Genomic DNA, 130,542 nt, shown 5'->3' with positions numbered 1-130,542 from the left:
AACTGTGTTGGAGGAGTTCTTGCAGGAATAAACTCTCAGACAAGATTTACATATTTCAGATGAAGGTACCAGAGACAAAAGGCAGATTAAAGCTAGGTGCTGACACTCTGGAATCAAACCTGCTGCAGGAACTCTTCCAGCAAGATTGCACCTCTTGGACAGACAGCAGATGCATTCATATCAACAAGTTTGTTCTTCCAACTTCTTGGCCATTTGTATGGTCTTGGTATCTATCTCTGTTTTTTTTGAGCCTGTCCTGGAACTAGCTCTTGTATACCAGGCTGGCCTCGAACTCACAGAGATCCACCTGCCTCTGCCTCCTGAGTGCTGGAATTAAAGGCGTGCACTACCATCACCACCCGGCAACAACAACAATCTTTAAAGATGCATTCTTACTAAAGTTTAATTTGCTGTTACTATTCCAGGGTGTCACCTTTTAATGGGTCTATCAGCAGATGAGCTGGTTCTTCCTGAGTGGGGTGTTTCTCAGAGCTATGGGGCCACAGAGCAGATGCTTCTTCATGCCTCAGCTCATCAGATGTAGAGATCCTTCGTACAAGGACGTAGAGTAGTTTTTCACCTGTGAGTTGCAACCCTTTGGGGTTGCATATCAGATAATTACATTACCATTCATAATAGAAGAATAATTACAGTTATGAAGTAGCAACAAAATAATTTTATGGTTGGGGGTCTGTATTAAAGGGCCGCAGCATTAGGAAGGTTGAGAGCCACTGTCCTAGAGAGCTGTGGTGTGGTACTCTTTGGGTCTAACGTCTTCTTTGTTTGGTGGCTGCTGGTGAGAGGCCTGTGAGATCCACCTGTGCATGTGTGCTTGTCCTCCTTTCTTTGTAGATTGGCCGCTCTACCGAAAACATGATTGACTTCGTGGTAACAGACACATCTCCTGGCGGAGGAGCCACAGAGGGCCCTTCCGCCCAAAGTACCATCTCCCGCTATGCCTGCCGCATCCTCTGTGACCGCCGGCCACCCTATACTGCCCGTATCTATGCTGCTGGCTTCGATGCCTCTAGCAACATTTTTCTTGGAGTGAGTGAGCCCCCAGCAGGGCTTACCCTTCCACAGAGTAAGCTGATGGGAGGGAGGCTAGAGGGCCGCTGCAGCCTAGTGTGAGGGGCCGCTGCATAGCCATCCTCTGCGTCACTCTCCTATGGCTTAGCAGCCCACTTCTTGAAGAAGCAAAGTGGGGTACAAAGAGATCAGGTGGTACCCAGGACCTCTCTGGGAAGGTAGGGGGACAACACCTCAGGCATGCAGCTTTTTGGGAGCGCCTGGAGTTGTGAGCTTATCCTTCATGTGGTCCTAGGAGCGGGCAGCCAAATGGAGGACTCCTGATGGTCTGATGGATGGCCTGACAACCAACGGGGTCCTGGTGATGCACCCAGCAGGTGGCTTCTCTGAGGACTCTGCCCCAGGTGTCTGGAGGGAGATTTCTGTCTGCGGGAATGTGTACACATTGCGGGATAGCCGCTCAGCCCAGCAGCGGGGGAAGCTGGTAGGTGGCCTCTTCCATTTCTCCCCACCCTTCCCAGGCCCTCATAATCAGTTCATTGCCTTTCCAGGCTGGGAGATGATTGATGGTACTTCTCTCCAAGACAGTCCGCTAGGCTCTCTTTTGTGAGCCCCAGGCTCAGTGTGTTCTCGACGCTTGTCACCTACCCATAGACAGGGCCAGAGCAAGGCCCCTAGGCATAGTTTCATATTGCTGGGGATCCAGCAGGTGATGTGAACTAGAACTACACAAATGCAGTGTGTAGAGCCAAATGGCTTTGAGGCTGGGAAAATCATATCCTCTTCCAAGGGTGACACTTGGTCTGCGTATGCGCAGTTTATAGCCCAGAGTGTTGGCAGCTTATACTGTGTCTGTCACATTCAGGGAGGTTTAGCGCTATTATTCTTTCTTTCCCAGCAGTAAATGGCCTTTGGAATAGTTCTTATACTGCTGGTCCAGAAGTACCCCTCTAGTGCTATTGAGAGCTGGGAGTAAGGGATAGGAATCACAGGGCCATACAGCTATATTCCTTGACTGGACCACACAGAATTCTCCCCTGGTGTCGGCACATAAGAAGGTTGTGAGTTCTAGGCCAGCCTGGGCACATAGTAAGAGCCTGTCTCAAAATCAAACCAGGGACTAGAGAGATGGCCCAGCGGTAAAAGCACTGGCTGTTCTTTCATAAGACCCAGGTTTGATTCTTGGCATCCACACAGCTGCTCACGGCCATCCGTAACTCCATCACCCTCTTCTGGCCTCCATGAGCACCAAACATACATATGGTGGATAGTATACATGCAGACAAAACACTCATAAAATTAAACAAAACGAAAGGCAAACCACACACGTGAATGTGACGTGGACGTATACTTGTTATGTGCACACTGTATACCAGACATCGTTCCATGATTTTTGTCTAGGTGGCTTATTTAGTCTTCACAAGGCCCACTTGAGAAACGGAATCCACTTTGAGGCCCAGGAGACCAAAACACAGAAATTAAGTTATTCTCTTAGCTGAGTAAGTGAATGGCAAGACCAGGATTTGAACCCGGGCTCCTTCTAGAGTTCTTGCTGTGATCCATGACCCTTAGGACAGCTGCTTTGGGCTGGTAGCCAGTATTCACCATGGGATATATTTGCTCTCTCTGCTACATTCTACTTCTGCCATTATGGGAGAGCTTTGGAAAACCTTGCTTTGGGTCAGACTTTTGGATTTGACCTGCAAAGATACCAGAGCCCAGGTCCTACTGAGAACAGGGGCTGTATGTACTTAGTGGCATCTGTCTTCCCTGTGTCCAGCTGGCCTGCTGACCTAGGGTGTTCTCTCCAGGGAATGCCACTGGCCAGATAGGTGGCTTCTCTGGGGTGAGGCTGCCTGATGGCAGGGCCCGAGAGCTCTTGGGCTAAGGCCTTCTGCTGCCTCCGGCAGGTGGAAAACGAATCCAACGTCCTGCAAGATGGCTCGCTCATCGACCTATGTGGGGCCACACTGCTGTGGCGCACTCCAGCAGGGTTGCTGAGAGCACCCACACTGAAACAACTGGAGGCCCAGCGACAGGAGGCCAACGCAGCACGGCCCCAGTGTCCTGTGGGCCTCAGCACCTTGGCCTTCCCCAGTCCAGCCCGTGGCCGCACAGCACCTGACAAGCAACAGCCCTGGGTCTACGTCCGCTGTGGTCATGTCCATGGTTACCATGGTTGGGGCTGCCGGAGGGAGCGAGGCCCTCAAGAGCGCGAGTGTCCTCTTTGCCGCCTTGTGGGACCCTATGTGCCCCTGTGGCTCGGCCAGGAGGCTGGTCTCTGCCTGGACCCTGGGCCACCCAGCCACGCTTTTGCACCCTGTGGCCATGTCTGTTCTGAGAAGACTGCCCGTTACTGGGCCCAGACGCCACTGCCTCATGGCACCCATGCTTTTCATGCGGCCTGCCCCTTTTGTGGGGCTTGGCTCACTGGTGAGCATGGTTGTGTCCGCCTAATTTTCCAGGGGCCACTGGACTAGGCTCTCCAGGGTCCTTGCTGCCATGCCTGCCTACCCACCCAGGTCCCCCCTCTCCTGCCGTTCAGAGGGAGCTCTGCATGTGGGACTGTGCCTGCTGGCAATGGCCACACCAGATGGGCTGTGACCCTCCCCTCAGCTCTAGCCTCTAAGAGGATCCCTGAGATCTCTATCCCAGTCGTACTGATGGGGACTTTAGCACCAGCTCTGCCTCAGGCTGATGGAGGGCGCCTCATGCCCCTGCCCTTCCTGGGGTATCCTACATCATGCTGCGTACACTGTGTCCCTGGGGGAGTGAAGGGGCCACGGCCCCTGACTTCCAGCTTAGTCCGGTTGTGCCCTGAACCTGCCAATCCAGTACCAGCCACTCCTTCCTCCTGCTGCTGCCCTGGGTTGCTCTATAAATCTGCTCAGCTGCCCTCACAGATCCACGTGTCCCACATGCATGCAGTATCTCCAGCCCTCTGAGTACTGAATGGGCCGGCAGTCTGAGGTCAGCATTTGCAGGCAGGATAGCACCAAGTGGAGGTCACACGGGCAGTCAGTTCTCCACTGGGTGGAGTTCACAGCCTAGTGACGGGTAGACTGCCTCGCAGGTGTTAGGACCAGCGAGTTCCAGGTTCTAGGGCTAGAGAACAGCACTTGATGGATTTGGGAAAGTAAAAGGCTTCATCGAGGTGGCGGCACAGGAGCTTGGCCTCCATGCTGGCTTGGACTTTTCCAAGCCCACAAGGTAAGGGCTCTGTACCCTCTCCACACAGGCTCAGTGTAAGGAAGCAGGGATGGGGAAACAGATTAAGGGATGCTGGAGCATAGGGTGTAGTCATGCTTGGTGGAGATTCAGATCCTCATTTGTGAACAATCAGGAGTCAGCTCCACGGCACTGGCTCTGACCCAAGGGCTACCAACACTGAATAGTCACTGTGTGCCCCATCCCATCCTAACAGTCACTTCAGCAGTGTTCACAGAACCTTCGCTAGGTACCAGGACTCTGCCTCTCGAAGATTTGGTCATTTAATCCCCACAGTGATCCAGGAAGGGAGATGTCCCACTCATACCTTAATAATCACACAGAAACAATATTAATTACAAAACTGTTTGGCTAATAGCCTAGTAATATTCCTAGCTAGCTCTTCTAACTTAAATTAATCCATTTCTATTAATCTGTGTTTCACCATGAGGCACTTAGGTTGGTAGAAAAATAAAGTTACAATCTAGTTGCAAGGGGCTATGGGAAACCACACCTACCCATCAGACCATACTAAGGCTGGGCAGGACGGAGGCAAGGCAGTTTAGAGTCTGTTTCATGGAAAAGCTGAATAGGTAGATGGATATATATCCACCTGCTCAGTTTCCAGCCCCATGTGGGCCCAAGCAATGAGCAAGGGCTCCCACATAGAGGAGACCCTGTGGGACTGACGCCAGAAGCTGATTATTACCACATCCTGCTGGCCACCTGTACAAGAAGGTGTTGCCCCGAGAACTCTAGAGGGCCTGAAACCAGAGCCACATCTTGACTGGCAGACACTGCAGAGGCAGGATGGAGTTTGGAGGGCAGCCTGGGTGAGGACAGCAGCATAGAAAAGCAGGGAAAGTGTCTAACAACCAGCATTCTTAGAGAAAGAGTGATGGGACCAGGGCTGTAGGCTGGGACCTGGTGGGCCCTGGTGACTGTGGAAGTCACGTCAGCGCCAGCCCCTCCCTACTCCTCCTGTTGGTGAGTCAGTCTTCCTGTGAACCAGGGGCCTAGCTGGGGTTTCCCCCTGATCATTTAAAGGAAAGTGAACCAGGAAAATAGGTAGGTAGACTATAGAGAAATAAAAGGGGGTGGCTCTGAGTGTAGGTGTGACCTTGTCCTCAGTGCAAGATAGGTGCCACAGCTTCAGGGAGGTGCAGATTCCACAAGAACCTGCACAGCTGGTTGAGGCCAGAAAGACCAGGCTTGGGCTATTGAGAGGACAGAAGGCAGCCTTCCCGCAGACGAGTGTCACAGCTACCTGGGGTGCATGGCAGAAGGGGATGCCACAGTGTATGAGGAACATTTCCGCCCTACCCCCAAACACTAGAAATGAAACTCTATCCAGTTCTTGCTAATGCTCCTGTTGGGGACCGGGCAGGGGAGCATATTCTGATCTCGTTTCTGGTTTTGAATCTCAGACTCTGGGAGGAAGGACGAATGAAAGGTACTTGCCTGGGCTTGGGGAAGAACTCAGGCTGGCGGTGGGAGCCAGCCCTTGAGCTTCAGATTCCACAACTGTCAAATGGAACGACAGTCTCTAAGGCCAGGCATGGTGGCCTCTGCTTGCAATCCCAGCATTTGGTAGGGTAAGGAAGGAGGGACATTGTGTGTTTATTGCTAGCCTGAGCTACATGGCAAGATCCTGCCTCAAACAAACAAAAACAAAGAGTACTTTGTTCACCAGGGGGATGTAAACATACAGAAAAGCCATGACCCATTAATAGAATGTGCTACGATGAGAGAGAGAGAGAGAGAGAGAGAGAGAGAGAGAGAGAGAGAGAGAGAGAGAGAGAGAGGATGTTGGGTGGGAGGAGGGAACAGTGTAGTGGGAGGTCTTAGGAAATCTAAGTTTTCCCACCTGTGCAACATTGATATGCTATCTCAGGGGTTTTGCAAGAATTAAATGCGATTCTATATGGCAAGCTGCTGGTAAAGGACTTCATTCAATAAGTACTCCTATCAGTTGAGATTATAAAATGGCACCATGCAGCTTGGTGGGGGTCTTGGGTACTGGGATCCTTCACTTGCCTGAGCTACCCCTTGGTTGCTATGGACAGCTCTATCTCTCCTACCTGGTTATAGTTACACCAACTTCATCTGAGTCAGTCCACTTTATCCCTATTCTAAAACCTAAAACAATACCTAACAACAATGAAAAAAGGTAAAAGGGGAGTTTCCTCAGGACGTAAACATAATGTGCACCAATCAGAGGCCACAGCTCCTAGTGTTGTGGTGACAAGCCCCTCTTGGGCACCTTTGTGAAGGAGAAGTCTGTGCCTGTACTGAACGTCAGTTACATTGGGCTCTATACATGGGCGTGGCAAGAAGAGTGGCTTGGATTTCACTCCCAAGACACTACCTTCTACACAACCCTAGGGGGCAGCACTATTCCTTGACGGTCTCCCCTCCCTCGGAGTAGGTTCACTTATTAGTCCTGAAGTAAAGCTGACAGAGCTCAAACGACCCACCTAAAGTCACTTTCTGAAAGGTGACAGAAGTCTGATTTGACTTCAGGCAATGTGTGTCAGCTCCCAGTCTAACCCAAGCTTTTAACAACATTTTCCTCGTCAGTCAGCAGGAACTTGCACACACTACTAGAAGTCACTCAGACATCACCCTGACTAGTAAAAGCGGACAGCATGCTTGCCTGCACCCTGGGCTGCCCCCGAGTGGCCGGAGGCTGCTTTCCTATTCTGTCCGGTGAACAGCTGCACCAAGAAAATGCCAGCTCCTTGCTGGCCTTGTTTTCGCGCTAGTGAAGTTCCTGTACCATTTTCTGCACTCCTGGGTGGGTGGAACTACTTCTGCTCTGCCGGAGCTTCCTCGCGTGTAGCCACCACTCTTTGCAACAGTTTTGCAGTCTTCAAATATCATCCCCAAACCCAAAATCCGGAGAGGAGGGGGGGGATCCACATTGCTACGCTCTTCTCTAAATTCCTGTTGCTAACCGCCAAACCCAGGTCGGAGGGACACTGGAGGTGAAACCCCAAAGAGAGCACGGTTCCAGCTACGTGTGGGTGGAGGCTACCGATGTATAGGAGCCCTGTGTTTGGGGACCTTGTCAGTTCCCTCGGTCTGCACCAGGCAGCAGCCACGTGGGTTACTGAGACACCAAACCACTTCCCCCCCCCCCCCATTCGCCACTCCTCTGTGCGAGCGTGGCCAGGGGACAAAAGGCCAAGGCCTCAGGGCCCTTCTAAGCAAGCACCACCCTTAGCGGCCGGGGGCGGGTAGTAGATGAGGGGGGGTGCTGTCCTCGGCTCGTGTACTGGCTGGAGTCGCCGCCCATCTGATCCCAGGGGCCAGACAATTGGTCGGTGAGGGCGGGGCTTGTAAAAATCCCATGAATGGGGGGGGAGCCGGAAGCAGGAAGTGAGTTTGCGAACGGAGCTGCTGCAGCAGGTGAGGTGCGGCGCCCTGGTTTTGGGGTCACGGTGTATCATCTTCAGGGGATCAGAGCGTGGCCGGGCTGTGCGTGCAAGATCATCCTCGTTCTGTTCATCCTCCAGTGCCTCTTCCAAATCTACCCCTGGTATCGGGCCAAGAAGGGGTTCTGGGCAGTAAAGAGTTAACACCCCTTTCCGAGCCCCGTCGACTGGGTAGTTGGGGCGAGGCTGCGCGAATGGGGAATGGGGAGGGTAGAAACGCGTGCGTAGTCGGGGGCGGGGCATGGAGAATGTGGTGTGTTGGGAATTCCCTGGGTCCCATCTGGGCTGCAAAGCTTTGGATAAGTTGCTTGTTTTCCAAGTGTCAGTGTCTATCTGGAAAATGGGTTGTGACGTTGTACAGCTTCCCAGGCGTAGCAACAGAAGAAAGCAGGATAGTGAAGGGCTGAAGAAAAGCCAGGAGCTTTGGGGCAGATTCTGGGAAGGAAAAGCATGCAAGAAACATTACTACTCTTTGATTTACTTGTTTTTGACAGGGTTTCATGTACCCCAGCCTGGCCTTGGACTCCAACCCAGGGCCTGATTAGTGCTAGGCAAACGCTACCAGCTGAGTTACATTCCTGTCCTGGAGGTGGCCTCTTCTAATTTGCATACCCAGCTGTTGAGCTTGGTTACATCTTCGTAATCAATTTTACAAAGGAGGAAAGAGAGGTGCAGGAAAGTGAAGTGGCTGGCTTGGATTTTAGATCTCTTTGCTGGAGCAGATTGAAACAGGGGTGGATAGGAAGCCAGACACCTGGCCTTGGTCAGCGGTGATGGGCTGGAGATGTTGAGGAGTTCTGGACCAAGAGGCTCTGATGCCTGAGAGGGTGGAGGTTTCACTGGGAGTGTCCAGGCTGGGAGTCTAGCAATGAGGGTTTTTCTGCCGATTCCTCCTCTGTATCATTAGGAAAAAGTCTTGTTATCTTTGAGCCTCAGTTTCCCCATCTGTAATATGAAGTAGTTGGATTCAGACTTTAAGTCTGAGAGGCCACAGGCCCAAATGAGCTCACTAAGTATTTGAGTCTTTGAATTTCAGTTTATCAGGTGAAAAGCCTCCTGGGCTTTGGGGTGGAAGAAGTTAGTTCATGAGAGTTCAGATGTGAAGATGGTGTGTTCTCTGAGATGGTTGTGATGTGTCCTTGCAGGGCCCATGGCAGATACCCAGTACATCCTGCCCAATGACATCGGCGTGTCTAGCCTGGACTGCCGTGAGGCCTTCCGCCTGCTGTCACCCACAGAGCGCCTCTATGCCCATCACCTGTCCAGGGCTGCTTGGTACGGAGGCCTGGCTGTGCTGCTCCAAACCTCCCCTGAAGCCCCCTACATCTATGCCCTGCTTAGCCGCCTCTTCCGTGCTCAGGACCCTGACCAACTGCGCCAACATGCCCTGGCTGAGGGCCTTACTGAAGAAGAGTACCAGGTCAGTTCTCACAGGCAAGCCTGGTTTTCTGAGGGGCTTCTAGAAGGGTGTGAAGGACTGGAACCAAGGGGCACAGATCTCTCTCCAGCTAGACAGAGGATTAGACTATTGGTTGCAGGCTGAGATGCACGCACTCATGCACGCTCACATGCACACCTGCCTGGAGCCTCAGACTTGCCATCTGTAGAATATGCACATGGTCTGTACATGGTATGCACATGCTATGCACATGTATTGTGATGACCTACTTAGAACAGTGCCTGGTTCAAGAGGAAGCCAAGCCAGGCGTAGTAGCACACGCCATTAATTCGAGCACTCTAGAAGCTGAGGTGGGAAGACTGTTGTGAGTTTGAGACCAGCCTAGGTACCATAGTTCTCAGTAGTCTGCAGTGATTGTACAAAGGAATTCATAGCTTATATTGAGAGGACAGAAAGGCAGCCTGGGTAGAAATCAGGAAGTTTGAGTTACTCTTCTGCATAGTGAGGAACCTGGGAAGGATGTTCTATTTGTCCCCTACTTGTCTGTAGATGTATTAGCCAAATAACACACTAATTCTTAGTGCATTACAGTGGTTCAGAAACATCCAAAACGGGTAGAGAGATGGCTTAGCGGTTAAGAGCATTGCCTGCTCTTCCAAAGGTCCTGAGTTCAATTCCCGGCAACCACATGGTGGCTCACAACCATCTGTAATGAGGTCTGGTGCCCTCTTCGGGCCTGCAGACATACACACAGACAGAATATTGTATACATAAGAAATAAATATTTAAAAAAAAGAAAAAAAGAAAAGAAACATCCAAAACATAAAATCACATATGCTCATTATCTCTCCAGAAGTAGCTACTGTGGCTAGTCCTTTTCCATTCCATGTCNTTGCACCCTGTGGCCATGTCTGTTCTGAGAAGACTGCCCGTTACTGGGCCCAGACGCCACTGCCTCATGGCACCCATGCTTTTCATGCGGCCTGCCCCTTTTGTGGGGCTTGGCTCACTGGTGAGCATGGTTGTGTCCGCCTAATTTTCCAGGGGCCACTGGACTAGGCTCTCCAGGGTCCTTGCTGCCATGCCTGCCTACCCACCCAGGTCCCCCCTCTCCTGCCGTTCAGAGGGAGCTCTGCATGTGGGACTGTGCCTGCTGGCAATGGCCACACCAGATGGGCTGTGACCCTCCCCTCAGCTCTAGCCTCTAAGAGGATCCCTGAGATCTCTATCCCAGTCGTACTGATGGGGACTTTAGCACCAGCTCTGCCTCAGGCTGATGGAGGGCGCCTCATGCCCCTGCCCTTCCTGGGGTATCCTACATCATGCTGCGTACACTGTGTCCCTGGGGGAGTGAAGGGGCCACGGCCCCTGACTTCCAGCTTAGTCCGGTTGTGCCCTGAACCTGCCAATCCAGTACCAGCCACTCCTTCCTCCTGCTGCTGCCCTGGGTTGCTCTATAAATCTGCTCAGCTGCCCTCACAGATCCACGTGTCCCACATGCATGCAGTATCTCCAGCCCTCTGAGTACTGAATGGGCCGGCAGTCTGAGGTCAGCATTTGCAGGCAGGATAGCACCAAGTGGAGGTCACACGGGCAGTCAGTTCTCCACTGGGTGGAGTTCACAGCCTAGTGACGGGTAGACTGCCTCGCAGGTGTTAGGACCAGCGAGTTCCAGGTTCTAGGGCTAGAGAACAGCACTTGATGGATTTGGGAAAGTAAAAGGCTTCATCGAGGTGGCGGCACAGGAGCTTGGCCTCCATGCTGGCTTGGACTTTTCCAAGCCCACAAGGTAAGGGCTCTGTACCCTCTCCACACAGGCTCAGTGTAAGGAAGCAGGGATGGGGAAACAGATTAAGGGATGCTGGAGCATAGGGTGTAGTCATGCTTGGTGGAGATTCAGATCCTCATTTGTGAACAATCAGGAGTCAGCTCCACGGCACTGGCTCTGACCCAAGGGCTACCAACACTGAATAGTCACTGTGTGCCCCATCCCATCCTAACAGTCACTTCAGCAGTGTTCACAGAACCTTCGCTAGGTACCAGGACTCTGCCTCTCGAAGATTTGGTCATTTAATCCCCACAGTGATCCAGGAAGGGAGATGTCCCACTCATACCTTAATAATCACACAGAAACAATATTAATTACAAAACTGTTTGGCTAATAGCCTAGTAATATTCCTAGCTAGCTCTTCTAACTTAAATTAATCCATTTCTATTAATCTGTGTTTCACCATGAGGCACTTAGGTTGGTAGAAAAATAAAGTTACAATCTAGTTGCAAGGGGCTATGGGAAACCACACCTACCCATCAGACCATACTAAGGCTGGGCAGGACGGAGGCAAGGCAGTTTAGAGTCTGTTTCATGGAAAAGCTGAATAGGTAGATGGATATATATCCACCTGCTCAGTTTCCAGCCCCATGTGGGCCCAAGCAATGAGCAAGGGCTCCCACATAGAGGAGACCCTGTGGGACTGACGCCAGAAGCTGATTATTACCACATCCTGCTGGCCACCTGTACAAGAAGGTGTTGCCCCGAGAACTCTAGAGGGCCTGAAACCAGAGCCACATCTTGACTGGCAGACACTGCAGAGGCAGGATGGAGTTTGGAGGGCAGCCTGGGTGAGGACAGCAGCATAGAAAAGCAGGGAAAGTGTCTAACAACCAGCATTCTTAGAGAAAGAGTGATGGGACCAGGGCTGTAGGCTGGGACCTGGTGGGCCCTGGTGACTGTGGAAGTCACGTCAGCGCCAGCCCCTCCCTACTCCTCCTGTTGGTGAGTCAGTCTTCCTGTGAACCAGGGGCCTAGCTGGGGTTTCCCCCTGATCATTTAAAGGAAAGTGAACCAGGAAAATAGGTAGGTAGACTATAGAGAAATAAAAGGGGGTGGCTCTGAGTGTAGGTGTGACCTTGTCCTCAGTGCAAGATAGGTGCCACAGCTTCAGGGAGGTGCAGATTCCACAAGAACCTGCACAGCTGGTTGAGGCCAGAAAGACCAGGCTTGGGCTATTGAGAGGACAGAAGGCAGCCTTCCCGCAGACGAGTGTCACAGCTACCTGGGGTGCATGGCAGAAGGGGATGCCACAGTGTATGAGGAACATTTCCGCCCTACCCCCAAACACTAGAAATGAAACTCTATCCAGTTCTTGCTAATGCTCCTGTTGGGGACCGGGCAGGGGAGCATATTCTGATCTCGTTTCTGGTTTTGAATCTCAGACTCTGGGAGGAAGGACGAATGAAAGGTACTTGCCTGGGCTTGGGGAAGAACTCAGGCTGGCGGTGGGAGCCAGCCCTTGAGCTTCAGATTCCACAACTGTCAAATGGAACGACAGTCTCTAAGGCCAGGCATGGTGGCCTCTGCTTGCAATCCCAGCATTTGGTAGGGTAAGGAAGGAGGGACATTGTGTGTTTATTGCTAGCCTGAGCTACATGGCAAGATCCTGCCTCAAACAAACAAAAACAAAGAGTACTTTGTTCACCAGGGGGATGTAAACATACAGAAAAGCCATGACCCATTAATAGAATGTGAGACGATGAGAGAGAGAGAGAGAGAGAGAGAGAGAGAGAGAGAGAGAGAGAGAGAGAGAGAGAGAATATGTTGGGTGGGAGGAGGGAACAGTGTAGTGGGAGGTCTTAGGAAATCTAAGTTTTCCCACCTGTGCAACATTGATATGCTATCTCAGGGGTTTTGCAAGAATTAAATGCGATTCTATATGGCAAGCTGCTGGTAAAGGACTTCATTCAATAAGTACTCCTATCAGTTGAGATTATAAAATGGCACCATGCAGCTTGGTGGGGGTCTTGGGTACTGGGATCCTTCACTTGCCTGAGCTACCCCTTGGTTGCTATGGACAGCTCTATCTCTCCTACCTGGTTATAGTTACACCAACTTCATCTGAGTCAGTCCACTTTATCCCTATTCTAAAACCTAAAACAATACCTAACAACAATGAAAAAAGGTAAAAGGGGAGTTTCCTCAGGACGTAAACATAATGTGCACCAATCAGAGGCCACAGCTCCTAGTGTTGTGGTGACAAGCCCCTCTTGGGCACCTTTGTGAAGGAGAAGTCTGTGCCTGTACTGAACGTCAGTTACATTGGGCTCTATACATGGGCGTGGCAAGAAGAGTGGCTTGGATTTCACTCCCAAGACACTACCTTCTACACAACCCTAGGGGGCAGCACTATTCCTTGACGGTCTCCCCTCCCTCGGAGTAGGTTCACTTATTAGTCCTGAAGTAAAGCTGACAGAGCTCAAACGACCCACCTAAAGTCACTTTCTGAAAGGTGACAGAAGTCTGATTTGACTTCAGGCAATGTGTGTCAGCTCCCAGTCTAACCCAAGCTTTTAACAACATTTTCCTCGTCAGTCAGCAGGAACTTGCACACACTACTAGAAGTCACTCAGACATCACCCTGACTAGTAAAAGCGGACAGCATGCTTGCCTGCACCCTGGGCTGCCCCCGAGTGGCCGGAGGCTGCTTTCCTATTCTGTCCGGTGAACAGCTGCACCAAGAAAATGCCAGCTCCTTGCTGGCCTTGTTTTCGCGCTAGTGAAGTTCCTGTACCATTTTCTGCACTCCTGGGTGGGTGGAACTACTTCTGCTCTGCCGGAGCTTCCTCGCGTGTAGCCACCACTCTTTGCAACAGTTTTGCAGTCTTCAAATATCATCCCCAAACCCAAAATCCGGAGAGGAGGGGGGGGATCCACATTGCTACGCTCTTCTCTAAATTCCTGTTGCTAACCGCCAAACCCAGGTCGGAGGGACACTGGAGGTGAAACCCCAAAGAGAGCACGGTTCCAGCTACGTGTGGGTGGAGGCTACCGATGTATAGGAGCCCTGTGTTTGGGGACCTTGTCAGTTCCCTCGGTCTGCACCAGGCAGCAGCCACGTGGGTTACTGAGACACCAAACCACTTCCCCCCCCCCCCCATTCGCCACTCCTCTGTGCGAGCGTGGCCAGGGGACAAAAGGCCAAGGCCTCAGGGCCCTTCTAAGCAAGCACCACCCTTAGCGGCCGGGGGCGGGTAGTAGATGAGGGGGGGTGCTGTCCTCGGCTCGTGTACTGGCTGGAGTCGCCGCCCATCTGATCCCAGGGGCCAGACAATTGGTCGGTGAGGGCGGGGCTTGTAAAAATCCCATGAATGGGGGGGGAGCCGGAAGCAGGAAGTGAGTTTGCGAACGGAGCTGCTGCAGCAGGTGAGGTGCGGCGCCCTGGTTTTGGGGTCACGGTGTATCATCTTCAGGGGATCAGAGCGTGGCCGGGCTGTGCGTGCAAGATCATCCTCGTTCTGTTCATCCTCCAGTGCCTCTTCCAAATCTACCCCTGGTATCGGGCCAAGAAGGGGTTCTGGGCAGTAAAGAGTTAACACCCCTTTCCGAGCCCCGTCGACTGGGTAGTTGGGGCGAGGCTGCGCGAATGGGGAATGGGGAGGGTAGAAACGCGTGCGTAGTCGGGGGCGGGGCATGGAGAATGTGGTGTGTTGGGAATTCCCTGGGTCCCATCTGGGCTGCAAAGCTTTGGATAAGTTGCTTGTTTTCCAAGTGTCAGTGTCTATCTGGAAAATGGGTTGTGACGTTGTACAGCTTCCCAGGCGTAGCAACAGAAGAAAGCAGGATAGTGAAGGGCTGAAGAAAAGCCAGGAGCTTTGGGGCAGATTCTGGGAAGGAAAAGCATGCAAGAAACATTACTACTCTTTGATTTACTTGTTTTTGACAGGGTTTCATGTACCCCAGCCTGGCCTTGGACTCCAACCCAGGGCCTGATTAGTGCTAGGCAAACGCTACCAGCTGAGTTACATTCCTGTCCTGGAGGTGGCCTCTTCTAATTTGCATACCCAGCTGTTGAGCTTGGTTACATCTTCGTAATCAATTTTACAAAGGAGGAAAGAGAGGTGCAGGAAAGTGAAGTGGCTGGCTTGGATTTTAGATCTCTTTGCTGGAGCAGATTGAAACAGGGGTGGATAGGAAGCCAGACACCTGGCCTTGGTCAGCGGTGATGGGCTGGAGATGTTGAGGAGTTCTGGACCAAGAGGCTCTGATGCCTGAGAGGGTGGAGGTTTCACTGGGAGTGTCCAGGCTGGGAGTCTAGCAATGAGGGTTTTTCTGCCGATTCCTCCTCTGTATCATTAGGAAAAAGTCTTGTTATCTTTGAGCCTCAGTTTCCCCATCTGTAATATGAAGTAGTTGGATTCAGACTTTAAGTCTGAGAGGCCACAGGCCCAAATGAGCTCACTAAGTATTTGAGTCTTTGAATTTCAGTTTATCAGGTGAAAAGCCTCCTGGGCTTTGGGGTGGAAGAAGTTAGTTCATGAGAGTTCAGATGTGAAGATGGTGTGTTCTCTGAGATGGTTGTGATGTGTCCTTGCAGGGCCCATGGCAGATACCCAGTACATCCTGCCCAATGACATCGGCGTGTCTAGCCTGGACTGCCGTGAGGCCTTCCGCCTGCTGTCACCCACAGAGCGCCTCTATGCCCATCACCTGTCCAGGGCTGCTTGGTACGGAGGCCTGGCTGTGCTGCTCCAAACCTCCCCTGAAGCCCCCTACATCTATGCCCTGCTTAGCCGCCTCTTCCGTGCTCAGGACCCTGACCAACTGCGCCAACATGCCCTGGCTGAGGGCCTTACTGAAGAAGAGTACCAGGTCAGTTCTCACAGGCAAGCCTGGTTTTCTGAGGGGCTTCTAGAAGGGTGTGAAGGACTGGAACCAAGGGGCACAGATCTCTCTCCAGCTAGACAGAGGATTAGACTATTGGTTGCAGGCTGAGATGCACGCACTCATGCACGCTCACATGCACACCTGCCTGGAGCCTCAGACTTGCCATCTGTAGAATATGCACATGGTCTGTACATGGTATGCACATGCTATGCACATGTATTGTGATGACCTACTTAGAACAGTGCCTGGTTCAAGAGGAAGCCAAGCCAGGCGTAGTAGCACACGCCATTAATTCGAGCACTCTAGAAGCTGAGGTGGGAAGACTGTTGTGAGTTTGAGACCAGCCTAGGTACCATAGTTCTCAGTAGTCTGCAGTGATTGTACAAAGGAATTCATAGCTTATATTGAGAGGACAGAAAGGCAGCCTGGGTAGAAATCAGGAAGTTTGAGTTACTCTTCTGCATAGTGAGGAACCTGGGAAGGATGTTCTATTTGTCCCCTACTTGTCTGTAGATGTATTAGCCAAATAACACACTAATTCTTAGTGCATTACAGTGGTTCAGAAACATCCAAAACGGGTAGAGAGATGGCTTAGCGGTTAAGAGCATTGCCTGCTCTTCCAAAGGTCCTGAGTTCAATTCCCGGCAACCACATGGTGGCTCACAACCATCTGTAATGAGGTCTGGTGCCCTCTTCGGGCCTGCAGACATACACACAGACAGAATATTGTATACATAAGAAATAAATATTTAAAAAAAAGAAAAAAAGAAAAGAAACATCCAAAACATAAAATCACATATGCTCATTATCTCTCCAGAAGTAGCTACTGTGGCTAGTCCTTTTCCATTCCATGTCGGTGCATTGGATACTGATACTTGTATGTGCACGGTATATTTATTTAAGTTACTTTTTTAAAATGTAAAATGACAGTCCTGTGTACATATGTGCAGGTGTGGAACATATGGAAAGTTACTCCCATGAAACAGGATCTCTCTCTTTTACAAAGATTTATTTAAGTGTGCGTGTGTTGAGTTATAAGTACCCACAGAAGCAAGAGGCATTGGGTCCACCTGATACAGGTGCTGGGAACTGAACTTGGTCCGCTTTTAATTACTGAGTCATCTCTCCAGCCCCCAAACAGGGTCCATACTGAACCCGATGCTTGTTGTTATGTTTGGGCTGATGACTATAAAGCTCCCAGGTTAGCCTGCAGACACACCCACCTTTTGAGTGCTGAGGTCACATGGGTGCATGGTCATGCCTCTTTTATGTGAGTGCTGGGTGTTCAAACTCAGGTCCTCATATTTGTACAGCAAATGCTTTTACTCATTGAACCATCCCCAGGCCTGTGTAACCTTTTACATTGTGTTCTCAGTGTTCTGTATACTTCCCTTTTTGTAGATCTCTGTGTCCTGGAGAACTTCCATGGATTATATATTAATCCATTTCCTTCTATTGGCTGTGAAGCATTCTACAGCAGTGTATACTGAAATCAGATTAGGTTTTTATTTTATTTTGCTTTTATGATTTTTTGTTTTGTTTTTCAAGACAGGGTTTCTCTATGTAGCCCTGGCTGTGCTGGAACTTACTCTGTAGACCAGGTTGGCCTCGAACTCACGGAAATCTACCTGTCTCCTCCTCTCAAGTGCTGGGATTAAAGACATATACTACTACTGCCTGACTAGTTTTGTTTTGTTTTGTTTTTTATGCTGGACATTTCAGATGATTTTTTCTTTTTTCTTGCAAGCAGTGCCTCAGCGCTCTTCCTGTCCAGGTGTGTGAGTGGGAACTGTTTGTAGACATAGAAATGCTGGGTTGAGGGCTCAGTACTTTTATAATGATCTGATTCTGTTAAATTATCTTCTGTGTGTGGTGGTGCACACCTTTAATCTTAACACTCAGGTGGATCTCTTAGTTCAAGGCCAGCCTGAACTACATATTGAATTCTAGACCAGTCAGGGGTATATAGTGAGACAGACCTCAAATAAAACATCTTTTATTTTTTTTTTAAAGTTTTTTTTTTAATATTTATTTATTATGTATACAATAGTCTGTCTGTATGTCTGCTGGCCAGAAGAGGGCACCAGACCCTCAACAGATGGTTGTGAGCCACCATGTGGTTGCTGGGAATTGAACTCAGGACCTTTGGAAGAGCAGGCAATGCTCTTAACCTCTGAGCCATCTCTCCAGCCCCATAAAACATTTTTTAAACATGTTATGAGCATATGAGACAAGACCTGGTTTTCTGTAAGGAGAAGAAAAGGATCAGATGGTTTACCTCTGAGCCAAGGTTCTTTACCTCTTTTGAACTTTGGCTAATTCCTGTCTTTGGGCCCTGATCTGCTGCATAAACGAGCTAATCTCTGTGGGAATGCCTGTAAGTGGGAAGTACCATCCAGTGTCAGCTATTTTCAGTGGGTTCTTTTGTCTGGAAGTAGCAGAGACTCAACAGAAAGTAGCTTAAAGAAAGCACAGCGGGGCAGTGGTGATACACACCTTCATTCCAGCACTCGGGAGGCAGAGGCAGGCGGATCTCTGAATTCTAGGCCAGCCTGGTTTACAGAGTGAGTTCCAGAACAGCCAGAACTACACAGAGAAACCCTGCCTCAAAACAAACAAACAAACAAACAAACAAATAAATAAATAAATACTAAAAAGTAAGAGAATCGTTAGTTCACAAGGGCCAGGGCAGGAAGAGGCTTCAGGTTCGGTGGGATTCAGTTGTTTGGTACCATCTTGAGATGGGATCTTCATGTCTCAGTGTTCTCTCACCATTCCGGTACTAGAACATCTAGGCCTGGTGATGTTGGCCGGTTTGGTTGTTTTAGTTCAGCCTATAGCAAGAGACGGTGATTCTCTGACCGGCCTAGCCAGCTTGCATGCCTACCCTTGGAACTGTGGGAGGCAGGTTTCTGCTCTCACCAGGTGTTTGAGGTAGCTGGTCACTGCTGAAACCAGTTTGGTGACACAGTGGGGTGGGTGTGAAAATTGATCTGCAGCAACAGCCTGGGCCAGACTGGGGCCTCCTAGGATCAGGGTCCTGCCCTGAGATTTCCCAGCCTCCTCCACACTGGTGTGCCCTGGTGTTCTGGTCTTAGGCTGAAAGCACCTGAGAAGCGGTGCTTCTCAGGTGTTTGACACTATACCATGACTCCTCTCCCCAGGCATTCCTGGTCTATGCTGCAGGGGTCTACTCCAACATGGGCAACTATAAGTCCTTTGGTGACACCAAGTTTGTTCCTAACCTGCCTAAGGTGAGTTGGGGAGGGTGACAGGGTGGCAGTGGTGGGCTGTGGTTGGAGAACGAAAAAGGGGCCCTGGTTGGAGTCAAAGGTAACTCAAGCCATAACACTGCCAATGGGATACTGTGACATGGGTGTCACTCAGCACCCCCAAGTGCTGCAGACACACACACGAAGGAAAAGTACAACCCATTCAGACTGCTGATCCGAGAGTCAGCCAAGGGCAGGTGTGTAAATGGGAACTGTTAGGTGCCCGCTGGTCATCACTGGGAGTAGGCGGAGCCCATGCACTGGGGTTCCTCAGATGTGAATGCCTGTATCAGTGGTCTGCTGATATTCAATGCAGTGTCTGACTGAGCTGGTCTGTGATACCTGAGGCTCAGCTCTTCTCAGGGTTTGTTGCTGCTGCTGCTCCCTGGGCTATACTCTGGGGTCTTAGGTTCAAGTAGAAGGAGGTCCTGGAGGTTTGCAGGGCATGTGACCAGGCCAATGACTTCCTATTTCCTTGCAGGAAAAGTTGGAACGTGTGATCCTGGGCAGTAAGGCTGCTCAGCAGCAGCCAGAAGTTAGGGAACTCTGGCAGATCTGTGGGGAGCTTATGTTCTCCCTGGAGCCAAGACTTCGACATCTAGGGCTAGGGAATGAGGTGAGTCCCGCCATCCAAGAGCCTGGTAGACTAGAGGGCATCCTTGAGGCTGCTTGGTATGTGTGGAAGGGCAGCTGACGGGAGGCAGGGTGCTCCTCCTCTGCTCTCTAGCTGAAGCCACTTGGCACTACAGGCTTGCTTATCATCTATAATGGGAAGAGAACTGTATGGAATGTTTCCAGAATGTTCTTCCAGGTCTGTCCTGCCAGGATGTGGGTGCACGAAGGGGGAAGGAGAAAAGAACTGGGAGAAAGGAGTCTAGGAGGGAGTGATGTGGGGACTCCAGGGTCCCTGCCTCTAGGGATTGCTTGGGCTGCTTGGGAAGAGGGTATGACAAGCCTTAGCGAGGATGGGTGGGGGTGGAGCTAGAGGAAAGACTGAGTTAGGTATGGTGGCACAAACCTGTAATCCCAGCACTCAGGAGGCTGAGGCAGGATGTGAGTGGTGAGGCCAATGTGGGCTGCATAGTGAGACCCTGTGTCTCACAGGGGAAAAAAAGACAAAAAATGTTCCAAGCTGATAATCTATTTTACAACTCTTTCCCTGGACTTAGATGGACAGGGTGGAGGTGCTGGGAGGGGATGCAGAGAGCCTAGCAAAGAAGCCATCAGCTGCCGTATAGGGTCCCGCCTGCACCCTCAGTAACTCCGCCCATGTGTCTGCCCACTCACCCTTTTTTCCCACCATCTCTTCCCCACAGGGAGTCACCACCTATTTCTCTGGGAATTGTACCATGGAAGATGCCAAGCTGGCCCAGGACTTTCTGGACTCTCAGGTTTGGGAATTGGCAATTTGGGACACTAGTTTGATGGGGCCCCTTGTCCCTGCCCCTTCACCAGGGGCACCTGTTCTGGGGTCCTTGAGGTGTAAAAGACTGAAGGAACCTTTGTGTGTGAGGTAAGCCTACGCCAGTCAGGAAGACAAAGATGTTTCACGCACACCAGGATGCATCCACCCCCGGCCATTCTCACACTTCCAAGATGGGGCTCCTGGGGCCTGTGTCCCTCAGCCCCTTGCCAGCTGTGTTGATGTTTCCCAATTCCATTTCACACAGCTAAGTGGCTGAGATGGCACTGTGCCTCACAGAGTGGAGTTGGTGCTTAGTGAAAGTTATCGCTCCCGGGACTGGTGAATGGCTCAGTGGGTGAAGGTGCTTGCCAGTGAGCCCAGTGACATGAGTTTGCTCCTCTGCTCTCTAGATGGTGGAAAGAGAGCACTAATTCCTGAAATTATTCTGAGACCTCCACATAAGCACTGTGTGGAACCGTGTGTGTATGTGTATTTGTGTTTAATGAGAAAAAAAAAACTTGTTTTATTTTTGTGTGTGTGCACATGCGTGCACACCTGAATGTATGTAATGTGTGCCATCTTTATTCGGGAGCCCTTGGCTATCCTGGGCCTGGAGTTAGAGACGGTTATGAGCCACCATGTGGGTGCTGGGAACCAAACCTGGATCCTCTGCAATGCAGTGCAGTAAGCACTTGTGACTGCTGAGCCGTCTCGCAGTCCCAGTATCTTATTTTATTTAGTTTTTTGAGGCAAGCAAGGTCTCACTCTGCAGACCAGACTAACCTTGAACACGGCCATCTGCCTGCCTCTGCCTCCTGAATGCTGGGATTAAAGGCGTGCTCTGCTCAGTATTCTTTTTAAGTTAGCATTTACTGTGTGAAGCACAGCATGACCGTCTTCCCTGGCCGGCCTGCCTTCTATTGTAGGCTTGGGAAGATCCCTCAGAGAAGCCCCTACTTTGCCTCACTGTTGTCCATGGAATGGCCGCTCCTCTGTTCCCTCCAGTCTCACTGATCTCACTATTCCTCAAACCCTCCTCTGGTTTTTTCCAGAACCTTAGTGCATACAACACACGGCTCTTCAAGGTGGTCGACCAGGAAGGGAAGTCCCACTATGAGGTGCGACTGGCTTCAGTACTGAACACAGGTGCGCTCGGGCTCTAATGTCTGCTGTCAGCCATCTGGGGCAGCAGCCCAGCTCCTCCAGCACAGAGTCCTTTGGTCCCAGTTGTTTCTTCATACAGAGAAAAGTGGCTCTCGATCTTTCTGAAGTCCTATATTAATGTGAACCAGCCCTTGCAAGTGGACAAGGGACTGGGCTCTGATTGGCTCTACCTGGTCTCAAGCCCACCCCAGAGCAAGATCAGCATCTCCTCGGTCATTCAGACAGGGAGTGGCAGCAGAGGGGACCTGGTACAAAGCAAAGAGAGCGAGTATATTTAGGCCTCTGTGCGGCCCTTCGTAGCTGTTTTTTACCCATCCACATCCCCAGCCTCCAGCATCTGCTTTAGCCATGTTCTCCAGCTTCTGATTCCTGTATCCCGTCACTACGTCTTCATACAGTGTGTTGCCTACTTCCTGCTCAGAACAGCTTTAGCCCAGCCCATCTTTACCCAGCCGGCTCCTCCTCATCCTGGGGCTGGAGGTGGATGGCACAGGTTGTAGGGCAGGACAGTGACCAAGGGTGGCTTTGAAGCTAGGAATGTGGATTGTGGTTAGAGCCCTGGCCTAGCATGCTCCAGGCCCTGGATTCTATTCCAAGTACTGAAAAACTGACCTTTTATTTTTTTCAAAGATTTCTTTCTTTTTTTCTTTTTGAATATTTCTTTTTTTATGTTTATAATGTGTGTGCCTGTGTGAGTTTCTGTGCTTGAGGAGGCCAGGAGAGGGTGGTGTCAGATCCCGTGGAACTGGAGTTACAGATGATTGTGAGACGCTGATATGGGTGCTGGGACTGAATCTGGGCCTTCTGCAAGAACAATATATATATTCTTGTTTGTTTGGTTTATTTTGTTTTTTAAGACAGGGTTTCTCTGTGTAGCTCTGGCTGTCCTACAACTTGCTCTATAGACCAGGCTGGCCTTGAACTTAGATCTGCCTGCCCCTGCCTCCCCAGTGCTGTGATCAAAGGCGGGCACCATCACTGTCCTGCAAGAGCAACATGGACTCTTAACCCCTGAGCCATCTCTAGTCCTGTTATTATTTTTCTAGGACAGAGTCTAACTTTGTAGTTGAGGCTAGCCTGATGGGATTACAGGTGTGCACTGCTGGGCTCAGCATAACTCTTGGTGTGTGTTTGTAGGGAGTATTGGGGTTTTTGGGGGGTTTTGTTTTATGAGGTAGGGTCTTCTGTAGTCTTTAGGGTACCCTAGACTCACTGTGTACCTGAGATGACCTTGAACTCTACCCGTGTCTACTTCCCAACTGATGGTTGTTGCAGGTATGCAGTACCATACCCGGCTGTTTTACAGCTTTGTTTCTTTTGTCTTTTTCACACTTAACATGTGTACACATGTCCTGGAATAGACGTCAGAGGGGGATCCACAAAGGTTGATTCTGTCTTCTCACCATGTAGAGGACCTAGCGATTAAGCTCAGGTCATCAGGCTTGATGGTTGGAACCATACCTGAGCCAGGTACTCTGGCCCCTGTGCCTTTTGAGACCAAGCCCCACTCTAGCTCAGGCTGGTCTAAACTCAATGCGATGCTCATGTCTCCACCTCCCAAACACCAGGACTACAGATGTGCTTCTTGCCTAGGTTATGCAGTGCCAGGTATCAAACCTGGGGCTTTGTGCGTGCCACGCAAGCACCCTATCAGTTTAGCCGCGTCCCTAGCCCCGAACATACACATGTTTGAAGAAGAGAATTGATCCTTATTTCTGTTGATGGTGGGGAGACTTTGAAGTTCTTAGTGGGCCAGAGTGAAAAGCCTGCTGGGGTGTGCTGTACTGGCTTTTCCCTGAGTGTTTCCTCATTCCATAGACCCTGCTCTTAACTCTGAATTGACTTCCAAGCTGAAGAGCTGTGAGTTCCAGGGGAGCCATTTCCGGGTCACCCGGGGGGACTATGCCCCCATCCTCCAGAAGGTGGTAGAACACTTGGAGAAAGCCAAGGTAGGTCTAGCTGGGGCCTGAGGGGCCTACTTCCAACCCCTCTGGGCAGCAAAGGTAGATGGTCCAAGGCCGACCAGAGCTCTTTTTACCCCTAGACATATGCGGCCAACAGCCATCAGGAGCAGATGCTGGCCCAGTACGTGGAGAGCTTCACCCAGGGCTCTATCGAGGCCCATAAGAGGGGCTCCCGCTTCTGGATCCAGGACAAAGGCCCCATTGTAGAGAGGTAAGGTGCCAGCCTTTACTCCCCCTTCATGGCTTCTGCCAGATCTCCTTCATCTCCCCCTTCTCTCCTGTAGTTACATTGGCTTCATTGAGAGCTACCGTGACCCCTTTGGCTCCCGAGGAGAATTTGAAGGTAACTTCTCATGGAACGAGGGTTCCATGGAACTCCCTCTAGGGTTCTGTCCTTCCCTCCTAGAAGTAAACAGCAGCCCTGGGCCAGTTACTTGCAATGTCCTGGCATTGTGTTTTACAAAGTTAGCCTGTATTGTCTCACTGAGCCATCATGTGAGGCTTTTACTTTTTCTGCCTGACCTGGCAAGGCTCTAGGTAGACAGACAGACATGATTTCTAATGCTGGATTTGCCCATCTGATCTGTGAGTGTCAAGTGATCAGATCTGAGCATCATGAAGTCTTGTGTGTACTGATGTGCCCAACAGTTAAGAGTGGATATGCCTCTTCTGTGAGGCTGATGGCGCCGTCGTCCCCAGCTAATGGCAGGCTGCCTCCGTCCCCGTCCCACAGGCAGGTCATTGCTGGAGGATTCAGACTGGTCTTTGCCTACTCTCTTTCTCCCTGTTCTGTATAGAGAGGCTGAACAATAAATTGCTAAAGCCAGGGATTAGCCTGGCAGGAGAGAGGAAAGTCCCAGCAGTATATAGGAGGCTCAGGCCTGAGGTCATAGGAACATGAAGGAATTCTCACTCATGCCCGCAGCTTTCCTGCCTGGGACCTGGGACCTTGTGGTCGCCAGCAGCCAGCATAGCACTGCTACACACAGCAGTGTGCATTATACACGTGATGGCTGAGAAACTGGGTAGGGTGCAGTGGGATCCCAGGACGCTGCCAAACCGCAGCCCCGCCTCCCGACAGGTTTCGTAGCCATGGTGAACAAAGCCATGAGTGCCAAGTTTGAGCGGCTGGTGGCGAGTGCTGAGCAGCTGCTGAAGGAGCTACCCTGGCCGCCTGCTTTTGAAAAGGACAAGTTCCTCACCCCCGACTTCACCTCCTTGGATGTCCTCACCTTTGCTGGCTCTGGTATCCCTGCTGGCATCAACATCCCCAACTGTGAGCTCCCTTCATGTCCTCCCAATTCAAGGAAGTCCCCATATATTTCTCCCCCTTGCCCCTCCCCCTTCTGTCAGCTCCCCTTGACCTCTGCCCTTCCCTCTCTTCCTCATCTTCTAGATGACGACCTGAGACAGACAGAAGGCTTTAAGAATGTGTCTCTTGGGAATGTGTTGGCTGTGGCCTATGCCACGAAGCGGGAGAAACTCACGTTCTTGGAGGAAGAGGACAAGGTAGGCACTGGCTGCCTGAGGCTTGGGGCCAGACTGTGCCTGGCTGTATTGAGTCTGGGAAGGCATATGGACCAACACTGTGGTAAGGTCAGAGTCCAGCTTTGGTCCTAGCCTAGCCACTTGCCTGCCACGTGACGGTTTGTCACAGAGGAGCTTCCATTCCTTCACACCATGGAGGCAGTCCCTCCTCCTGGGTCCTTGTGAGGTTGCAATGGGCTGCTCCACATGTATGGGATGGATTAAGCGTGGCTTCCAGAAAGCACATTCCCCACATGGGCCTCAACCTTGCTGAGAGGCCTGCTGTGCCATGAGCCCACGGGGAAATGGTGATCCTTGGGGTCCTTGTCTCGACAGGACCTGTATATCCGCTGGAAGGGGCCGTCCTTTGATGTGCAGGTGGGGTTGCATGAGCTGTTGGGCCATGGCAGCGGCAAGCTCTTTGTGCAGGTAAGCAGGGCCAGCAGGGGCCGCGTGACCTGACCCACCATGAGTTCATTTCTGGGGCAACTGGCTCCCTTCAGTATCTGGGAAAGTCCAGGCTCGTGGTGCAGAGCGAGACAACTTCGCACGAGCAGCAGAGCCCTGCCCTTCCTGGTCTCTGTCTAGGGGCCCCTGAGTCACACCTTCAAAGGGAGCTTCCCCAGCCTAGCCCAGTAGGCACTCCTGGTCAGCAGCCACCAGCTGAGCTGTCTTAGAGAGCCCTCTCTACCCATTCAGTCATCTGGGATCCTGGCGCTGTTGGGGGGCAGGGTCAAACCAAGTGTTTCCTACGTAAGGAGCTGTCTCCCCGGAGCGCTTCTCTTTCCCCATTGGCCACAGTGCCTGGAGCCCTTGGCTTGCACTTGAGGAACACAGAAAGGCTGATAGTCTCTCCAGCAGGCTAAGGAAACTCGTGGGTTCCCAGTATGGAGCCACATAGCTAAACAAGCAGAGGAGGATAAGGACCACAGTGAGGTCAGGGTTCTGGGTTGGTCCTGTTCCCATTGGTGGGGCTGTGTCCTTAGATGAGGGAGGGCTGGCGCTGGACCTGGTAAGTCATGAGGATTTAGAAACCCACTGAAGGGGCAGCAGCCAAGCATGGCGTCCCATCCAGTCCTTACTCAGGCCATGTTCTTAAATACTTTTCTTCTGGTTGGGCCTCAGTGGACCCACCTGTACAATGGGGTTTCTGAAACCATCACATGAACTAGTGTGAAGGAAAAGAGAAGGTGAAGCCTGGCCTGGCACAGTCGGGTTTTAGCAAACGTGGATGAGTATTTGGAGGCAGAGAGGTTCTGCTGCCCCATTCCATTTGGGGACTCTTGGTCTCTGAGCCTGTTTCCCACCTGTGATGACAGCCTTCCCCAGGAGGCGACTGTGAGGATTAAGTGTGTGATATATGAAAAACGCTTGGCGTATGGTGGGGGGGGGTCATGCTGGCAGCATGGGGCCATCACACATGGGGAGAAGCAGATAGGCTCTTTGGCCTACCCATCGGGGTGTCTCCTACACAGGTCTGGAGAGTCTGGGTTCACAGACAATTTCAGGTGGTCCCTCCCTTGTCCCTCCTGTTTCCCTCTCTGTGCAGTGAAGTCAGTAGGTGGTTCCTCTAGTGCTGAGGGACCTGTTGTTGGCACCACAGAGCTGAGGGTCACGGGCATTTGGGTAACAATGTACTTGTGGTTCTGCCTGACTGTTCCTTTCCTTATCTTTCTGAGCCACTTAGATTCTGCCCCAGGGACACCGTTCCCTAGCCCACCCCACATTCATGACCCTTCTTCTACAGGATGAGAAAGGTGCATTCAACTTTGACCAGGATACAGTGACCAACCCAGAGACTGGGGAGCAGGTGAGGAGATCATCTATGAAGCCAGGCTGTTGGGAGGGGGGACACAGGCGGGGCCTGACTCCTGGATCCTGGGTCCTCCTTCTAGATTCAGAGCTGGTACCGAAGTGGAGAGACATGGGATAGCAAATTCAGCACCATTGCCTCCAGCTACGAAGAGTGCCGGGCCGAGAGTGTGGGCCTCTACCTCTGCCTCAACCCCCAAGTGCTGGAGTAGGAACAGTGGGCTGGAGGGGTGGTGGCCGAGTCCCCAGACTGGGCAGCTCTGCAGGTGTTGGAGCATAGGGCTAACCAATCATCCCTGTGTCGTTCCCCCACCCCCCACCCCCGCCCACCAGGATCTTTGGCTTTGAGGGAGCTGATGCCGAAGACGTGATCTACGTGAACTGGCTCAACATGGTTCGGGCTGGGCTGTTGGCTTTGGAGTTCTACACTCCAGAGGCGGCCAACTGGCGACAGGTGGGACTGGGGAGGAGCCACAGTCAGGATTCTGGGTGCAGGGAGGGGACAAATGCAGAGGAACTGTAACCCCAGACTCTGCTGTTGCTGGGACAAGCCGCATCACTTCTGCCGGAAAAAGAGTCAGGATCCAAATTCTTGCAATCTTCCCTCTTAGCCACTGGACTCGGCTACTCAGTTACAACAAATGGTTTTGTTGTTTGTTTTGTGTTTTTTAAGACAGGGTTACTCTGTGTAACCCTGGCTGTCCTGAAAGTCTCTCTGTAGAGCAGACTGGCCTTGAACTCAGAGAGCCACCTCCCTTTGCCACCACACCTGATCAACATATAGTTTGAAACTGTGGTAATCAACAGTGATTTAATTTTTTTTAAATTTATTATTTGTGTGTAGAGATAGTTCTCTTCTTCCAGTGTGTGAGTCCCAGGAGTCAAACTCGAGTTCTCAGGCTTGCTTGGCATCAAGCCAGATTGCGGGCCCTTTCTATTTATTTATTTTTTGAAGTAAAAACGGTTTGTGGCAGTGCATGTCATCCAAGGTATACACCATAAACCTTGCAGCTACTGGGGGAATCAGACAGGAGGTTTACCTGAACCCAGAAGTTCCTGAGACGCCTGGGCAGCATAGCAAGACACCCATCACAAAAGGGAAAAGAGGGCTGGAGAGATGGCTTAGTGGTTAAGGGCACTGGCTGCTCTTCCAGAGGACCCGGGTTCAATTCCCAGCACCCACATGGCAGATAAGAATTGTCTGTAACTCCAAGGAATCCAGCATTTCCTGGACTCCACAGATACTGCACATATGTGGTACACATACATGTAAGCAAAACACCCATACATATAAAAGCAGAATGAAGCAAGTTGTTTTAAAAAGAGAAAAATACAAAGAAAATCATGTGTGTGCACATACATACACACATAAAAGAAAACATGTTTGGAGTCTGGACTGAGGTCTGACTCCTTACTGTTCCTTAAGCAGCTGTGTGACCTTGGACCAGTCACTTTACCTCTCTGGGCCTCAATGTCTTGTCATGTGTAGAAGTGGGGATAACGGTGTCTACTTGGTTCCATTGTTGAGCACAAAAAAAGATTGGGAAAGGGCTGGAGAGATTGCTCAGAGGTTAAGAGCACTGACTGCTCTTCTGGAGGTCCTGAGTTCAATTACCAGCAACCCACATGGTGGCTCACAACCATCAGTAATGAGATCTGGCGCCCTCTTCTGGCATGCAGGCATACATGGAGGCTGAACACTGTGAACATAATAAATAAATCTAAAAAAAAAAGATTGGGAAAGAACCAGCCAGTGGTGGCGCACGCCTTTAAGCCCAGCACGTGGGAGGCAGAGGCAGGTGGATCTCAGTGAGTTTGAGGCCAGCCTGGTCTACAGATGGAGCACAGCCAAAGCTACACAGAGAAACCCTGTCTTGAACAAAACAAAAACGAAGACTGGGAAAGAGAGAGTCCTCAGGGTCTTTGTAGTGAGGGGACCCCAGGACTGACTGTTGTCTGGAGCATTAAGAGCTGTGGCAGGTGGTGAGGGGACATAGGGCACCAGGCTCTGCTCTTGCAGCCTGCCCCAGTGAACAGGCTGGGGGAAGAAAGACGTTGAGGGGAGAGGAGTGGGCAGAAAGGTAAAGAGGGACCACATGGGCAGTGACGACTGACAGCTTTATTGAACACGTTAACAAGCTTTGCGTCCAGCTCCAGATGGGCTACACGTGACCTCTTTCCGTTGGCCTTGGCAGGCCCACATGCAGGCCCGGTTCGTGATCCTGAGGGTTTTGCTGGAGGCTGGCGAAGGGCTTGTTACCGTCACTCCCACCACAGGCTCTGATGGGCGCCCGGATGCCCGTGTCCACCTGGACCGCAGCAAGATCCGGTCAGTGGGCAAACCTGCCTTGGAGCGGTTCCTACGGAGACTCCAGGTAAGTGAAAGTCTCACCTTGGCCACCTCCAGCCTCTTCTCCATCCCTCCCTCCCGTTCTGTCAATTCCTCTTAACCTCCTGGCCGGTCCCTTCATCCAGCAAGTCTTTCTCATGACTGAGAATAAGCCATGAGTAGTTTCATGGTCGCGAGAATGCAGACATGAATGCAACAGGATGTCTTCAGGTCATGGCAGAGAGCTGTGTGGTGATAACACTGCTGGGTGTGATGGCAAGATTGGGAAGGGAAGGCCAGATGCTTGCAGAGGCCAGAAGAGGGCATTGATTCCCCTGGAACTGGAGTTATAAACAGTTGTGTGCGGTTGGATTTTTTGTTTGTTTGGTTGTTTTTTCGAGACAGGGTTTCTTTGTGTAACTTTGGAGCTTGTCCTGGAATTCGCTCTGTAGACCAGGCTGGCCTTGAACTTACATAGATGCGTCTGCCTCTGCCTCCTGGAGTGCTGGGATTAAAGGTGTATGTCACCACCTCTTGGCTGCAGTTGGTTATTTTTACTCTTTGACTCTTTTGGGGCCTGCCACCCAGTTCCCAAATAAATACAGAGGCTTATTCTTATAAATGCCTGGCCTTAGCTTGTCTTATTTTTAGCCATCTTTTCTTTTTTTGAGACAGGGTTTCTCTGTAGCTTTGGAACCTATCCTGGAACTTGCTTTTTAGACTAGGCTGGCCTTGAACTCAGAGATTGGCCTGTCTCTGCCTCCCGAGTGCTGGGACTAAAGGTGTGCAACACCACCACCCAGCTAGCCAGCTTTTCTTAAATTATCCCATCTGCCTTTTGCTTTTCTCTTTATCCTCTGCACATTTCTGTACCCCATGGCTTGATGCATAGCTGGGTAACTGACCCCTGGAGTCTTCCCCCTTCTCTTGCTCCTAGATCTCTCTTCCCAGATTCCTCCTGTTTATTTTATCTGCCTGGTGGCCCATCTATTCTTTCTCCTGCCTTGCTACCTGACCATTCAGCTCTTTATTAGGCCGTCAGGTGTTTTAGGCAAAGAATCACAGCTTCACAGAGTTAAAGAATGCAACACATCTTTGTATCATTAAACAAATATTCCACAGCATAAACAAATGTAACACGTCTTCAAATAATATTCTACAACAGTTGTGAGCCAGCATGTGGCTTCTGGGAATTGAACCCAGGTCCTCTGGAAGAGCAGCCAGTGCTCTTAACTACTGACCCATCTCTCCAGCCCCTGAGAAACCCATCTTTATGGTATGGTACTTTCTACAAGAATAGGAACATATTGAATATTTTCAGCAATTTACATTTCACAGATTGTAGAGTTATGAGTCATTGAATTAGGATCAGAGTATCTCTATATACCCATCTGTTTCCAGGAAGGATCTAAAGAATCTTTCCATAAAGCATGGGAGTTTGGGGTGATTTTGTTTTTAAAATTTTGTGTGTATGTGGGAGGCAGAGGCAGGCAGATCTCTGTGAGTTCAAAGCCAGCGTGGTCTACAGAATGAGTTGTTCCAGGACATCCAAGGCTACACAGTGAGACCTGTCTTGAAAGAAAAACAAACAGAAAATTGTGTGTGATATTGAGGAGTTGTGCATGAGCCACAGTGTGTGTATGGAGGGCAGAGATGATTTGTGAAGTTCATTCTCTTGTGCTTTTATCTAGATTTTTGGGGACCAAACTAAAGTCATCAGGCTTGTGTGACAATTGTGTTTATCTGCTGAGCTATCCCACCTGCCCTATTTGTCGATTTTAGGTTTTTTTTTTTTTTCTTTTTTAATTTTTTGGGTCAGGGTCATAGGTGTATATACCTGAGTGGCCTAGAACTCACTGTGTGGACCAGGCTAGCCTTGAACTCACTATGCGGACCAGGCTAGCCTTGAATTCTGCTTCTGCCTCCCAAATGCTGAGATTATAGGTGTGTATCGCTATACCCAGCTGAAGCACGTGCTTGTAAAGTTAAAATTAAATTATGGACTGGAGGTAGCATATGCGCTTAATATGTGTGAGACCCTGGGTTTCATTCCTTCAGCACCAACAATAAATTAGGATAGAAGCCACTAGATGGAAGACAATGTCTTTGGTGGGTCCTAGGGTAGGAAGGGGCATTGTTGGCAACGCTGGTGAGACCTAGGTGGGACTGGAATCTAGTTATAGCAGTGGGCCAGGTTGAAGCTGGCGAGGAGAGAAAGCCGGGCTGACAGCTTCTGGGAACTCACTGTACCGTCTTTATAACTGAAGATTTTTGCTGCAAATGGCATCCTGGCTTTCTCTGCACACACCAAACATGTACACACAAATCTTTAAAGTTTGTAAGAAATCTCAATGTGATTTAAAATGTACTCTACCAGAAGATGTGTGGAGGATAACCACATATAGCACAGCATTTTGGATTAGAGACTTGAACATTCGGATTTTGTTATCCCCGAGTCACTCCTGATACTGCTGCCTCCCTTGACACCCATGGCACTAACTCCCCAGCTCAAGCTACCCAGGTCTGGTCTGTTGGCTTGATGAACATGTCACCAAGAGGTGATCTGAGCTAAGTAGGTTTCCTTGAAGCAAGCTAGATCCAGTGGGATAAACAGAGGAGGGCTCATAGGAAGGATGGGTGGTAGATCTAACCGAAGAGCAGAAAGAAAACACTGAGTAGAAAGAAATATTGGGAGGCAAGACTAGAGAATTTAACTTCAGACTTGAGTCTTACTAGGCACGTACTGTAGCACTGAGCTGTATCTGAGCTGAGAGAAGGGTTAAAAGAGAACTGAGCAGTGGCCAGGAGAGTGAGGAAGTCTGATAGAACGGCGCTCAAGAGCATGGGGAGACTATGAGGAGACAAAGTAATGGCTTTGCTTCCACAGCCGCTGCCACGTGGCCTTAATCCCATCCACAAAAGAGGAGCCTGAACGCTTTTAAAAGCCCCCCTCTTATTTTTCATTTAAATTAACTTTTGGTATGTGTATGTATATGTATGAGTGTGGGGTATGTATGTATGTGTGTGTATGAGTGGGAGTATGTGTGTGTGTGTATAAGTGTGTGTGTGTATGTGTGTGTATGTATGTGTATGAGTGTGGTGTATGTGTGTGTGTATGTGTGTGTGTGTGTGTATGAGTGTAGTGTGTGTATGTGTATGAGTGTGGTGTATGTGTGTGTGTATGTGTATGAGTGTAGTGTGTGTGTATATGTGTATGAGTGTGGTGTATGTGTGGCATACACGTGGGTGTGTCCTGCTCCATTGCTCTCTGTCATGTTCCCTTGAAACAGGGTCCCTTACTGAATCTGAAGCAAGGATGGCAGTCAGCAAGACTCAGGAACGCTCCTGTCTCCCCTACCCCCAGCACTGAGATTACAGGCCCCCGTGTCATTGCTCAGCTGTTTACATGGGTGCTAGGGATTTGAACTCAGGCTTCTCATTCTTACACACTGAGCTATCTCTTCAACCTCAAAGCCCAACCTAGAAAACTAGTGTCAGAAAATCTGCCTCGTTCCTGTAATCTCAACATGAAGAAAACAAGCAGGCGGTTCTTTGGTGAATTCAAGTCCGGCATGGTCTACATAGTGAGATCCTGTCTATGGAAGGGGGTGGAGGGTAGAATCTAGGATGTTTATTTGCTTTGGAGACAGTCTTATATAGCTCAGGCTGTACTCCCTATGATGCCCAGGGTGACCTTAAACTCTTGGTCTTTCTGTCTCTACCTTCCAAGTTCTGGGATTATAGGTGTCTGCCATAAACCCACAAGGTCATTAAGTTTTGGCACTGAAATTTTGTAGAAGACAAATGATAGCACATCCTATCCAGAGCCATGGTCCCTGCGAGTGTTAGGATGCAGGTGGGTGCTTGCCCTAGGCACTTAATTCCTCCTCCTTACAGGTGCTGAAGTCCACCGGGGATGTGGTCGCAGGACGGGCCCTGTACGAGGGGTACGCTGCGGTCACTGATGCACCCCCAGAGTGCTTCCTCACCCTCAGGGACACAGTACTGCTGCGCAAAGAATCCCGGAAGCTTATTGTTCAGCCCAACACTCGCCTCGAAGGTAACAGATGTTGCTTGCAGTCATTGGTGAAGCTCCCTGGGGTCTTTCCAGAGAACAGATGACTCACCTGGTTCAGGGACAGCTCCCTGTCCACCACGTTCTTCCTGATGGGCCTTGGGCCCAGAATCTTGGCATTTTCCATCTCATACACGTGGACATTGGTTGCCAGGCAGCAGCAAGAGGTCTCAGGGAGGCTAACAGAGTGGGAGCTTGTGGAGGACAGGCCAAGGCCTGGAGGATCTGGAAGGTCCTGGCGGGAGGTAAAGTCAGGCAGTGAGCTAGGACTGTACAGGCTAAGTAGGACCTAAGAGAATTGGAATCAGCATTCAGGATGGAGATGTCCTCAGTTGTCCCCCCTTCTCAAGTGACATCTCCGTTTCTAGAATCCCTGACCCTGACTGCATGGTGCTGGTACCTTGTGTGCCCTTCTCTCTCCAGTTCACTGAGTCCACCCTACTTGATAGCCTTTGTACATGCTGTTCCCACAGCTTGGCATGATGCCCCTCAGATCTGTGCCTGTCTGGTTCTTCTTGCTGGTCAGGTCCCTGTTAAAATGGCACCTTCTTGAGACATGCTGTAAAGTAACCCCCTCAGTCTTATCTCAGTCCAGGGGAGGCCACTGAGGGATGGAGCCATGGGTGGGATCCAGCCATTTCCTGAAACTGTTCAGAGCCCATTAGGAATGAGAATACTTGGCGATATTGACCACCCAAGGAAAACATCAAAGCACTAATAGTGCTTTGAACACTTGGATAAAGATCCTATCTGTATCTTTAGAATTTCCAGAAAAGTTCTTGGAAGTGGTGTTTAAACCAGACCTGAGGAGCAGGTTGGATCTTTCAAAGGAAGTAGTGAGTTAGAGTAAGGCCTGTGGGTAGAGCTTTTGCCCACTATGCTATAGGCCCTGGGTTCTACCCCCAACACTTTGGTAGTTGGTAGTGATGGTGATGGTGGTGGACCTGGAGGGCCCAGTTACTGGGTGAAATATTTTCACAATAGGCTGGGATTGCAGCTCACTGACAGTGTGCTCTGCACTGCCCTATAAGGCCCTAGGTTCCATCCCCAGTACTGGAAAAAAAAAAAAAAAAAAAAACTTTTCAAGGATTAACCCCCAAAGCCCAATGAAGTTTTCATCTGTGAACTAAAATACTCATACACAAACGTATCACATTTGCCTCAGGCCCCACAGCTAAGGGGGTGCAGAGTTAGGACTTGGGCCGTGCTAGCCTGAAGCCTGCACTCTTAGCTACTGTATACCTCAGAGCTACATGTCACATGCCACACAGTGCAGAGGTAACAAGAGGATGCTCGCCACCAGAATTCAGGCGCATCTCACAGGTAGAATGCTCAGCAACGCTAGCATTCACTGAGTCCCCAGCTGGTGTTCCAGCATACGTAATCACTGCAACACCTTGAGGGAAGAGGTTCTGTCGCGTCCACCCTCGACCAGCAAGGAAACGCAACACCCGGAGCTCTTCTTGCAGTTTTCAGGACTTTATTCACAGTAATCTTTCTCCTTCTCTCTTTCCCTCTCTCTCTGGGCAAACCCTCTCCCAGCCCTTAAGTAGGCATGGGCTGCCAACCCCGAACTGCCAGGTGGGCACTGCCCATAGGTTCACGCATATGCAGGCAGCTGATAATCATTGCGTGATCATAGCATAGGTCAGGCCTTAGCCATCTCAGGAGTTGATTATACATCTCCATCAGGTGTCACACCACGCAGCTCGCTACAGTTCCTTTTTTTTGTAAAGCCACAGGTAAGAGTAGAGGTCTGATCTCTGTTAAAAATGAAACATGTACTAGTGTTTGTCCAGGTGTCATCCACTCAGAGAACACTAGACCTCTCTGGTGCTTTTTTACAGAGGTGGGAGTTAGACACCAACCCACATGCAATCAGACTTGCTCTTCTTGAGGCTGATGTATGCTTAACCTCAAGTGTAGTGCGCAAGCCTCGCATCCTGTGCTCGCTTACATCTCTTTTAAGGTAGATAGCCAAACTTGGGGAGACTGTCCTGCTTCAATGGCCGTGAAGGCCTGAATGATCATAACTGCATTGCAATGCTGTGAAACCTTTATGTGACAAATGCACCACAGACATACCAGAGAGGCAAGCACCGTTAAGCCTTGTTAGGGCTCCTACTCCCACCCACTCCTTCAGATGATCCATGGAGTGATCCAGGAAGATAGTTCTTCTGCCAGGCTGGTATCCATGCGTGTGGAGTTCACAGTCACCATTGCCACCCGCAACTTTTTCAGTTGTTCGAATTCACCAGACCAATTACCTAAAAAATATCTAGACAATTCTTTAAACAAATTAGTTGCATGAGTCATATTGAATGCTGGTCACACACACAGCCCCGGATGGATAGAAATGTCTGACAGACTAGGGTATAGACTTGCCTCTAATAACATACCCCAGCTGCCATACCCCCGTGGCTCATTTATTCTTGTTGGCTGAGTGCATGGAAGACACCTTCTCCCTCGTGCACCTCTTTGGCTTCCCTAGCAACCCAGCTGATCCTGCTTCTGCTAAGTAACCATATACTGCATTCTCATGGGTTGTCTGATCTTACACAGGATTTAAAGATAAATGCCCATGGCAACAGGTGTTAAGATTGCTAGCAATAGAGTTCCCAATCGCCACTGTACCCAACCTCCCATTTGGGCTATGGTATTCTACCAACCCTTTGGCTAGAACAGAGCACAAAGGTACCTGCTCCTACAATAGGGCAGTCTCTTGATTTAAATTCGCCCTGCCACAGACTCTTCAGGTGTGCGGAGCCTGAAACTGCCATTGTCTTTTCCTTGCCCTGCGGCTACGCTGCGTTCTTGGGCAGCCTTGTGAGGTCTCAGCTCCAGCTTGTCTCAGCTCCAGCACTTGTTGCATTTGCTGAACTCTTGGCACTGCTGTGGCATCCGCCAGGCTAGGCACCGACTGCTGAGGCAATGTGCCTTCCACCACAGCCACCTAGCAAAGCTCTGCTCCAGCTGCCTTCTCCAAATTGGTGCATGGAGCGGAACTCAGGAAAGCAGGCTGCTCTGAAGGGACCCTGCTTAAATTATCTTATAGGGAATTTGGGCTTTGTCAGCCTCTCTGGCTACTTCATGCTGAGCGGGGACGTTGCATTCTTAAAGGTATTTACTACAATCTACTGCCATTTTCCTGTCGCTCTTGGACTGCTGCGCTTTTATGCCCTGAGGCAGGACCCTCAGTGCTGCATGGCCTTGGAGCCGCAGCTGCTCACATTCCACTGCAAACTCTGGAGGTCTCAGTAATTCGAACCAAATGAATATCACTCCCTTCCTTAGCATACCTTGTTCACTGGCAAAATCCAGATCTCTATTAGGCTTATCCCAGGATGACACATTAAGATTGCCAGAGACGGCAAACCAAGGAGCAATTGTCACATTTAGCCAAAAACCTCTGCAAAGTGCTCCGTAACAGGTCGTTAAGAGCTAGAAAAATCAGGTGTGATGTTGAAGCCCCCATTCTAAAATCCCATTCTTAAACCGTCCACTTTGGTCGTGGCCCTCACTTTAACCATCCACTTTGATCGTGGCTCTGACTTTAAACCGTCCGCTTTGGTCGCGGCCCTATTACCCCCACTCTCCCTTCTTCTACTGGCGAGAGCGGGGAAAACCTGCTTTTTGTCGCGGATTCCAATCTTTACCTTGAGGATTATCTGGTGCACCCCCTGACTGCAGCAAGTTCTGGGCTCCACGGAGAGAGGTTTGGAGGTTCCCCGTATGAGGCCACCACTTGTTGCGTCCACCCTCGTCCCGCAAGGAAGACGCGACCACAGGAGCTCCTCTCACTGCAGTTTACTCCAGGACCTTATTCACTTTCTCACTCCCCCCCTCCTTCTCTCTCTCCTTCCTCTCTCTCCTGTCTCTTATTTTCCTTCCTCTTTTTCTTCTCCTCTCTCCCCGGGCAAACCTCTCCCAGCCCTTAAGTAGGCATGGGCTGCCAATCCCGGACTGCCAGGTGGGCACTGCCCATAGGTTCACGCACGTGCAGGCAGCTGATAATCATTGCGTGATCATAGCATAGGTCAGGCCTTAGCCATCTCAGGAGTTGATTATACATCTCCATCAGGTGTCACACCACGCAGCTCGCTACAAGGTTCTGCGTTCATTCCCCACTTTCTCTGTAAGGCACTGAGGCTTAGAACAGCTGGGAAAGGTGTCGTGGTCATGACGTGAAGCAGTTGCTGGACTGTGAGCCTCAAGAGGCCAAGGACTGTACTTGAGTCATCTCATATAGCACTTAAAAATTGACTTTCGGTTTGTTTTATGTGTGCTTTGCTTGTATATATGTGCACCGTGTGTGTGCAGTGCCCCTGGAGGCCACTGGATCTCCTGGGACTGGATGGTTTTGAGTCACCCTGTGGGTTCTGGAGGTCAAGCTGAGAGCAGCCTGGGTCCTCTGCAAGAGCAACAAGGACTCTTAATCCCTGAGCTCGCTCTCTCTCTCTCCAGCCCTGATGTGGCACTATTATCATTTTTGCTAGTGCTTGTTGGGGTTTGGTGGTTTGGTTCAGTCTAGACTATTAGACTAGCTTTGAATTTAACGATCTTCCTTCCTCGGCCCCTGAGTGCTGGGGTTATAGTGTGCACTACCATGCCAGACGACTTAAGGGAAGGAAGAAAGAAAATAGTTCACTTAAGTCTGCTGCAGTGGTTCTGCCTTCCCCGTGGGTTATTCTCATGCCTGTATTAGATAACTAACCTGACGTCGAACAATTTGTGCCACCGAGCTCAGTCAGGACCCGCTGCCCCTATGACTCTGAAATGACGATTCTGCTTCCCTAGTCACATCTGCTGCTGCTGTTTTCTCTCCATCTCCTCCCAGGCGCAGAAGTACAGCTTGTAGAGTATGAGGCCTCAGCGGCTGGTCTCATCCGCTCCTTCTGTGAGCGTTTTCCAGAAGACGGGCCTGAACTGGAGGAGGTCCTTACCCAGCTGGCCACAGCAGATGCCCGATTCTGGAGGGACCAGGTCAAGGAGACCCCAGCTGGCCAGTCTTGAGAAGATGGTGTGATCCCCTCCCCACACCCATCCGGCCAGGGCTGTCAGTGGCCCTGCTTCGTGTTTGTGATTAGGAGTGGGGGGGGGGGGAGGGGCGGGAGCTCGGACTCTGGTGCTACCTCAGCTGAGGGTGGTAAAACTAACCCTTCCATTGATCAGCACTTTCCAGTTTACCAAGTACTTCCTCAGTTCCTTGATCTGCACTGCCGTCTCTGGAGGGCGCTCCAGTTTCCCACGTGGGAAAGTGGCAGTTCTGAGAAGTGACTGGCCTAAATCCTGCAGGTGGCATGTGACAGAGCCGGGGCTCGAAGCATTCTCACCAAATCCAATGCTCTTCGTGTATTGCGTTTATAACCAGAAAAATAAATGCAACAGACAACCATGAACTTTGCAGTGTGTGTGATTTTTCCTCTGGGGTCAGAGCCCGGGGAGGGCACACTACCGCACTTTTTCTTCCAGTCCACAGTAGGATTTTGATGTCATCTCTAAAGGAAAGCACAAAGGCACGTGTTAGCTCCACAGACCTCCTTTGTGACATTTTTAAAGACTTTAAAAAAAATATTTATTGTGTATGCAGTGTTCTATCTGCACACCAGAAGAGGGCATCAGATCTCATTACAGATGGTTGTGAACCTCCATGTGGTTGCTGGGAATTGAACTCAGGACCTCTGGAAGAGCAGTCAGTGCTCTTAACCGCTGAACCATCTCTCCAGCCCCTTAAGACTTGTTTTTATGTGTATGTATGCATTTTCACACTGTGTGCTGGTACAAGCACAAGCTAGAAGACGGCATTAGATCTCCTAGAACTATAGTTACAAAACTGCTAGCTGCCATGTCTGAGAAGCAAACCGGGATCCTCTGCAAGAGCAGCAAGTGTTCTTGTGCTTGGAAATATTTCAGGAGCTTAAGAACTAGAACGCATCAAGTTGAGATCCCACCCTTTTAATCCTGGTGGTTTGCTTCTCAGAGCCTGAACCTCTATAGTATGACAATCAGAACATGACCCTTTTCAACTGGGTTAACTATAAAAATTGAGGCAGTTTATTTTGTTGGTCTTAACCCCCAACAAGGGCTCCTCCTCAGGCCTCAAAGCCAAGGACCCTGTTATTGATGCAGAAACCATAAATCAAAATAATACTGCAAGGGAAAATGCCGTCAAGGAAACCGGTGTTTATCTTGTTTGGTTCCAGCCGGGACAATTTCATCCCGGAACGTTTGTTTCTGTGCTTTCGGGTGTCCGGGTATTATTGGGCGTTGCGCTACGGCGGAGGTGGTTGCCACGGCGACGCCCTGAAAGATGGCTGCGACGCCTTCCTCGGATTCCGACAGCGGGAGAACTGAGAGGTGAAATCCCGGGTCCTTCCGCCTTCCTTTTCCTCAGATGAGTAAACGGTGCTTTGGTGCCAGGTCCTGGGCTCTTGCTTTCGGAAAGCGCTGGAAGTGCTGGAAGGGGCCGTTTAGAAGTCAGTTACAGAAAGTCGAAGGCCAAGAGTGTCCGTGACTGGCTGATGCTCCGGGCGCTAACTGATCCCATATTCCCCTTTCTCCGTGCCCTCAGTCTCAGGCGTCACCTTACTCAGCTTTCTTCCTTTCCCATGGGGCTTACTTTCCAACTGTGCTCTCCTTTCCCATCGCAGCAACGAAGCCAATTCGAAATGGCTGGACGCGCACTACGACCCCATGGCCAACATCCACACTTTCTCCTCCTGCTTGGGTGAGTCTCCAGACCTAGGAATGTCTAGGAGGGTGGGAGGATCAGGTAATGGTGAAGGCTTTGGGATTCTCAAGCACAACCCGTTTGTGTTTTCCAGCCCTGGCAGATTTGCACGGCGATGGGGAGTACAAGGTAGGCGATCAGAAAGTTGAGTGGGGAAAACTCAGAAGTGAGATTTGCAGAGGCTCAATATACTCAGGAACCCACTAGTACTGTAAAGACGCATTTAGTTGGACTTCTTTCTTTTAATGATTTATTTATTTTTATTTTATGTGCATTTGTGTTTTTCTTGCATGTATGTGTGAGGGTGTCAGATCCCCTGGAACTGGAGTTACAGACAGTTGTGAGCTGCCATATTGGGTACTGGGGATTGATTCAGGGTCCTCTGAAAGGGCAGTCAGTCCTCTTAACTGCTGAGCCATCTCCCCAACCCTGGAATTTCTTTTTAATTTAGAAAGTGAGCATTAATTTTATAACCTGATCTGTAGAAATAAAGCAAAAAGCAAAGTGCTGTAGACTTATGATGCCAAGACATATAATTCTCTGAAAATTAATTTGGGGGACTGGAGTGGTGGTACATGCCTTTAATCACAGCATTTTGACAATAGAGACAGTTGGATCTCTGTGAATTTGAGACTGGCCTGACAAGTTTGAGGCCAACCAGAACTACCTATCGAGACCCTGCCTGGATAAGCAAAACAAAGTAAAACAAACAAACAAAAACCCAATCCCCATCCGAAAACAAAAATAGCAAGAAAGTTAATTTTGAGATTTTTATTTATTTATTTAGGGTTGGGAGGATACATGAAGTGTGGCGGTTGGGTTACAACTTCTGAGAGTCAGTTCTCTCCCATGTAGGTTCCAGTGATTAAACTTAGGTCATCAGGAATGGTTACAAGTATCTTTGCCACTGCAGGCCCCAATTCTTGTTTTGGGGGATTTTTTGGGTTTTTTCTTTTTGTCCTTTAAAAGATTTTTTAAATATTTATTTATTATGTATACAATGTTCTTCTTGCATATGTCCCTGCAGACAGAAGTTGGCACCAGATCTTATTATAGATGGCTGTGAGCCACCATGTGGTTGCTGGGAATTGAACTCAGGACCTCTGGAAAAGCAGTCAATGCTCTTAACCACTGAGCCATCTCTCCAGCCCCTAAAAGATTTATTTATTCTATGTATGAGTGTCCTATCAACTTTATGCCAAACGAGGGCATCAGATGCCACTATAAATGACTGTGAGATACCATCTGGGTGCTGGGAATTGAATCCAGGTTCCCTGGAAGAGCAATCAGTGCTCTTAACCTCTGAGCCATCTCTCCAGCCCCCCAATTTTTATGTCTAATGGTTACTGTTCAATTATTTTAGTTTATTATACAAAATAATGGGCTTAAAAATAAGAAATGGTTCACAAAACTGGTTTAGGTTTTTTTTGTTGTTTTGTTTTAAGACAGTCTCAGTGTAGTACTCTTGGCTGTCTTGGAACTCACTATGTAGATTAAGTTTCAGATTGGACTCAAACTCACAGAGATCCATCCATTTGCCTTTGCCTCCCAAGTGCCAGGATTAAAGGCAGGGGCCACCATGCCCATTTTCCGTGTGTCATCTTTGAGTAGACACTGTGCTAATAATCTTCCCTACGTCGTCCAAGTTTTAGTATATGTGCTGCGGAGTGAGCACACAGCCTCTTAGTTTAGATACTGTGAGCTGAGCTGGAGCTGAGTGAAATGGAGGCATTTGTGAGCTGTGTTCAAAGTCCTGGGTTCAGTCCCCAGCACCACAGTAAAAGAAAAGGAACGAGTGATGAAGGGTAAGCCACTCATTTACCACCCCTGAATACTCACCAGGCTCAAATAATTGAAGAGTTCATTTGATCTTCTCCAGGTGTCATGGGGTAGATAGTCCAGTTTTGCAAGAGAGAAACCTGAGTTCAGAATGGCTAATGAGCTTTCCTAGGGCAATAGCTCTTCCAAGCCCACAGCAAAACCTTTGTGAATGTGAGGATGGACTAGGAAGCACCAACAAAAAGGCTGAGCCTAAGAAGGTCCTAAAGAAATGACCGCTATGCTGAATGGTTTGTCCCTGCAGCTGGTGGTGGGAGACCTTGGCCCAGGTGGGCAGCAGCCCCGCTTGAAGGTGCTGAAAGGCCCGACAGTGCTGACCGAAAGCCCACTGACTGCCCTGCCAGCGTCTGCTGCCACCTTCCTCATGGAGCAGCATGAGCCCAGGACACCAGCCCTGGCGCTTGCTTCAGGACCGTGTGTCTATGTATATAAGAATCTTAGACCCTACTTCAAGTTCAGCCTGCCCCAGTTACCTCCAAACCCTTTGGAACAAGATCTTTGGAACCAAGCCAAAGAGGTAAGTGGCCCAGGGAACGAGAATGCAAAGATAGCAGCTATTGAATGAGGAGGACCAGATTCTCAGAAGAGTGGGCTCACAAGTGACCAATAGCGGGAGGTAGGCCATAGCCCACCTCTGGCAGCAGCAGTGAGATGTATGTGCTCAGCCCCAAGGAATAGCTTCCAGGGAGGCACTGAGCCCGAGAATCCCTCTGCACTAGCCACATACCTTTCTACCTGTGGGGGAAGGGAAACCAAAGAAAGGACAGGCTCACTAGAGTGAGTGGGAGGTAGCCCTGGGGAGTAGGGATACCTAGGGGAGGCAGCTGTAAAGAGGATGATGGACATTAACATGATCCTGAAACTGGATTCAAATTCAAAAACTGGCCTCGGGGTTCGTAGCAGGGAGTTGGAAAAAACTGGGGAGGAAGACCCACTCTTGTCCCCAGGTATAGCCGTAGTGAGCTGGCTGAGGACATGGCTTAAGACATGGCTGTTAGAGCTCACAGGCTCTCCCTTCTTTCCATGCTAACACAGGACCGGATCGACCCCTTAACCCTGAAGGAGATGCTGGAGGGCATCCGGTGAGAGCCCACTTCCTCGCTTTCCATGCCTTCATCCCAAAACTCCCCTGTGAACCTTCACTAAAGCTGCCATTTTGGCCACTCTCATTGCAGGGAAAAGGCAGAGGTGCCTTTGTCTGTACAGTCACTCAGGTAGGAGTCGTGTGGAGGTGGGGCAAAGGGGGTGTCTGTGGCCTGGCCCCAGGGGCAGCCAGGGCATGGCATGCAGATGCTAGTTCTACATGTGTGCAGGTTTCTGCAGCTGGAGCTGAGTGAAATGGAAGCATTTGTGAACCAGCACAAGTCCAAGGTTATCAAGCGGCAGGTAATGCCCTTTCTCTTTTTATTGCCCTATAAAAGCGCTTACATTCTTAAAATTGGGTATGCTAGTGTGTGGAGGTGTATGTGTGTGGAGGCCAGAGGACCTTAGGTGCTGTCCCCTGGGATGCCATCCGTCTCCTTGGATATAAGGTTGCTCTTGGCATAGAGCTCACCAATTAGTCTGCATCAGCCAGCCAGGAAGCCCCAGGAATCCAGCTGTCCCTGCCTCCCCTGCACTGGTATTACAGGAACATGTCACCTTGCCTGGCATCTCTTGCATGGCTTCTGGGAGTCAAACTCAGCTCCTCCTTACCAGGCAAGCATTTTCTGTATCCCCGGAACTATATCCCCAGCTCCAAATACTCTCTTTGAGAGAGAGAGTGCTACATGAGCAGTTCTAACACAGCCAGGCCAGTGGCACTCGGCGGTTTTCCCTCCAGCCGTACTGCAGGTCGAGGGTCTCAGCAGGTGCCGTCTATATCTGTAGTTAACAGGGACAGCTATCAACAGCTGGGACATAATATTAATTATCAAACATTTTCTTTCTTTTTTTTTTTAATTTTTTTTTTTTTTTTTTTGGTTTTCGAGACAGGGTTTCTCTGTAGCTTTGTTGCCCATCCCGGAACTAGCTCTTGTAGACCAGGCTGGCTTCGAACTCCCAGAGATCCTCCTGCCTCTGCCTCCCGAGTGCTGGGATTAAAGGCCTGTGCCACCACCACCCGGAATCAAACATTTTCTTAAAGGTGAAGGTAGTTACATTTTTGTTGCAGAATATTTAGAAAACAGAAGTATAAAGATGATTGTGCTACCTAGAGACACCCACTTACCGTTTCCGTTCGTTTCTTTCACACTGCCTTTCTCGCTGCTTCTCTCGAGCAGCACCTTATTTCGAGCCTTAAGCAGCCATCGAGAACTCTAATTTTAGTAGCTCACTAATCGTTTAATTGGTTATTTGTGATGTCTTTCACTGGTTTGGTTTGGTTGCTGTTTTGTTTTGTTTTGAGACAGGATTTCTCTGTGTAGTCCTGGCTATTCTGGAACTCTCCCTGTAGATTAGGTTGGTCTCAGATTCACAGAGATCGGCTGCCTCTGCCTCCTGAGCACTGGAATTAAAGGCGTGCGCCACCATGGCCAGTTTGGATCTTCTTTTAAAACATGTGTTTGTTGTTTAGAGAGTTTTCTTTTGTTTTATTTTTGAGATAAGGACTTGCTAGGTAGTTCTAGCTGGCCTGGAACTGTGTAACTGGATTTGTAAGCCAAGCTCACTTGAACATGCAGCAATCCTCTTGCCTCCGCTTCCCCAGTGCTGAAAAATTACAGGTATGAGCCACATACTCTGCTCTCAAATATGTGGCCATGTTGGTTTTGACTATATGAATAGCTGATAAGTAGTTTAGACAATACTCGTTGTTAAGAATTTAGGTTTGTTGCAAAAACACTTTTGACATTAACATTCAGACACGCCTCATGCTTGCTCCTCCTCTTTTGCCCTTTTCCTTCACGCCTCTGACTCTGGGTGTCTGGGGACATGGTGGAGTCCTTCTGCAGACAGTCATCACCACCATGACGACCCTGAAGAAGAACCTGGCGGACGAAGATGCAGTGTCCTGTCTGGTGCTGGGCACTGAGAACAAGGAGCTCCTGGTACTTGACCCTGAGGCCTTCACCATTCTGACCAAGGTCAGTATCAGGTCTGTCCCTGGCTATGTACAAGGTCCAGGCTGCACTCTTGTTCTCTCAGTTGTGGTGGTGTCCAGTCACTGAAGGAGGATGAGAGCATGTAGTTAGGCACAAAGAAAAAGATAGATATCCCAAGAGCTCACCACCACTGGGTCGAGTATGAACGCTTCAGCAAGGATCCTTCTAGATGTCCTCACATGTGGCATCGTTACCTAACTTGAGTCAAACATAATTTTATCCAGAGGTATATTTCCGTTCTAGTTTCATTATTGCTGCTGTGATAGAATACCCCGACAAAGAGCATTGTGGGAAGAAAGGGTTTGAATTACAGCTCCAGGTTACAGGCTATCCCTTCAGGGAAGCCAAGCAGCTGCTCACCTCACGTCCACAGTCTAGAGCAGAGAAAAAGGAATGCACCCGTGTTGTTTGCTTGCTGTGCTTAATCTTCAGCTGGCTTTCTTCACTCAAACAGTTCAGAGCCTGGACACTGAGTTGGTACACATTCAAGGGGTGCCTTGCCACCTCAGTTAACAATCAAGACAATTGCCCACAGACCAATCTGAGCTAGGTACCTCTCAACTGAACCTCCCCGCACAAGTGGTTCCAGGCTTTGCTAAGTTGATGTTAAATGCAAACAGCACAGCAGCCTTAGATAAGCAGGCTCGTGTACAGCATCCAACAGTTCATTCTTTTCACGTTACTGCGTGATGTCAGTGACCTCCTGTGTCTACAAAACCGCATCAACCTTTTTGTTTCATTTTTGCCTTTTTTTTTTTTTTTTTTTGCAGTGTAGCTCAGGGTAGCCTTGGACTTGTGATCCTCCTGCCTCCATCTCCCAAGTGTTGGTATTATGGTATATATTACCACTCCCAGCTTTCTATCAGCTCTTTTTTTAAAAAAAAAATATTTATTTATTTATTTATTTATTTATTTATTTATTTATTTATTTATTTATTATGTATACAATATTCTGTCTGTGTGTATGCTACAAGCCAGAAGAGGGCACCAGACCTCATTACAGATGGTTGTGAGCCACCATGTGGTTGCTGGGAATTGAGCTCAGGTCCTTTGAAAGAGCAGGCAATGCTCTTAACCTCTGAGCCATCTCTCCAGCCCCACTATCAGCCCTATTAAAGGTCCCACATAGCCGTTCTCTATGTAAATACATATATAGATGTATTTATGTTGCCACTTGATTTTTGGTGTCCACTTAAATGTTTTTCACTATTATTAATGCTGCTACAGTGGTCTTCCATGTTCAAACAAAGTAGGCCAACTTTATATGTCACTTAAATAGTTCTGATACTTTCCTGGAGGTGGCAGAGTTTAGCCAGATGGTATAGCTGTGCAGGAATGGGAAGTGAATGATCAATGGGAAGTGAATTAAGCGATTAGGATTTTAATCAAGAATTAACAGTTTCTTCCAACTATGGTCAGTATGTTTTGAGCCTTTTCTCTGCAGATGAGCCTACCCAGTGTCCCTGTCTTCCTGGAAGTTTCCGGCCAGTTTGATGTGGAGTTCCGGCTGACTGCTGCCTGCCGAAATGGGAGCGTCTATATCCTGAGAAGGTAGCCACAGAGAGACCTGGTGGTTTCAGAGACTTGCAAGATGAACAGGAGGTTTGGGGGCTGAATTTTGGGATTGAAAAGATATGAGAATCCATAAAGGAGGTTGAATTGGTGAGAGCAGAAGTCGGGGGAGGAGGCTGGCAAAGTGAGAGCCTGGCACGATGGAGGTCATCCATGAACAGTGTGGTCAGAGGTGGAGGGGACAGATGCAGTCTCTTGTGTTTGTTAGATTGTTTTATAATGTATGTGATGGACGCATGCATTGGTTTGATATTCCAGACAGCCTTTTCACCCAAGACACTGATTGCGCATCTGCTCATCATTCAGCACTGTACAGGGTGTAGGGATATGCTGAGTGGGATGCTGAGTGGGATGCTGGGGAAGACAAAGATCAAAGATATTGCAAGTTAGATGAGAGCTTTGTAGGAGCAATGGAGGCTGAGTGGGAAGAGAAACATCACCTGTGTGGTGGCTTGAAGGGGTGTGCACCTGTGATCCCAACATTTGGAAGGCTAAGAAGGGAGACTTCCTGGATCCCAGGAATCTGCACCAACCCTGGCCAAAGAAAGAGCCCAGAAGCCAGTGAAGACTCACAGTCATTGGCTGGCCGGAAGAAAAGTGGGCCACGGCCCGTGTTGAAAAGCATTGCCCAGTAGGGTGATTTCTGGGAAAGGAAATTACATCTGTAAATACATGTATGGAGTATGTACCATGCCACTTGGTCTTGGTGTCCACTTAAATGGTTTTCATTATTATTAAGCTGCTACAGTGGTCTTCCATGTTCAAAGTAGACCAACTTTGTCTGTCACTGAAATAGTTCTGATACTTTCCTGGCAGTGACAAGAGTTTAGCCAGATGGTATAGACTTAAAGCTGTGCAGGAATTTAAGCTGTGACCAATGGGAAGTGAATGAAGAGATTAGGATTTTATAGGATTTTCATCAGGAATTAACAGTTCCTTCTGGAAAAGGAGAACTAAGGTGGAGAGACAGGAAAGCTGAAGGGGACATCAACAGTAAGTGTGCTGCCTTTTAGTGATGAGCAGTGAACTTCCTGGGTCCAATAGCACTAGACCACTCTAAGGTAAACGCACCACAACTCTGACGTCCCAGCTGTGACACTTGTCACCATTGTGAGGGCAGGAAGAGACAGGGTAGGAAAACAGCTGGTGTTATCCAGGGTCACACATCTACAAAGTGGTAGATGGAGAAATAATCCCATCACCTACTCAGGACCAGGGCTGCTTTCAGGTTAATCTGGGGGTGCTTAGGAGGGATGGGTCAGCCCAAGACATAGAGGCAAGGCTTCTCTAGGCAGCAATTGTGTGTTTATTCCACAGAGACTCCAAACACCCCAAATACTGCATCGAGTTGAGTGCCCAGCCTGTGGGGCTGGTCCGGGTACACAAGACCCTGGTGGTGGGCAGCACTCAGGAGAGCCTGCATGGCTTCACCCACAAGGTGTGGTCTCTGGCAAGCCCTTCCCCCTCGACACCGTCTGCCCTATGAACCCTACCCTGCTGCTCCAGCTGCCCTTTCTTTCCACTTGAGGCCCTGAGCTCCCTACAGACATACTGGCTGTTTCTTGCTAGGGTAAGAAGCTGTGGACAGTGCAGATGCCTGCAGCTATCCTGACCATGAATCTCCTGGATCAGCGTTCCCGGGGCCTGCAAGCTGTCATGGCTGCTCTGGCCAATGGGGAAGTCCGCATTTACCGTGACAAGGCCCTGCTTAATGTCATCCATGCCCCTGTAAGCATACCTCCAGCATTGCCGCTGGCTCTTCCCTACCCCTGCCCCCCCCCCCCCCCCCGCTTTTATAATTTATTTAATCTTTGACAGTTTCATATATGTATGTAGTTGATCTCATTCACCCACATTCCACATTTAACTCCCTAACTCCCTCTGATACCCTTTCCTGCAACAGGTCTCTTCTGCTTTCATGGTTTTTTTAATAACCCACTGAATTAATGAGGACTGTTGGCATGTGTGTGGGGTGAGTGTATTTACTGACTTATGGATGACTTACTGGTGGCTTACACCCCTGAAGAAAAATGATTCCCCTGCCTCCAGCAGCCATTGACTGCCAGTAGCTCCTTAGCTTGGGTGGGGCCTCATCAGCCCCTCCCCATCTATCTAGCCCTGCTTCTTCCCTGCCTCTCCTGACTCATAGGGACAAGTCTCAGAAATAATGGTTGAACCTATCATGATGTGGACAGTTGCCACATGAGGTATGACAAATTGGTTTTCCAAGTGGATGAATGGCAGAGGAACATTCTAGAGAACAGCATGTACGAAGGCTGAGGGGGGCATAAAAGCTCTTTTTTTTTTTTTTTGCGATGGTCTCATTGTGTAGCGCTAGCTGACCTGGACCTCACTTTATGGACCAAGTTGGCCTCTAACTCACAGGGATCTGCCTGCCTTTGCCTCCTGAGTGCTGGCATTAAAAGCCTATGCCACTATGCTCTGCTCTTTATTATTATTATTATTAAAATATAATTACATAATTGTCTCTTTCCCTCCAACCCATCTTCCTTGCTCCCTCTCAAAATTGTGGCCTCTCTCTTTAGCTGTTAATTGTTTTACACACACACACACACACACACACACACACACTTACAATCTGATCAACCCATTTTAGTATGTGTATGATTTCAGGGCTGACTACTTGGTATTGAATAACCAATTAGGATTTTTTTTTATTAAGTTAATTTTGTGTGTATGGCTGTTTGCCTGCATGCATGTCTTTGCACCACAAGTGCACAGTCCCACAGAGGCCAGAAGAAGACGTAGGATCCTCTGGATCTGGAGTTACAGGCCACCATGTGGACACTGCAAAACAAACCTGAGTCCTCTGATAAAGCAGCCAGTGCTTTTAACTGCTGATCCATTTCACCAGTTCTAGGGTTCTTTATATAGATGATAGATAGATAGATAGATAGATAGATAGATAGATAGATAGATAGATTTTTTTTAGATATATGTATTTCCCATATGTGCATGTGCCAGGGTGAGCATTTTGGAGACCAGAGGACAAGTTTTAGGGATGAGCGCTCCTGCCCTTGTGGGCTCTGGGGATTGAACTCAGGTTGCCAGACTTGTACAGTAAGAGCTTTTACCCTCTGAACCATCTCACCAGCCCCACATGAACATCCCTTTTGTTTGTTTGTTTTTCAAGACAGGGTTTCTCTGTAGCATTAGAGCCTCTCCTGGAACTGGCTCTTATAGACCAGGCTGGCCTCGAACTCACAGAGATTCGCCTGCCTCTGCCTCCCAAGTACTGGGATTAAAGGCCACCACTGCCCAGCCCCACATGAACATTCTTAATGCCAAAATCTAAGTGGTTTTATGATCACTATATAAAATCTGAAAGTAGTGTTTGGGCCTGGTAGTACCGGGAGGGTAGGAAGTTAGGAGAATAAAGAGGAGAAAACTGGGTACAATAGATTGGAGTCTGATGTGGAAGACTTTAAATATCCTGCCCAGAAGAGCAAAAGCCATTGTAAGTTTGTAATTTTGAAAGGCAGTAGAGGCCACCAAGGACACAGTGGAGACAAGAGACACAGACAAGGTGGCCCAAGAGACTGATTAGAAGGCCACCCCAAAAGAGGGCTAAGTGTGGAACTTCAGCAGGGCCAGTGAGGTTGGAAGGGAGATGAATAACCCAAGAAATATTTCCAAGGCAACACTGCTATAGCTTTTCTTCATATCTTAACCATTTTCACTTCCATCTGGGCTCTCCCCTCCAGCCCATCTTGCTTTGCTTCTCAAGGTATTTTCCCAGGTAAAATCTGGTTTGTCCACATAGGATGCAGTAACCAGCCTTTGCTTTGGCCGATACGGTCGAGAGGACAACACCCTCATCATGACTACTCGAGGTGAGGACTCAGACCTGGGAAGGGTGGGGCGCGCCTGCAGTGAAGAGGATGAGACTGGGGGGGAAGGGGGTGAAAAGATGGCCGGTGGAAATCCTGCAGACATGTCCCGTGTAACGTGCATCAGCTCATCAGCAGTTGGATTTTTCTGCGTAGACGCTAATCCTGGTCAAGCTGCTGCCTCTGCACTTAGCCAGCACCCTCAGCACCCATCATAGTGCCAAAAACATCACAGTGCTTTATACACAGCTGCTGTCTGAATGAGTGGATTAGTGATAGGAGATGCTGGAAGCCGAGGGCGCTGTCACACACACTAATAGCAGCACTTGGGAAGGTGGAGCAAGTGGTCGAAGTCATGTTTTGACACGGAGTTCGAGGCTTTCCTAAGCCACATGGGTCCCTTCTTCAGGAGAAAAGACAGACTTGAGATACTCCATTCCATCTAGAAAGTGAGCCTCGTCAGGAAGGCATGAGTGGAATTGTTTTGGGAAGAATGAGAATGTGGGGTAGGACAGGAGAATGAATATGTTTTTTTTGCCCGCTTTTCAGGTGGTGGCCTGATCATTAAGATCCTGAAGCGTACAGCAGTGTTTGTAGAAGGGACAGGTGAGATGGGCCCACCACTTGCACAGACCACAAAACTCAACGTGCCCCGAAAGACCCGGCTATATGTGGATCAGACCCTGCGAGAGCGGGAAGCTGGCACTGGTAAGACTCAGGGAAGAACACAGAGAATCCCACTGGGTGCCTAGAACATGAGAGAAACCTTAGCCAACGGGAAAGGTCAGAGTATAGCCGTCAAGTAGCAAACTAACCCTCAAGGCAGAGGGTGCTGGTGGTGAGAATCAGGGGCTCTTAGCATCCAGAGCCAGCGGTTACTTCCAGATGCAGGAATTCTCAAGAGAAAAGGAGAAATTCGCCAGGATTCTTGTTAAGTTTTCCTGTTCACCCGCTCATTCATTACCTGTGATGATACCACGCATACTGTGCGTCTTGAACTGGGCTATCCCCTAGCTTGGAAGCTCAGTCCATCCGGCCAACTTGATGTTGTGTGCTAGATGCTTTCTTCCAGGGGCTGCTGGAGCACAAGCAAGGGAGTAAAAAATACTGCTGGGCATGATGGTGGCATGGGGGACGGGCAGAGAGGGCGGATCTCTATGAGACTGAGGTCAGAAGAGTTACATAGTAAGACCTTGTCTCAAAACCAAACCAAACAAAACCCAGCAAAACATGTAAATGAAACAATGGATAAAGTGTCAAAAAATTCAGTAGGGAGTTAAGTTCTATCAGATGACCAGATTTAAACTCTTGAAATCTCATAATCTTGGGCTGGAGAGATAGCTCAGCAGTGAAGGGCACTAGCTACTCTTCCATAGGACCCAAGTTTGAGTCCCAGCACCCATCTGGCAGCTCATAATCATCTTAAGGCCTTTTCAGTGGGTCTGATGCCCTCTTCTGGCCTCTACAGGTGCTACACTCATGTGCACATACCCACATGTAGGCACACACAGAGACACATTAAAAATAAATAGATAGATATTGAAAATCCCAAGATGTTTTTTTTTTTTTTTTTTTTTTTTTTTTTTTTTTAAAATATTTATTTATTTATTATGTATACAATATTCTGTCTGTGTGTATGCCTGCAGGCCAGAAGAGGGCACCAGACCCCATTACAGATGGTTGTGAGCCACCATGTGGTTGCTGGGAATTGAACTCAGGACCTTTGGAAGAGCAAGCAATGCTCTTAACCACTGAGCCATCTCTCCAGCCCCCAGCAAGATGTTTTTTATATGTGCCAATAATGTCTGACTGGCAAATATGACAGAAAAAGGTCATAGCAAAGAAACCCCTGGAAATAAACACAATGAGAAGATGTACAGAGTCTAGTAAAGAAAACTAAAACTGTCATCATGATGGATGTGGTGGCACACCCTTATAATCCCAGCACTTGGAAGGTGGAAGGTGGGTATCAAGTTCGTGGTCAGCCTTGGTTACATAGTGAGACCTGACTAAAAACCAGCACCAAGGCAGTTAGAATGTGGCTGTGGCTGTCTGTAGAGGGGGATTTGAAGAAGGGTCATCTGCTCCTGGCAAACGGTTAGGGGTAAGAGATGAACCAAGGGGACTTGGGGATAGTGTCCAGTGGGTAGGCAGGTATAGCAAGTGAGTCAGGGTGAGGCTGGTTTCTGTTATGTTGAACATGGTGTGGATGGCATCTCGGGTGGAGATGACCAAAACTGAGGCAGCCTGGGCCCCCATGAGCTGCTGGGGACACATCACACAACTGTGTCTGCACATCTGGAGCTTGGCATGTGGATATGGGAGCAAGTCTAAAGCCTTAAGGAGCTGGAAACTGATGTTCTTTGGGGCAGCCAGATTCAGAGCAGGCCCTGTATTATCCAGAGATCAAGAATGGTGGGTGAGAAGACAAAGGTCAAGACCAGCCTTGGGGGCTAGACAGAAGGAGCCTGGGGTAGGGAGCGAGATTAGGAGGAAATAGGGTATGGGCCACAGCATCCAGTGTGGCACTTCCTACCCCTGTATTCCCAGCTTCTTCAGGCCTTACCCTTCCCGCCTTCTCTGTTCTTCAGGTACTCTGAACAAGAGTGTTGTCCCCTCCACTGCTTCATTCAGCCTTTGTGTTCCCCTGCAGCCATGCACCGAACCTTCCAGACAGACCTCTACCTGCTGCGCCTGCGGGCTGCCAGAGCCTATGTACAGGCCCTGGAGTCCAGCCTGAGCCCCATGTCAACCACATCTCGGGAGCCACTCAAGCTGCATGCTGTGGTAAGCACCCAGGTGTAGGGACATTAGGGACAGACGGGGTGAGTGGGTTCCTCCTGCCGTGCAGGTAAGCGCCCAGAGCCAATGCCAACCCACTACCTAGCCCTGTGCTCCTTTCTCACCTCCCCACAGATCTAGAGACTGAGGCCCTGTCCTCCTGAGAGGACTGTTCTTACCTCCTGTACTGCTCCTCAGGAGGGCTGTTCAGTCTTCTATACTGTCCTCTCTGTGGTTGGCTACTGAGGGGTACATACTCCCCTGTTCCATGCTGTACCTCAAACAAACTCCTAAGCTGGAGTGGGATATGAGCACAGAGTAGTTAAAATGGGAGGGAAGACTTTTGTTGGCATGGACAGCCTAAGGGAATAGGACTGCCTGGTGCAGGAAGGGGCACCATGACCTGACCCTAGGTGACCAGGGCATGTACACACAGACACACACATACAGACACATATACATACACATGCAGACATAGACACACACAGACAGACACACACATACAGACACATATACATACACATGCAGACATAGACACAGAGACACACACACAGATACACAAATACAGACATACACACAAGACATAATACAGACATACACATGCATACACAAGCAATCTCAAGGCCCATAGGGCCCCAGTCACTTCTCAGGGAGCCTGAGTTGTCAGAGCCTCCCAAATTCTACTTGCTCCTTTTATTTTCTTCTTCTTCTTCCCTGTTTCTCTAAGACAGGGTTTCTCCGTGTAGCCCTGGCTGTCCTGGAACTCACTCTGTAGACCAGGCTGGCCTTAAATTCAGAGATCTGCCTGTGTCTGCTTCCCAAGTGCTAAGATAAAGGCCTGCACCGCCATGCCAGCTTCAGTTGTTTCCTTTCTGAAGAGAGGGGCTAGATACAGAAGAAAGGGTTACAGAGCCCCTGAGAATGGGGCATTGAGCCTCTGGGATGAGCCTAGAAGGCCGTCAGGCCCTGAGGTCACTGATGGCACAGCTGCAGTGCCCAGCCAACTTTACTTCAACTCTCGAGACTCCATCAAGAGCTTCCCTGATCTGTGCCTTTGCTATCCTGTACACCTCTGGGCTTCTGTGCTCTTAAGAAGCAGGTGGACAGAATTGAAAAATGCTGGCTTGACAGTATTGATGGGGAAGCAGCAGGCAAGGAGTGGTATTCAGTGTGCACGGCCAATAGGTCCTAAGGGCCTCTCCATCTACTCTTTCCACAGGTTCAAGGCCTGGGCCCTACCTTTAAGCTCACACTTCACCTACAGAATACCTCAACAGCTCGGCCAGTACTGGGGCTGCAGGTCTGCTTCTTGTACAACGAGACACTCTATTCCCTGCCCCGGGCCTTCTTCAAGGTACTGGGTCTCCACGTTGACATGGGCTCCAACAGTCAGGACTGGGGCTGACAAGGTGCCCCTAGCCTTTAGGTTGAGATAAGGGAGTGGCCAGCAGACCGACCCAAGCCAGAGACCAGACTCAGCTCCTGCCTCTACTGCCTTTTTCCCAGTTAAAGACTCCAGGTAGCCACACAGAGGGGATGGAAAAGAGCAGAGTGAGTGCCGCCTCTGCCCTCCCCCATGCTGTTGAGGGTAGGGAGCTCCAGAACTCATGCTGCTTCCAGCTGTTCCTGCTGGAGAACAGGAGCTGCTCTGCCCTTTCTACAGAAGCAAAGGTTCAGGTTTCCCCCAGGCCCTGAGGTGTCCTCAAGTTGGGAAAAGCAATAACCAAGACTCTTGAATAGGGAGGAATTAACTTTGGCCTTGGTAGCTGTGGAGAGGTCTGGGATTCACCACAGACACATGGACCTGCCATGCACTTCCCCTCCCTTCCCCTTGTTCCCTGGCTCTGGCCAGGCATGCCTGCCCAGGCTAAAGCCCAGTGGAGAGGCACAAATGCTGTGAAGGCTGCCAAACACTGGGTATACACTGAGTATGTGGGCTTTGAGGACGAGTTTATTTTTGTCTCCCAAACATAGGTTCCTATGTTGGTGCCAGGACTCAGTTACCCACTGGAGACCTTTGTGGAGAGTCTCAGTAGCAAGGGCATCTCAGACATGATCAAGGTAGGTTGCTCTTTGGTGTTCGGAGGCAAGTGGGATCCTGGGGAAGACAGTAGGGTGAGGGTGGGCAGGACTCTGGGGCTTTGGGCTGCATGGGATATGTCAGCGCAGCAGAGGCTCCCAGCCTTCCCATCCTGTGACAGACAGGCTGGTAGCCTATCTTTTGAGCCAGCACAGACAGAAGATTTGGTGTTAGCAAAGAGGAGAGGTCAAGGTGTGTGCCCCCTCCACCATGTCTTCTCTGTAGGTGCTGGTGCTCCGAGAAGGCCAGAGTGCACCCCTGCTGAGTGCCCACATCAACATGCCTGTGAGTGAGGGGCTGGCAGCTGCTTGAGCCCTGGGCCAACACTCAAGCCTTCACAGAAAGGAGCCAGCCAGATCCAGTGACTTCCAGTGTCCCCAGGCCATACCCCCACACAGCGGGGTACTGAGGCTTCAGCTTCCTGTTCCTCTCTGAAACAGTCTCTGCTCCCCACTTTTGCCTCTGGGCCTGAGCCACAAGACAGGGGGTGCTCAGAATCAGCTCCTCCTCCCTCAGAACCCTCCTGAGCACTGTCCCACAATTCCTGCTGCCTGCCACTCTCCCCAGCTCTTTAAAGAAATCTCCCCAGGTCCCAAGAAGAGAACTGAGGTGATCAAAGTGAGCAGAGGCCCAGTCCTTCCTTCCACCCATCTGTTTCAGATCAAGAACACAATTGCTCAGGGCGTTGATTGGCCTGGGAATTCGGCTGATACAGCCCCTGCTGCCCTTTAAGGTTTCTGCCAGCTTAGCTTGCAGGCACTTGTACTAAGCATTCCTCGTGAATGAGGGGCTCTACTTTTCTACCGTGCTGCTCAGGAGCACAGGGCTCTGTCCACAATCTGAGACTAGCCACAAAGATTGCCAGAGGAGGGGTGCAAGAGGTAGAGGGGATCCATGTGAGGAGCTGGAGGTCCCAGCCGCAGCCAGAGCTCCCACACAGCAGCTGCTCCTGACCTGAATGCTCGAGTCGAGTCCAGAGACATCATTCCTGAAATGGAATACCAAGCTAGATAGCAGAGCTAGGGCTGGTGGCTTGAGGCAGACCCAAGAAGCAGATGCCAACCAGTACCTGTGAGGATACACTTAGCCCAAATGGTCCAGAGGGTGGAATGTTTTCTGTGCCGTGGCAAAAATATGCATGAGGTTCCTGGAAAAGGTGCACATTAGGGGTCTAGAATGAAGCAGAAGACTAAAGGTGTATTCAGATGCCAGCGGCCCCTGGCCCTCCTCAAAGACCATTCTGAACAATTTGAGAATCGGGCCCTGCTCCATGGAGACCAACATTTTCTCTTGTCTGACCAGGTTGAGCCTGGTGTGTGGCACACAGCTCAGGCCTGCCTCCTCAGGCTTCTTCCTCTCTCCAGTAAAAGAAGAGTTTAACTGGATTAATTCCGAACAGCTCTAACATCATCAGAGCTTGGCAGCTCCTAGGGAGTAAGGCAAAAAAACATTCCAAAAAGGCTATACTGAACTGCATGACTTTTGCTCACAGGACCAATGGCTCCAATTTGGCCAGTACTGCCCAGTGACAGCATCTGAGTCCACTTGGGGCCCAGAGTGACACTGCCCACCTTGACCCTTCCAGAGTATGTTGGAAGTTAGGCTAAGAGACAATGGGCCTAGACCATCCTCCTTCCCATATTGCCCATCTGTAGGGGAGACCCAGCCAATCACCTTGCTTGCAGGGGGTGGGGTCCCCCGAGGATATTTTTTACTTATAAAGATTGCAGGTGTGCTCCCCGCCTCCCCTTCTGTTTTCCTGTTCTCCGCTGGAACTTTTGGTTCTGTAAGTCTATTTCCCAATTAAAGCTGTATATATTATTACAATTTTTGTCTGACTTCATTTAAGCCACTACACCCATCCCCCACAGACAGACTGCCTGAGCACACAGCAAAGGGTTTCTTCCTGCCTCAACCAGCCGAGGCACAGCTGGAATGAGCAGAAGGTCAAACGAGATGGAGAGATGAGAGGAGGAGGGAGTGTTGCTGTCAGTCAGAAATCCCAGCCCGACCTACAGAATTTACCAGGGATGGCAGGTCTGCTCAAGAAGGTGACGGGCCCCTTGTCACAGGTATGGAGTGGGGCTGTGCTGTCACAGGGCCAGGCTGTGTATTGGGTCAGGTGACATTCCAGTCCCTTTCACCCCAGTCAAGCTGTGAAGTCAGAACCAAAATATTTGATGTGGACTCTCCATCGCTATTCATGATGATAGAAAGGAAAGACCCTACCTTGTAGCACTGTCATACTGTGCATTGGCAAGAAATGTGTGGACAGAAAGGAACATAAGCGTAAACAGTGCGGAATGCCCGCTCCTCAGGAATGAGAGCACTAGAAAATTGGGAACATTAAGAATAAGAAGAGTCTGTATCTTTTTTCATAATACTGAATTTGAAGCACACACATGCAATAATATGGAATAGATTTTAAAATAAAATAAATGCCCTTTCCCCATTCCTTCCACAGGACCATCCTGTGCAACAGCCAGTTGTTTTGTCTCTGTGTAACAGCCCTGACTGTCCTGGAACTAGTCTGTAGACCAGGCTGGCCCAGAACTCACAGATCCATCCAAGTGCTGGGATTAAAGGCATGCGCCACCACCGCCTGGCCAGAAGATGTTTTGGATCCCTAGGAACTGGAGTTCCAGGTGGTTGTGAGCTACCAGTGTGGGTGCTGGCAGCTGAACCTGGGTCCTTAACCACTGAGCCATTTCTCCAGCCCCGACATTATCTTTTGGTTTTTGTAATAGATGAGGCTTTAGTGCTCGAGACCCTGCTCTCCATGTTTTAGGTCATCTTTACTTCCTGCTGACATTGCTGTGTATACTGATACATGAAAGTCTTAGTAAAGCTGAGAATTAACTAAATAACCACTTTTGAACTTTTACATGATTTCATAGAATTGGTATCTACTTTGTTTTTATTGCTTAGTTTTTTAATATACCATTGAAAATTTCCCATCCAACCTCAGTTCTTTTCTTAGGACACTTCCTTCAGACCTTGCTTCTGTGTAGACTCCTATAAGAGCGTTCCCTTTTCCCTTATCCAGGGCTAGATCCCCTGATTCCTGGGCTCCATGTCTTGTTATTCTGCCCTCATTTGGTAAAACAGCCATGGGTAAATTCTTTTTAAAATCCACTCCAGGCTTTATAGCATGCGCATCTGGACATCGCTGCATTCAGCTCACCTGTAATAATAGTTGGGGTGCTAAACAAAAGCTGGAAATAACTTTCCTATAGACAAAGCTCCCGTGTCCTTTGGCTTCTGTGCTGTTTTTACTGGGTCCTGATGGTTGCTTTGTGAGGTGGTGATGGATGGGCATTCCTTCCAGGGCTGTGCTGTGCTCTCTGGGGCTCCAGGTAAGTGGTTCCTGGGAGGACTGAACTGATCCTAGTTTTCTTCTCTTCTAAACCATTTCTTTGTTCTCTGCTCCTCTGTTCAGTCCTTGTAGTGTCCTTTCAGAGATGCATTTAATTTTTGCATGTGTGTAGCCTAATAGCATCTAATTTAAAACATAGCGAACTTATTTAATTAAACAATCTATTCCCTCTAAAGTTAGAAATGGGCTGTGGGGGGCTCGGTGATTAAGACCACTTGTAAAGGATCTGGACTCTGTTCCCGGCGCCCATGTGGTGTGACTCACAGCTGTAACTCCAGTTTCAGGGGATCTGACCACCACTTTTGGCACTAGGCACCCATATGGTGCACATACATACATGTAGGTACTCATAAAAAGTTTAAAATAGCGGGGTGGTGGTGGTGCATGCCTTTAATCCCAGGACTTGAGTTTTAAGTGCTGCCACTTGGGAGGCAGGGACAGGTGGATCCCTGTGAGTTTGAGGCCAGCCTAGTCTACAGACCGAGTTCCAGGACAGGCACCAAAGTTACACAGAGAAACCCTGTCTCGGGGGTAGAGGGGGGGGGGACCTACAATGAGAGACCATCGAGAGGACTCAGTAAAGGCCCCTGCTCCCAAACCTGTCAATCCGAATCCAATCACAGCTCCCATGTGGGAAGAATCAACTAACTCAAGTTACCCTCCGACCTCAACACATGTGCATGGTGCGGGTTGTTCCATGCACACAAAATTAAATATAAATTAAAATAAGAAATCTCGTGATCTTTTTGTGCTCAGCAATATCTTAATAAGTCATGTATAATAACTAAGATATAAAATACAAAAGTGAATCCACTCAAAAGACATATTTACCAGAAAGAACTTTATTGAAAATATGTAAAGCTGCCATGGTGGTGCACACCTTTAGTCCCAGCACTCAGGCGGCAGAGGCAGGTAGATCTCTAAGCTGGAGATCAGCCTGGTCTACACAGTAAGTTCTAGGTCAGCCAGAGCTACAAAGTGAGGCCCTGTCTCAAAAACTAAGAAAGTATTCATTGAGGAGATAAACCTTGTTCATGACCCGGAAAGCTGGATTTCACATAGATGCTGGTTTTCACCAAGCGACCCACAGTTGTTGGTTCCACTGATTACTTCTGGGTGGGCTTTTATTGGTCAAATCTAAAGAGCTGGCACACTCCTCTCCCAACATGGAGAGCACAGCAGGGACTTCAGACAAGCTGTGGTGAGGATTCCAGGGAGCCTTTCATATCTCAAAAACACATGGAAATTAGATATTCTGCAGCATGTGGGTAGAAGAGGGCACCAGATCTGCTACATACAACACATGTGTTCTAATCTCTTAGAAGTAACAAAGCATGCTGAGTGGCAAGCAAAGACCTCTAAGTTCAGGCAAAGCCCACCAGGAGGGTAGGCTCCTGGGGACAGGGCATATGATTATCTGCAGGCGACAGCCAACGTTTTCTGTGGCTTTAGCTCTATTTGTGACCCAGTCCCTATTCCTATCTTTTCTGTGGCCCCTGAGATCTAGAGCTTCTCTGGTCCAATCTGTTTTCCTTATCACCCCCCACCACGTCCCAGATCCCGCCACACTCCACAAGGGTGGCTGCAGGGGTGGGTGAGGTCTGTGGAGAGGAGCAGCTCACATCTCCTGATACAAACTGTCCAATACCCCATCCAAGGTTAGCCCGACGCTTCACCTCGCCTTTCCTAGTGCTGGGGAAGTTCTGCCTTGCTTACCTTCCCCTCTCTTTAGGAACATGTAACTTTGATTTTTAATTCTCTGCTAAGACAGGCTCCCAACCTCTGTCATGTTTCAAAACATTGTCAGGCTCTTTGGTATACAAACATCTGTCTTCTTTCCCTTTACAAATTTATATTCTTTTTACTTCTCTATTATTTGGTGAGTCTAATGGCAAACAGATGCCAGGGGTACTGAAGCAGTCATGTTTAGCTGTGTACCATATTTCTACAGTACGCTGAAAGCCAGCTGTGTTGACTCACCACACCTACAATTCCCACTGATTGACATCTGAGACAGATGGTTTGCTGTGAGTTCCAGGGAAGCCAGGGTTACACAGAAAGTTCCAGGCCAGCCTGGGATACTAAAGGTGATCCTATCTCAATAATAACAATGATAATAAATAGTAATAATATAATAGAAAATGTTCTAAAACCAAAAAAAAAAAGGGAGCTGAAGAGATCGCTTAGTAGTTAAGACTATATATTTCTCTTACAGATGACCCAAGTTTAGTTTCTAGTACCCACAACAGCCTGTAAGTCCAGCTCCAAGGGATTTAATGTCCTCTTCTGGTCTCCAAGGGCACCCACATATGCATGCCCATGCATGTACAAAAGCACACTCACGAGCACAGACACAGACACACAAATAAATATTAAAATCATCCTTCACAGGCTCTGGAACAGCTGGAAGCTGGTTGGTTTTGCCTTCATGTTTCTCCTACTCAGTTAAGCTCTGAAAAGTAAAGCAGATTCAAAGATCTGGGTTCAAATCTAACCTCTTAGTCCAGGCATGGTGGTGAATGTTTTAATCGTAGCACTCAGCAGAAGCAAAGCCAGGCAGTGGTGGCGCACGTCTTTTAATCCCAGCATTCGGGAGGCAGAGACAGGCAGATCTCTTGATTTAGAGCCAGCCTGGTCTACAGAGTGAGTTCCAGGACAGCCAGGGCTATACAGAGAACCCCTGTTTCAAAAAAAAAAGCAGAAAGTATAAAGCATAAGCAGGTGGATTTCTTTGAGTTTAAGACCAGCAAAGTCTACATTTCTTCCCCACAGTCTTGTCACATGGCTTAGCAGAGCTTTATGTTTCTTACAAAACAACGATCCTAACTCTGGACCCACATACAGGAGAGCTACAATAGCTCCCTGGAAATCCCTGCTGCAGAGACGTTTCTTTGGAGTGCTATCCTCTAGAGCACATTTGAATTCTCCTGGCCTGGGTCCCGCCCATTAGGGTCTCATGTCTTCTGTAGTCTCCAGGCCTGACAAGCATGGGAACTGGAAAACAGCAAGCAAAATGATGAAGTGAGGGATAGGAACCCAGTAAAGACTGGGGAGGCCAAGAACCAGCCTGGTAGAGGCCAAAAGGGGCCGAGTTGCAGTGTCTGAACTCTAGGTATGGAAGAGGCCACACTGGGCAGGGTCAAGGAGGGAGCTAGAGCTGCACACTACAGGCACGAAGGGCTGACTTGGCCTCTTTCCTGCGGCTGGCAAGAAGCTGAAAGCAAGTTCTTCGGCTCTCTCCTCTGCTCCCCCCTCCCTAGTCAGTTCTAGCTCTACCTGGACTCAGGAAGCCACAAGACCCACATCAGCTGGTGTCTGGAAAGTGATCCCATCTCCAGGCAAAGGGGAGGCCAGAAAAGGCCAGAACCAGACTAGGGCCCAGCGCGGACCCAGGGCTGCCTGCAGGTTGTGGCTGGTGCCCAGGTTATAGGAGTGCTGACCCCGAGCCCACTCCCATGTGGTCTGGCCCCGCAGCAGCAGCATCCCATGGAAAAGCAGTCCAGCACCACACAGCAGTGCACCCGCCACACATGTGTCCACCACAAAAGCTAAGGCGAACTGGGCCAGAGACACTTTGCCTGTGGGGAGAAAACAAAAAGCTTCTCAGATAGCAGTTGGCTGGCATCCCCAAACCCAAACCCTGCCTTCCTCCCACCCAGGAAGTGGGTGGGACCCCATTCTGTAAGTTCAATTACTCAGTTACACTTGGGATCCATGTTACATGGAAAAGAATAGCATCTTTTACCATCTTGGCCCCAGCAGGCAGCTAGTTCCTGCTGAACTGACCACCAGAGGCCATGAAACACTGTGCTAAGTGAAAGAAGCCAGGCGCGATGGCCCATGGTTGTGGGATGTGATTTCTGTGAGCTGTCTTGAACGGACAAATGCATGCACAGAAAGAAGACTAATGACCATCAGGCTTGAGGGCTCTAGGACGTCACCAGAGGGCTGCTGACTGTCACTGCATTTCTCCACGGAGTGAAAACAGTCTGATATCAGACAGTGGTAACGGCTGCACTGCACTGCATACTAAATACAGATATTTAGAACACTAGTCTATGAAATGTACACTTCCAAATGACTAAAATGATGTCTTATATCAGTAAAAGAGTATTTGGTCTGAGGAGATGGCTCATTCAGTGAACTGCTTGCCTTGCAAGCATGAGACCCTGAAAGCAGATCCTCAGGACCCACATACAAATCTGGACGTGGTACCATATAGCTGTAATTCCAGTGATGACTGAATGGGAGGCAGAGACAGGCAGACCCGATAGTCTATTGCCTAGCTGGTCTGGCCTACTTGTCAAAGTTCCAGGCCAATGAGAGACTCTGTCTCAAAGAGAAGGTGGAAGGTGCCCAAGGTTTTCTCTGACTTTCGCATGCGCGCACACACACACACACACACACACACACACACACACACACGAACCCACCCCAAACCATGGCAGAAATGTTCTGCAAAAAAAATAGTAAGGAGCCGGGCAGTGGTGGCGCATGCCTTTAATCCCAGCACCCGGAAGGCAGAGGCAGGCGGATCTCTGGGAGTTCAAGGCCAGCCTGGTCTATAAAGGGAGTTCCAGGACAGGCTCCAAAGCTACAGAGAAACCCTGTCTCGAAAAACCAAAAAAAAAAAAAAAAAAAAATAGTAAGGGTAGAGAAAATGATTTCATCTATTTTCATGGAAGGGGGAGAGAACGTCCTGTCCAGAGAGACTCTTAGACAGAGTCAGTGATTTGGCTGTTTATGAAGAAGTCCTGTTGCCCAGCAGATGTGTGCGCAGTAGAGACCTGGAGGAAGGAGCTCCAAGAGCAGCCAGACTTGCCAGAGTGTGTGGAGGGAGATGAGAGGGTACAAAGTCTGTGGAGACCATGTGAAAGGAAGACCAAAAAGGAGGGAAGAGATGGAAATATTGAAGTCAGAGCTGTAGGCCAAAGGCAAAGCATATCAAGAGTGTAGCACTGGAAGCCCCTGAGCCTGAGGGGTCCCTCTAAAAGCAAGATGAGAGCTGGGTTTTCTGGCCTCTGTAGCAGGACATGCAGAGCAGAGCCAGGTGGGAGAAAGCAGCTGCACACAGGAGGCAAAATAAGGACAGGTTTATATAAAGTAGGGGAACCCCAAAAAAGACAATGAAGAGAGCTGGGGCACAGGAATGGACAAAACAAGCAGAGGCCTCCAGCAAGGGGGCGAGGTGTCAACTTTCAAAAACTGTGGGTCCTTCAGCCCACCAGGGAGAGCTGAACACAGGAACATTGTTGTTCTCTGTTTTTGAGACAAGGTCTCAAAAATACACAGCTCTGACTCACCTTCAGCCCTATATGTAACCCAGGCTGGCCACAAACTTTCAATGCTCCTGTCACCTGAGCTTCAAATGGAGAACAAGGTGAACCTAGCCACAAACAGACGGCATCGTGTATATCTGGCTGCTCTCAGTAGCCAGGGGAAGGAAGATGAGCTAGGATGCTTGCGAGAGTGGCAGGGTAAAGACAGAAATGGAGGACCCCTGAAGACAGCAGCAGTGAAGATGGGACAGGCAAGATGAATAGGAAGGTTAACAACCAAGCAGAAAGGACAGACGGTGGAGGGCCCAGAGAGGATGGGGGGGGGGGGGCTGGAGAGATGGCTCAGTGGTTAAAAGCACTGACTGCTCTTCCAAAGGACCCGGATTCAATTCCCAGCACCACATGGAAGCTCACAACTGTCTATAACTCAAGGATCCAGCACCTTCACACAGACATACAAGCAGGAAAAACAGAAAAAAAAAGAAAAAAAATTAAATAAAACAAAAAGGGATGGCTAATGGAGATGAAACATTCTGGGTTCTAACAAGAAGTAGGTGCGCCAGTGTGTGGTGGTGCACATCTTTAATCCCAGCACTCAGGAGGCAGAGGCAGGTGGATGTCTGTGAGTTTGAGGTCAGCCTGGTCTACACAGTGAGTTCCAGGACAAGCTCCAAAGCTACAGAAAACCGTCTCAAAAAACAAACAAACAAAAAACCAACCAACCAACCAACCAACCAACAAAGTAGGTATGGATATGAGAGTTGGCGAAGTGAAAGACAGATGGAGGCCTAGAAATGGGGGCCAAGAGTGAGCACATGCCGGCAACCTCAGCACTTGGGAAGCTGAGGAAGAGGATGGTGAGTTCAAAGCCAGCCTGGGCTTCATAGCAAGACTGTGTAGGGAGGGACAGAGGGAGCGCAGGCAAAGTAAGTCATCTAGGCATGAACAGGATTGCTGACAGTTTTGGTGCTTTCAGTTTCAACAGATCCCAGGACTGACAGGCCCAGAGCCCAAGTCAGTGACAGGGAACAGTGAAGTAGGCTATGATGGCTGCAGAGAAACACCTAGCCCCGGAAGACACAGAACCATGGAGAAGTGTATGGAAGAGCTTGTAAAGAGACCAATGTGAGCACCTCAGTGGCTTCCAGAGACTGGCATATCTGGGACAGAGGACTTAGGTTCATCTCCCCTAAGATAACCTTCTAGCATCCAACACCCAACGGGTTCTCATACTAGCCTTTCCTCCTCTGTAGCAAGCTCTGGGATCCTTGACTCTGCAGGTAGAACTCTGTTCTTGTCTTGGAGCCCCATGTAAAGCACAGGGTTTTGTTTTTTTGTTTTTGTTTTTCAATTTTATGAAACAGGGTTTTGATGGGGGAGAGTCTTCTGTTTTGTGTTAATTTCATTGGTTAAATAAAGAAACTGCCTCTGCCCTTTAATAGGACAGAAAATTAGGTAGGCAGAGTAGACAGAACAGAATGCTGGGAGAAAGAAGCCAAGTCAATCAGTCGCCATGATTCTCCCATTCCAGACAGACACGGGTTAAGATCTTTCCTGGTAAGCCACACCTCGTGGGGCTACCCACATTATTAGAAATGGGTTAAAGCAAGATGTGAGAGCTAGCCAGTAAGAGGCTACAGCTAATGGGCCAAGCCGTGTTCAAAAGAATACAGTTTCCGTGTAATTATTTCAGGGCATAAGCTAGCCATGCAGGCGGCCGGGAGCTGGGGCGGCAGGAACACAGCCCATAGCTCCCCGCAGAAAAAGGGGAAATGATGTGGGAGTGTCATCTATCTGTTGTTTTCATTGGTTAATTAATAAAGAAACTGCTTGGCCTTTGATAGGCCAGCCCTTAGGTAGGTGGAGTAGACAGAAGAGAATGCTGGGAGAAAGAAGCCGAGGCAGGTAGTCGCCATGATTCTCCCACTCACAGATGCAGGTTAAGATCTTTCCTGGTAAGCCACACCTTGTGGGGCTACACAGATTATTAGAAATGGGTTAGATCAATATGTAAGAGCTAGCCAATAAGAGGCTGGGACTAATGGGCCAGGCAGTGTTTAAAAGAATACAGTTTCCATGTATTTATTTCGGGTAGAGCTAGCCTTGCGGAGCTGGGCAGGAACGCAGCCCACCGCAGCTCTTACAACAGGGTTTCTCTGTAGCTTTGGAGTCATGCTGGCACTCACTCTGTAGACCAGGCTGGCCTCGAACTCCCAGAAATCTGCCTGCCTCTACCTCCCGAATGCTGGGATTAAAGGTATAAGCCACCACCACTGCCTAAAGCACAGTTCTTCACACTCAGTTAGGTATGAGGCTTCCCTCTCTCCCTAAATGACACTAGGGCTGGGTCCCCAGAGCATTACCCAAGAGAACCAGCTGGACACCCCACTTCCAATGGAAAGGGACCTTGGTCCCCAACACAGTGCAAGGGTCTCTGGATGCTGCAAGGTTCAGAAAGCTCCCTACCTGTAAGTAGCATGAGCCAGGGCAACAGCAGGAGCGCCACCGTGTAGACGGCTGAGTGGGCCCGCAGCAGGGCTGATAGGGCAGGGCTTAGCAGCACTGACACGTGGAGCAGGACACCAGCAGCGTGAAGCAGCAGGCACAGGAAGGGCCGGTAGTTATGGAAGCCCACGCAGCAGCCCAGTAGGCGGCAGTGGTGGTCACGACGAAGGATGCACACACGGCAGGCAGAGCAGTGCCCACTACGCGGTGGCACCTGACTTTGACACTGGTAACAGTAACTGCAGAGATGGGGGAGGGGGAAGAACCACAGGTTAGTTAGTGCCCCATCAGCTCTCAGTGCCCCAGACCATGCCCAACCTCAGCCCCAGAGGCCATGTTGGGGAAGCAGGAACAGCCTTGCCAGGCACCATGACCTCTAGCACTGCAGGTCTGAGGAGGCATACCCACTGAAAAATAAAATTTTCAAAGACTTGGAAGTGCTTCTGCCACTAACATCTCTTTTCCTCTCTCCACTCTGGAATATTCTGACAGACAGAGGCTTCTGCCCTTTGGTGGTCTGTTTCCTCCTCCCAGAAATCAGTTCAAAACTTCCCAAGTGGGGGGCTGGAGAGATGGCTCAGCGGTTAAGAGCATTGCCTGCTATTCCAGAAGTCCTGAGTTCAATTCCCGGCAACCACATGGTGGCTCACAACCATCTGTAATGAGGTCTGGTGCCCTCTTCTGGCCTGTAGGCATATATACAGAATATTGTAATAAATAAATAAATATTTAAAAAAAAAAAAAACTTCCCAAGTGGCTAACTCTACCACCTCCTAGCGCAAGTGCCTCAATGAGGTCCCCCTTGACCACTTATTTACTTTCTTTCTTTCTTTCTTTTTTTTTTTTTTTTTTTTTTGGTTTTTCGAGACAGGGTTTCTCTGTAGCTTTGAAGCCTGTCCTGGAACTAGCTCTTGTAGACCAGGCTGGCCTCAAACTCACAGAGATCCACCTGCCGCTGCCTCCCAAGTGCTGAGATTAAAGGTGTGCACCACCACCATCCGGCTACTTTTATATTTTTGTTTTTACTTGCAAATGATGAGTTAGTCTTAACATATTTGCATATGCCGTGGGTTTTTAGTAAAATGTGAGTTAACTAAATCGAGCTAATTAACAAATCCATCACCTAAAGATCTTGTGCTGAATACTGACCATGTATTTAGAACTGAAACTCTGGGCTGGGGAGACGGTTCAGTAGTTAAAGGCATTTGCTGCAAGGCCTGATGACCCATTCAGCCTCCAGAACCCAAATGGAAGGACAGAACTCCCAAAAGTTGTCCTCTGACCTCCACATGTGCGCCGTAGCACGCACGCCTGGACTTGGACACACATCAAACAACTGAAACTTGCGGACACACATCAAACAACTGAAACTTGCGCTCCTCGCCTTTTTTAGCCTGATCTATTTTTTCACATCATCTTTTACCATCGCTTTTACACAATTTGCTTATTTATTGGGCTTATAATTTAGTATCTGCCCCTTCCGCAACTGAAATCAACTCCAGGAGGTCGGACATCTGTTTTTACTTGAGTCTCCGGAACAGTGCCCGCTCAGCATCTAAATGAATAAGTAGCGGATGCCAGGTTCTAAAGGAATTCTTTGGCTCTAACAACCCGAATGCTAATGTCATCTGGTTTCTGACAACTCAAGTTCTGGGGCCTCTCTTGGTCCCAGCGCCCCCACTCACCTTGACCCTCAGAACCCCCTTCCGCCCGAAGACCCCCGTGCCCGACACTCACGCCCAGCCCTGGCCCAGGCCGCGGCCAGCCAGCATCACGCCCCGAATGCTGGGATCGGAGCGCAGGAAGAGTCCCACGTTGCCCAGCAGGTTAAGAAGCTGATAAGCAGCCAGCGCCAGTTGCAAGGCCCGGGCCAGGGGTCCCAGCGGAGGCGGCCCGGGCCCCAGCACCATCACGTAGGCCAGCTCCAAGACCACAGCGACGGCCCACAGCGCGGTGAGCACCAGCGGCAGTCGCGTGGGCGCTCCTTCTGCGCCCCGAGCCGCCCAGGGCTCCCCCATGGTTCCGACCCACCCGCCGTCAGATCGCTGGGACCCCACCGCTTCCGTATTGGGGAGGGCATAGCGGCGGACGGGCGTCTGCCACGACCAATGGGATATCTGCAAGGGTGCGTTGCCATCAGATTCGCAGGGAGGGTCCACAGACACAGAGAAGTGATTGGCTGGCCGAAACATTTCGAAATCCGGTTGGTGCTGCCGCCCAGTGTCAAAGTGAAGTGGTTGCCCAGAGTACTGTGAGGGCCACGCCCCCTGGATTGGCTGGCCGCCACTTCGGGAGGATTGGGTTGCAGCACCCGTGGCGTCGGGGTTTCCCGGCTCAGCACATTCTCCCCACACTCCTCTACAGCCGCCCCGGTATTAATAGACCTGGCTGGTCCTATCATCTGGCCCCAAGCTCGGGTGTCTCCATCACCCCAGAAAACTTCCCAAACAGCTTTACTGTGAGAGAGAAATAAGGGTCTGTTTCTCGCGCGCAGTGCTGGAAGGAGGGCAGACTCAGGTCCAAAGGGCAGCTTTTAAGATGGCCTGGAGCCACCACCTGGACCGCACTTTACAGACGAGGAAACAGACAAGGTCCATGACTCTCTCGAGATCACACAGCAAGCTAACCACAGCTGAAATGCGAACCCTCTGTGAAGGCCAGTAGTCACTCAGCATCCCCCGCGATTCCGCAATCTTTGACTCCAGAGCAATCTTTTCTCTGGTCCAGACCCAAGCTCTCTCGCCCCCTATCTGGCCCCACCCACCTCCCCCATATTTAGTACGAATCTGATCTGGGGCTGGGATGGGCCCTACTTAACCCGGCCTGAGCGTTCAAGAGCTCGCCCAGTGGAGCAGAGCAGAGCCAAGATCCTGAGCAAGATGATGATGGTTATGCAGCCCGAGGGTCTGGGGGCCGGGGAGGGGCCCTTCTCGGGCGGCGGGGGCGGCGAGTACATGGAACAGGAGGAGGACTGGGACCGTGACTTGCTGTTGGACCCGGCCTGGGAGAAACAGCAGCGGAAAGTGAGTGCTCACCCATTTCCCAAAGGCAAAACTGAGGCTGAGAGGCCAGGCAGTTCTTTCCGGGTACCTGGGCAGTTCAAGGACAGAGCATTCCTTTAATCTAGACTGCCACTCCCCAGTTCAGGCTCTTCTGTCCCCAGGGCTAGAAGAAAGGCTGGGAGTCCTCAGGTGGGATTTAGGATGTCAAGGAGTTTCTGGAGTCCCTAATGGCCTCTTCCCTCCCTCAACTCCTTTGAGCCCACTGCCCCGCTTCTCCCTGTGAAAGTAGGTTTTGGACAAGGTCCAAGAGATCCAGCTTGTTGGGTGGGAGGTGAAGGGGTCTCAAGAAGTTACGTCCCTCTATACACCCACCCCACTCTCCAGTTAAGTATCCCTAGACCCAATCCTGAAACATGCCAGGCACACAGCCGTGTGTGGTGTAGAACCATCTCGTACTCTTTCCCATCCTCTGCTATGCATTCTGCTCAGGGTGGCGTCCTCGGTGCCTCTGTAGGCTTGAAGATGAAAGAAACTGGGGTCCAGAAAACGGCAGAGATAGACAGCCTATTATATATTGTGAGGAAGAGAACTAATTCCCCCCATCTGAGGGTCTTTTCCTTTGCCCCACCCCATTCTTTCCCAAGATACTCCACCCTGCCTTAGAAACCCTGAGTCTGCTGAAAAGGCCAGAAGGTCGGGAGGAGGGGAGCCCTGGGTCCCCTTACCAGTAACTTAACCCGGGGACCCAGATGGACACTTGTGCTGAGGCAGCGCCTTTGGGGGAGCTCAAGACGACCATGTAGGCAGCTGTTGCCCAGGCCCAGCCTTGTAGGGCACTGCCCCCTCCCTCCCTGAACTATTTTCTCTCCTAGCTCCCCAGTGGAGGGAGCAAGACACCTGGGTTCCCTAAAGAGAAAATGATTCCAGTTGGACTGAGAAAGCCTTGAGGAGCTGCAGGCCAGGCATAGGGAAGGCAGCTATGAGGCTGTTGGACATGCCTTTTTGTCAACTATGCCCTATTCCAGGAAAGGGCAGGGTGCTGGTGTAGGACCTAAGAACCCCAGAATTTAGAACCAGAGCATTTCTCTGGGTTAGATGACAGAAGTTGACTGCCGGGGTGGGGAGATTGAGATGCCTGGGGTGATCCACCCTCTACCCTGCCCCCCTCACTTCCCTGCACCTGTCTCCAAGCATGGCTGTGGTCCCTGAATTCGGCAATCCCCGGGTGATGTCATCCCTGCCCCTGGCTCCAGCTGCTAATTACTCCTCAGCAACTCCCGTCCCGACCCCCAGCCATCCAGCCCTCTCCCAGATCAAGGCTACGCGTCCCTACCATGACATTTGCCTGTCTCTTGCCTTTGTCAACCGTCCTTTCATTCCAGTTTATAGCCACCCCCATGTCCATCATCAACGTCCAACAACCACCCCATTAATTCATCAATAAAACAGAGTTGATGCTCTGAAAACGAGTCAGCGGCCCTGTAGATGGACATGTGGGTTATGTCTTCCTCATTCCACATTGTTGAACAAGGCTGTAACATTCTTGTGGTCAGGTACCCTTCTGCTCCATCCATCCCTGCTCCTAACGCTTCTTGGTGACTGCTTCCTTGCTTATCAGTGACTCCAAGACCCAAGGTCTCCAGCTTTGGAGCACTCCCATTCTCCCCTGATACCCGAGTCCTCTTCAGTTGACCATATTGAAAAACAATTGGCTCACAAATACTTCCTGACTATTTTTAAGGTCTCATGTAGCCCAGGCTAGCCTCGGATTTGCCGTGTGACCAAAGCTGACTTTGAACTGCTATCCTCTGCCTCCTCTTTCTTTCCTTGTAAAAGTTTTATGAGATTTATTGATTTTATTTTATGTGTGGTGTTTGCCTGTGTGTATGTATGTGCATCATATCTATGCTTGGTGCTTGAGGAGGTCAGAATAGGGCATCAGAGTCCCTGAATCCATAGTTATGGGTGGTAATGAACCACCAAGTGGGTGCTGGGAATCAAACCCTAGTCTTCTGCAAAAGAAACAAAACCGCAGGTGAGCAATCTATCCAACACTTTCTCCATTTTTTCCTTTTTATTTCCTTTTCTTTTTTTATTTTTATTTGTTTGTTTGTTTTTGAAGACAGGGTTTCTCTATGTAGCCCTGGCTGTCCTGGAACTAGCTCTGTAGACCAGGTTGACCTCTAACTCAAACTCACAGAGATCTGTCTGCCTCTGTTTCCCTAGTGCTGGGATTAAAGGTGTGCAGTACCCCTGCTGGGCTCCTTCCCCCACTTTCTAAGTTGGGGGTTGCAGGTTTGCACTACCACACCAGGTTTGAAGAGGTGCTAGGAGTCAAACCTGGGGCATCTTGTGTGCAAGACACTCACTCTATCCACTGAGCTACACCCAGATGTTCCATAAATACATCTATTTTTTAAAAAAAAAAGTTTTACTTTAATGAATTATTTTTATTTGTGTGTGTGTACATGGGTGCCCATGGAGACCATCAGAGGGTATCAGATCCCTAGAGCTGGAATTAGAGGCAGTTATAAAGGCTCCTGACATGGGTGCTGGGAATCCAATCTGGCTCCTTTGGGAGAACAACCAGTGCTCTCAATCACTGGGCCATGATCCCAAGCCCATAAATAGGTAGTAAGAAGGTCTGAAATCAGAATGAAACAAAGTACACCGCCCACACACCTCCTCACATCCACTCCCATCGCTTTCTATCCCTTGTATCCATTCTCACCTCCTCATTTCCCCCTTCCATTCTGACAACCATTGTCCCTGCTCTGCAACCAGAGTGAGCTTTTAAATTTAGTTTTGGGCTGCATTTGGGAGACCGAGGCAGGCAGCAGCCCTCTCTCAGATGGTCTGTTTCACATAACGAGTGTCAGGATAGCCAGAGCTGCATAGGGAGACTTGTCTCAAACACAGTAAGTTCTGATGCCTCCCTCTTGCCTGAAGCTTTGCCAACTCTCTGTGGCTCTCAGGATCAAGTTCAAACTCCCTGGCTTAGCACCCAGGATCATGCATGACCTGGCCCCTGCCACCCCTCCGGTCTGTCTCTCACCACTGACACCCCAACACCTCCAGTTTCATTCCAGCAGTGGCCACAGTGCTGCAGCCCCACAGAAGGAACAACTGTTTCTCACTGCACATTTCCCCTTGTGTCTGCCCCTGCCTGACATGCCCTTGGCTGCCCTTCCTGGGCCTGCACCAGCTCCTGCTCTTCCATGACAGATTTGATGTGAGCCTCCATAAGAAGCCCCCCCCCTCCACCCCAGATCCTCTGCCTGTCTCCACTGGTACACCTCAGAGAACAACGTGACTCTGATTGACTGTGAACTCCTTCAGGGCAGGGCTACATCTTACTAAAACTCATATTTGGGACTGGGAATGTAATTAATTGATTTATTAAGTTGATTAAGTTCTGACTTAGTTTAGCATGAGTTAATCCGCAACTTGAATCCTCAGCATCAAATAAACAGGGTATGGTAGTACACGCTTGTGTCCATGTCTGTCTTGATGGAGACAGGAGAATCAGAAGTTCATTGTCACCACTGGCTACATGGTAAGTTCAAAAATACATGAAACCCCAGAATCCATAAGACTTGGCCTCAGGTTTGCCTCCACGAACCCCCACAATCCCACCCCAGCCAAGCTTCCTGACCTCCTGCCATTTGTAGACTCAGTGCATCCAGACTCTAGTTGTAGAAGCAACTGTAGGAAATATGAATACAATCTCTTGTGCTTGGGTCCCTACTAAGGACCCATTTCTACACCCCTTGCAATAGAAGCTCATCATGTTCCCTGAGCAATGACAGCTGTCCAGTGCTTATAGCATCCTCTTCCACTCCAGCTCCCAGTAGACCCAGCAACCTGGCTAAGGAGAGAATTCCAAATGGTCTCCAGGGCCACCTCTCAAGAACATCTGTTTTATGGTGGGAGAAATGCTTTTCTGCCAGCTTAGTGGTTGCACATGAATTTACTGATATTTTAATTATTACCTGCTGCCCCATGGTCCCACAGTTAGTGCCCCCCTGGCCACTCAGGCTGTGACCTGATAGAGCTTCCAGTCTCTTGGTCCTGGCTCTGCAGCAGCCAACATATATAGGTTCAAAATTAACTCTCTATCATTCTATTTATCAATAAATTCTATTTATCAATAAGACTCGGGAGTCAAACCAGGCAGTGGTGGTGTACACCTTTAATCCCAGCACTGGAGGCAGAAGCAGGCAATTCTCCATGAGTTTGAGGCCAGCCTGGTCTACAAGAGCTAGTTCCAAGCCAGGCGGTGGTGGCGCACACCTTTAATCCCAGCACTTGGGAGGCAGAGGCAGGCGGATCTCTGTGAGTTCGAGTCCAGCCTGGTCTACAAGAGCTAGTTCCAGGACAGGCTCCAAAGCCACAGAGAAACCCTGTCTCAGAAAAAAAAAAAAAAGCTATTCCAGGACAGGCTCCAAAGCTACAGAGAAACCCTGTCTTGAAAAATAAATAAAAAGACTTGGGTGTCAACGGCTGGGGTGAAAACCTGCTAACTCAGAGAGGTTGATCTAGCTTTTTGACTGGAGACACTGCAAGACAACTCTTCCCTTGTCCCAGAACCAAAAAGAAGTGCCATACTCAAGTCTCCACCCTTGCCTTCCTGTAAGTCTTCTCTATCAAAATTGCCGGCTTTTCTATGGCCAATTTCAGTCAGTCACTAGCTCCACCTCCTGATTTAAGGTTTAACTTGAATCCCTAGTTTCAGGAGTGTAAGAGTTCAATCAAAATATCCTACAATAGAGGAGAATTCCAAGATCCTGCCAGGTCAAAAGAAGGGCCAGAGACATAACCACCCTGGAAAAATACAGGAACCAAACCACGAAGAGGTCAAGGACTGGCCCCAGAACACAGAGAGGGATGTGAGCTGGGGTTGGAGCCCAGCTGTGGACTCCATCAAGAATTCAGAGCCAATGGTATCACTCAGGGACTGAAGGCCTGGTTGGTTTGCAAGTATATACACATTCCTAGGACCACCCCATTCCCAACAGACACAGCCATATCTCAATCTTCTTATCAAGGTGGAAGCTGAGGCTGGTTGTAGGCGTCATCAGTGCTGGGAAAGAGACCATGTGGGTTGCAGTACCTGGTCAACCAGTCGCTTGTATGAGACCCAGCAGGGATAATTAGGTGTTTAACGAATCATTCTGAAATAACAGTCGATTGTTGATCACCCATGCAATGTTTCCCTGGCAGCTGATTCCCACCTCTCAACTAGATATACTCCCTTGAGGAGCTCTCGGTTTAGAGACCATGTCTCTGGCCTATCTGGACCCAGGGCATTATAAGTGTGTTAATGTTTTCTAATCCTATCTCCAGTGATTAAGATTAGACAAAGCTGTGTAGCAGGCTTTTTCTTTGGGTCGCCAATGACATGGAGACTTATTATTAATTATGAAAGCTTGGTCTTAGCTTAGACTTCTTTTTAACTAGTTTTTATAACTTAAATTACGCCCCCCCCTTTTTTGTTTTTTCAAGACAGGGTTTCTCTGTAACTTTGGAGCCTGCCCTGGAACTAGCTCTTGTAGACCAGGCTGGCCTCAAACTCATAGAGATCTGCCTGCCTCTGCCTCCTGAGTGCTGGGATTAAAGGTGTGTGCCACCACTTTCAGGCTAACCCATACTTTTTAATCTATATTCTTTTACATGATTCGGTTACCTTTACTCTGGCCTCCTCATCCTGCTTCCTCCTTGTTTGACTGGCAACTCTTTCTTTTTTCCCCCACCCTTCCCCACCCCTCCCCTGCCTCTCTGTCCCAGAAGTCCTGCCTAATTGGCCTTTCAGCTTTTTATTAAACCAACCACAGTGACACATCCTTGGTCTAAAGAAATATTTCCCAGCAAAGCCAGAGTGCTTGCCTTACCACAGGGAGGTCCCAAGTCCAAACTGGTACCTACAGAGGCCCCACCGCCATTTCTCTTCTCTTAGCTGAAATAAAACTCCAAGAAAGAAAGAAGCTGGAGAAGGATACATAGCAAGCCAGTTGGACCAGGATTCACATCCAGGGCCTTGAGTTCTAGGACCTATCTTAATGGAGGAGCTAGGTCTGTGTGCCCCAGACTCAGTTCTGGGCATTTCCCATTCCCAGATCTGTTCCTACTGTCCAACCACTGTCTTCTGTCCCTAGACCTTCACGGCATGGTGCAACTCACATCTGCGCAAGGCGGGCACTCAGATTGAGAACATTGAGGAGGACTTCCGCAATGGCCTGAAGCTCATGCTGCTCCTGGAGGTCATTTCCGGTGAGGGCACGTGTCTGTGGCCAGGGAAATCTGGAGGTTTGCAGGAATGGTGGCAGCAGAGTGCTGGAGGGGAGTCATACTGGAGGAGGGAGCGCTTGGGAGCAGCATTTTCAGTGCTGAGAATCAAATCCAGGGCTTCAGTCAGGCTAGACAAACACTGTGCTCCTGAGGTAAGTCGCAGGCCCCCTCCACTAACCTTTGCCCCTTACCCTCTCCTTATACTCAGGCGAGAGGCTGCCCAGGCCAGACAAGGGCAAGATGCGCTTCCACAAAATCGCCAATGTCAATAAGGCCCTGGACTTCATCGCCAGCAAAGGAGTTAAGCTTGTGTCCATTGGCGCTGAAGGTGAGAAGGGGAGAGGAGGGGCCTGGGCAAGGGCTCAGAGGGAGTCAGCAGGTTTCGTCTGCAAGACCCAGTGGAGATAATTATTCCTGTCTATCAGAGGCAACTGTACCCCAATGCTAGCCCAGCATCTGGTACCTAGCAGGTGTTCAACAAATCATTCTAAAATAGCACTAGATGACTACCGAGTGCTTGTAGGCGTTTGGTAGGTATCAGACTTTAGGTGTGGCACAAGGGTCAGAGGCTGAGCCAGAGGACTGTGCTCTGAGGCCTCGACACAAAGGCCTGGAATCTAACCCTGACTCCTGTCCCTGGCAGAAATTGTTGATGGGAACCTGAAGATGACCCTGGGCATGATCTGGACCATCATCCTCCGCTTTGCCATCCAGGACATCTCTGTGGAGGGTGAGTAGAGGAGGAGTCAGATGGACGGGGCCAGCTCAGTCTCTTTCCCAGCTAACACTCTGTCCTTTTGTCCCCCAGAGACCTCAGCCAAAGAAGGCTTGCTTCTCTGGTGTCAGAGGAAAACAGCGCCATATCGCAACGTCAACGTACAGAACTTCCATACCAGGTCTGTTTGACGGCATCGAGGGGGCTCAGTGAGCAGCTCTGGTCCCTGGTCCATGAAGGTATAGACTGGCCCCACTCCAAGCCTCAGCGATTGGAGGGTTCCAGTTCAGTTCTTGGAACAGCCTCTGAAACGAGGACTCAGGATATAGTGAATGAATGGGGCTGAACAAGGAGGGTGGCAGACCTCTCCTGGGGCAAGGAGCGTTTGTGATATCCATAGACATGTACTTCAGCCAGAGAAGACCTGGATACCCCACACACCTAGAAACTGGTCTGACGTGAACCTACGAATGGGAAGGGATTGCGATTGTGAGGAGCTGTGAGGAGCTGGTCTGGCAATGAGAGGCAAAGGAATTTGTACTTGACTGCATGTCACAGAAAAAGGCAGTTCTGCCGGGTGCTGCTAGGTTGAGGGTAGAACATGGCCTCAGCCTGAACCCAAGCCTGACGACCCTTTCTGTCTATTCAGCTGGAAAGATGGCCTGGCCCTCTGTGCTCTCATCCACCGCCACCGGCCAGACCTCATTGATTATGCCAAGCTGCGCAAGGTGGGCCTCTATAAGTCACAGACCCAGTTCTGCAGTCTCTGCCTTCAGCTGACCTTTCAACTTTTCCCCCTCATGCCTCCCTAGGATGACCCAATTGGAAACCTCAACACTGCTTTTGAGGTGGCAGAGAAATACCTGGATATCCCTAAGATGCTGGATGCAGAAGGTGAGCTCGGTGGATGAGAACAGTATTATATAGACACTTGACCCCGTCCAACCTCCACATAGTGCCATGCTCTCCCCTCTCCAGTGATATTTTACTCCTGCCCCTTACTCTATCCCTACCCTTCTTCCATTTCAAAACCAGAGCCTCGTGTAGCCCAGGCTGGCTTCAAACTCAGTATGTATCTGAGGCTAGCCCTGAACTCCTGATTTTTCTACCTCCACCATTCAAGTGCTGGAATTATAGGCATGTGTTACCGCTCCTAGCTCTTTTCACAATGTCACATTCCTCTTTCCTCTTCTCCAGGAGCTTCCCATCACACACCCCTGCCCTCTGTCTCCCGGCTTTCCTCTATCAAATGGCTCTGCCCTCTGTCTCATACCCCAGTCTCCTGCCTATTCAGGATAATATTGGTTCCCAAGACTGGAAGCTTCTCTGGGGCACTTTCTGCCTGTGCTCCCTGAGCCCAATCAATGTTCAGTCAATGAAGCAGCAAACATTTTCTGAGTGGCTGCTGCTTGGTATCCTAGACGTCTGTGCACCAAGGAGACTGCTTCTGGCCCCCGAGGAAATATAAGACTTAGAGAAGAGGCAGAGAGACTGAGTTACAGGCTGAGAGCACCAGGCAGAGATCAGAGACCCCTCCTGAGGGCCTCAGGATCTGCACCCTCATGCGTGGTCTCACACCAGGCCCTGGGGTGATCATAGAGGGCTTCCTGAAAGAGCTTGGGGTAGCAGGCAGCCCGTGACTAGTAATCGCCACTTTTGTCATCCTGAGGATATTTTTTGCATAGAGGAGAGAGTCTTGAGTTCATTCCCCACCCTGGCTTTGGTCAACATACACTTCATAAGACAAGAATTGAGGATGTTGCTAAGGTGCAACACTTGCCTATCATGAGAAAAGCCCTGAATTTGATTCCTGTGCTTCAGAAAAACCAAACCAAAACAAAAAACCACATACCTTGCTGTCTTTCCCAGACATTGTGAACACCCCAAAACCAGATGAGAAAGCCATCATGACCTATGTTTCCTGCTTCTACCATGCTTTTGCTGGGGCTGAGCAGGTAAAGGAGGGTCTCGTTGCTGCCCTACTGAGGGCATTGCTACCTAGGTAGGGTCTAAGAGCCCGACCTTGGTGTTAGCCCAACATTTGGAGGTGCCAAGCCCTGTAAGTGGGAGGGAGGGCCACTGTCTCAGTGGGCCTTCAGGGAGCTCAGGGACAGAGGCCTCTGTCCTGAAAGCTCCTCCCACCTTAGAGAAGTGACCACCCCTCCTTGATTTGTACACAGGCCAAGTTATTGAGGGAGGCTAGGTTGGGGTGTCTGGGGTAGCTTGTCCTCAGCCCTCTTCTTTTCCCCCACTACAGGCAGAGACCGCTGCTAACAGGATCTGCAAGGTGTTAGCTGTGAACCAAGAAAACGAGAAACTGATGGAGGAGTATGAGAAATTAGCCAGTGAGGTATGGCTAGGGCAGAGAGCCTCTTCCCACTGTGCTCCTTACCCTGCCCCACTGAACGTCCCAACTCCTCTAACCTTAACCGCTGGCATGAGTCTGCAGAGCATCCTTCCAGGTTCTTTCTGTTCCTGCCTCCCCACCATCTCCTGCCCTTCTGTCAGCTAAAACCCCTGGTCATTCCTGATTCACTTATTGTTCATATATTTACTGATCCTGTCCTTTCTTGACATTTAGGCAGCCATATGTTCTTTTTCTACATATCTACCTATTTTGGCCCCTGGACTCAGAGACTGATTGTCCTGGAATTGGGATGTGGTTCAGTGGTAGACGGCTTGTCTAGACTATGGGAAACCCTAGATTCAACACACACACACACACACACACACACACACACACACACACACACACACATATCCTATTCCTTCTCTGGCCAGTGAGGACAGTTTGAAAGTCCCCTCCACATGGCCCTCTGGCCACAGTCTATGTGTAGAATGGAGATGGGTGGGTAAGGTGTGACAGTCAGCTCAGAGCTCTCTGCCTTGCTCTGGTCCTGGCAGCTACTGGAGTGGATTCGTCGCACTGTCCCATGGTTGGAGAACCGCGTAGGCGAACCCAGTATGAGTGCGATGCAGCGCAAGCTGGAGGACTTCCGGGACTATAGACGCCTGCACAAGCCTCCCCGTGTGCAGGAGAAGTGCCAGCTGGAGATCAACTTCAACACGCTGCAGACCAAGCTGCGCTTGAGCCACCGACCTGCTTTCATGCCCTCTGAGGGCAAACTGGTTTCGGTGAGCTAGTGCCCTGGGTGACCTTGGGTCCTTGATCCCTATCTGCATACTGGATGAACTGTGGTGGAGGCCACCTTTGTTTCCCACACAGGATATAGCCAATGCATGGCGGGGCCTGGAGCAGGTAGAGAAGGGCTATGAGGACTGGCTGCTTTCAGAGATCAGGCGTCTGCAGCGGCTTCAGCACCTGGCTGAGAAGTTCCAACAGAAGGCTTCCCTGCATGAAGCTTGGACCCGCGGTAGGTATATCTCATGGAACTGGACTCTTTCCTGGGACAAAATGCACAGGACAGGGACAGATGCTTTGCAGGGAGCCAGAGATTCCCCCCCCCCCCATCACACACACGAAATTGTCTTGCTATATAGTGATAACTAGCTTGGAACTCATTATGTAAACCAGAGATCTACCTGCCTCTGCCTCCTGAGTGCTGGGGGTGCTGGGATTATAGACATGAGCTGCCAAACCTGGCTGGAGACCAGATTTCTCATTCCACCCTGTCTTGCTACAGTGCACTCTAGGCTCCTCTTGGGACTGGTTTTGTTACCTATAAACTTAATCTCCCTCCTCTCAGGCTCTGGTCCTCTGTAGTCTTTTTGGATTAATTTGTCACTTAGCTTTTTTTTTTTTTGGGGGGGGTTTTCGAGACAGGGTTTCTCTGTGGTTTTGGAGCCTGTCCTGGAACTAGCTCTTGTAGACCAGGCTGGTCTCGAACTCATAGAGATCCGCCTGCCTCTGCCTCCCAAGTCACCGCCTGGCCATTTATTCAGGTTTCTATCAGAGATTGCAGTCCTACAAAAGAATAAATCAGCCAGGTGGTGGTGGTGGTGGTGGTGGCGCACGCCTTTAATCCCAGCACTAGGGAGGCAGAGGAAGTCAGACTGGCCTACAGTATGTGTTCCAGTATAGCCAGGGTTGTTATACAGAGAAACCCTGTTTTGAGAAACTTAAAAAAGAAAAAAAACAAACAAACAAGAACAACAGAAAACAAAAACAACCCCCAATCTGTTCTGTTAAAATGAACAAACATTAATGATGATTGCGGAATAGTGAATAACAAGAGTTTGAATAGGGGCTGGAGAGATGGCTCAGAGGTTAAGAGCACTGGCTGCTCTTCCAAAGGTCCTGAGTTCAATTCCCAGCAACCACATGGTGGCTCACAGCCATCTGTAATGAGATCTGATGCCCTCTGGCCATGCAGACAGAATGCTGTATACATAATAATACAAATCTTTAAAAAAACTTAAAAAAAAACAATAGTTTGGATATTTTTATAAGAATTTCTGAAGTTGCCAGGTATGGTGGCACACTCATTTAATTCCAGCAACTGGGAGGAAGAGTGGGCAGATCTCTGAGTTTGAGGTCAGCCTGGTCTACAGAGTGAGATCAAGGACAGCCAGGGCTATACAGAAAGAGACTGTCTCAAAAACAAGCAAAAAAATCTTGAAATTTTCAGTTTAATGACTCTGTTGCAATCTCTGAACCTTTGTATCTGTCACCTACCAATACAGGGCCTCAAATGAAGTGTCCCTACCACTACTGTAATGAAGATGGTGGTCTTTATTTGCAAAGTTATAGTAATTATTACTTTAAAAACACTTTTGCATTTATTATTTATTCATACAGTAATTATGTATTCACAAAGGCTCTGTCATCCATCAAGTATCAGGCACTGTGTCAGGCGCTGGGAAACAGTGGTGAGCAAAAGAAGCCCAGTCAAAGATTGAGGAGTTCACAGGGGCACTGAGAAGTAGTTCAAAGGCCAGGCGCGGTGGTGCACGCCTTTAATCCCAGCACTTGAGAGGCAGAGGCAGGCGATTTTCCGAGTTCGAGGCCAACCTGGTCAACATGGCGAGTTCCAGCAAGACCAACATAGAGAGACCCTGTCTCAGAAAAAAAAAAAAAAAAAAAAAAAAAAACCAGAAGAGCGGGGGAGGGTATTAGGTAATTCCAAAATTGTAGCAAAGGTCATCCTGGACGGTGCTGGGATTGGCAAGCAATGCCAACGATCCGGCTGACATATTAGGGTATACGCTGACATATTAGGGTATACTGGGAAACCTTACACCCCAGCCATGACGGTCTCTGGGTGACAGGACCCTATTCGCTTCTCGAGCAGGCAAAGAGGAGATGCTGAACCAACACGACTATGAGTCGGCTTCGCTGCAGGAGGTGCGAGCCCTGTTGAGGCGCCACGAGGCCTTTGAGAGCGACCTGGCAGCGCACCAAGACAGAGTGGAGCACATTGCTGCACTGGCCCAGGAACTCAAGTAGGCGTGACCAGAGAGCTGCCCCGCCCCCTTCCCATTGAGCCCTGCCCTGAAGAAACCTTCCCCGCCCCCTTCTCACTGAGCCCCGCCCTATTCCTCTGTCAACACCCGTACTTCTTTCTGAACACTGTCCCCAACCCCTGCATTTATCCACTGGCTCTCCTCAGTTACAACGCGCATGGGGAAACCCCTTTACCTTAGGATATTAGCCCATCTCAGTCAGTCTTGGCCTCACTAACTACCTCCTCCAGTTCCCCTTCTCCCATAATCCTGCTTCTGAAACCTCAGGCTCCACATCCAGGGACTGGAGCTGAGGATCTTTGGTGCCAGTCTTCCTGCAATCACACACCGAGACCCCTGGAAGAGAAAGTTCCTCTCTGCCTCCCTAACGTCACTCCTGCAACCTCACCCTGCCTTGGTTTCACTTAGGTCAGGGTCTGGCTCTATTCCTATTCCCCTTTCACCCCACTAGTGAGCTGGACTACCATGAGGCAGCCTCGGTGAATAGCCGCTGCCAAGCCATTTGTGACCAGTGGGATAACTTGGGTACACTGACCCAGAAGAGGAGAGACGCACTAGAGGTGGGCAGGTGGGCCAGGGAACCGAGGGCAGGGTGATGAGGCCAGCAAGCCACAAAGGGTCTGATACATGGTCCCCCCCGGGCTCTAGAGGATGGAAAAGCTCCTGGAAACCATTGACCAGCTACAGCTGGAGTTTGCTCGTCGGGCAGCACCTTTCAACAACTGGCTGGATGGGGCTATTGAGGACCTGCAGGATGTGTGGCTAGTGCACTCTGTGGAGGAGACTCAGGTGAGTGCAAGTATTCTGGGAGAAGTCAGGGAGGCACTGGATGTAATGAGAGGTAAACTGGTCTCACATCCCATCAGCCATACCTTTGGGTTCCTGGATAACAGGAACAGGAAGGAAGCAGGAAAAACCCGTTCTGGAGTGCTGGGCTAGCAGGCAAGATGCTTAGGTTCTTCTTGTTTGCTTTTTTTGTTTTTTAAGACAGGGTTTCTCCATAGGCTTGGAGCCTGCCATGGAAATCACTCTATACACAAGGCTGGCCTTGAACTCATAGAGATCTGCCTGCCTCTGCCTCCCAAGTGCTGGGATTAAATGCACGCATCACCACCACCTGTACCAACTACTATACAGCTAGTTCCCTGTTCTGCCGCCTCTGTTGCTTGCGGTCAGTGGGTGTGCTGGTTGATCCTTCCTGTTCTCCCCCAGAGCCTGCTAACAGCACATGAACAGTTCAAGGCAACGTTGCCTGAGGCTGATCGAGAGCGAGGTGCCATCCTGGGCATCCAAGGAGAGATCCAGAAGATCTGCCAAACGTATGGGCTGCGGCCAAAGTCTGCCAACCCTTACATCACCCTCAGCTCACAGGACATCAACAATAAGTGGGACACGGTCAGTGCCAATGGCAACGCTGCATGGTCCCCACTTCCTCTTGCATATTTGAATCAATGAAACCTCTGGTGTCCCAAGATATGGGTTATAAAGCCCACCTCCATCCAGATCTGGGATCTGCCACAGATTCCTCCTGGCATTGGATAAGCCTCCAACACCATTTCCCTATCAGGACTGATAGACATATAAAATTCATTGGGTGCATATCATCCACAAGTGATACTTGTTATATTACTGGGCACCATTTTACAGATGAGAAACCTGGAGTCTATGAATATGAAGTCATTTGCCTCAGAGTTTATCCCAGTTTGCTTCATGAGAACCAGAACTGAAGTTTGAGGGCCTGAAGGTCATCTCGCCTCAGAACCATCTCCTGGCCCCCAGACTTGGTCATGATACAACCACTCTCCTTCCCAGGTCCGAAAGCTGGTACCCAGCCGTGACCAGACCCTGCAGGAGGAACTGGCACGGCAGCAGGTGAACGAGAGGCTCCGGCGACAATTTGCAGCCCAGGCCAATGCCATAGGACCCTGGATCCAGGGAAAGGTGGAGGTAAGGGCATGGATAGCTGGGTCAGCTCAGGGAATGGGATTGTGGGGGTTCAGAGTTCTTATCCTGCCTGGGTACCCTTGCAGGAGGTAGGGCGGCTGGCAGCTGGGTTGGCCGGCTCTCTGGAGGAGCAGATGGCGGGTCTACGGCAGCAGGAACAAAACATCATCAATTACAAGAGCAACATTGACCGGCTGGAGGGTGACCACCAGCTGCTGCAGGAGAGCTTGGTTTTTGACAACAAGCACACAGTCTACAGCATGGAGGTGGGGTCTCACCCTTGGGAGAAAGGTGGGGGGGAGGCCTGATGTATTCATAGATGGACAGAGCACATCTGTCCCAGGAAGGTCACCAATTCAGCCTGGCAAGCTTTTCCCATGTCCCATGGCAATATGGCTATCCAGCAATGGAAAGTGGCTTGTCCAGGCTAGATGTGATGCACACCTATGATGCCATCACTTGAAAGATAGAGGCACCGGGATCAGGAGTTCAAGGTCATTCTTGGCTACAGAGCAAGTTCAAAGTCATCCTGGGCTTCATGAGGCAAGGGGGGGTGGGGGGGAGAAGGAAGGAAAGGAAAGGAAAATGAAAAGAGGCTTGTTCAGAGTCATAAAGCATCCTAAAGCCCGACTACAAGATTGGCCATGGTTGATGAATATTTAATACATAATAAGCCATTAAACTTTAAGATAGAAAGGGCTGCTTAGAGTCACTTAGGGGAACTTCAAGATGGGGACAAAGGCCCAATAAAGGGGAGAACTTTTCCAACGTTACATAATGAATTAAGAATACAACCAACTAGACAGCCAGGTGTGGTGGTGCGTGTCTTTAACCCAGCACTTGGGAGGCAGAGGCAGGTGGACCTCTGTGAGTTTGAGGCCAGCATGATCCACATTAAGAGTTCCAGGACAGCCAGGGCTATACCGTCTCCAAACAAAGTAAAACTGAAGTAAGGATAAAGAGCTTGCCACCCACTGACTGCCTTGTCTCTTGCTCTCTAGCACATCCGTGTGGGTTGGGAGCAGCTGCTCACCTCCATTGCCCGCACCATCAATGAGGTAGAGAACCAGGTATTGACCCGAGATGCCAAGGGTCTGAGCCAGGAGCAGCTCAACGAGTTCCGGGCATCCTTCAACCATTTTGACCGGGTCAGCAGAGCCCAAGTCCTCTGAGCTAAGAGATGGGGGCTGGTGGGATTTGGAGATCGAGGCTGATACCCGTTTGTCCTCTACAGAAACGGAACGGGATGATGGAGCCTGATGACTTCCGAGCTTGCCTCATCTCCATGGGTTATGACCTGGTGAGCCCCCAAACCACTTCTACAAATACCATCAGTTCCCCTCCTTCTGCCTGGCTCCCTCTGCACATAAACCATCTCTGTTCAGCACACCCACACAAAGGCTGGTTAAACACATAAGTAAATCAAGGTCTTAGCTTGCCCCCCCCCAAAAGAAAAATGCTAAATTGTGAAATATTGGAGCTCTCAAGCAAGAGGGGGAATTGGGCAAAAGGCAGATTTCTGCCTAGCATGAAGGACTCCCTAAAGCCAAGCTGATTGTCTTGGGCAGAGGGTATGTTTTCACTGGGGTGATAACAAGCCAAGTATGGAAAGTCCCCCAGAGGGGACATGAGGGGCCCTTTTGGCTTTAGCGCTATGGACAAAGTGCCTGCCCTCTGTCTCCGCAGGGGGAAGTGGAGTTTGCTCGCATCATGACTATGGTGGATCCTAATGCAGCAGGGGTTGTGACTTTCCAAGCTTTCATTGACTTCATGACCCGAGAGACTGCCGAGACAGACACAGCTGAACAAGTTGTAGCCTCCTTCAAAATCCTGGCAGGAGACAAGGTGAATCCCATGTGGTGGAGGGACTGGTGGGCTAGGGCATGACCCAAGACCTGTGGGCCCTTAATGTCTCCTCTTTTCCAGAACTACATCACCCCAGAAGAGCTGCGGCGAGAGCTCCCCGCCGAGCAGGCTGAGTACTGCATCCATCGGATGGTGCCCTACAAAGGATCTGGGGCTCCGCCTGGAGCCCTGGACTACGTGGCTTTCTCCAGTGCCCTCTATGGAGAAAGTGACCTCTGACATTCTTAACAGAAAAGGAGAGAGGGCACTTCTGTGGTGGCTTCCACCGTCCCTCAAAGCAATGGCCTCAAGCTCATCCAACACTGTGCTTCTGAATAAAGATCAGGCTGTGGGCCTCTCCCATGTCCTCTTGTTTGCTGAAGGGGAAGCTGGGCCCTGGAGCTCCTGGGTGGGACCAGCTACTCCACCTTGACCCACCAGGGATCCCTAAGACCCATCTTTTCCCCCAGAGACTAAGCAATTACAGCACACTGGGGAGCAGGGTACCTCTTTATTGCTCTTAGAGAAGATTGGTTACAAGTTTCCTGGATGTGGAAGGGGACCAAAAGTTTACAGCCTTAGACAGAGGAAAACCAAGGCAGGAAGCCAGAGCCTGCTGAGGACAAAGTCAGATTTGTGATCAGAGTATTTTCATTCTGCACCTTACTCGAGCCTGGGGTTCGTGCCCCAGCACTGGCTTCCATGAAAGCCTCCTTCACCTCAGGATCCTCTTAGCTACCACAATTCAACAAAGAGGCAGCTGAGAAACTTCAGGTGGGCATGAGAGGGAGGGAGGGAGGGAAGAAGGGGACCAGGGCCCACTGCTCACCCTGAGGTACACCAAGTGCTTGTCCCTCAGCCAGCTGTGCCTCCTGAGGGGCCTGGGCATGAGTCAGGCTAAGGAAGGGGCCACTGTGGTCAGCATCAGGTCCTGTGCCAGCAAGTCCCTCAGTTCACCACTGCCGAGCTGGCCATGGTATTCACACCACAGGCTCCAGACCCACGATACAAGTAGTAGTAACCCTGAGGGACAGTGGGACTTGGTGAGGGTGCTTAGGTAGGGTACGGCTAGAGGGTCAGAGGCTGACCAGGCAAAACTCACCTCCTCACCCCAGTTACTACCCCAGCTGTTCTTGATGGCCCAGTAAGGAGTCTTGGAGCCTACGGAGCAACACAGAATACAAGGGGTCAGAGACCCCTAATTCTCCACTCTGAGACTCATCCGCTGCACCCTTCACGTATCTGCAGTGAGTCTGTAATAGGAACTAGGAGAATAACAAAGAGCCAGAGACCCGCCTGCCATCCTCACAGAGATCTCATGCATCTACAGGGGTTGGGGAGAGCACTTGTCCAATTGCCTCCAGAACAACCCTTCAACCTCCCAGTCTCAGCTTTTCTGTCTACAAACGGCATGGGTATTTCAGAACAAGGTTCCCCTCAGAAGGCCTAAGAAGCTGCTATCTAGCCCCTGACTGGGGCCTGGGATGGAGGAAAGGATAAGCCGGAGGTGGAACTCACGGTTGCCATAGCCCACCAGCAACACAGCATGGTCAATGAGCCAAGGGCTGCAGAGGGGCCGGAGAGGGCGGGCGATCCCATGGCGATAGAACTGAGAAGAAAACAGGGAGTAGAGAGCTAGCTTGGAGAAGTGAGGGAGGCAGAGACACAAGACAGGGCAGAAGCATAGAGGCCAGGGTCTCACCTGCATGCCAAAGGCGTTGATGGCAACTGAGATGGGTCCTTTCTGGGCCAGCCAGGCTGCCATCTCTGAGAGAAGGCAGTGTCAGAGGTTACCTGGGCCCAGCAACATCAACCTGGATCCACCCCCTCCACCCCCCACTCACTGTTCTCATTCTTGCTCAGCTCCACTGAATCATTGATGTAGACTTTGGCTCTCTGTGCTGAGAAGTTGCAGGCCTGAACATGGCCCTGGTAGCTGTAGTCATCCTCTGTCTCCAGCCCTCCTGGGAAAGGAGTAGACTCCTGTTTATCACTCCCTCGTGCTCCCCCAGACACAGGAGTGACAAGCTTCCCATAAACACGAAGCCACATGTTCCTTACCTATTCCCAGGGCCCCAGTCTCTGAGGAATCTCCTCAGACTAGAGATGACATATCTAGGGATGGAAGGATGTGGGAAGGAGCTACATTAACCGGCCTGGACAGGACTCCACTCCCATGACCACCTCTTTGCTGAGGCCTCATCCCAGGTTTCCTGGCATTTTTGCCCTTTGCTGCTTGTCCTGCCCTGACAGTCGACTGCTAATGTCAGCCACTTGTTAGGCTCCTGGACCAGTTTCTTTCTAAGCTCAGTTCCTTGGCTCACCATCCTACAGCCCATGGCTGATTTAATACCCCTCCTCAGGAGAGAGAGGTGTTGCTGTCAAGTTTAGCAGCACAGTAAAAACACAGACTTCCAGGAAGCAAAACCACCAAGATTCACAGGGTCTTTGTCATGCATCAGAATCTCACATCTAGCTGGGTGTTGGTGGCACTCGCCTTTAATCCCAGCACTTAGGAGGCTGTGGCAGGTGGATCTCAGTGAGTTACAGGCCAACCAGGACTGTTATAGAGAAACCCTGTCTCAACCACTCCCCTGCAAAAAGAATCTTACATCTATACATCTATTTTCTCATTTGGCATTGGAGACAATCATACAAAGTAGACATTGTCTATCCCATTTCACAGCTGAAAAACTGAGGCTGACAAAACTGACTTGCTGTAGACCATCAGCCAAAAAGGGCCAACATTGGGCTGGAGAGATGGCTCAGAGGTTAAGAGCATTGCCTCCTCTTCCAAAGGTCCTGAGTTCAATTCCCAGCAACCACATGGTGGCTCACAACCATCTGTATAGGGGTCTGTTGCCCTCTTCTGGCCTGCAGGCATACACACAGACAGAATATTGTATACATAATAAATAAATAAATAAATAAATAAATAAATAAATAAATAAATAAATATTAAAAAAAAAAAAGGACCAGAACCCAGCTCTGTGTGACTTCCACATCCATCTCCCCCTCTTGCAAAGAGGTGGCACCTGCTGCCCCTTCTGACCAAAATAATGCATACCCAAATTCTTTATGGCTGTGTAGGCATTGGAGGGCAATCCACCCAAGCAGGCCTTGTCCATCTTGTCACAATCCAAGAGCTCTAGGAGACAGAAGCCTGGTTCCAAGGGGTCCTCTGGAGAGGCTAGTCTGAATGTGAGGGGGCTGGAGCAGGATGCTCACCCTGCTCTGACAGGGAGAGCAGAGTCCCCCGGTTCAGGAACCACTGGCCCTCCACATTGCCTGTGACAGAGAAGGCCCAGCACGAGCCACACATGCCCTGCAAGACAACGGGCGTGGTCAAGGCTCTACCTTTCATCAGGGCCCCAAGCCGTCCGCTTTCTCAGCCCACTTCTGGGACTCCAACCTGGTCCTTCACTTTGGTAACAGCCCCTTTCTTCCTCCAGTCCCATTCGGGCGGGGCGCGAGCATTTATGGACTTGGCTGGCCTCATCTTCTTGCGAGAACCATTTCGTAAAAGGGGATTCAGGTAGATGGTGTAGAACTCCTCCTCTGTGGGCAAAGGGGGCAGGGCAGACAGGACTGAATACTTTATGCCGGCCCAGATGAGGACCTTCAGGAGCTGGGCCTAATTTCCTCTAAGTTCTGTGACGGCTCTGGTCATCATCCCCACCTGTGAGGTCGCTGAACTTGGTGATCCCATACTGAGCTGTGCCACGGTCCAGGGCCTGTATCTTCTGTACTCGTACCATGTTTCTGGTAAAGACAGTCAAGCGCCACTGGGTTTCTGAGGGACCAAAAAGGAGAGGCCTGAACCCAACCACATCATAAAAGGAGAGGTAAGAGGGGCGAGCAAGCAAAGTCTTCCCCAGGTGAGAGGAACTCTGGGTTGAACTTGAAAGTTTTGAATGTGTCAGAGTGGAGGGCGGGATCAAAGGACAACCCTGGTGTCATTCCTCAGGGTCTTTCACCTTCTTTTCGCAGATGGTCTCTTACTGACTGAGAACTTAATCAAGTCGGCTAGGCTAGCAGGCCATGAATTTGTTTCTGCCACCAATTGCGCTGCTGTCTCGGCCACCATGTTGGGCTTCTTTGGTGGGATCTGGGGGCTGAACTCATGTCTTAAACTTTCAAGGCAAGGGCTTTATTAACTGAGTGATTGCCTTAGTCCCTGAAGCTGTTTGTAAGGGCAGATCCCTGGGCCAGGTGGAATAAAACATGGGGAAGCAGACATCAAGGTGAAAAAGTGAGAGGCATGGCCAACATTGGGGACCTGAACTTGAGCAATGGCTTCTTGACTAGAACAGTAGTAACCAAAATGAAGCCTAAGGGTGTCACCCAGGAGAGGTCACGGGAAGGGCCGAGATGACTGAAGGAATCCAACAGAGAAAATCTCGTCTCCCAGATTTACCCCACTCTGCCTGGAGTGATGGAAACCTGAGGTTTCTGGCCAGGACGAGAAGATGGAAGGAGGAGACAGTCCACATGTCCTTGACAAGTCAGCTGCCTAGAAAGCTGGGGAAGAACTCAGGGATTGGGGGGTCCTTGAGAGACACAAGGTCCTTGAGTCCTTTCCTTCCTCAATATTAAGGTGCCATGATAGGAGAAGGCCCAAGTCTGATTGTTATCGGTCCAGACAAGGCTAGGTCCTACCTTCCTTTGTTTCGTAAGTCCGGTTATAGGTAGCCATGAAGTCCTTGAAGACTGTAGCCATCTTTACAGAAAAGTCCTGAAAGGCAAAAGGGTATTTGTTTACAAGTTCAGCCTGACCCCAGGACACTAGGGGGCGGTCGGCTCTCCCAGGTATGGGCTCCTCACCTGGGGCAATGGGTCCTTGTTCAGCATCGGAAGGAATGAACTGAAAGTCTCATTTCCATACTCTGGAATGGGTTGGAACAGAGGTGCAATCAAGGCTGTATTCTGAGGCAAGTATGGTCTGGGCTATCCCAATCTCCTTGAGCTATACCAGCACCTGGAACCTTCGCATTCACTGGGCCACAGTCTCTCCTCAGCAGCACGTGTTTTCCTAGCTCATCCAGTACTTGAAAGCTGCAGAGCTGGAGGAAGAGAAGGGATAATCTGGAGACAGACTGGAACAAGATCCTGGCAAGAGCAGCTAGAAGCTCCTCAAAGGAGGGCCACATATAAGGCAATCACACCCAGCACCCAGCGCCCAAATACCCACCCTCTTAGTGCATTTTGATCTCTACTAGTAACTCAGGGTGGGGTAACCTCTGCCTCTTCACAGGACCCATTATTCCAATTGCTTGCTGGCCTAGGGCCAACAATAGCTGGGACCCCATCACTCACCAAGGTTTTATTGGTCACAGGGAGCAGGCACACCAGAGGATCATCGCAAGGTGGCTCCTCCATTGTGGCTTCCAGGGAGAACAGAGAGCCCCGACCCACCTGGACGGAGGAGAAGGCGAGGCTGGCACGGCCACCTCCTACTCTGGTCCTCTTAGGTGCCTGCAGCTCACCTGTGCTTCTCTACTCAGCCTACACAGGTCCTTTTCTCCACCGTCCAGGACAACACCCAAAATTTAAGCCAAACTCCACCTTGCATTATTCCCGGACCCAGGCCCCGCACCCGTTCCCCACGCTTCTCACCCGGCGGACGCGCCCGCGAACAGTCCCCAGCACGGCCCTCATCCCGGCAGCACGACCGTAATTGTACATATCCAGCGCGAAGCGGGCGGGCGCCAGCAGCTCCGGGTACGACAGATCCCAGGCCTGCTCGTCGTCTGCCCGGGGTTTGGCGGAGACCGGGACCAGGGCCACCGTCCGGAGCAGGGCCAGCAGCCACGGCAGTTGCTGCAGTGGCGCCATGACGAGGGTGAAGCTGCTGGCCAGGACTCAGCGACCCACAGACGCGCGAACCAACCGACCCCGGGTGGATCCCGCGGTCAGAGGCCACAGAGTGTCTCTCCACGGCCCTGGACAGCGCCGGGGTGACCAATGGGCACCGACTCCTGGCGCCTGCGCGCTCGCTTATTTACGCGGGGCACGTGGGGGGGGGAGAGGGAAGGGGAGGGGAGGGAGGAGAAGGGGGAGGAGAGAGAAGGGGAGGAGAGGGGAAGGAGGGGGAGAGAGCAAAGGAGGAAAAACAGAAGCCTGAAAATAAAACTAGGACCCACCACTTATTCCATCGTTATCTTAAGCAATGAAAGCCAGATCCCTTTAATCACAGCAGACCTGTGAAGTAGGTGTCCCGTTTCACAAGTAAAGAAAGAGAAGTTTACAGATGGCTCTGACAAGAATTGAACTTGAACCAGGCAACTGGTGTCAGAGACTGGCTTAGAGGCTTCATCTCTCCTTTGAGGCCCCTGTTGTCATTCCCGACATGGTCAGTAATCTCACCAGTTCTGGGACCGGAGGATGTAGCTCAGTTGATAGAGTGCTTGTCCGGCATGCACTAAGTCCCTGGGTTCCATCCCCAGCACGGAATAAACCTAGCTAGCACGGTGAGGCACATCTGTAATTCCTACATTCAGGAGGAGGAGATAAAAATCTGAAGTGCAGGGCTGGAGAGATGGCTCAGAGGTTAAGAGCACTGACTGCTCTTCCAGAGGTCCTGAGTTCAATTCCCAGCAACCACATGGTGGCTCACAACCATCTGTACGCCCTCCTCCGGGGTGCAGGCATACATCGAGGCAGAATGTTGTATACATAATAAATAAATAAATCTTAAAAAAAAATCTGAAGTGCAAGGTCATTCTTGGGTACGTAGTGTATATATATAGTGAATATGAGCCTATACTAAGTGGGTCTGAGGCCCAACCCCCCACCACCATGCGTCTGGCAATCAACAAAGCAGTTGGGAGCATAGGGTTGGGATCGTGCCTTAAGCACTGTGTTCCAGGGCTGCCAAGCTGCCAAGGGTAGGGGGTGGGAGACTCCAAGTGTAAAAATGCATATGGAAATAAACAAAAGGACCACAACCCAAGATGCATGCTATGGAAGCCTCGGGTGCACTTGAGGGATTGGAAAACGGGGTTTTTATAACCAAAAGCAAATTCCCATAAACTGCTCATATACAAAAATCTGCTGATCTTGGAGCAGGGAGGCAGACACGTCTTTAATCCCAGCACTTAGGAGGCTGAGGCAGGTGGTCTCTGTGAGTTCAAGGCCAGCCTGGTTTACAGAGAAAGTTCCAGGGCAGCCAGGTCCACACAGAAATCCGGTCTCAATCCCATCCCACCCCCACCCCTGCCCAGAGTAAGAATAAAAACATAAAAAGTGTAGCCTTGGTTGCTTTCCAGAGACAGAGGGTAAGTCCCTGTTGCTGAAGACACCACACACTTCAGAAACAGGGCCCAGAGGCCCCTTAAAAGCCTCCTTCCTGAGGACCAGCTTTCATGGATACCGAGAGGCTTCCAGGGAAGGAAGGAGGGAGGCAACCAACAGTCCTATGACGCCTATCACCGCATCAACAACAAGCATGGCATGATAACCTTAAGATGCAGTAGTGCCACGTATGCCTTGGTGGTAACCAAAGGCTCTCTAAGTAGTCTTAAGACCCACTGAACAAGAGGGAAACCATGCCTGGGACTGGAAACTTAGCGAACTCCTCAGGGCTAGAGCAGTCATGGGTCTTAGAGAAGACCTTACACCACTTCACTAAATCAACATAATCCCTAATAACAATCTAAATATTTAGATTTTTTTTGTTTTTTTTTGTTTTCTAGCCTGGATCAGGCTGGCCTCGAACTCAGAGATCTGCCTGTCTCTGCCTCCCGAGTGCTGGGATTAAAGGTGTGCGCCACCACTGCCTGGCTAAATATTTGTTCTTATACCCACAGATAAGTGTAGCCCTCAGCCCTCATCAAGGAAACTTCCCTTTGCAACAGAGACTAATATAGAAAGTCATGTCCAATCAAAATATAAAGTTGTGTAAAGATGTATCCCCAATACGTTTACAAATAAATATCCCCAATAGTTACAAAACACCTCCTAACCAGGGAACATTTTGGAAGAGGGGGGTGAAAATATCATAAGAGCCAGAGGATCGGAGAATTTTTGGTGAGATTGTGTCATCTAGTAACCTCAGAAACTATACCCACTGAGTCTCACCAACATGACTCCCTAAACAGGAGCTGAACAAGGACAATACTAACAGACACATTAAAGTGAATGGGGGTGGGGCAGGGGGCGGGGGAGAGGGAGAGTAGAGGAGCCCACAAGGCCTCAGACCTACACAAAGAACTACAGGCAACTAAGGAACGTTGAGAGTCTTCTCCAGGGAAGAGCATAGCAACTGGCTGTCTAATACCAAACTGTCAACCCTAAAAACACACCTAAATAATGTTACTCAGCCGAGCGTGGTGGTTAGTCCCAGCACTTGGGAGGCAGAGGCAGGTGGTTTGTTCTCTGTGAGCCAACCTGGCCTATATAGCCAGTTTCAGGATAGCCAGAACTGTATAACAGAGAGACCCTGTCTCAAAAATAAACAACAAAACAAACAAAAAACAAATAACAATACAGACTAAGCAAGTTATATTTAGGAATATATATGTATATGCATATATAAATGTAATAATAATTAGTTATAAAGGATGAGTTTAAAAGAAAGAAGTGGTCCATGGGAGGGTTTGGAGAGAGGAAGGGAAATGGAGAAATGTAATTATATTATAACCTCATAAATAAAAAGTAAGTACAATAAAGGTTTCATTATGGCATCTTCAAAAAAGTGTAGAAAGCTAGGTTTGATAGTGCACGCCTTTGATCCCAGCACTCAGGAGGCAGAGGCAAGTGGATCTCTTTAAGTCTGAGGCCAGCATGGCCTACAGAGTGAGTTCTAGGACAGCCAGGGCAACATTGTGAGACACTGTCATAGAGAGAGAGAGAGAGAGAGAGAGAGAGAGAGAGAGAGAGAGAGAGAGAGAGAGAGAGAAAATACTGTTATTTTACAGAACTGGAAAGCTTTTAAACACCTGAAATGTGAAAAATCGGGGCTAGGGGATAGCTCAGTTGGTAAAGTGCTGCTGGGGATAGCTCAGTTGGTAAAGTGTTACTGGGGGATAGCTTAGCTGGTGTTACCATGGAAATATGAAGACCTAAGTTTGATTTCCAGCTCTTGTCTCAAAAGCTAGGCATGGGCTGGTGGGACAGAGATAGGTGGATCACTGGCGTGCATGCGCACACACACACACACACACACATGTGTGCACTGTGCTCATGGAGGCCAAAGAACATTTTGTGGGAGCCAGTTCTCTCCTTCCGCCCACGTAGGTCATCAGCTTTAACTGCCCAATCATCTTACCATGCCACAAAGCAGAAATTTCATGGATAGTTTGCTTTTTGTTGTTGTTAGCTTCTTTTTTTTTTTTTTTTTTTTTTAAGACAAGGTCTTGCCTTGCCCTCCAGACTGACCTCAGATTCATTACATAACCCAAACTGGTACTGAACTTGTGGCAATTCTCCTGCCTCATCTTCATGAGTGCTCTGATTACAGGTGTATGCCATCAAAACTGATTGACGAAGGAGATATTTTTTTACCTCCTAGATAGTAAAGCTTTCAAAACTAAAAAATTTAAAAAATTTACCTTAAGGTTGGGCATGGTGTGTAAGCCTTTCATTCCAGTACTTGGGAAGCAGAGGCAGGAGGACTGCCATGAGTTGGAAGCCAGCCTGTAACAAGTTCTAGGCCACCCAGAGTCCTGCCTTAAAGATTACACTTTCCCCCTCTAGGAATTAGAGACTTGCACATGTTAAATACATGCGTATGATTTTCAGAGCATTCTATTTGGCTGAATTTGTCCAGTAACAAGGAACTAATTAAATAAAATATACACACAGAAGAATACTATATAGCTGTCAAAAGAGTGGAGCAGTGGGTTATGGAGAGAGTCCTAGGCAAGCCTGTGCCCCACAGTAAAGGAAAATGAAGCAGCTATATTATATACAGGATACATTCTTATTTATGTGTCAGTGTATATACCCATATATATATAGAGAGAGAACCTGAATACATATATTGACTATATATATATTTTATCATTTACTTAAGAAGTGAAATGTGACCTTCAAATGTAACTCCTATACTGCCTGAAAGATTTTGTTGGGTATATATAGCTGTGAAGAACAAAGGGAATTGGATTTTAACATGAGAGACTAAAGAAAAAGTACATCAGAACGGGTATGAGTGTCTTCTTTTCCTAACCCCTCAGATTAAAAAGTCTGTTTGTGCTGTGCTGTGGACTTTGCTCTGGAGCCCTGTCTGCAGCCTGGAAGCTGGGTCCTCCAGGCTGCGATAATGGAATGTGAGCAGCTACATCCTGTGCCTGTCATCCTTCCTTCCCTGCCCTGGAACTGAGTGTAAAACAAGCAAACAAACAAAACCAAAAAACAAAAGAAGAACTAAGCAACATACAGATTATAAATTTAACATCTTATGGATGCTCAACAAATACATGCTAAACAACAAATATGATAACAATTGTTATCTACAACGAAGGAAATTGAGGATTGGCGGTAGGAAAGAAACTTATTTTTGTCTTTTTTATTATTGTTGTTGTTGTTGTTGTTGTTTGAGACAGGTTTTCTCTGTGTACCGATCTTGGCTGTCCCGGAACATGCTCTGTAGACCAGGCTGGCCTCAAACTTCCTAAGATTTGCCTGCCTCTGCCTCTCAAGTGCTGGATTAAAAGTGTGCACTACCACTGCCTGACTAAATTTTATTATTTTTAATTGTATATGTATGTCTGTGTGAGTGACTGTGTCTGTGTGCATATGTGTAGGTGCCAGATGATGCCAGGGATGTCAGATGCTGCCAGTTATGGATGCTGGAAGAGAACTTCAGTACTCTGGAAGGGCAGTGCATGTTCTTAACTACTAGGCGGTCTCTCCAGCCCCAGAAACTTACTTTTCAGTACACACTTTGATATAGAAGTGCTTTTATTAACAGATAAAAATTTAATTAAGAATATTTTAAGCGCCGGGCGGTGGTGGCGCACGCCTTTAATCCCAGCACTCGGGAGGCAGAGGCAGGTGGATCTCTGTGAGTTCGAGGCCAGCCTGGTCTACAAGAGCTAGTTCCAGGACAGGAACCAAAAAGCTAAGGAGAAACCCTGTCTCGAAAAAAAAATAAAGAATATTTTAAGCTGGGTGGTGGTGGCACATGCCCTTAATCCCAGCACTTGGGAGGCAGTGGCAGGCAGATCTCTGTGAGTTCAAGGCCAGTCTGGTCTATCTACAGAGTGAGTTCCAGGATTGGCTCCATAACTCTTGAGAAACCCTGTCTTGAAAAACAAAACAAAAAGAATGTTTTAAGTGGGCAGTTGTGGTGCACTCCTTTAATACCAGCATTTGGGAGGCAGAGGCAATTGGATCTCTGAGTTCATGCCAGGTGGTCTATAGAGTAAGTTCCAGCCAGAGATACACATAGAGAAATCCTGTCTCAAAATAAAAAAAGAAAAAAAATAATTAAAAAAAAGAAAAGGGGGGCTGGAGAGATGGCTCAGAGGTTAAGAGCATTGCCTTCTCTTCCAAAGGTTCTGAGTTCAATTCCCAGCAACCACATGGTGGCTCACAACCACCTGTAATGGGGTCTGGTGCCCTCTTCTGGCCTGCAGGCATACACATAGACACAACATTGTATACATAATAAATAAATAAATAAATAAATAAATAAACAAACAAACAAACAAATAAATAAAATAATAAAAATAAAAAAGGAAAAATGTTTCAACCCTGCCAACAATATGCAAGCACCAGAAGTGATAACTGAGACTTAACCCCTCATTTGATAAGTACAAAGAAGTTAGGCAATTTGCCTTAATCCATACAGTCAGGATTTACATCTGTTAATTTCAGAGCTATAGTGCTTAAGTATTATGTGTAGAATATTATTTTAAGATGTGCTGCATCTGTTTATGCTCTGGAACATTTGTGTAATGATGTAAAGATGTGTTGCTTTTGTTTATGCTGCATTTGTTTAACTCTGTGAAACTGTGATTCTTTTTCTGTCTAAAATACCTGATGGTTTAATAAAGAGTTGAACGGCCAACAGCGAGGCAGGAGAAAGGATAAGCAGGTTGGCAGGCAGAGAGGATAAATTCGGAGCAATCTGGGAAGAAAAAGAAGGTGCAACATAGAACAAAGGAGGAAGACACCAGGGGCCAACCTCTCAGCCACCCAGCCAGCCATGGAGTAAGACTGAAAGTAAGATATACAGAAGTAAGAAGAGGAAAAAGCCCAGAGGCAAAAGGTAGTAGGGATAATTTAAGTTAGGAAAAACTGGCAAGGGGGCTGAGAGATGGCTCAGTGGTTAAGAGCATTGACTACTCTTCCAAAGGTCCTGAGTTCAATTCCCAGCAACCACATGGTGGCTCACAACCATCTGTAATGGGGTCTGGTGCCCTCTTCTGGCCTGCGGGCATACACGCAGACAGAATGTTGTACACATAATAAGTAAATAAATAATTTTAAAAAACTGGCAAAAAAAAACCTGTCAAGAAACAAGTAAAGCTAAGGCTGGGCATTCATAAGTAAGAATAAGACTCTGTGTATGATTTATTTGGGAGCTGGGTGGTGGGCCCCCAAAGAGCCAAGAGCCAAAGAAAAAAAGAAAACTACAACAACAGTATTATGCTACTGAGCCTAAACAAAAGCTCTAATCAACTGGTTTAATATAGCAAGATAGTGACGCTAAACTGGATTGTTTTAAAGATCACGACTGGCTCTGTCTGACTCTCTCTGTTATAATGATCCCCAAGGGACCATCTGATGAAGGACTTTGGTTGTATTGCAGCACAGCTGGCGTACATGGAACACCAGGTTTGAGGGAATCCTTTTATCTAGAACGCTAAGAAAAAGAATCTCAGTCCCTTGTAGAAATATCCATGGTTGTTCTAAAGCCATTGAGAGGTCATGTGAGTGTGTGGATGTTTGGGGGGGAGGAAGGGATTTGAGGACACTTGGCCCTCTTAGCGGGCAATGGGAGTATTCCCAGGAGCTATTAAAGCCCGGCTGTTGCTCCTTGTGAACGTGGACGATTGGTGGAAGGCTTTCTGGGCCCTGATCAGATCGCGAACCCGCCGCTGCTGCTGGAGCCAGTAGAGCATCTCCACTTTGTCATGCTTCATCTTCTCTAGGTAGCGACGCCCCTTAAAGGTCACTGGCTCCCCAAAGACTAACTCTATCTTTTCCAGCAAGGAAATCAAAGAAGACTCCATTAGATTCAGCTTTCTTTGGATATGGCTACGGCACCGATTCTCCTCCAGGAGTTGACTCAGCAACAAATCAGGCTTTTGAAAGAACCGGTTGGGGTCAGAGGCTTGCCGTTCAAACCACTCCAGTCTCCCTAGCAACAACTCCCGCATCTGAATGGGCTTCAGGACCCGCTCCCAGGCCCTGATCAGTGCTGGTAGCTGCTGCAGGCGCGCATTGGAACTGTACTTAATGACCATGTCCAGCCGGCTCTGGTCAGGGACTTCCAACATGACCCACAGTCGTTCTAGACGCTGCTGCAGGCTTAGGATGTGGGTTTTCCCAAATCCTGAGCTGTCCTCTATCACTGAACTCCAATTCCACTCTCCTGGCACAAATTCTGGCTCTTCATCATCCAGCAGGGGAGGAGGGTGCTGAATCTCCACGGACTCTTTGGCAGGGACCGACATCTCCACAGAAGCCTCTTCATCATACAGCTGGAAGACGACATGGAGGAAATCCGTCTCCTGAGTGGTGAGGTACTTTAAGTAGTCTTCCACAGATACAGAGCTTTTCCACCAGTTCATCCATACACCCCTGTTTGGCCGCTTGTCCCAGCTTTTGCGCTTTGGGAATAACGTGAGAGAAGGCACCTTCTCCAGGGACAACAGCTGAGTGCTTGTTCTCTTGGAGAAAATCCCGACCAGATTATGGTTGATGACTGGACTATGCTTATCTTGGTATATGAAAGCTGAGGACAGGTAGTTAGACCAATCTTTATCTGCTGAGGGCTCGATCTGAGGTCCTTCATCAAAAGAGAAGTGACTAGTAGGGACTCGGCTCATCAATTCCTTGTAGACCTCTTTGGTGCTATTGCCAACAAGACGGTCAGCATCCATTTCTTCGATGGCTTTGCAGTCCAGTTCCCCAGTCAGGTGATTGTATAGGACTCCAGCCCCCTCCACGTGGAAAGTGTCAGAAAAGCATCTGTCCGAGAGCTGCACAGTAGCCACTTGGACCACCACCTGATCGTGTAGCTTCAAAGTCATGGTTACTGGTTGTGGGTGAAGTGGAGTGATTCTTGGGAGGTGGAGATCCCACTGTCCAGAGGCTTCTTCTTCCTGTAGGCTCTTCAGCATTTTCTGCAAGTCCTCCATGTGGTACTCGGCAGTCAGGCGCCTGGTAAGGACCCCGAGGAGGGGGGGCAGGCCCCATTCCAGCGGTGAGTAGTGAGCCCACTCCATTGCCATGCTCTTTGTCATCTGCTTCAGATCCTCAACCACCATGTCCCCAAACTGCAGTGGTTTACTCTCTGGAGCCAAGACCAGTGGGGTGAGGGGATGAGGGGAGAGAGGAGAGAGGCCCAACTCATCTGCCAGATTCCACCCTCCACGAAGACAGGGCATGGACTGGCCCCTCAGGAGCCTGGGGTAGATTCGTGAAGTGGGGAAGGGGGGCATCTCACTACTGGGAGGAGAATGGCTAAGCAGTGGTACCATCTGTGAGGGTATCACTTCAACTTCTTTTTCCCTTTTCATGGAGGGCACCCAGAGAAGCCGCTTTCTACCCTTCAGCTGGGGGATGGATTTCAACTCCTTCACTGGATCAGGTTCGGGCTCACTGGAGAAATCATATGGGCGGCTGAGTTGGACTAGGTAGTTCAGGTTGAGGCTAGAGCATGGCACTTGGTCCAAGCCAGTGCTGTGAGGCCAGGGGATTGGACAGAATTTGAAAGTCCCAGGAGGACAGGCTGGGGGGCGCAGCTTGGATAAGCCTCTCTGGGTCTGCTCTAAATTCAGCAGGGTCTGAAAATCAGTCAGCAGGGAGCGGTAGACATCGGGACTGGTGAGGAAGACTGCGCAATCCCTGGCAAGGTTGGCTGCCAACCGGCTGAGGGTGGCTGATTCTGTGAAGACCTTTCTAGTGGCCGGCAGGGTCACCAGCAGGTGCAGATAGCGTATGAAGAGCTGCTCACTGCAGATCAGTACGTAAGACTCCAGCCGCTTCCGCAGCTTCTGGTTGTTCTCGTAGTTCAAAATAGGTTCTGTAGGAGGTTCCTGCCAGCTACACTTCAGCTCCTCTAGGATAACCTGAGTGAGACGGAGTCGATCCTTGGGAGTCACCCGCGCCGCCCGCCCGCTGCCTGCAAGTCGCTTTGATACCAGGCGGCACAGCGGCCCCACTTTTAGCTTCGCGAGTGGGATGGATTGCAAAGTCGAGACCTCCTGTAAGGAGCGCTTCAGAGGTTCTGGAGGCGGCTCCTTGCGGGGGAAGAGCGACAGTGGACTCAGCAACCGGTGGTAAATCGGCTTGAGGTCAGGCTCCTGATTCTGTGGCTCCATCTTTACGCAAGTGGCGCCCTCAGAGCCTGTAGAGGACGCCAAGCGGTTACTAAGGAAACCAGGGCGGATGGCATCAATGCGCCTGCGCAGCCCGGTACCCCTTCTGGGTTGACTGTGGGCCTGGGCCTAGCACGCGCAAGCGCCAAGGAGGTGGAGCAAAGGGTGGCTCCCGAGGCTCCGCCCACACCACAAAACTCAGCAGTGTTGGACTTAAGTTGTTTTGCGGCCCGGGGCCTGGGTTGACTACATCCAGGATGGCTTCGGATTCCGGGAACGGTGGGACCATGTGCGCAGTGAGTGAAGGTTTCTTGTGGAGCCTCGCATAGCTCCAGCCCTTGGGGATGATCGTTATCTTGGGAAGCCTGGAAAGAGCAGGCTCCTGGGCAGAGGTGAAATCCAGGGGTTAGAACAGGTATGCCCCTCGCATTGTGGGTGTGGGAGGGTGAGACCACCATCCTTGAATGCCCAAGAGATAATGAAGAAGGAACTTGAACAGAAGCCATGTGCGGTGGATGCCCAGAGTCATCCTAGGGAAGGTGGTGAATCAGGGTAATGCCTAACGTGTACCTCGGCCCTGCTGCCCTTACAGCTGGAGTTTGCAGTGCAGATGACCTGTCAGAGCTGCGTGGACGCGGTGCACAGGACCCTGAAAGGAGTGGCAGGTAGGAGCAGAATAAACCTTTCTGGGATCAGCCCAGAGCTCTGTCTTCAGCAGTATACCTGTTGTTACAGATTCAGAAAGGTATCTAGAGAACGAAAGGAAACTTCTCAGAGTCACACAGAGACCCAAAGGCAGAGTCCAGCGCGCTGGTCTCAAACTTGGCTTGCCAAAACTCTGAACTCTGCTCCTCCCGCCGCTGAGCTCTGGAGGTAGCCACAGTGTGTAGCTCCTATCGAGGGCGTTCTCGGGAACATCTGAGGTCTTGCTTGGGAAACACCACCGTTCTGATAAAGCAAACAGCAGTCTTGGCCCTGCTTAGAGAGCTTATTTGCAGGTGACCTGGCACAACTGGAAAGATGGAAGGCAGAGTCGTCTTCAGGGCACGGAAACTGGCTTTAAAATGTTCATCCAATCTTTCAGCAGGTGTAGAATAGACACTGGGGGCTTCTTAGGAAAAACCTTTACCCCTATGCTCAGGTAAAGATGATACAAGCTTTGCCAAAAGAGCATTCACAGAATGCTTCCTTGGGAAGCCACTGTGGGAATGGGAAGGAAGGCGATTAGAAGGGTCTGGAGTCCGGTTGCTGGTTGGGGGAGGGGCAGTGTGTCTAGCAGTGAGACAGAGGCACTCCGGAGTTTGATCTGTTTGCATTCAAATGCCTTCTTTGCCACAAACTAGCACAATGGCTTCGTGCTTGCTTTCTATGCCTCTGTTTCTGCAGTGTTTGAATGATGTTCATAACTCAGAATTGCCATGAAGAATGAATTAGTTGTTGCAAGTCTTGAGCATGTAATGAGAGCCCAGTTAATCTCAGGGAACTAACTGAGAGGGAAGGCTTACAGAGGGGGACTGGGGGAACTGTTTTTCTTTCTTTCTTTCTTTTTTTTTTTTTTTTTTTTTTGAGACTGCCCTGGTTGTCTTGACCAAGTTGGCCTTCGACTCACAGAGATCTGCTGTCTCTGCCTCCCTAGTATGAGAAAGGTGTGTGCCACCACCACCCGGTCTGGAACCGAGTTTTAAATTTATTATTGGTGAATTCGTGTATGGTGTGTTTGTGGGAGGGGAGTTGTGCATGTGGAGGTCAGAGGACAACTTTGTGGATTTGTTCCCTGCTCCCAGCTGTCGGCCTTGTGCCAAAAATAGTTTACCTGCTGAGCTATCTGGCTGGCCCTGGGGCAGCAGATTTTTTCTTAAGGTTTATTTTTATTTTTTAACTTTGTTTTATTTTATATGTGTGTGTGTGTGTTTTCTTGCATGTGTGCTGGGGTTAGGGAGACGGCTGAGCTGGTGGAAATGATGGCTGCATCAGTATGAGATTCCCAGCACCTATATAAATGCCACACAGGTGTGGCAGCCCACCTGCAGTCCCAGCACTCGGAAGGTAGAGATAGGGATCCCGGGCAAGCTGGCCAACTAGACTAACCAAATAACTGAGCTCTGGGTTCAAGCGACAGAACCTGCCTCACCATAAAAGATAGCAATCAAGGAAAACACATGGCCTCCATATGTACCATCCAAGTATATGTCCCCATACTCGGGAACATGCATACACACATGCATGCATATAACACACATACACACACCAAAAAAATCACCTTCAATTTTATGTGGAAAGATACTGAATCAGTGTTTTGTTTTGTTTAAGATTTACTTATTTATTATATATACAGTGTTCTGACTGCGTGTATGCCTGCATGCCAGAAGAGGGCACCAGATCTCATTGTAGTTGGTTGTGAGCCACCGCCTGTTTGCTGGGAATTGAACTCAAGGCCTCTGGAAAATCAGCTAGTGCTCTTAACCACTGAACCATCTCCAGCTCCAAAGCAGTGGTTCTTAATCCGTGGATTGCGACCCCTTGGGGGTTGAACAACCTTCTCACGAGTTGCATATCAGATGTCCTGCATATCAGATATTTACATTATGATTCATAACAGTAGCAAAATTATAGTTATGAAGTAGCCTTGAAAATAATTTTATGGTTGGGAGTCACCACAACACGAGGAGCTGTGTTAAAGGATCTCAGCATTAGGAAGGTTGATAACCACTATACTAAAGAGTCAACAAAGAAGGAGCTGGAGAGATGGCTCTGCGGTTAAGAGCACTCCCTGCTCTTCCAGAGGACCTGAGTTCAATTCCCAGCAATCACATGGTGGCTCACAACCATCTGTAATGAGATCTAACACCCTCTTCTGGCGTGTAGGCATATATGCAGGCAGAATATTGTATACTGTATACATAATAAATAAATAAATATCTTTAAAAAAAAGAGTCAACAAAGAAAACAGGGAATCCATAGATAGGGTCTTGAGCAGACTAAGGAGAAGTAAGGCATCTAGGATAAGTGCTGAGACCTGAATGTGTTTTGCACACACAGCAGATAAGTTTTTTTTTTTTTTTTTTTTTTTTTTTCCCGAGAATGGGTTTCTCTGTGGTTTTGGAGCCTGTCCTGGAACTAGCTCTTGTAGACCAGGCTGGTCTTGAACTCACAGAGATTCGCCTGCCTCTGCCTCCCGAGTGCTGGGATTAAAGGTGTGCCCACCACCGCCTGGCTCAGATAAGGTTTTTTGATAGCCTGGCCTGGGCATAGGGTGGATTCCCAGACCCAAGAACTCCCAGGAGAAGTGATATTTTACTCCTAGTGGGGGGGGGGGCAGAAGGGAATGCTTTTGTGGCTTATCCCCTCTTAAATTCGCAGCCTCGGTCTGAACTGGAAGAAGGCAAGGCAGTGTCTCCAGCAGAGCGACAGTTCTGTTTGGCAGGTGACTCTTGGAGCATGGCCAGGCCAGGCTTTGGTGGGGCTCAGTGAGGAGAAAAGAGAGGCCACAATTACTGTCCGGCAGATGTGAAGTTGGAACTTCTCCCACTTGCCCCAGGGAGGAGAGTAAGGTTCTCTTGCCCAAGACCTTGGGTAACTCTCTCGCTCAGTGTGTTCTGTACACTGAAACTCTCCTGCCCAGCTATGAAAAAGCCAAACTGGTTTCACCTCTCAGACCAGAAAGCATGGTTATCAGAAGACTCTTTTTTTGAGTGTCGAAGAAACTCACTAAAGCCTTGAAATTGCTCTGTGTTCAACTAAAGTCCCACTTATCTGTTTTCCCAGCGAGAATGCTTTGCAGGAAGCAGCAAGCCCTACTACATCTTGGAAAAGCTTTGACCAGAATGTGCTACTTTTAATGAAATGGCTCCCTTTCCATTAGATTTTCTCTTACTATTTCAAAACACACAAAGGATTGTAATCAGTGCCGGTGGCTGGCTCAGGAGAAATGGGAGTTAGAAGGTGCACGTGTGGGTTGGGGAGTCCTAGGAAGCCTGGGCTAGGGCCCTTCTTAGGGTGAGTAGAAGGTTTGGGGGTAATTGTTTTTGCTTTGTAGCTAAGCTGTCTGGACTGAGTTGCATTCTGCCGCCTACCTAATTTCAATAAATTGCTTCATTGTTCTGTGCCTTGATATCCTTATCCACAAAACAGAGATCAATTCCCAGGCTACTGTAAATATGAAATGAAGCAATGTAGGTAAAACAACACCAAAAAAGGGCTTAATGGGCTGGAGGGATGACTCGGTGGGAAGAGCACTGGCTGCTCTTGCACAGGACCTGGATTCCGTATCTGACACCCACATGGTGGCTCACAGCAGTCTGTAATTCTACTTCCCGGAGATCCGATGTCCTCTTAGGGCCACTGCAGGTGCTGCATGCAAATGATGCACATACACTCATGTAGGTAAAGCCCTCATGCATATAATAAGTAAATCTTCAATAAAAAAAGAGACCTTAGTCCATGATACGTGCTCAATGTCAGCTCTCAGGGTGGAGCAGTGGTCCTCCCTTTGCTAACGTGTGTAACAGTCCGTGCTCAGTGACAGAGTGCTTGTCTAGTGTGGGAGAGGCCTTTGAGTTCCACTCCTCACATTACACATTACATGCAGGACTCACAAAAATACCACACCAAGTTCTTAATAATAGAAAGGAGCTTCCAGGCTTACCTCTGGTCATATGAAGCTTTGTAGAGATGGGGATGGGGAAATGCTGTACCATCAGCATGTGATGCCAGGCCTTTCCTGCCCTCTCCCTCTCTCTCTGCCAGGTGTCCAGAGTGTGGAAGTGCAACTGGAGAACCAAACGGTGTTGGTGCATACCACTCTTCCCAGCCAGGAGGTGCAAGCGCTCCTGGAAAGCACAGGGAGGCAGGCTGTACTCAAGGGCATGGGCAGCAGTCAGTTACGTGAGTGATACTTATAGTCACCTGGCCTCTGGGGTTGGCGGGCTGGAGCAAGAGCTGGTGTAATCTAAGCGCAGGAATCTCAGGATTGGGCCGGATTGGCTTTGGGGAGTTATGAAAGTTATGTGAGATTCCTTCCCTGACCTTTCTGAGCTGCCGAAAGGACAGGATGTTAATGTTAATGTTAAGATTAAAGACTATTACCCAAATTCTTTTAGTTGAATTAAGCAAGCTTTATTTTCTGTTAGATAGGGCTATCTTCCTAAAGCAAGGTTTGAGAAAATAGCTTTGAACATAGGAAAACGTAGGGCTTATGAAGCCCCGAAAATGGCAAGGCTAGGAGGGTTCTAAGGCTTGGGTAACTCGGCATAACATCTTACCTTCTCAGGGTGGAGGTCAGGGTGGAGGGTGTAGAACATATCAGAATCCAGAAAATGGGTCGATACATGGTCAAACCCAAGTTTTATAAAAAACAGGAATGAACTTATTTTGACCTTCTAATAAGATGGCTTCTAATCTTAACATGGAATCAGGCTGGTTTATCAGGGACTGGGTGAGATGGAAAAACAGTAAGTATTTCATACCTTGCAGAGAATCTGGGAGCAGCAGTAGCCATTCTGGAGGGCCGTAACGCCATACAGGGGGTGGTCCGCTTCCTACAGCTGACCTCTGAGCTCTGCCTGATTGAGGGAACCATTGATGGCCTGGAACCCGGGCTGCATGGATTCCATGTCCATCAGTTTGGGGATCTCACAAAGGATTGCAGTAGGTAAGTCATCTGTAGCATCCCTGTAGCTACACACTTTCATTTTCTGTCCTCAAAAGTTCTCTGGTGGGGGCATGTATACACAGGCCCAGTGTACACATGAGGAAACTGAGGCCTAAAGAGGTTATAAGCGACATATGAAAGGCCTCAGAGGATTTGAGTCAAGATCTGAAATAGAGGGTGACTCCTGAACACAGGGAAGGAAGAGGCCCCATGTCTGTCAGTGTCTTCTGCAGTATGATTGGTGTTTACTCTTCTGTGTCTCCTGAAGCAGAAACTCAAGGAAGGTATAATCCATGTGCCAATTTCTATTCTTTGCCCAAATCCTGGCGTTCAATCTGTTGAATAAATGAGGGACTGAATAAAGGCTGTCAGAGAAGAGGGCCCAGACACTACTGTTTGGATACCTATTTGCTAATTTTCATCCTTAGCTGTGGGGACCATTTTAACCCTGATGGAGCATCTCATGGGGGCCCTCAGGACACTGATCGGGTAAGTGTAGGTTTGGGCTGGGTTTGGGCATAGAGAGAATCCACGGACTCAGAGGTAGGCAGGCAATTCTTGGATCTTGGACTGTGATTGCTTTATGTGTGGGTCTTTCCCTCTCATCTGATGTTGATTAGCTTAGTGACTTTATACTTCTTGTGATCAAGGTCTTTGGGATACAGTGCAGTAGAGTTCAGTGCCTGCCCTGAGGACGTTATAGTCTCGTGGGGGAACTCTATGGTTGTGTAGAAAGATACTCTTGACAGGGAGCCTTGGGGCTTCTTTCTTTTCCTCTTTGCTTCCTGCCCTGCCCCTCATCCCTTCTTCCCTTAGCCATTTCCTTTCTTGTGGTGCTAGGCATGGAACCCAAGGCCACACACATGCTAGGCAAGTTGCTCTGCCATTGAGCTGCATTCCCAGTAACACTGGGGTTTCATTTTCCACCATAGAATTCTTTTTCTGTCTTCAGGGAGTTTCCTGCCACCTTAGTGCTCTTTGTCTTAGCTGACTGCGTCTGTATTGTTAATTTTTCCATTGTTTGATTGAGCAGGAAGGTCATGGTGGAGCAAGGAGGTCATGGTGGAGAACATTTCACATCGTAGTAGCTAGAAAATAGAGAAAAGGGTCACAGGAAGAGACAGGCAAGATCCCGCCCTGAAGGACTTTTTTCCAGGGATCTATTTCCTCCAACCAAGCTCCACCTCCTACCTTCACCATCTCCCAGTAATGCCAATATATCGTGGATCCATCAAGAGATTAATCCATTGATTATGCCAAAGCCCTCATGGTTTGCACATCTAGAAGTGTGCTTTACATATTTCTTAGGTGTTTGTCAATCCGATCAAATTTATAATCAAAATTAGCTGACATAAGAACATTGCTTTCTCCCTTGGAGATTTTCTGTTCCTTGGTGCTCTGCTGCACACCTCTAAGCACCTCCTTTCTCGGAGGAGTCCTCCTCCCTGTACTTGGAGACAAAGACGTTGAGTTCTCGTTCCAGGAGCTGAAAACTCCAGTTCCTTCTTGGATCCTCTCAGGACTCCAGAATTTGTTTAAATTTTCTATCATTTTTGTTTGAGATAGGGTCTTCTCCATTCGTTTCCCTGGGTCCTCCATACTTTCTTATGGCTAATTCTTGTCAACTAGTCACTGGCTCTGCCCCCTGACCCAAGGTTAATTTTATTAACACAGTCTCAGAGTGTCACAGTGAGATCAAACATCCCATAACATGACACATCCCTAGTTGGCCTGGTACTCACTGGGTAGACCAGGCTAGAGTCACGCTTCCAGTGCGCTGCCTTCCTTTGCCTCTCAAATGCTAGAATTAAAGGTGTGCACCATGATGCACAGCTCTGAAGATGAATTTTTGTTTTGCTCATATGTATAATATATGTCTCCATATGTGTGGATAGCACATTGATTGTGTATGGGTTCCTGTGGGGGCCAGAAGAGGGTGTTGAATCCCCTGGAGCTGGAATTTCGGGTAACTGTGAGCCACCCAACATGTGTGCTGGGAACTGAACTTGGGTCTTCTGAAAGAACAGTAAGTACCCTTAACCACTGACCCATCTCTCTAGCCCTACAATTCTAAATATTTTCATACACTTTACTGGTTGAGCCCTCCTAATTAAAAATAAGCTAAACTCTTATCAGAGTCTTAGAATTTGTAACATCTAGATGTGGGATCTGCAACAGAAATGCTCGACTTCTACCACAGTTCCATGGGGCTGGGATGGCCAGCTTGTATCATGATTCTACTGATTTTTGTGCCAGGAAGTTATGAACTGGCATCAAGACAAACAGCAGAGCACAGTGACTCATGCCTGCCGTCTCAACATTTGAGAGGTAGAGAAAGGAAAACCAAAACTTCAAGGTCATCCTTGGTTACATAAAGAGTTTGAAACTAGCCAGTGACTAGTTGACAAGAATTAGCCATAGAAAGTACAGAGGACCCAGGGAGACGAATGGAGAAGACCCTCCGGAAGGAGTAGGGAGGGACTTAGAGATTCCAGGTCTTTTTGATCTGGGTCGCATGGAGAGACAATCTTGCTGGGTCTCTGGTCAAAAAAGGAAAGTCACTCCTCTGCTACTTCTCTGTTCTAGCAGGCTTTTTACCCCAACACCTGACTCCCAAGTCTTCATTGCTAATAGAACAACTTAGGTAAAAACATTTGGCATCCAACACATGGCACGGAATTACACAGCAGCTTCTGAAGCCGTCATGTCTCCCCGACCCCCTGCAGCAGCCATTTCTTGGGCAGCTTCTCTTGCCACTGCGCCTGCCCTCCCCAAGATGGTGGGCTTCTCTCACTACAAGTGATTTAAGTTTGAATCTAGCCTGAGTTCCAGGCCAAACGGATACACAGTGAGACTTACCTCAAAAACTTTTTTTCTTTAAAGAAAATATTCTAAAATAAAACAAAATGAAACACCACCACCAAAATCCATGTACATAAGACATGTTGGTCTAGAGCATTTCACAGTCTCTGTCTGTTTTGAATTTCTTTACTTTTTTTCTTTCCTTTCTCCCCCCCCCCTCTCTTGGGTTTTTTTTTTTTGGGGGGGGTGTGGGTGTTTGTTTTGGTTTTTCAAGACAGGGTTTCTCTGTAGCTTTGGAGCCCGTTCTGAAACTAGTTCTTGTAGACCAGGCTGGCCTTGAACTCACAGAGATCCACACATCTCTGCCTCCCAAATGCATGCGCCACCACTGCCTGGTTCTCTTTTTTTTTTTTTTTTTTTTTGAGACAAGGTTTCTCTGCAAAACAGTCCTGGCTGTCCTGAAATTTACTCTGTAGAGTAGGCTGGCCTCAAACTCACAGAGATCCACCTGCCTCTGACTCTTGAGTGCTGGGATTAAAGATGTGTGCCACCACCTGGCAGCCCGTGTGCCTCTTAAAGCATGTAGCTCATTTTTGGACCTTTGATAGCTCCATACTTCTCTAATGGTCAAAGTTCTTCTTCCCTGCTCTGAGGTGGGATAGACTTGTTCTTTTGTCTATTTGCACAATGTCATGCTTGTGATCAGTCTGTAAGTAATGTTGCCTTGAATTAAATGCCACTAATATTGGGGCATAAAGTGACATAAAGCATTTATTATCTCCCAGTTTCTCTGGGAAAGAAACCTGGGTTTTTCTGGCTCAAAGTCTTTTGGAGCCTCAATCATGGAGTTCAACAGGGAAAGGATCTGCTGTCCTGATGGCTATTGGCAGTTGGCAGTGTTGCTGCTGGCCGGCCTTGGCTATTGGCCAGATATCAGTCTTGTGCCACAGGAACTTCCCTAGACAGCTGGTGTCTCTCGGGACGCGTGCATCAGAGAATGAGAGGGCATCAGATTCATGCTGTGATCTAGTCCAGGAAATGATCCTCGATCCAGGCCACACAAGTGAGAAATCACAAAGAATGCAAGTACAGGAAGGGGCATCCGTGCGGCCTCTGACTCCTTGGGTTTTTGAAGGAGGAGGAGGAGCTCTGCATGTAGACAAGGTGAGCTTGGGGATGCCTGGTCCAGCAGAGGAAACCATCTAAGTCATGACAGAGCAGAAAGGTTTCTGAAAGACAAAGATAACCTTGGGACTGGTGTCCTTGCCCTCAGACCCCACTTGGGACAGGGGATCAGAAGGGACTCAGGAAACAAAACCAGAGAGGATTATCCTAGGTATAGTGATACTGTTTGTAATCCCAGCATTTGGGAGGTAGACACAGGAAGATTGGGAATTTAAGGCCAGCCTTGGCACATAGCAAGTTCAAGGCTACTCAGGGTCACATGTGACCCTGTCTGTAAAGCAAAACAAAATGGGGTAAAGACATTTGTTGCTGATCCTGACAACCTGAGTTTGACCCCAGAAACCCACATGATGGAGAAAACTGTCTCCTATGAGTTGTCTTGCTTTGATGTGCAAAGGCACATACATATATGTGCACGTGTGAGCGCGCATGTGCACACACACACACAAAAGGTAAAAATAAAAAACCAAAAAGTTATGAGTGTAACCTATTTGTAGAGCATATACTTAGCATGTATAAGACTCTAAAATTATTTGAATTTTGAACCATTTGAGCCATCTCTCCAGAAAATGGACTAAAAATGAGCAAGACTGGAGGGTAAAGACCACACGGTATTCAGCAAGTTTCTCCTAAGATGTCAGCAGCTGACTTGTCCAGATGGAATTAAAATCAGTGTGAGCAATTACATCCAAGCCTGGCTGTCTCTTGTATACCTGCTAACAGTCTCTCAGGTTCCTTCCCTTCTCACTTTCTAGTCCTTTCTACTATACCAGCGGCTTTCTCCGATGCAGGAAGGAGCCTTGCCACACACTATGCAGAGACCCTTCTTGGTTCCTCAGGACGCAGAGTACAGGCTGGGCCCAGTATCCTGGGGTGACATTGAAGGCCTCTCTGTGACTAGTTCTTAGGGGAGGGAATTGAAAAGGCTGTTTTTCCCCGACCCCCTTGCAAGGTCGTGCCTTCAGTCGTGCTGCCTGGCTTATTCAACCCCAGAAACATCTGGCAAAGGGCAAAGTCCTTGTTATCTTCCCCACCTTGAATTCTCTACCACTAACGTCTTTAGCATAGGGCATGTGACTGACAAAAAATACCAGGTGCCAGCTGTTCGTCTAGATAAGATAAAGTAGAAGACAAATTTCAGTTCTTTTTTTTTTCCTGAGGGTTTTTTTTTTTTTTTTTTTTTTTTTTTTTTTGTTATGGTTTTTTTTTTGTTTTTTTTTTTTTTTTTTTTTTGATTTTCGAGACAGGATTTCTCTGTAGTTTTTTGGTTCCTGTTCTGGAACTAGCTCTTGTAGACCAGGCTGGCCTCAAACTCACAGAGATCTGCCTGCCTCTGCCTCCCGAGTGCTGGGATTAAAGGCGTGCGCCACCACCGCCCGGCTTTGTTTTTTGTTTTTTAAGATTTATATATTAATAAATACAGTGTTCTGTCTGCAGGCCAGAAGAGGGCACCAGATTTCATTACAGATGGTTGTGAGCCACCATGTGGTTGCTAGGAATTGAACTCAGGACCTCTGGAAGAGCAGCCAGTGCTCTTAACCTCTGAGTCATTTCTCTAGCCTGTTTTGTTTTTGTTTTTTTAACTTGGTATAGTTTCTCTATGTAGCCCTGGCTGTCCTGGAACTCTCTGTGTAGACAAGGCTGGCCTCAAACTCACGAAGCTCTGTCTGCCTCCCAAATGCTGGAATTAAAGATGTGTGCCACTATGACTGGAGAAGTGACATTCTTCGTTGCTCAGCAGTGAGATGGTGGGGACCAGCTCACTCCAGCCGAGGCATTTGTGTCTGCTCATGAATTAGGTTGGAAACGATTTCTTTGCTCAGATGTAGGTTTCTGTGCTCACCGCTCGGGTCCTGTCACTTCTGTGCTGACCGCTCGGGTCCTGTCCGTCACTTCTGTGCTGACCGCTCGGGTCCTGTCAGTCACTTCTCACTTCTGTGCTCACCGCTCAGGTCCTGTCACTTCTGTGCTCACCGCTCAGGTCCTGTCACTTCTGTGCTGACCGCTTGGGTCCTGTCACTTCTGTGCTGACCGCTCAGGTCCTGTCACTTCTGTGCTCACTGCTCAGGTCCTGTCACTTCTCACTTCTGTGCTCACTGCTCAGATCACCCCCACATGCAGTATTTGTTGCCCTCATTCTGTTCTGTAGTGGAGGCTCTTAAAAGTGGTGAGTATGGAAACTGGGCAGTGGTGGCTCAGGCTTTCAATTCCAGCACTCTGGAGTCAGAAGCAGGCAGATCTCGGATCTCGGAGTTCAAGGCCAGCCTGGTCTACAGAGTGAGTTCCAGGACAGTCAGAGATACACAGAGAAATCCAGTCTTGAAAAACAAACAAACAAAAAGTGGGGAGTGTGTACACTGCTCACTATGTCTGATATGGGGTTCATGGATGCTTGCTGTTTTCACTAGACTGGCTGACTAGTGAGCTCCCAGGATCTCCCTATCTCCACGCCCCTCACACTGGGATCATGGGCATGCGCTACCATGCTAAGCTTTCTCATAGCTGCTGCCATCGGAGCTCTGGTCCCCATCCTTGCATTACAACCATTGAGCTACCTCTTTGACACCTTTAAGGGAGAAGTACAAAAAAACATCTCTTTGCCTCCTCACATTCTTCCCTCTTGTTCCTTGAGGCTGGGAGTCAGGTGTAGTGTAAATTCTAATTGGTCTTAATAATAAAAACCCAGAGTCAGATAGGAGGGTGAAATTTTATCAAAGAAGCAGAGTGGCCAGCCACTAGTTCTTACCTCTATAAATCCTCCTGTCTCCATCTGCCTTATATTCCTGTCTCTCTACCCCGCTAGTGCTGGGATTAAAAGCATGAGATCCCAAGTGCGGGGATCAAAGGTGTGTGCCACCACTGCCTGGCCTCCGTAGTTAACTAGTGGGCTCGTTCCACACTCTGATCTTTAGGCAAGCTTTATTTGTTAGAGCACAAACAAAATATCACCACGGCCAGGAAAGTAATGCTGGCCACTGTGATGGTCAGAAAAACCAAACATAGCCAACTTAAGCCTTGGGGAATGGAGGCTTCCAGAGCAACTGGAGATAAAGAACAGGAACTTAGCTAATTGGGGATGGAAGCCAGGCTAGACAACGGGCTTGAAGGGAAAGAAATTGCATCTAACAGGGAATGCTAGTTCTTTGCAGCATGGTGGCTTTTTGCCTAGGATTTCACTTCTAAGGTGGTGAGTGTCCAGGATCTTCTTTGAGTCCTCGCAGGGGATACCTGCAGGAGGAAATTAGAAGCTTGGGAAAATGGGATGAGGAATCAGATCCTGGGAAGGCAAAAGATACTGGTCGTGACTGTGTAACTTTCTTTTCCCTATGGGGTCTCATTCCAGCACCGGGGAGATCTGGGCAACATCCTGGCTGGGGCTGATGGCCGAGCCACTTTCCGGATAGAGGATAAACACTTGAAGGTAAGATGGGAAGAATGTGAGGCCCCTCCTCAAAGGACAGTGGAGTTGAGGCTCTTGTTTCCCTTCAAAGGTGTGGGATGTGATTGGCCGCAGCCTGGTTGTTGATGAGGGAGAAGATGACCTGGGCCGGGGAAACCATCCCTTATCCAAGATCACAGGGAACTCTGGGAAGAGGTGAGCTGTGCCACCCCCACCCCCACCCCCGCTGGAGACATTGATGTGCCAGTGGGGCACATGGAACCCTGAGGAGGCCTAGGGAAGGCCCATGCTGACCATACATCCTTCCACAGGTTGGCCTGTGGCATCATCGCACGCTCTGCTGGCCTTTTCCAGAACCCCAAGCAGATCTGCTCCTGTGATGGCCTCACTATCTGGGAGGAGCGAGGCCGGCCCATTGCTGGTGAAGGCCGAAAGGACTCAGTCCAGGCCCCTGCTCACCTATGATCAGGGCCTCATCTCAGGTCATTTTATGTTCCTAGCTGAACATCTACCTGCAGAGGGAACAGGGGACCTTGCTTGTGTAGACCTAGGAGAACTAAGTACAGGGCAGGTAGAAGTTGCTGTATCCTTAGCAAATTAAATTGTTATTTTCATATGGCACTTTGTGTTTCTGTGTCTCTTATTGGGCTTGGTGAGCAGAGTCTCTCTGCTGACTGCAGCCAGAGCTACCCTACCCATTAGCTTTGATACCAAACTAACTTTAAATCCACACACACACACACACACACACACACACACACACACACACACACACGTATATATAATATATATAAACATATATGTATGTATGTATGTATGTATATATTCCTCATCTTCTTTGGAGTCATATGTCTGTGTGTGATCTCCCTAACCCCCTCACTGTTACTGAATAGAATTAAAAGGATTCTTGACATAACCTGGGTCTGTGTCTCCAATAAACCTGGGATCTAGCATTAGGGCCCTTTTCTCTGTGGATGGACCCATCATATGGGAATAGGGAAACTACAGTGGCCCTTTCCTCTCTTCCTTGTCAACTGAGTATCAGAAAAAAAGATCAGAGAAAATCTAAGAGCTGCTGGAGCATTCTGACCACCCTATAGTCACCAAATCAGGTCACTGTGTGGTCAGCTGAGCCTGTCCTGGGATTCAAGAGGTACACCTATGTCCCCCTGCAATGCACGTCCCTTTTCCTTTAAAAACTTAATATCTTGAGTTGTCTTCTTTTACTCTTTTGTGTTTCGGTGTATGTGGTATGCATGGCTGTGTGCATGCATGTTTGTATGTGTGTGCACATGCTTGTGGAGAGACGGTGACATCCTGTCGGTGTTCTCTCTTGCATGAGTCCATGGAAGAATTAAGGTCACTCCAAGATGTAGTGGCATTTCATTTGTATTTTATTTGTATTTTAATAAATAAAGCTTGCCTGGAGATCAGAGGGCACAAGAGCCCCACTGGTCAGCCTTACAGACCAGGCAGTGGTAACAAACACCTTTAATCCCAGTAGCTACACTAGTTGCCATAGAAACTGGGTGGTGCACACCTTTAATCCCAGCCCTAGAGAGGATTATAAAACAGGAGGAGACAGCTCTCAGTTTTAGTGTCATTTTGAGATTCCTGGAGGCAGGATCACTATTTCAGACTGAAGTTCGAGGTCAGAGCCAGTAGCTGGCTGCTTTGCTTTTTGGATCTTCAGGTTGAACCCCAATTTCTGTCTCTGAGTTTATATTGAGTTTTACCAAGATGAATTTTGACCTAACAGAGCAGCAGGAAAGCCAGTGAACTGACTACCCGTTGCTTCACAAAAACCTCCTTTTATTGTTACACAATTTACACCTCTTAGCAAGTCAATTTCTGAATACCAGAACCTCTTATCTGGAGTTGTCTGAAGGAACCATTTGCCCAAGCAAGCAATTCTCAGCTATGAGATATCTTGGTTTTCTAAGTCATCCCACCACTAAGTTTTGCAAAGGCTCTGAATCCTTCAGGAAGAACTCAAATAATAATCAAACACTTCAAACAAAAGACAATAATCACAAAAGGCAACAATTACAGAAGGCAGTTCAAAGCCTAGGTACTAACTTTCCGGAATTCAAGCCAGACAGCAGTGCTCTTCAAGACCTCCTGCTACAACAGCCAGTGTCTTCCAGTTATTTTCTACCTTAAATATTGAAGCAGAGCCTCTTATTTGAACCCAGAGTTTGCTTTCTTGGCTATGCTGGTTTACTCCACAAATCTATCTCTATCTCCCAAACATTTATGTGGATTTTGGGGATCCAAATACAGGTCTTCAAGCTTGTATGGCAAGCCATCTTTCCAGCCCCTTTTGCTCTTTTTTTTAAAACAAGACTTATTTATTTTTACTTACATATTTTATGTATATGTGTGCTCTGTGTGCGTGTTTGTACAGTGGAAGAGGGCATTGGAATCCATTATAGATGGTTGTGAGCCTCAATGTGAGTGCTGGGAATTGAACTCAGGACCTTTAGAAGAGCAACCAGTGTTCTTAACTGCTGAGCCATCTCTCCAGCCCCCCTTTTTACTCTCTATTAATTTAATAATATGGCTTTTTATTTTGTTATAAAGAGGATCATGCATAAATAACTGGTTATATTTTTATACATAATGTATATTGTATATCATAGTTACATATTACAATATACTATGTATTATGTATGTTGCTATTTTTTTGTGTATGCACTGGTGACAAGGCATGTGAAGGCCAGAGGAAAACTTTGTAGAGTTGGTTCTCTCCTTCCATCTCTGTGTGACTCTAACTCAGGCTGCCAAGTTTTTATGGCAAGTGCCTTTACCCATTGAGCCATATCATTGGCCCTTTTATTACATGTTATATTATAGATCATTATCTGTATTATACATATTTGTCAGATTACTAAAATATATTTCTATTTCCTTTCCCCAGAACATATTGTTTGCTTGTTTTGAGACAGGATCTCTCTACATAGCCCTGGCTGTCCTGGAACTCACTATGTAGACCAGGCTGGCCTCAGATTCATAGGGACCACATGCCTCTTACCCCCAAGTGCTAGGATTAAGGAGTGTGCCGCAATGCCCAGCTCTCATATCTCCTAGATTTAATTTTTTTTATTTGTCTTTTTGAGGCAGCCCCAGCTATCCTTTGTAGACCAGGCTGGCCTTGAACTCACAGAGATCTGCCTGCCTCTGCTTCCCAAGTGCTGGAATTAAAGGTGTTTGCCATTACTGCCTGAGCTTTTAAAAGGAATTTTTAAAATTAGTACATAAGATAGTGAACTTCGTTAGGACATTTCATCCACACAGCGCATTATATCTTACACTCACTTCCTCTAGTCAAATCATCCAGTCATTTATTTTGTTTTTTAAAAAGATTTGTTATTTTTGTGTGTCTAGGTGTTTTGGCTGCATTGCATGTATGTGTGTGTACCACATGCATACTTTAAAAGTCAGAAGAGAGTGTCAGATCTCCCGGATACCGGATACTGGAGTCACAGACAGTTGTGGACTGCATCTTGGTGCTGAATGCTAGTCCTCTGGAAGAACAATAGATGCTCTTAACCACTGAGCCATCTCTCCAGTCTTTCCTCTTCCTCCTCTTTTCTTTTTTTTTTTTAGACAGGGTCTCTTGTAGCCTAGGCTAGCCTCTGACTTTCTTTATAGCTGAGTTTGACCTTAAACTGCTGATGTCTCCACTTCCCAAATGCTAAAATTACCATGCCCTGCCTTACGCCTGATTAAAAAATAATGCATGGCACAGAACCTGACTTGCACACATGTAGGAGGTTGTGGCTCTGAGCCTGAGACTGCGTGAAATGCGAGAGGGAATCCCAACAATGAGAGGGAATCCCAACAACGATCACTGATCACTAGGAAGTAGCCATGGGTCCTAGAGCCAGGCTGCAGCAGCGCTCTCTAGGCCACATGCGGCTTTCTCATCCTGACAAAGCTGTTTTCATGACGGGGAGAGTTATCAGACCACACACTTTGTCCCCCTTGGCCACTTGCTGAGAACCAGGCACTGGTTTTTATAGTTGGCCTTGACTTTGAGCCTCTTGGCTCGACTCCCAGTTCCCAGACCTTACCTCTTTCCTGCTTCAAGGTTACTGGCAGTGGCAGGCCGTGGACTCTGCTCCTTTTGGCTGTCCTGCTAGTTTTCTATCTCCTCTTGGGTTCAGGGAGTCAGTCTTTTAAACCTTGGGACCCAGGATCTCTTTCCTTACTTCCTGGTCCTTTGCATGCACTCCTGTGTAATTATAATAAAATACTTTGGAGGTAAAGTGATCCACTAAATGTAGCTGGAAAATACACTTAATTTACATTAATGATTAATTTACAATTAATCATTCCTCAATATCCACATGGTTTAGAATCTGGACCCTCGTAGATTGTCAAAATTCATAGATGCTCAGCCGGGCAGTGGTGGCACACATCTTTAATCCCAGCACTCGGGAGGCAGAGGCAGACGGATCTCTGTGAGTTTGAGGCCAGCCTGGGCTACAGGAGCTAGTTCCAGAATAGGCTTCAAAGCTACAGAGAAACCCCGTCTCAAAAAATAAAACAAACAACCAAAAAAAAAAAAAAACAACAAAACCTCATAGATGCTCAAGTGCCATATGTAAAATGGTAAGGTATTTGTAATGAACCTATGTATGCCCTTCTCCCAAATACTCTATTTGTGAGACAGGACCTCACTATGTATCCCTGGCTAGCCAGGAACTTGCTATGTAGACCAGGCTGTACTGAAACTCACAGAGATCCACTTGCCTCAGTTTCCTGAGTGCTGAGATTAAAGACATGTGCTACCATATTTGGCTCTCTCACACACTTTAAAAGATTAAAAAAAAAGTGTTTGCCTGTGTACCACATGCATACCTGATGTCTATGGAGGCTAGAAGAGATCATTTGACCTCTGGAACTGGCATTACAGATGGCTGTGAACTACCATATGGGTACTGGGAACTAAATATGGATCCCTGCAAGAACAACAAGTACGCTTAGTTGCTGAGCTACTTCTCTGGCCCCTCTCCAACATGCCTAAATTCAAGTCTTTTTTTCCCATGAGGTCCTCTGTAGAAAAGTACATAAAATAAATATTCAAATCAAATACTACTAATATTGAATTATAAATTTATTTAAAAACAATTTTAGTATATAAATAATTTGTTTTTTTTTTATTATTTTATGTATGAATTTTGTTCACAGTGTGTGCCTGATGCTTACAGAGCTCAGATGAAGTTATCTGATCCTTTGTCAGAACTGGAGTTGGAGATGGCTGTGAGTCACCATGTGGGTGCTAGGAACTGAATCCAGGTCCTCTGGAAGAGCAGTGAATGCTCTTAACTTTGAACCATCATCTTCTGTCCCACCTCCCAGCCCTCAACACACACACACACACACACACACACACACACACACTCACACACACACTCACACCTTTTGAAAGTGGGCCTCACTGTGTAGCCCTGTTAGCTTGAAACTTGCTATATATACCATTTATCTCTGCTCCTGAATACTGGGAGTAAAGGTGTGTGCCACCATGCCCAGATGGACTCATAATTTTTTTCTGTTTTTAATTGATTTTATTGAGCTATACATTTTTTTCTGCTCCCCTCCTTTTCTCTCCCCTCCTCTTCAACCCTCTCCCATGGTTCCCATGTTCCCAATTTACTCAGGAGATCTTGGGTCTTTTTCTAATTCCCATGTAGGTTAGATCCATGTATGCCTCTTTTAAGGTCCTAATTGCTATCTAGGTTCTCTAGGATTGTGAATTGTAGGCTGGTTTTCTTTGCTTTATGTCTAATAGCACTTATGAGTGAGTACATATGTTATTTGTCTTTCTGGGTCTGGGTTACCTCACTCAGTATGGTGTTTGCTAGATCCATCCATTTTCCTGCAAAATTCAAGATGTCATTATTTTCTCCTGTGTAGTACTCCATTGTGTAAATGTGCCACATTTTCCTAATCATTCTTTGGTCGAGGGGCATTTAGGTTGTTTCCAGGTTCTAGCTATGACAAATAGTGCTGTTCTGAACATAGCTGAGCACATGTTCTTGTGGCACAATTGAGCATCTTTTGGATATATATCCAAAAGAAGTATTACTGGGTCTTGAGGAAGGTTGTTTCCTAATTTTCTGAAAAATCGCCACACTGATATCCAAAGGGGCTGTACCAGTTTGCATTTCCACCAGTAATGGAGGAGTATTCCCTTTACCCCACATCCTCTCCAGCATAAGTTATCATCAGTGTTTTTGATCTTGGCCATTCTTACAGATGTAATATGGAATCTCAGAGTTGTTTTGATTTGCATTTCTCTGATGACTAAGGATGTTGAACATTTCCTTAAGTGTCTTTCAGCCATTTTAGATTCCTCTGTTGAGAGTTCTCTGTTTAGGTCTGTACTCCATTTCTTTATTGGATTATGTGATCTTTTGGTGTCCAATTTCTTGAGTTCTTTATATATTGGAGCCCAAACTTCTGTCTGATGTGGGGTTGGTGAAGATCTTTTCCCATTCTGTAGGCTGCCATTTTGTCTTGTTGGCCGTGTCCTTTGTTTTACAGAAGCTTCTCGTTTCAGGAGGTCCCATTTATTGTTCCTCTCAGTGTCTGTGCTGCTGGGGTTATATTTAGTGATCTCCTGTACCAATGTGCTCAAGTGTACTTCCTACTTTCTCTTCTATGGGGTTCAGTGTGTTTGGCTTAATGTTGGTTGAGGTCTTTGATGCATTTGGACTTGAGTTTTGTGCATGGTGATAGATATGGGTCTATTGTCATTCTTCTACATGTCTGTTTTTATGTCAATAGCAGGCTGTTTTCAGTACTGTAGCTCTGTAGTAGAGTTTGAAGTCAGGGATTGTGATGCCTCCAGAAGATCATTTATTGTACAGAATTATTTTGGCTATTCTGGGTTTTTTGCTTTTCCATATGAAGTTGTTGACTCATTATTTTGAGTTGACTTTTTGGTCATTGTACTTTTAGAAACTTTTCACTTTTGACAAAATTTCTGGGACCTACCCCCCACATTAAGTTGTGTGACCCTATGGAAGGTTTGACTCACAGTTAAGGAAGATTTTCCTTAAATCATTATCACACTCAATAAAATAGATGGCTTTGTACATAAATATTAGAATGTATTGTTGGGAACAATGTCAAGGACAAAGGCTATGTTTTAGAGAATTTCATACTTGAGTACCGTGTTTAAATTTCTACCCATCCTCCTGGAATTTTTTTTAAAGATTTTATTTACTTATTATATTTTTTTCCTTTTTTATTATATATACAACTTTCTGCCTCCATTTATACCCACACGCCAGAGGAGGGCGCCAGATCTCTCCACAGATGGTTTGGAGCCACCATGTGGTTGCTGGGAATTGAACTCAGGACCTCTGGAAGAACAGTCAGTGCTCTTAACCTCTGAGCCATCTCTCCAGCCCCCGCTCCTGGAATATTTTCAATTTGTGGTTGGTTGAATCTGTGTGTGAAAATCTCTATTTTATTTACAAACAAAATCTTTTCACTGAACTTAATTTAATCTTACCATTTTGAAAAGCACTACCAGTGACAAAATGGCAGCAATAACCATTTGGTTAGCATTTTTTTAAAAAAAATTATTTATTTACTTTTTTTAAAAGATTTATTTATTTATTATGTATACAACATTCCTTCCATGTATGTTTGTATGCCAGAAGAGGGCACCAGATCTCATTATAGATGGTTGTGAGCCACCATGTGGTTGCTGGGAATTGAACTCAGGACCTTTGGAGGAGCAGGCAATGGTCTTAACCACTGAGCCATCTCTCCAGCCCCCTATTTATTTACTTTTTATGTATACAATATTCTGCCTGTGTGTATGTCTGTAGGCCAGAAGAGGGCACCAGACCCCATTACAGATGGTTGTGAGCCACCATGTGGTTGCCAGGAACTGAACTCAGGACCTTTGGAAGAGTAGGCAATGCTCTTAACCACTGAGCCATCTCTCCAGCCCCCATTTGGTTAGCATTTGAGGCTGACCAGAAAACATATTTCATAAAAAGTATTTCTTTTTTTCTTTTTGGTTTTTCGAGATAGGGTTTCTCTGTGGCTTTGGAGCCTGTCCTGGAACTAGCTCTGTAGACCAGGCTGGTCTCGAACTCACAGAGATCTGCCTGCCTCTGCCTCCCGAGTGCTGGGATTAAAGGTGTGCGCCACCACCGCCCGGCCTATAAAAAGTATTTCATATGAAATAATTATTAGAAATGCCTTTCAAGAACAAAGGGAATGGCTCAGTGATAGAGCACTTGCTTAGAAATATGTTTGGAGTTAGTTCTCCTGTTTAATAATGGTTAGGGCCTTTGTATAGTCCATGATAGGCTAAGTATGAGAGTGAGGGACCTGCCCACTGAAGCCATTCTGGACAGCAGACGCCTCAGCTCAGTATGTCCACTATCAGCAGAAGGAAGAGTCCGTGGTCAAATGTGTCCTGACTCTTAAACAGCTCTGCCTGACAGGACAAACAGCACTTCTAACTTTTCCCTTGCCAGAGTGATCACATGGCCATGCCTAACTTAGGTGAAATCTTTGCCATATCTTTGATTTCAGCATTCAGGAGGCAGGGGCTTAAACACTGCATATATATTTAAACATTCATTTATATTTGTGTGGGGGGAGTAGGCGTGTGCAGAAGTCCAAGAACAACATGGGAATCAGTCCTCTGCTCCCACCATGTTGGTCCTGGGGTGCAAACTCAGGTCATCAGACTGGTCGCAAGCATCCTTACCAACTGAGACATTTCATTGGCCCTCAGAGGTATTTGTACACTCATGTTCTTAGCAACATTATCCACAATAGCCACAATTTCCACACAACCAAAGTGTCCACTGATGGAGCAATGGATAAAGGAAATGTGGCATACAAGCAATAGATTATTATTCAGCCTTAAAAAGGGAGTTTTGAGCTGGGCAGTGGTGGCACACACCTTTAATCCCATCACTTGGGAGGCAGAGGCAGGTGGATCTTTGTGTGTTCGAGGCCAACCTGGTCTATAAGAGCTAATTCCAGGACAGGCTCCAAAGCTACAGAAAAACCCTGTCTCGACAAAAAATAAAAGGGAATTTTGACACACTATGATCTGAAACTTAATACATTATGCTAAGTACAATAAACCTGGCACAGTAGGACAAATATTTGTATAATTTACTTTCGTGGAGTACTCAAAATACTCAAACTTACAGAGAGAAAATCAAATGGTGGTTTCAAGGGACTGGAGAGAGAAGATGAATGGGTTAGTGTTAATAGGCACAGAGGTTCTGCGAAGGAAGGTAAGAATACCCTTGAGTAGATGGTGGTGGTGTTTGTACAACATTGAAAATGAACTTGATAGCACAGAACTGCATACTTAAAGATGGCTAAAATGATCCATTTTCTCTCATATTTTGTTTTGGGACTGTTTCCTCTGAATTGAAAAATGATTCCCTGGCAGGAATGGGGAGCTCACAAGAAAAAGAATCCCACAAGGGGCTGGAGAGATGGCTCAGCATCTCAGGATGGGGCATTTATTTCCAGTATCCACGTGGTGGCTCACAAACATCTGCAAATTCCAGTTTCAGGGAACATGATGTCTTCCTCTTTGGCTTCCACCAGCACTCTATACACGTGGTGCACAGACATACACAGGTAAACATTCATACATATAGAAAATTAAAACAGAAGAAATCCACAAGACTCAAGAGACCCCTCCCCAAGGTTATTTATTTATTTAACAGAGGGTCTAATATATCCCAGGTTATCCTACAACTTCTTACCCTACTGCCTCCTCCTGAGTGCTGGTATTACAGGGATAAACCACTATGCCCATTTACATAGTGCTGGGTTCGATGAAACACAGGGCCTTATGCGTGTTAGTAAGCACTCTACCAACTGAGCTACATCCCCAGCACCTCCCAACCCGAGGTAATTTAGGTGGGAAACAACTGCTGGGGTGGAGAAACCATTTAGATGTAGCTGCCTGCAAGCTGGACCACCTTGATGCCAATTTTATAAGTCATTGCTCATATGAGGGAAGGCTTTTTAGTAGTGCAGCAGCCCAAGAGTCACCTCTGTTCCTTTAAGTAAGAAACCTATGGACTCACCAAGCTGGACATAGATGGATTTTTTTTTCTTTGCTCTGTCTGGGGTGAATAGCAGTCTTTCCAGCTGTGAGTGATGAATATTTCTCTAGAAGGAGATAAAATCCACACTATCAACAGAAAGTGTGTGTACTTTCCTCCTTTTCAGCAACAGGTGGTTTAAATGTATACTGGCTACGATGATCTCCTTCATCAACTAGTAAAGGAATGTGTTAGACACTGTCACACTGGTGACTAGGTTTCAATTTAGGCTAAGTGTGGTAGAGCATGCTGCACTGGCACTCCAAGACGGACAGGTGGATCTCTAAATTCAAGGTCAGCCTGCCTTAGAATTCCAGACTAGCCTGAGTTACTCCTGTGTCACAAACAAACAAACAAAATAATAGCAACAACAAAAAAGGTCCAATATAGGAATTTGGGGAGAATTCAAACATTCAGACCCTAGTGAATGAAAAGTGACTTTCTGATCATTTATAGAAAACCTGTTTCACAATATTCTCTATCTCAGTAAATGCCAATCCCAAGCTTCTGATCGTGCCATGTCATCTTAGACTCCTCTTACAATGGACATCTAATCACGTATGACAGGGCTCTAAAGAATCACAAATATGACCTTTTTGTTTGTTTGTTTGCTTGTTTTTTGAGACAGGGTTTCTCTGTGTAGCCCTGTTGTTCTGGAACTCTTTAGACCAGGCTGACCATGAACTTAAATTCACAGAGATCTGCCTGCCTCTGCCTCCCAGTGCTGAGGATTAAGGGCATGCACCAACCCCATCCAGCTTCTGATTGCGTTTTATTCTGCCATGGTAACACCATCTCCTGGATTTTGGCAGTAGGAATTGTTGTTCTCTATTTGTTTTTATCCATCTTGAGAGCAGCCAGAACATTTACAACCATGAGACCTGTGCTATCACATTGAGATTAAAGGCATGCGCCATCATTGCCCAGCTCTTCTTGCTTTTTAAAAACTGTTTTTAGGGTTTTTTTTTTAATTTTTCGAGACAGGGTTTCTCCGTAGCTTTTGTTTTTAGTTTTAATTTTTAAAATTTTATTAGTTTATGCGTATGGGTGCTTTGCCTGCATGTATGTTTGTGCGCCACATTCGTGCAGTGGTCAGAAGAGGGCGTTGGATCCCTTGGAACTGAAGTTAGCTGGCTGTGAGCCACCTTGTGAGTGCTGGGAATTGAACTCAAGTCTTCTCGAAAAGCGGTAAGTGCTAGTAACCAGCGAGTTGTCCCTCTAAGGGTTTCTACATAGCTCTGGCAGTCTAGGACCTCACTATGTCGACCAGGCTGGCCTCGAACAATCCATCCGTCTCTGCCTCCAGAGCGCTGGAATGAAAAGGGGGTGCACCACCACGCATGGCTCCCTCTTCGTATTTTTTTTTTAAGCTACAACTTTTGGCTTCCTTAGGATAACTGTTCTTCTATTTCATGAAACATTGTACTGTGAAATCTTCATGCATACAATAAATTGTCACCTCTGTATTTCTCGATCGTAAATTCCATCAGGTTTGAACAGACGCTCAGTTTTCACTGTTGACAAAATCCTTTTGAGCCTCAGCAACCCCAAGAAATGTGCTTGCAAAGAACGAACTACTCAGAGGAGGTGCCTCTCCCGACCGCCGAGCACAGTATCGCGGCTGTCCTGGTGTCTCCCGCCAGGCCTAGCCTTACGGCAGACACGCTTCCACAACACTCGGGTCTGGCCGAGGCTGCTGGAAAGCAGGAGCCCTGCCTTCCCCCAGAGAACAAAGTTTTCCTCGGGGCCCTTCCGGCTCGCCACACCCCGGCCAGAGGCCGCTCTGCGGACTAGGCCTCTGCCGACTCAGCCGGAGCGCGCTCCCTCGCCGCCAGCCTTCCTTTCCCCTCCCCCCGGCGCGGCGGCGGCAGTTGGTCGCGCGCCTCCGTGCCTTTTCCACCCCAGCGAGAACCAGCGGGCTCCAGGCCCTCTGGGATTGGCTGCGTCAAAGGGCATCTTCTCTCAACCTCTTTGATTGGCTGCTGTAGGCGCGGGATGCAGTCTCCAATTGGCTAGGTTAGAGCGCCTGCGCGGCGGGGTTCTCGGTCGCCAGCCATTCCTGAGGAGGACTGCGGGTCGTTCGGACGTTTTGCCTGTCGCTGTAGGAGGGCTCCCGTCTCTCCGGGAAGGCGGCTGCGGCGTCAAGATGAAGATCTTTGTGGGCAATGTCGACGGGGCGGATACGACGCCGGAGGAGCTGGCAGCCCTCTTCGCGCCCTACGGCACGGTCATGAGCTGCGCCGTCATGAAACAGTTTGCCTTCGTGCACATGCGCGAGAACGCTGGCGCGGTGCGCGCCATCGAGGCCCTTCATGGCCACGAGCTGCGTCCAGGTCGCGCGCTCGTGGTGGAGATGTCGCGCCCAAGGCCCTTGAACACTTGGAAGATTTTCGTGGGCAATGTGTCGGCTGCATGCACAAGCCAGGAATTGCGCAGCCTCTTCGAGCGCCGTGGACGCGTCATCGAGTGTGACGTGGTTAAAGGTAACGCGGGAGCGCGCTTGGGGAGGGGACGCGCGCGGTGCACTCAGCCTATTAGCCACGCCCCTTACCCTGGGGGGGGGGGTTGGTCCTTGCGGTTGGGAATGGTGGGGAAGTGCCTGGGAGCGGGGCCTAAGGTGTTGGGGGCGAGTTGGGTACCGCCACCCTCCCCTGCGGTCCAGGCAACTACATTCATCAAGTGGGAGGAGTCGGCTCTGGGCGGGTGCAGTGGCCACTGCTAGGCGAAGCCGCGGGCCTGGGGTCGCGCCAGAGACTTGCGAGTGTATCGGGTTGGGGCGGGGGTGCATTTTCCTGGTTGCAAGGACTTGGTACCAAACTGAAATTGGGAAGTGACGGGCACCAGCCGGACCATGGAGCGGGGAAGATTTCGCCACTTTCCCACTTCCTCTCCACACATCGGTCAGATCCCGGGAAGAGGGAAAAAGTGGGGGCTAAAGCCCCAAGGCCTCCCCGGGGTTTCCTCCTTACGAATGTTCCCAAGCGGAAGGTAATGGGGCCCTTGGTCGTTTCTCGGGTTGCAGTCTTTATTAGTATTCTGTCATGGATCTGCTTTTGGGTACCAGAGGGGCCTTTTCCAAACCCATTTGGCTTTTCAATATTTGGTGGGTTATCCTTGATAGTTTTGTGCTTTCCAACTCTCGGGGCCCCCCCCCCACTTTGTGTTCAGTCTTACATCTTACCAGCTGGAAGCCCTGATTTTATTTTTGCATGTGGAAGGGGGCTTTTGTTATGAGGCCTCCCCCAGGTAGTTTTTACTTGCCAAGTTGGTGCCGCAGGGCCCAGCTGTTTTATAAGCTTTGAGATTGCAAAGGGGTATGCTCTGGCTTTGCGGGATGTTGAGAGGCGGGCGTGGTGTCTGTTAAACTTGGGCTAAACACCATTCACTCAGTAGTCGTGCTTGAATAATTCTTAGGACAGCTCCCTAGTTTCGTTTCTTTGAGGAAATGTCTTTTTTGAGACCCTGTTGACTTTCTTAGCCTGGGGTCTTATCGCTTGTCTCCTAAATGCTATTCTTTTTTGTTGGCAAGATTTTAAGGGACAACCCAGACCGGTGTCTGTTTCACTGGTCAGAGCTAACTTTGCCCTGTCATTTTCAACAATGCCACCTGGGAGTGATGTCCTACTCATGCCTTACTTCTGTTGGATTCCTATCTGCTCGTGCCCTATGGGAATGATGAGGACAGGAATAACTGCGGTGGTAGTGCTTGCTCATTCTCATCAAATAGTTCATTTGCTATCCAGGAAAGTAACAACTTTTGGGCCATTGTTGTCTTTTCTATAATGGGGGGTGTTTAAAGGGTCATAGGGTGTGCATTACCAGGAACAAAATGTTCTGCATTGATACTGATTCTGTTTTCCTCAACTCAGGTTATATCTGGAATGATACTTTCCTGCAGTCTTTAAGCATACTGTGGTGCATGGATTTTTGCTTCTGTTTAAAGTAAAAGTGGGAAAGGTCTCAGTTTGGGTACTTGACCAACAAAAGGATGGGATATATGAGTTTTTATGAGAGTTTTGTGTTTAATTGACCTATCTAGTTTCTTTTGTGGTTCTTAGGTAGGCTGGCTACCAGAGTGGAAATCTAGAATCCAGTACCTCAGGGTACAGTCTCTCCGTTGGAATTCATATGGATCAATAAACTTTTTTCTCAGGTGGTAGGCCAGAAATTTGCCTGGCTTAGTTTGGGACTGACATTAAGTAGAAGTGAGGGTGGTGGTTGATAATAACTTTACATACACTGTACAGCTCTAGGCAGATTCCCTGGGAGAGTTACAAAGTTTGTGCATTCTTCCTTTTAGAAACAAATATAGCAAAATTACACTCTAGACTGATATGACCCAGTCTCTACTTTGATATGAAAGATTTGGTGACGATCTGAAACATACTTCCACTGATGATGTTCTCTTTGGGAATGAAAGCATTTTAAAATTGGGAGTGTACTAGAAGAAACTGGCTCTGCAAAATACCTTTCTCATTTTTGGGAGGGGAGGCTGAGGATAGGCATTTGGTTGAATTGTCAAATCTTTGAAAAGTGCAAAAGCTTTATCTTACACAGAATGGCCAGCTGTTTTATTTTACAGGAAAAAAGCATAGTTGCTTGGTTAATTGAGCTTAGGTCTGACTTGTAACAAACAATAACTATTCTCCACAGCTATTAGCAGCTGTGCACTGTTGGAGTCAAAGATGGACAGTTTCAGGTCTGAATATCAGAAAAGAAAGATTTTTTTTTTTTGGTCGGCCATTCTTTCTCTATACAACTTTGTAAACTTAAAAGTATTTAGTCTTTGGGAAAACTCAGTTTCTAGTATTCTTTTAGCTTTGGTGCTAGAGAGATTGTGGTGCCATCATAGAAGGTCCTGAAAACATAACTTGTTAATCATATCTCCTCTGTCCCTGCTCGGACAGGGTTTCTCTGTATAGCTCTGGCTGTCCTGGAACTTGCTCTGTAGACCAGGCTGACTCCCATACTCAGAAATCTGTCTGTCTCTGTCTCCCAAGTGCTGGGATTAAAGGTGTGCACCACCATCTGCTAATCTTAGGCTGTGATTTCTATCAGTAGTTTCTTTGAAAGTAGTTCAGCAGGCAAGAGGTCTTTGGAGTTTTTCAGATTTCTTTGTTGCCCTAGTAGTAGTTGGTTTCTGAGTGTTTTTGACAGGTCTGACTCTGGCTACTTACTGCGATTTAGCCCATTTCTAGGTAACAGATTCCCTGGGCTTCTACTAACTGAGGTACATCTTCACCCCTCCCCCCACCTTTAGGTCTATTTTATTTTATGTTTATGAGAGCCTGCATTTATGTATGTGCACTACTTATGTGCCTGATGCCCACAGGGGTCAGAAGAGGTTGTCTGATCCCCTGGAATTGGAGTTAGGGATGGTTGTGAGCCACAATTTGAGTGCTGCGAACTTATTATACAAGAGCCGCAGGTCTTGTAGAGAATTCAAGAAGCCATTTCTCCAGTCCCTGTCCCCCCTTTTGAGACAATGTTTTATGCAGCCCAAGCTGGTTTTGAATTTGCTGAGTAGCTACAGTCCTGATTGGAATTGCCTCTATCTCCTAGGAGCTGCTATCATACGTATGTGCTGTGATGCCCAGTTCACACGTTTTTCTTTTCTTTTTTTTTTAAATATTTATTTATTTATTATATTATGTGTATAGCATTCCTTCCACATGTGCCTGCAAGCCAGAAGGGGGGGGGGCGCCAGGTCTCATTATAGATGGCTGTAAGCCACTATGTGGTTGCTGGGAATTGAACTCAGTACCTCTGGAAGAGCAGTCAGTGCTCTTAACCTCTGAGCCATCTCTCCAGCCCCACGTTTTTCTACTATTAGGCTTGGACATTTTCTTATAAAAGTTGACTATATTTGTGTCAGAGACCTTCTTCCCTCGTTATTGCTTAATTAATTGGGCAGTCGTTTGAATTATTCATTTGAAAGTACTGTTCTTTTTCCATCCTCCCCTTTTCTGTCCCTCCCCCCCCCCAAGGCGTAAGTCATGAACAATGCCACACCAGTTTGGAGTTATGATTAATAGGATGTTATTTATTTAAAGGGGAAAAAACTTACATATCACCGTCCCAGACAACAGCCATCTGCACAACCAGGAAGGGAGTCTAGTCACCAGCGGAGCAGGAAGTGAAGAGAGCAAGCAGAGGAAATATTCGCCCCTTTTTTTAAAGGGAGAGAGACCACGCCCCAATGGGCTGGTATCACAGCAGCTATTGGTTGGAGGGGCGGAAGGACCTCCCGCAACACCCCCCCTTCCTTTTTTATAGTATGGGGGATCAAACCAATGTCCTTACAATT

At 48.6% G+C, this 130,542-nt stretch overlaps 9 protein-coding genes across 14 annotated transcripts in view; 6 read left to right on the top strand and 3 right to left on the bottom strand.

Annotated features, from left to right (window-relative positions):
* Window positions 1-4,032, top strand: part of Peli3 (pellino E3 ubiquitin protein ligase family member 3) — a 9,650-nt gene extending 5,618 nt beyond the window's left edge. Inside the window, exons 3-5 of the mRNA XM_050137529.1 lie at window positions 853-1,047; window positions 1,325-1,513; window positions 2,940-4,032. Of these exons, the coding sequence (XP_049993486.1) occupies window positions 853-1,047; window positions 1,325-1,513; window positions 2,940-3,509 (954 nt within the window). The 3' untranslated portion in view covers window positions 3,510-4,032. The remainder of the gene's footprint in view (window positions 1-852; window positions 1,048-1,324; window positions 1,514-2,939) is intronic.
* Window positions 4,033-7,550: 3,518 nt separating this feature from the next.
* On the top strand, window positions 7,551-38,677 carry Dpp3 (dipeptidyl peptidase 3). 5 transcript variants are annotated; one of them, XM_050137128.1, is made up of 18 exons: window positions 7,551-7,647; window positions 8,819-9,093; window positions 18,895-18,984; window positions 19,484-19,618; window positions 20,319-20,393; window positions 21,460-21,553; window positions 23,390-23,520; window positions 23,616-23,746; window positions 23,820-23,878; window positions 24,617-24,811; window positions 24,932-25,044; window positions 25,399-25,491; window positions 26,810-26,872; window positions 26,958-27,082; window positions 27,208-27,328; window positions 29,070-29,249; window positions 33,101-33,263; window positions 38,116-38,677. In XM_050137128.1, exons 1-18 carry the CDS (start codon window positions 7,593-7,595, stop codon window positions 38,289-38,291), a joined length of 2,274 nt encoding a protein of 757 aa, XP_049993085.1. In that variant the 5' UTR covers window positions 7,551-7,592; the 3' UTR covers window positions 38,292-38,677. The 5 variants fall into 5 exon arrangements, with proteins under 5 accessions (XP_049993085.1, XP_049993087.1, XP_049993089.1 ...); XM_050137130.1 differs by lacking the exon at window positions 8,819-9,093 and adding an exon at window positions 15,441-15,715 and having other exon boundaries at window positions 7,553-7,647; XM_050137132.1 differs by lacking the exons at window positions 7,551-7,647; window positions 8,819-9,093 and adding exons at window positions 7,664-7,777; window positions 15,441-15,715.
* An 887-nt stretch (window positions 38,678-39,564) lies between these two features.
* Window positions 39,565-56,327, top strand: Bbs1 (Bardet-Biedl syndrome 1). Its single transcript, XM_050137584.1, has 17 exons — window positions 39,565-39,635; window positions 39,929-40,005; window positions 40,103-40,137; window positions 42,092-42,364; window positions 42,883-42,929; window positions 43,023-43,061; window positions 43,161-43,233; window positions 44,778-44,909; window positions 46,372-46,478; window positions 47,817-47,937; window positions 48,069-48,227; window positions 50,284-50,353; window positions 50,900-51,058; window positions 53,004-53,137; window positions 54,351-54,485; window positions 55,106-55,192; window positions 55,437-56,327. The coding sequence occupies exons 1-17, from the start codon at window positions 39,589-39,591 to the stop codon at window positions 55,521-55,523; spliced, it is 1,782 nt and encodes a 593-aa protein (XP_049993541.1). The 5' UTR covers window positions 39,565-39,588; the 3' UTR covers window positions 55,524-56,327.
* Window positions 56,328-59,411: 3,084 nt separating this feature from the next.
* Zdhhc24 (zinc finger DHHC-type containing 24) lies at window positions 59,412-68,443 on the bottom strand. The gene is made up of 3 exons (XM_050137649.1): window positions 68,109-68,443; window positions 66,333-66,610; window positions 59,412-62,165 (listed from the first exon to the last, which is right to left on the bottom strand). The coding sequence occupies exons 1-3, from the start codon at window positions 68,387-68,389 to the stop codon at window positions 61,870-61,872; spliced, it is 855 nt and encodes a 284-aa protein (XP_049993606.1). The 5' UTR covers window positions 68,390-68,443; the 3' UTR covers window positions 59,412-61,869.
* Window positions 68,444-69,250: 807 nt separating this feature from the next.
* On the top strand, window positions 69,251-85,993 carry Actn3 (actinin alpha 3). The gene is made up of 21 exons (XM_050137654.1): window positions 69,251-69,394; window positions 75,529-75,643; window positions 75,870-75,989; window positions 76,305-76,391; window positions 76,470-76,557; window positions 77,026-77,104; window positions 77,189-77,270; window positions 78,246-78,331; window positions 78,634-78,726; window positions 79,281-79,511; window positions 79,603-79,750; window positions 81,629-81,779; window positions 82,252-82,360; window positions 82,449-82,589; window positions 83,013-83,195; window positions 83,613-83,747; window positions 83,831-84,010; window positions 84,746-84,892; window positions 84,979-85,044; window positions 85,431-85,589; window positions 85,671-85,993. The coding sequence occupies exons 1-21, from the start codon at window positions 69,251-69,253 to the stop codon at window positions 85,827-85,829; spliced, it is 2,703 nt and encodes a 900-aa protein (XP_049993611.1). The 3' UTR covers window positions 85,830-85,993.
* Window positions 85,994-86,066: 73 nt separating this feature from the next.
* Ctsf (cathepsin F) lies at window positions 86,067-91,558 on the bottom strand. Its single transcript, XM_050137653.1, has 14 exons — window positions 91,206-91,558; window positions 90,906-91,004; window positions 90,568-90,652; window positions 90,414-90,475; window positions 90,249-90,324; window positions 89,269-89,382; window positions 89,002-89,147; window positions 88,818-88,914; window positions 88,657-88,737; window positions 87,434-87,553; window positions 87,292-87,356; window positions 87,108-87,198; window positions 86,692-86,750; window positions 86,067-86,612 (listed from the first exon to the last, which is right to left on the bottom strand). Exons 1-14 carry the CDS (start codon window positions 91,422-91,424, stop codon window positions 86,538-86,540), a joined length of 1,389 nt encoding a protein of 462 aa, XP_049993610.1. The 5' UTR covers window positions 91,425-91,558; the 3' UTR covers window positions 86,067-86,537.
* Window positions 91,559-98,521: 6,963 nt separating this feature from the next.
* Ccdc87 (coiled-coil domain containing 87) lies at window positions 98,522-101,132 on the bottom strand. The gene has a single exon (XM_050137708.1). It carries the CDS (start codon window positions 101,084-101,086, stop codon window positions 98,522-98,524), a length of 2,565 nt encoding a protein of 854 aa, XP_049993665.1. The 5' UTR covers window positions 101,087-101,132.
* A 93-nt stretch (window positions 101,133-101,225) lies between these two features.
* Window positions 101,226-114,741, top strand: Ccs (copper chaperone for superoxide dismutase). The gene is made up of 8 exons (XM_050137178.1): window positions 101,226-101,379; window positions 101,676-101,748; window positions 105,830-105,967; window positions 106,556-106,733; window positions 107,162-107,222; window positions 114,064-114,141; window positions 114,212-114,315; window positions 114,432-114,741. Exons 1-8 carry the CDS (start codon window positions 101,341-101,343, stop codon window positions 114,583-114,585), a joined length of 825 nt encoding a protein of 274 aa, XP_049993135.1. The 5' UTR covers window positions 101,226-101,340; the 3' UTR covers window positions 114,586-114,741.
* An 11,530-nt stretch (window positions 114,742-126,271) lies between these two features.
* Rbm14 (RNA binding motif protein 14) overlaps window positions 126,272-130,542 on the top strand; it is a 28,490-nt gene continuing 24,219 nt past the window's right edge. For both annotated transcript variants that reach the window (XR_007590901.1, XM_050137676.1), the window contains exon 1: window positions 126,272-126,718. Coding sequence is in view for 1 of the 2 variants with exons in the window: in XM_050137676.1 (XP_049993633.1) it covers window positions 126,382-126,718 (337 nt within the window). In the remaining variant the exon portion in view is untranslated. The remainder of the gene's footprint in view (window positions 126,719-130,542) is intronic.

This window comes from Alexandromys fortis, unplaced genomic scaffold, assembly GCF_014885135.2.
Source record: "Alexandromys fortis isolate MF-2015 unplaced genomic scaffold, M_Fortis_MF-2015_v1.1 scaffold_3, whole genome shotgun sequence".
NCBI lineage: Eukaryota > Metazoa > Chordata > Mammalia > Rodentia > Cricetidae > Alexandromys > Alexandromys fortis.
The sequence above is the reverse complement of the archived record's forward strand: the minus strand, read 5'-3'. Positions and strand labels throughout refer to the sequence as shown.

Excerpts from the sequence above, each read along its gene's own strand:
- Ctsf (XM_050137653.1), bottom strand. The coding sequence starts at position 91,424 with ATGGCGCCACTGCAGCAACTGCCGTGGCTGCTGGCCCTGCTCCGGACG. Across the intron at positions 91,005-91,205 it reads TTCGCGGGCGCGTCCGCCGG|GTGGGTCGGGGCTCTCTGTT; the intron begins GTGAGAAGCGTG and ends TCCTCCGTCCAG. Across the intron at positions 86,751-87,107 it reads GCTGGTGGGCTATGGCAACC|GCTCCAAGACTCCTTACTGG; the intron begins GTGAGTTCCACC and ends GTTGCTCCGTAG.
- Ccs (XM_050137178.1), top strand. The coding sequence starts at position 101,341 with ATGGCTTCGGATTCCGGGAACGGTGGGACCATGTGCGCA. Across the intron at positions 101,749-105,829 it reads GACCCTGAAAGGAGTGGCAG|GTGTCCAGAGTGTGGAAGTG; the intron begins GTAGGAGCAGAA and ends TCTCTCTGCCAG. Across the intron at positions 107,223-114,063 it reads GCCCTCAGGACACTGATCGG|CACCGGGGAGATCTGGGCAA; the intron begins GTAAGTGTAGGT and ends GTCTCATTCCAG.
- Actn3 (XM_050137654.1), top strand. The coding sequence starts at position 69,251 with ATGATGATGGTTATGCAGCCCGAGGGTCTGGGGGCCGGGGAGGGGCCC. Across the intron at positions 76,558-77,025 it reads GTACAGAACTTCCATACCAG|CTGGAAAGATGGCCTGGCCC; the intron begins GTCTGTTTGACG and ends CTGTCTATTCAG. Across the intron at positions 82,590-83,012 it reads ACTCTGTGGAGGAGACTCAG|AGCCTGCTAACAGCACATGA; the intron begins GTGAGTGCAAGT and ends GTTCTCCCCCAG.
- Ccdc87 (XM_050137708.1), bottom strand. The coding sequence starts at position 101,086 with ATGGAGCCACAGAATCAGGAGCCTGACCTCAAGCCGATTTACCACCGG.
- Bbs1 (XM_050137584.1), top strand. The coding sequence starts at position 39,589 with ATGGCTGCGACGCCTTCCTCGGATTCCGACAGCGGGAGAACTGAGAG. Across the intron at positions 42,930-43,022 it reads GAGATGCTGGAGGGCATCCG|GGAAAAGGCAGAGGTGCCTT; the intron begins GTGAGAGCCCAC and ends CTCTCATTGCAG. Across the intron at positions 44,910-46,371 it reads CCTTCACCATTCTGACCAAG|ATGAGCCTACCCAGTGTCCC; the intron begins GTCAGTATCAGG and ends TTTTCTCTGCAG.
- Dpp3 (XM_050137128.1), top strand. The coding sequence starts at position 7,593 with ATGGGGGGGGAGCCGGAAGCAGGAAGTGAGTTTGCGAACGGAGCTGCT. Across the intron at positions 25,492-26,809 it reads GCGGCAAGCTCTTTGTGCAG|GATGAGAAAGGTGCATTCAA; the intron begins GTAAGCAGGGCC and ends CTTCTTCTACAG. Across the intron at positions 26,873-26,957 it reads ACCCAGAGACTGGGGAGCAG|ATTCAGAGCTGGTACCGAAG; the intron begins GTGAGGAGATCA and ends TCCTCCTTCTAG.
- Zdhhc24 (XM_050137649.1), bottom strand. The coding sequence starts at position 68,389 with ATGGGGGAGCCCTGGGCGGCTCGGGGCGCAGAAGGAGCGCCCACGCGA. Across the intron at positions 66,611-68,108 it reads GGCCTGGGCCAGGGCTGGGC|TTACTGTTACCAGTGTCAAA; the intron begins GTGAGTGTCGGG and ends CCATCTCTGCAG. Across the intron at positions 62,166-66,332 it reads CTGGCTCATGCTACTTACAG|GCAAAGTGTCTCTGGCCCAG; the intron begins GTAGGGAGCTTT and ends TTCTCCCCACAG.